The sequence below is a fragment of the Vanacampus margaritifer genome, chromosome 2 (assembly GCF_051991255.1).
Source record: "Vanacampus margaritifer isolate UIUO_Vmar chromosome 2, RoL_Vmar_1.0, whole genome shotgun sequence".
NCBI classification, from domain to species: domain Eukaryota; kingdom Metazoa; phylum Chordata; class Actinopteri; order Syngnathiformes; family Syngnathidae; genus Vanacampus; species Vanacampus margaritifer.
The window spans coordinates 50,915,176-51,044,166 of NC_135433.1; the positions used below are offsets into that span (position 1 = coordinate 50,915,176).

General features: G+C 41.0%; 6 protein-coding genes across 14 annotated transcripts; 4 read left to right on the forward strand and 2 right to left on the reverse strand.

The window, feature by feature from the left end:
* The first annotated feature begins 10,066 nt into the window (after positions 1 to 10,066).
* Positions 10,067 to 41,492, forward strand: LOC144042812 (myosin-9-like). 2 transcript variants are annotated; one of them, XM_077555807.1, is made up of 41 exons: positions 10,067 to 10,309; positions 21,051 to 21,382; positions 22,589 to 22,745; positions 23,446 to 23,473; positions 23,613 to 23,706; positions 24,290 to 24,310; positions 25,462 to 25,554; positions 25,629 to 25,692; positions 25,846 to 25,944; positions 26,042 to 26,185; positions 26,259 to 26,354; positions 26,523 to 26,794; positions 26,879 to 27,052; positions 27,157 to 27,330; positions 27,476 to 27,590; positions 28,942 to 29,129; positions 29,217 to 29,338; positions 29,419 to 29,488; positions 29,566 to 29,726; positions 29,856 to 29,964; positions 30,061 to 30,192; positions 30,298 to 30,504; positions 30,618 to 30,755; positions 30,874 to 30,997; positions 31,074 to 31,245; positions 31,421 to 31,633; positions 32,748 to 32,892; positions 33,017 to 33,223; positions 33,402 to 33,506; positions 33,630 to 33,782; positions 34,480 to 34,728; positions 34,821 to 35,033; positions 36,022 to 36,234; positions 36,300 to 36,461; positions 36,568 to 36,696; positions 36,792 to 36,880; positions 36,980 to 37,103; positions 37,187 to 37,395; positions 37,483 to 37,591; positions 37,834 to 38,006; positions 39,992 to 41,492. In XM_077555807.1, the coding sequence occupies exons 2-41, from the start codon at positions 21,056 to 21,058 to the stop codon at positions 40,098 to 40,100; spliced, it is 5,883 nt and encodes a 1,960-aa protein (XP_077411933.1). In that variant the 5' UTR covers positions 10,067 to 10,309; positions 21,051 to 21,055; the 3' UTR covers positions 40,101 to 41,492. The 2 variants fall into 2 exon arrangements, with proteins under 2 accessions (XP_077411933.1, XP_077411934.1); XM_077555808.1 differs by lacking the exon at positions 24,290 to 24,310.
* Positions 41,493 to 42,041: 549 nt separating this feature from the next.
* On the forward strand, positions 42,042 to 48,774 carry LOC144044930 (mitochondrial glycine transporter A-like). 2 transcript variants are annotated; one of them, XM_077559643.1, is made up of 8 exons: positions 42,042 to 42,217; positions 43,181 to 43,289; positions 44,357 to 44,481; positions 44,591 to 44,675; positions 44,759 to 44,938; positions 46,662 to 46,830; positions 47,055 to 47,215; positions 48,359 to 48,774. In XM_077559643.1, the coding sequence occupies exons 2-8, from the start codon at positions 43,275 to 43,277 to the stop codon at positions 48,479 to 48,481; spliced, it is 858 nt and encodes a 285-aa protein (XP_077415769.1). In that variant the 5' UTR covers positions 42,042 to 42,217; positions 43,181 to 43,274; the 3' UTR covers positions 48,482 to 48,774. The 2 variants fall into 2 exon arrangements, with proteins under 2 accessions (XP_077415769.1, XP_077415768.1); XM_077559642.1 differs by having other exon boundaries at positions 43,195 to 43,289.
* A 1,067-nt stretch (positions 48,775 to 49,841) lies between these two features.
* On the forward strand, positions 49,842 to 52,078 carry rpsa (ribosomal protein SA). Of its 2 annotated transcripts, XM_077557516.1 has the most exons (8): positions 49,842 to 49,908; positions 50,397 to 50,568; positions 50,641 to 50,759; positions 51,037 to 51,282; positions 51,360 to 51,488; positions 51,564 to 51,723; positions 51,817 to 51,855; positions 51,935 to 52,078. In XM_077557516.1, the coding sequence occupies exons 2-8, from the start codon at positions 50,436 to 50,438 to the stop codon at positions 52,027 to 52,029; spliced, it is 921 nt and encodes a 306-aa protein (XP_077413642.1). In that variant the 5' UTR covers positions 49,842 to 49,908; positions 50,397 to 50,435; the 3' UTR covers positions 52,030 to 52,078. The 2 variants fall into 2 exon arrangements, with proteins under 2 accessions (XP_077413642.1, XP_077413641.1); XM_077557515.1 differs by having other exon boundaries at positions 51,564 to 51,855.
* Positions 52,079 to 53,052: 974 nt separating this feature from the next.
* Positions 53,053 to 68,087, forward strand: ubn2b (ubinuclein 2b). 2 transcript variants are annotated; one of them, XM_077557513.1, is made up of 17 exons: positions 53,053 to 53,727; positions 54,037 to 54,168; positions 55,609 to 55,710; positions 55,981 to 56,106; positions 56,191 to 56,294; positions 56,963 to 57,452; positions 57,549 to 57,619; positions 57,690 to 57,819; positions 58,657 to 58,763; positions 58,892 to 59,002; positions 59,541 to 59,681; positions 59,786 to 59,836; positions 59,912 to 59,954; positions 61,464 to 62,894; positions 64,621 to 64,825; positions 67,294 to 67,362; positions 67,552 to 68,087. In XM_077557513.1, the coding sequence occupies exons 1-17, from the start codon at positions 53,413 to 53,415 to the stop codon at positions 67,596 to 67,598; spliced, it is 3,675 nt and encodes a 1,224-aa protein (XP_077413639.1). In that variant the 5' UTR covers positions 53,053 to 53,412; the 3' UTR covers positions 67,599 to 68,087. The 2 variants fall into 2 exon arrangements, with proteins under 2 accessions (XP_077413639.1, XP_077413640.1); XM_077557514.1 differs by lacking the exon at positions 67,294 to 67,362.
* An 874-nt stretch (positions 68,088 to 68,961) lies between these two features.
* trir (telomerase RNA component interacting RNase) lies at positions 68,962 to 70,506 on the reverse strand. Its single transcript, XM_077559536.1, has 3 exons — positions 69,735 to 70,506; positions 69,320 to 69,391; positions 68,962 to 69,251 (listed from the first exon to the last, which is right to left on the reverse strand). The coding sequence occupies exons 1-3, from the start codon at positions 70,020 to 70,022 to the stop codon at positions 69,144 to 69,146; spliced, it is 468 nt and encodes a 155-aa protein (XP_077415662.1). The 5' UTR covers positions 70,023 to 70,506; the 3' UTR covers positions 68,962 to 69,143.
* Positions 70,507 to 74,892: 4,386 nt separating this feature from the next.
* hook2 (hook microtubule-tethering protein 2) lies at positions 74,893 to 91,272 on the reverse strand. Of its 5 annotated transcripts, none has more exons than XM_077556817.1 (22): positions 91,019 to 91,272; positions 88,558 to 88,640; positions 88,013 to 88,085; positions 87,886 to 87,936; positions 87,618 to 87,750; positions 87,232 to 87,299; positions 85,464 to 85,529; positions 85,286 to 85,366; positions 84,159 to 84,325; positions 83,863 to 84,003; positions 81,831 to 82,032; positions 81,568 to 81,678; positions 81,407 to 81,494; positions 81,073 to 81,139; positions 80,091 to 80,228; positions 79,503 to 79,590; positions 77,237 to 77,271; positions 77,085 to 77,167; positions 76,895 to 76,989; positions 76,702 to 76,809; positions 76,536 to 76,607; positions 74,893 to 76,443 (listed from the first exon to the last, which is right to left on the reverse strand). In XM_077556817.1, exons 1-22 carry the CDS (start codon positions 91,061 to 91,063, stop codon positions 76,315 to 76,317), a joined length of 2,124 nt encoding a protein of 707 aa, XP_077412943.1. In that variant the 5' UTR covers positions 91,064 to 91,272; the 3' UTR covers positions 74,893 to 76,314. The 5 variants fall into 5 exon arrangements, 4 of the variants coding, with proteins under 4 accessions (XP_077412943.1, XP_077412942.1, XP_077412944.1 ...); XM_077556816.1 differs by having other exon boundaries at positions 76,886 to 76,989; XM_077556818.1 differs by lacking the exon at positions 91,019 to 91,272 and adding an exon at positions 90,714 to 90,861 and having other exon boundaries at positions 76,886 to 76,989.
* Between the last annotated feature and the right edge of the window lie 37,719 nt (positions 91,273 to 128,991).

The window sequence follows — 128,991 nt, forward strand, 5'->3', positions numbered from 1 at the left end:
AAATTATTTTTGTTTAGATTTCAGTGATGAAATTAACTCCACAACCACACCAAGTTTGCTTACCACCTTCCTGAATCAAGTCTGCACATGCGCTGTTACAAGCTGCATCTTGTTATCTGTGACTAATAGATGGTCAAAATGGATGAAGAAAAGCATTGTTACTCTAGGGATGGGTGAGTATTGGTACCTAACCTTACTTCAAGTTATCAGTATCAGCCCTCTTGTGGCCATTTTTTACCTATAAATTACAATATAGAATAGGAAATTGCATATAATTTCATGCAATTTAGGGAAAAATGCTATATTGGGTTATATGTCTTTCTTTAAAATTAGCTGTCATTGGTTGTTGTTGTTTGCTTTGTTTTTTTTTTTGGGGGGGGGGGGTGTATCAAAAGTAGGCCTTCTAGTGGTATCTGTACTTTGTATTGGTGTCTACTTAAGAGTTTGAGCTCGTGCTGTTATCGGTCTGAAAAAAAGTGGTATTGAACATGCCTAATTATAAACATCTTCATCAATAGGTGCCGTGCCCACTGTCCTCTAAAACGGGAAGTCAACCTCAAATATTTTTTGACAATAATATGTTATATGTGACGTCACTAGTCTAAACATGACATTCTGATTCTGATATTGCATTTGTGGAATATGAGTTATGCAGCAAAATCCTGCCATTTTTATCTATTTCAGGGGGCATCCATTTTGCCGGTTGCTGTCGACTAAAGATGGCATCACATTTGTTTTCTGAAGCTGAGCTGTGATTGGTTGTTACTTGAGATCTGAGCAACTGTGATGTCATTTTCATTTCACAGCAAGTGGCAAAATGGCAGCCTTCTGATATTGATAAAACTGCTGAATTTTGCTGTTTAACTCATATTCAACTAACACAATATTAACCAGAATACCGTATTTAGACTAGTGGTGCTGCATAGAACATATTGTTGTCAAATTTTATTTATTTTTATTTTTTTGGTTGATATCCCGTTTTGAGAGCTTTTTTCCCCTCCCCACAGCTATGGTTGAATATGTTTTGTGCACAGCGAAATCTAATCAGGCAGTTAGATATGTGATGTCAGCATCTAGTGTGATGTATAAAATGGCTGTCGGACGGCGATATCGCTTTCAGCACAAGGAGTGTCAAGTGTCACAGATATTCCTGCCCTGCCGTTCCAGATTTCATTGTATACACAGGCCTCGCTGCCTCGTATTGGCTTTGTTCCATCCTCAGAAGGCAGAATGACTTCACGTCTATGCTGCTTATACAAATCAGTTGAATGACGAGACGATGTAAAAGGGGCTTCTGAATGGAATTTGATACCCTTGCATTTTGAATGTATGAGAAATTCAAAATTTGCCCACTGAGGTTCATTGTGGCTCTCAATGACATTTTTGACATAGCAATTAACAATGGATGCTGTAACATAGAGGCCGAATGGGTGCTTTACACAGGACAGAATAACATGATCACCCTGTATTATGAATGAGTGCCATGCGTTGAAAAAAGCAACACACAAGAGCCATGCAGGGTCTCTCTTCCATTGTGTGTTCGTTTGAGCTGTTTATGAGTTATGATCCCAAAGAAAAAAGAAAAAAAAACAAGGTCATGCAAACTCAGTTGGTACTTTGTCTCGTCATTGCTCTCGTCTCCACGCAACTGACAAGCCAGCCGCCCTTTGGTTAGAGTCCGCAGTTGACATAATGCTTATCAAACGCCAATCATTAGACTTGTACTTTACTCTTTCCCCTTAGATGAGATCACTGCAAGGATGCATAGCTGTTCAGTAGCACCCACAGGATTCAATCAGGGGGAATTCCACTGGCATTACATTAGTATGTATGATGGAAGCAAGTCGGCTGAAACCGATGAAGCCCAGATGCAGGGTTACTGCATGCTTGATCAAAAGACATTCCAAACATAGTTTTGCGATGTCTAGAACAGAATGACAGCATCGTTGTTAATGATGTACCATCAGTAAACACCGCCTGCCTCTCTTTCAACCACCTTGGACCCTAAACACACACAGCACGGGTCAACCTCTTTATGTCTGCCTTTAGAGAAGAACAGGGAAATGATGACAGAGCTCCAAAGGTTCAAGAACAGCATGTAACTCGACACCTCTTCCGGGAAACACAATAGACCACACCTCCATCCTCACTCCCATGTCTGCGTACGTGTGTTACTCAACCCTCTCTTGTGACCATATAAGGCAAAAAAGTCATGCAAGAGCTGCTGGTCAAACTGCAGACAGGCAGAGCTGTAGAATTCTTCTATGACTCCTACGATTTGTTTGCCTTTCTCAAGGATTGAAACCGTTAATGTTTGCGGCGTATTTGATGTAAATACGATCTACAATAACTTGGCCAACTGCCTCGTTTCCTTATGCGTGTGTGATTGTTGGCTAAGTTTTGCGTTTTGTGTGTGTGAGGGACAGAGAAGTACCAAAACTTGGCTTGGTCCCTAACTATTTAGTGTTTACAGTAAATTTATTGCTGTATTTCTATTTTAAACACAACACTGACCTCCAACTGTTGGGTCTTCACTTCAAAATTCTTGCCAGTTCTTCTGGTTCTACCATATTTTTGCCATGCTACAAAAATGCAAATTTTAACATTAGCACAATTGTCTAATAACCGCAGATGATTAATGAGCAAGGAGACATTTCAACAAAAGGGGGAAAGCTGTCTACATTTCCTTCACTTAACATTCCTGGCAGGGGTTTTGTGAGTCAACATGTCTTATCATTCCTTCCTGTGTACTGATTACCAAAGGACAGGAAGACGACGAAGGAAGAAAAAGTGATGGCTGTTGCCTCTTAATTTTTTGTTTGACATTTTGGGGTCTCACAAACAGCTTCCCATATAAGCAGTTTGTATGGATTAAATGTAGTTTTGGAGGCTTAGTTGCAGGAATGAATGTTATTGTGCTTGCAAGGAAGCCTCGCCTTCTTGCGTGTGTGTTGAATTTTCTTTCATTGTAGGTCAGGTGTGAGGGCACATCTTTAGGATATGGGTCAGACGGGTGCTAAAGTTGATGGGTGTGACTACAGTTGACACTATGTTCTCCATTTTGCACAATCCAGTGAGAACCAAGAGAAGACCTTTAGCAAATAATCTGCCTCTGCAAAGTTTTGATTGGCAGAATTATTAATTCATCAATGTTTATTATTGTGGTTGTGTTTTTTAAAGGTGTACCGTGTAGAACACAAATTCTAATATGTGCTCCATGAAATTGTATTTATGTATACCCAACAGTCTATTGTTTTTATTTTGTGGCACTTCTCTTGATTGCATTCCAGTTTTAGATGTGGATGTTAGATTTGTTTTTGACCAATCAGATTTCAGTCTCTGTGCTAATTTGCCATTGACCTTCGGTAATGCTGGCCGGTGTAACTTAAACGTTTAGCAAGGAGACCGTTTCTTTAACCAGTCAGATTTTAAATTACAGGGCCTTACAGGGCCAGCAAGCAATTTCTCAATGACATCAGCAGTTTCCCGTCCACTGATTGGTTGGTCAGAGCAACAATTGTTTCCAGCCAACTGCTGCAGATGACATGGCACACTTCTGTGCTATTAAATTGCACTTTTTTGTATAGTTTATGGTTTCTAGAATTCCAACGTGATAGTGGTCATTTTAAGAACTGGATTAAGTTCAGATAGTCCCCACTAAAAGTCCAAGTACCACTGACTATGGTTCTATGAATCCCGAATATAGGTCAGTAGGAATGAAATAGAACCTACTTTTACTAATGCCCCCAAATTGAACATTCTAGGTCAATAATATTAGGTGTGTTAAAACACAAGTAATTGTGAAGGACACTGTTTATTACAGTGCTGCTTAACAGCCAACAAATCCAGCTATTATTGTTAACTGCTATTACATACTGCATTATTTGGACATACTGTAGGTATGCATAGACAAGGGGTCAGCAACCTTTACTCTCAAAAGAGCCATTTTAGGCCAAATAAATAACAAAATAATGTGTCTGGAGCCACAAAACATGTGAACATTGTGATAAAGGAAACAGTGTGTCAGGGTTAGTCTAATATAGTGAGGGCCCAAGAGCTAATAAGAGCTGCACCTTAACAGAAAAATATGCAGCATCCAATAGGTTTTTTTAACTTTTGTCTTCTGTTTTTGGATTTTTTGCTGTTGTAATAAATTTCATTTGTCATACATTTGGAGACTTTTCTGCTTTTCTGTCAACTTTCTGAAATTGTTGGCAATTTCATGGACATATGGTAATGTTCTGCCTCTCTTCCTCCTTTTTTGGACATTTTATGGCTATTTTTTTCTGCCTCTTTTGCTATCAATTTTCTGACACGTCTGACAATTTTGTGGACATTTCATGTTTTTTTGGGGGGTGGGGGTTCTTGTTTTTGTATGTTTTATGTTTACTTTTTGAACATTTTCTTTTATGCTTTTTTCAATTAAATTCTTCTACATTTTGGGCAAATTCATGGACATTTTATGGTATTTTTTTGCTTTTCCTCTTTCTTTTTGGACGTTTTATGGTCACTTTTTGGACAATTTCAAGTTTTTTATTTTTATTTCATTTTTTATTTTTCTGACTGCTTAAAAATTTGGGTTCTGACATTGTTTGAATATTTAATTACAGTATTATTTAATCAATAATTCATTGAAACAATATTTGATCTAAAAAAACATATATATACCATAAATATTAATTTCTACTAATTTGTTAGAAATCCGCAGGGAGCCACAGGAGAGTGACTAAAGAGCCACAGGTTGTAGGCCCCTGGCCTAGACAAAAGATGCATGCTTTACCAAACTAACACATGAATGGCCACATACATGCTGTGATTTTATAGAGAGTGGTCAGTCAGTTAACATGCAAGCCCTAAAAATATTTACACTGAATGGGTCCCTTTCTCCCTGACTCCAGGATATAATAGCTTGACACGCCCTGAATGACAGACACACCCTGCTACTAGTACAACTGTGGGCAACAGTGGAAATGTGGAGGAGGAAGTAGATGGTGAGGTCAGACGCATGCGTCCATATTTGGTCATCCCATGTCTTCATCTTCATCCTGCATTACTTGCTGAGTTGCTGTGCCCAGACGTATTTTTTATTGTGTCTTTTAACATTGCGCTATTGTGCAACAAACTCACGCTTGTGACAGTCTGTCAGCAGAATTACACTAACGTTTGTGAGGCGATTTTAAAGGATGTGGTGGAACATGAACTATGGAAGATTGTGTTAATTTTTTGCTGCAGATAATTTGTATGTTTTATTTAATATGGGCTCATTTAGAGTAGAGATTTTTTAATATTACATGAATGTCTCTGGAACAAGGACAGCATAGTAGTAGAATAGTCCCCAAAGTTTTAACTCTATCCTTTCCAGACTTTCACTCAGCCTTGGAGGAGGGATCTGCGTACTTGAAGTTTTATTTTCAAACCATCTTCCATGTCAAAGTTGCTCATTCTGTTGAGAACTGTTTTCTTCCACTCCCCCACATTTGGCCCTTTCTCTGTCCGGTCCAGCTCAAGCAATATAACAAGTTAACCTTTGACCCACCAGCTGACCTGTCAAATATTTCCCACCCGTCCTGGCCAGCAGCAGAGTGAGATTTATTGATTTTTCCACAAAGCCCATGCATGCTGAATGCTCAATGTTGTAGCTACTCCACATACATGGGATACTCTGTAACTAAACGTATATGAAAACACAGACACATTCCTCTTCATAATGGCACATAGCAAACGTAAATCACACATTATTCTGAAACTGAGATTTTTCAGCATTTGCCAGGAAATGTCAGTCATACCTCAGGCTCCCCCTCAACAGAATGTAACTGAATAATATAGTACTGTGTTAAATAATAGCACTTACTGGCATCTGGCGCAATGGTCACAAGTTGTTCATTCCAGGACGTTGCAAAATCATCATCTGGTTTGCAATTTGAATCAACTTTAATAAGGGATAGAAAAACTTGTTTATTCAAAACCCATTACCTTTGTATAGTTGTCCCTCTTTCATCCAAGTTCTCACATTTCCCTAACTGCAACTTTAATTATCCCCAACTGATCTAAAGTGTCGATTCATTAATCCTTGTTTCACAATGTGCAAGCAAACGCTTTTTCATTTTCCACAGTTAATGTCTCCCTGCTGTTTGTGGCATTTGTACTGGCACTGGGCCAGCAAAGTTCTACTTGGCTCAGTCTAGGCCCGCGAGAATATACACTATGAGGTAAACAACTTCACACTGAACTGTCCCCTTTACTGCAAACTGTACAAGCATCATTGCTTTCATCTTTATGTTATTTATTCAGCCATGTATTGCTTTCAGATTCAAAAGTTGATTTATGTTTCAGTTTTAATCAGTTGTTTTTATCTATCAAATGTGGTTGTTTTTAACATGGATCCACCTGCGCAAGCAAGCAAGTCATTGCATTAACAGGTGTTTGTGAAGAAAACAAAGAAACCACAATCAAGTCAGGCTGTCTTATAATGTCAGTAACTTCCCTCCCTGACATTAATTAGTTGATCACCTGCGGCAGTTCTCACGTTGTGTTTACATGACTGGGCATGCATGTTGGCTCACCTGTTTGACTGACACAAACCTGTTTACATGACAGGTGGCCCAATACAGGTGGAATAAATGTTTTAAATAGCACTCATATGTTTTTTTTCTGTATTACCTGACAGTAGAATATTACTAAAATCTTCTTTTGAAAAATCATCCCACTCTGGCCTCATCTTATGCCTGCAATTTGTTTTTATTATTATTTCAAAACTGCCTCATGTTACACTCCAAAAACAGTTGGGTCAAAAATAACCCAACCATGAGTCAAAAATGGATCGATCCTCTACTTGGGTCAATTTGACCCAGCTTTCTGGATTGTTTTATACAAAATGACTCAATTTTTTTGACCCAAGTAAAGGATCTGACCAATATTTATAAGTTATTTTACATTAAAATACCCATTTCTCTGCGATTGGCTGGGAACCAGTTGAGAGAGTACCCCGCCTACTGCCCGAAGCCAGCTGGGATAGGCTCCAGCGCCTCCCGTGATCCTTGTGAGGACAAGCGGTTAAGAAGCTGGATGGATGGATACCCATTTCTTGACTCAAAATTGGGTCAAATTGACCCATTAAGTGGATCGCTCCATTTTTGATCCATAATTGGGTTACTTATTACTTATTAGAGTGTACACTCTAAAAACAGTTGGGTCAAAAGTAACCCAATTATGGATAAAAAATGGACCGATCCACTTTATGGGTCAATTTGACCCAACTTTCTGGGTTGTTTATACAAAATGACACAATTTTTTGACCCAAGTACAGGATCTGACCAATATCTAGTTGTTTTACACTAAAAGATCCATTTATTGACTCAAAGTTGGGTCAAATTGACCCAAGTAGAGGGATCGGTCCATTTTTTACCCATAGATTCGTTATTTTTGACCTAACTGTTTTTAGAGTAGGGCTGGGTTTCAAAAATCGATATATCAATATCAAATTGCTATTCCTTTTCATAGTCCAATATACATTCATAAAACCATGAATCTATACTTTTAAATATGGCTACCAAATGCAAATGTGCCTTTCTATTATTCAGAGTTCTCCAATAGGAGCCCAGTGTTTTTGCCACTTTATTTACACAGTGCTGTGGTTGTAATGGATTTCAATTATTTTTATTTTTTTTGATGAGGTCTTGTTCAATAAAACATACATGATTAATGTAACTGGATTGGATTCAATTCTAAATGTAAATATTCATATATATTGTTCATACTAATGCGCTAATTAAGAGCAAGAAGTTTTTATTTGCATCATTTATACTTCAGAGAATATCTTCCATATAAAAGTAAGGATGGTACTGCCTGAAATCCTTAAGTGAATCGAAAAGCAATGTGAATCGTTAATCGAATCGGGGCCTTCTGAATCGAATCGAATCGATTTTGGAAAGCCGAATCAATACCCAGCCCTATTTTAGAGTGTAAGTTTTGTCACTTCATCCATCAATTCTCTTTACCGGTTATGCTCACTAGGGTCGCGGGTATACTGGAGTGGAGCCTATCCCTGCTTACTTTTGGGTAAACCCTATGCTGGCTCGTTTCAAAATGTTTTTTTTTTTAATAGAGTTTGGAGAAATATATTGTCGTTTGGAGGATTGGAGAGTGTTATAGTAGCATTTAATTTAGTTAGAGATGGTTTTGAGAGTAGAGAGAGTGAGTGAGCCGTATCTCATGCTGTGCAACTATATAATGCTTAAACTACACTACTCGAATCCTTTAAAAAAAGAGGATGCTGACAACTTGACCAGTGGGCAGCTGGGCTTTTAGCCCAGTGGTAGTGCATTTAACTTTCAACTCAGATGACGGTCAACGTCAGGGTTTGATCCTCAGGCTAGATAAATTACTTGAGCCGTATTAGGTTTGTTTCGCAAAAATTGTACTTTTCGCAGTTTATTTTATTAAGTGGTGAAGTGTTTATTGTGTTCTAATGGAATTGGTTACAATAACATATCACTGGAAAGGAGAAAAAATATTCTTACCCCCATTTACTTTGTTATCATGCGAAAGGGTGTTTGAATCACTTAAAGCCAAAAACATTCAATATACTGTTATTTCTCAAAACAAATTCATAAATTCTCCCTCCGTTTGGCTATATTTTCCAAGTTACACAAGCATATTCGGTGCCCTCTTCCTGATTCCACAAGCTCTTTCACTCCCCGCTGTCTGCTTAATACCAGGCCATTTTCCAAATGTTACGGAAAACATTATACAAACTGCCAAACCGTACTACCATTTGGGATAAATGTACGTGCAACTGAATATGTTCCAAAAATATTGCATTATGCCTCTACATTTAATGTAAAAATGCTGCGGCAAAATCAACATATTGAAGTTAGGCGGCCTTAGTGAGTGGCAACGTAAGATGGCCGCCAGTGGCTTCACTTTTCCCAGCGCCAAGTAAGCGGCATTGACAGTCCAATTACAATAAGTCCGTGATGTACGTTTGTGAGCGGTTGTGACTCGTCAAGGACAGAGGCCGAAGAGGAGGAGTGAAGTGAGGCTACATTTAAATCTTGCTATAAGTTTGAAAACTTCAAATTCCACCAAGAGAAAAATCCTTTATATTAAAAAATGGAATTAGCATATAATCTACAGAAAACATGTTGCAAATAATGAAAGTTCATTTGGGACACATACTGGTAAAGGTATTTTGCATTATAAGTTTTAAAATTAGTACTTTATATTTTTTTTCTTTGAAACAATTATTACCTTTTGAATTATAATGAATGACAAATATTCATATAAGTAAAATGTATTGCTTTTCAAAATCCATCATTGATCAATTTATATGAAAATGACCCATATAAATGTGATGTATTGACAATTTCGTAACGTAACAAGTCAAAATAGTGGTCAACTCGGTGAAAGGAAGCGCTGCGCTCATTGAAACGCATTGGACTTTAGATCATTGTAATTTGATTTGTGAGGATTCTTTTGATTTCAAAATGTGATGAAAAGTCATTTCGTTTGACTACTATACCAATCTGCCTGGTATGTATGCTTAGCCTCAGACAAAAACAATACAACACGCCATTTTTTTTTCACTGCGTAAAAGAAGCTTTTGCATTGCTGAAATAGCAGAAATGCCCGGATGTTCGGAATTGTCAATGCACATACCCCAGACGTCCAAGTGGTAGTAGCAGACTTGACTCATGACAGCTACTTGTTTTGACTGAACCTTGTAGTCAGAAAAGACCCTGTTGACACATTGTGGAGAATCTGGATGATGCAGTCCCCTCCTGAAAGTGAATGGTACTTATATGGTCATAACAATTCTTACTATGCACATACCTTTCTCATTAAACACGCTTTATCTCAACCCCTTCCTCCTCTGAGGTTTTTCAAGTTCAGCTTTTTTTTTTTTTGCCTTCTTGTTTGCCTCGCCCAGCTGCTGTCAACCAGATTTTTGAGTGGACGTGATTGGTCCACAGTGTACCGCCAACCAATGAACGACATGGCTTGATCAAAGGGGAGGATTCAACATGGCCGGTGCCCGCCTCGGCTTGGACCGCACCCCAGTGGGCAACGTACTCAACTAAAGTTGCACGAACCAGTTATCTGCAAGTGGAAGAGGGAGGGCAGAAGAAAGAGGCGTTTGAAGAAAGAAAAAAAAGATTGAAAAACGCAGTGAAAGAGGGAGTAAACGACCGCTTGTAGTGTAGCTTCATCTCCCGGCGAAACTGCAGCAGTCGACTGGAAAAAGAAAGTTTGAGTCACGTCGACGCCGACTGAGCCACCATTACGACGGCGTCCTGCACCTTTTAGACAGGTAATAATTTACAACTTCATCACGTTTTGCTTCATGTCCTCGCTACGGTGCTCCTCCACAATTCAGTCACTTTGCTTTGCCGTCAATCTAGCATACGAACCAGGAAGCTTGGCTTGCTAATACATTGCGCCGCTGGCACCTCATGGGACCGATTTTTTTTTTAAACGACTAAAGTAAACCCTCAAACTCATTGATACAATTTGTAACGTACCGATTTAAATATTCACACATGTATGTGTTTTTATATGCGAGGTTCAAGCAGTCACTTATTGCATCCGTTGTGGCAGCTGGCGCGAGCTAAAAAAGCCACGCAAGGGCAGAGGCAGGAAGTGATTCGCTTGAATGAGGCCGGCCGGCGGAGAGTTTCAGTCCGACTGGGATGGAAATAAAACGGAAGGTGTATTTCGACAACGCGCATATGCTCTTCGTCGGGTATATTATTAAGTGCTCTATTATTACTTAGGTAGCGCGTGTGGTTAGTAACGTGTCTGTTTAGTGGTATGACGTCACTGGTCCACCGACCGATCAGCCCAACCTCACCCAAGCGTGTCACCTCAATGTCGGACGGTGACTAGTTTTCTCATTTTAAAACTCTTGCTTAATGTCTTCAGTGGAGCATTTAACTGTAATTTGTCTCGAGGGTAATCTGATTGATTCATGTAAATGCTCTCTTTGCAAATGCAAAATAGCACGGATAACATTTTGTGTATTGTAATTGTATGCAGCGCAGTGCTAGTAGTGCCCATGTTCATTCGGTGACTGTCTAATGCTGCATTATTTCCTTACTAAAATTCAATCAAGCCCTAATCAATCTCATAGCTCACACCTGTCTTTTTTTGTCAAGTGGCTGGTGCTGTTTTGAGATGCATGTTTTCCCTATGTAAGTGTCCATTGTTCACATAAAGTAACATTTTACACATTAAACCAAAAGTGGTGGTCAAAAGCTTAGTTGGATATTAAAAAAATACTTTGAGAGATGCTTTGTCAAAATCTGTAAAGTGTATGCTTATTGCTCATGTAGCGCAACCTTGCTCTGCAAGCTGAATTCCTGCAATATTTGTGAGTTCATAAACTCCTAGAATACATCTTGTACCGAGCCTGCTGATTTTTACCGATTTGTACGGAACAATCACAAGGCGGTATTGTGTTTGGGGGCGGGATATGCAGCTGTGTGAAACGAGTAAGCACAGACAGCTTTGTGCATTTCTAGCTGGTAAAGACGTTCGTGTTCTCCCCCTCACAATCAGTTCGGAGATGCCATTTTCAACCGTTGCCGTGATTGGTCAAAACAAAAGTTAGGTTAACGTGCACAAGATGTCCAATCAGCTTGAAGTATTGTAAAGAATGTCCCGCCTTTCCCGAGCAAATTACTGTGGAGTAGTCCCAGATTGATATTGTGGAGAACTCCTTTGAGTCAATCACAATGATCAATCTGGCAACGGACTTCCGGGTTTTACACATCAGCGCCGATTCTGACCACTGATGGCCGCATTCCAACACTTGCGCGGTCCCGCCCATTGGCGGGAGCGTGCAGGGTGTCTCAACTTTCTGAAATGCTTTGGACAACTGAGACAGACAAACTACACACTCGCACCCGTCGACGGGAAAACGCAACCGAGGGGCACAAAGGCGGAAGCGCAAGGAATGGGACGCGGCCCACACGTCGCAAACAGGAAACGGAAACAAAGCTGATGTGTGAAAACCAGGAAACTGGAAGTCCCGCCTCCTCCGTGGCATATACCCCAGTAGTAGTGTGCAATGTACTCAAAAACTTGGACTACAACATATTGTTAGTTTAATAATTAATCTTGTGAAATAAATCAAGATTTTTCTTTTCATCTCTTCCATCCCAGGCTTTCCCCAGCGTTTTATTCCGGGTTTTCCAGGTGTGCACTGACTCCCCCCGTCAATGAACGACAAATAGTAATAGCTGGATAGTCTTCACCACTCCCACCCCACATTTGACGAATATGATAACGATATATGATTCGGGCATGTAACTTGTCATCCATATAATCAATAATCATATTGTTAATCAATGACGTGTTTAAACTAGTTGGGGCACATAGTGCATATTTTTGGAAATAACATTTTTGGGTTGACTTTAGTGTTGTTCTGATACTGGTATCGAGAGAGGCCCCAATATTGTATAAAACCAGTGATATCGGCAAGTACTAAGAAGTAACCTGCAGATACCGTTATTTCTGACGCTAATATATAACTTTGGATGCATCATCTTGTCTTGCCTGTGCACGACATTCACTGATGTGTGACATGTTTGCTCCATGCTGAGCCAAGATTTCCTACTGGCTTTTGAATGCTCTGAACCAATAGCAGGGCAGCTTTTTCATGTTGAACAAAAAACTAAACTATTAGTACGGTATCTGCAGCGGCCGATACTGCAAAACTGGGTGTCAGAATCTGTATCGGGGGGCCAAAAACCTGTATTGAACAACATTAGTTGACTTCCACTTTAACAAAAAACACCATAGGACAGAGGTGGGCATCGAGGGCCGCAGTCCTGCAGGTTTTGCGTGTTGCCCTTCTCCAACACAGCTGATATATGATCAGCTCATCAGCAAGCTCTGCATAAGCCTGATAACGATCTTGTTGATTGGAATCAGCTTGTGTTGGAAGTGAGAAACCTACAAAACCTGCAGGACTCCGGCCCTCGAGGACCGAGATTGCCCACCTCTGCCATAGGACATACTGTAGGTCTTAAACTCAGGTCCTTAAGGACACACCTGAGTCAAATGATCAGGATCCTTATCAGGTTTCTGCAAAGTTTGCTGCCTGCTGAGCTGATCCTCTAAAACATGCAGGACTGCGACCCTTGAAGACTGGAGTTGGTGACCTATGACATATGTTAATCAGGTTAATCATTTCAACAGATCAGACGATCAAGTTTTTGTCAACTTTAAATGTGAGTGTGTAAAAATGCTCAAATTAGACCCAAATGGCAATATGTGTCCCTCGCTTTATGTTTAGCAACAAAATGCATCTTTGGAAAACCCAGCGCTTTGGAGGAGCGCTTGTTGAAAGTTGGTGAATGCATGTATGGGTGTGTTTGCAGTGACTTTTAAAATGATTATGCAAATTATCTCAAGTAAAAACCAGTTTCTCTTGTGATTACCACATATGGCTGTGACTGTCAGTCAGTCAAAAAGTAGGTGTTCCATCTTTTACCCCCATGCAAAACACTGGGAAATATTCATGGTGATTTCTTCACATTCAAATTTTTTGACAACCTGTTTTTTAGCTGAAAGCCCAAATAATGTAAAAATGACAAAATAAATACTTGCAATCACTTAAATTGTGGGCCCTGAATCTACAATCTATGAAAGTTTGACTTTTTGAATGGAATTACAGAAATTATTCAAGTTTTTTGATGAGCACCTGTACATTGTGCAGTGGATTTTCTGGAAGCAAGCACTTTTGGCTCTTCTAATGCTGCTCTAGAGTGAGCCCCCTACTGAAAATTTTGCATTATCTTATTGGTGTGTTATCCGTTATTTATAATAAAGACCCCCTTGGAGATGTTTATTATGATAGGCGGCCAAAAATGTCAATGCAGACTTGCCCACAAAACAATTCTTATTGTCATAGCGACTGCATTTAAATCGCAATCCTACTCTTTGCTAGATTTCATTGTTTTTAGCAAGTTGGCTGTTTGAAGTTGATGTTTTTTGATATGCATAATGGTACGGAAAAAGGTATGTCAGCAACATTGTGCCCAAACTGTTGAGAGATGAATGGGTAATTGCAATCATTCTTTTTAAAAGTAGCGATGCATGGTGTCCTCTTCTGTTCTTCTTGTGCCTACCTTCATCCTCATTTTGGTCTCTTCTCGTGAAAGTTGCCAGTACTGTTTGAAATAACTAGCAAAGCAGCAAGATAGCTCTCTCATTCATACCCATTCCATCAAACACTTGGCCCTAAAAGTGCAATAAAACAATATAAAATTAAAAATGTCAATTTCTGCTTTGTAGGTGCTTCCGGCAACTTATAATTACAAAAAGAAGTATAGCTATCACAATTGTAACTTTCCTAAACACTACATAGGGTCGTAGATCGGTTCATCAAAAAACAAGTTAACGGACATAGTAGCATGGTCCAGCATCCCTTTTAGTTATAGTTATAGTTATGGTTTTCCCCGGGGGGCCATTATGACTGTTATCCCATATACAGTAAATGTATGACCCCATATCATACATGCACAACAAAAGCCAGTGGGGGAAAAAAAAGTTAAACTATTTGATGAATATAAGGTTAAGAAAATTGCTAATTCTCAATTTATTTTAAATGGGAGATGGGTAACAAAAAATGCTTGCAATATATCACAATATTAAAAGTAAAGGCGATTTGCAGTTTGGATATTTTAGCAAGAAACATAAAGTTGACGCATGATTTGCCTTCGTGGGCCGGATTTGGCCTTGGGCCTTGAGTTTGACACCTGTTTTTTTGATCTTGCATTTCCTTGTCCTTTCTCCTCTTCTGTTTCCTTCACCCTTGGCTTTTTCCCTCTATTTGTTTTTTGCTTCTTTTTGTCTCTAGGCCAGCCCATTCTTTCCTTTATCCTGCCCGACACAATGCACACCTGTATGGTTCAAAAAGAGACCAACAATCCTAGGAAATGTTTGCCCTGACTAAAGCCACACTGTTGTGCATTCTTAGCAGCAAAGATTGCTCTGGCCCTATGCTTTTTTGGAATGTCTTTTCTGAGATAAGAGACCTACAGAAAGTTTTGTTGTTTTTTAAACATTTTGTCAAGAATTGTGCTTACTGTTAAATTGTACAACACAAACATTACTGTGTAAGCATAATTGTTAATAAATTATTGCCTCAGTATTGTAACACATTTATTGCATTAATCTTGTATTGGTGCATGCAGTTGTAGCTTGAATCAAAGTTTGAGAGATTTCAGCATGCCATCACCAAAATAATCTGACTGTACCTCTGGCTAAATTAGCCTTTGCCGAGTTTCAACTGTAGTAAAGGAAGCAAGTCTAATCACAAAAATCCAAATTAAAACTCGGCATTCTATTTAGCAAACTAATAACATTGTTGATACCTTGGGGTTGGACTAGAAAGTTTAAACATAGATAACATTTTTGTCTTTATTGGTGCACTGTACTTGTACAAATGTCTTCTCTTGCTTGCATTTGTCTATTTCCTGTATCCACTATTGCTGTTGCTGATGAAACGAATCAATGCCAATTTATACCATGTGGGATTAATAAAGGTTATCTTATCAAAAGGAATGAATGACTATACTTTTAACCTTAGCCCCATCCTCTCAGCTGACATATGTGGCGGTGTACTTTCCTGTCCTACGTAGCTGTGTAGCTTTTTTTAAATTTATTTTCTCCTTTGTATTTTTTTCCGCCTGTCATGATAGCTTAACTATTATGATAGCTTCTCCATCTTTCTCCACGTCTTCATTTTGTGGTAGTAGTCAGAAATGTAGCTTATCTGCTACCACGGAGGCGATGATTAGTGGCTTGTGCTGTGTTTACATCAGGCGCAAATTGAAATTGCGGCTCCGCATTGTGTTTATCCATGTTACCTAGAGAGCCATAACTCGCAGGGAGCTGGGGCTGCGCAAAATAGTGCGAAAATCACAATGTCCCATATCACTCGCGGTGCTTGGCGGGCACAATGTTGGTGATGTTGGATAAGGTTTTGCACATACTTTGACACCATTTTCTAACTGTCCAATAAAATATGAGGGCACCTGGCATACTTCCATGTTCTGAAGTGGTTAATACTTTTGGCGATTATGCAATACTTCCTCTGCTGACGCGGAACTTTTGAAAGCATACTTAATCATGAGACTTGTTTCTGACTCCATTGGATGTGACGTGTCAGCTGAATGAGGTCTGAGCGCTTTGTTAAATAAGACGATGGTTCAAATGATAGTACAACACTAATCAGTTTGCCTTCTTCACATACTCATAGGGAGTAGCCCAGATAAAGGCTGCAGGTGATAAGGCTAAAGTCCAAAACAATAATTCAGAAGGGTGGAGTTGGATAAAGCGCCCGGGTAGTGAAGTCGAGCTAAGATGTTCCTCTTACAAAAAAAGGTGCTTCTAAATCCCCCTTTGCATCCTTTCATGAGCTTTCTTGTATACTTAATTTATTATAAAGGCCAATACAGTTGGTTTCTACAATTACATTAGCTCCTGTTAAATAATAACTGGTCACTTGTGTATTCAGTTGCATAATCAGAGAGCAATATATGTGGAGTGTGCCTTATTAGACCAACGCCCTCTTGGCAACTATGCAATCAGAACAGGAAGTGGTTTTATCTGTAATTTTAAAACTAGGTTTTCAAGTCTCATCTAACTTGGATGGCATTAGTTGCGTTGTGTAAATTCTACTGAAAATCATTCTAATACAACATTCCATTAAGAATCGGTCAAATAAAATTTGGCATGTAATTCTGGAAACAAAATAATTTTGTTTTCTTATAATTAGACTTACCATATGGCCAATATTTTCCATATTTTGTGATTGTCTGTCGCAATTCGTTATTGATTGGATCAGTGAATTGAGCTATTACAGCACATTGTTTCCCTAAAGTGGTGCTCTGATTGATCGGCCACCGGTCATGATCGGCATATGTCAATCATTGCCGATCCCAAAAAACGATCACCCACAGCTCGTATTTTACAGCCTGCAGCCAACTCAAGGCAGTGTAGCGTCCCCTCCAACTTTCCTTAACACTGCACATTGCAGTCCAAACCAGTACCTCAATCATGTGTACCTTGTCTGCACTGTTGATTAGAAATACTGCCCTATTTTTGTATAAGAAAGGATAGAAATATGGATAGAATGAATTGATTCAGCATTTAATCAAATAATTGACAGAATACTCGATTATTAAACTAATTGTATAAAAGTATGCAGTAAAAGTTACTCAAATAGACATATTACTTAGTCTTGTGATCGATCTGCATACATTCCCATTATTGTTCATAATACAGTTGTCTAAGTGAAGTGCAGGGTGTGGCACCCAAACACAGTGTGGCATAGCAGGAATTGATTGGTTTGACACCTTGTGAAATTGAAGGAACAGAAATTGCACAGTCAATTGCTACTTGGTGGAAACTGAACTTAATGTTGATGGCATTTGCCAGCTTACCGTTCAAGTGGTCTTAGTTTTGGAGGAATGTGGGAAGGGATGTAGAGCTGTTATGCAGCAAAGTCATTTTCCAGTAAAGTCTTCATTTACTTAGTAGTTCAGCGCATCCAAGAAAATGCCATCTACCCTTCAAATCTCTGTACAGTGAATTTCCACAAATGGCAAAATGGTTTTCTCTGTCATATTTCCATTTTCTTCCCCTGTGTTTTTTTCCCATAATGCCCTCACTTTCAGGGTGCCAAGGGGAGATGTGTAGAGCTGTAATGTACTAATGATGAGAACCACAAATCAGACATCAGTGTAAAAATATCGATAGTAAGACAAGAAAGGGATAGTCATTGATTTGATGATGTAAGTTGCTGGGAACACAGCAGTATTGACACTTTAGTTATGCTATTAATATGCCTGTAAATCTGACACTACCCTGTAGCTTTCCACAGGAGCAAGATGGGGGACTTTTCACCAAAATGACTGTACATGGTCATTCTGTGCTGTGTTGGAAGGCGTCACGACCCCTGCTTGTTACAGTAACTGAGGCGGAAAGGAATGAGTCTGATGGGATGTATGGGCTCCATTTACATACCCATGGTGACCTGCCATCTCAGTGGAGCAAATGGAAACCATTTAATGCGCAGGAGCCTTTTACTTTGTTTTTGCTTGATTTATTTCTCACCCACTTTCTTTTTTTCTTTTTCTTTTTTTTTCTCAACGTCCTGCTTTGTTTGTTGCTCATGTAGATACTGTGTAGTCTTTTGATTTGGTTTCTTAAGTTGGCCTTTGCTCACTTCCTCCTGCTATTCTATTGTTCTTCTTTTATAGTTTTACCATTCATTTGACCGTAGTATAGTAACCTAAATGTTTGTAAGTCATATTGTACAACATGACTACACTACGTTCTTTCTTTTCTTTTTCTTTTTTAAACCAATGGTTGGTTACTCGATCAGTGAGTCCTACCAAATGCCATATATTCAGTTAATAAGTAACCTTCTGAGCCACTTTTAAATCTCATGGGTGTAGGGCTTGACTGTGCAAGGCAAGCTGACAAGGAATTTGCAAATTATATTTAAAAAAAAAAAAAAGTTTCCTGGTGCAATCTGTAGGGCGTGACAACAGGAAGGCTGCTGTCTTAGGCAACAATTATGTTTGGGTGGGTTTCCTGACGGTTTTGGCTACTGTACTAACTCAATGTCAGTTGGGGGTAAGGTCCACATATACAGTACAGTTGTCTGATAGGGGCACTTTATTCCTCCTTTCCAATGTAGAGCAGCCCTGGTCAAATTAGCTGTCAGCTATTTTCGTATTAAGGCACTCTCTGGAGATGTGTTTGAAATGTGTCACAGACTTTTTTGTGTCAAGCATGTGCAATAGAAAACAACAGAATGACTCTTATATGCATGCATACATATAATTTTGCTGCAACACAGAACAGAAGGGCACCAAAACATTGTTACAGCAACCCTTTCTTCTTTTTTTTTTTTTTACACTGGTATTGACTCAAAGTTTACTTGTTTACTTTTCAGGCTGCAAGCACCTGTAAATACAGCAACTGATTATTTAAATGTTTTTATCCATGTATTGATTGTGACTTACTGCATGTTTTACATACTTAAAACATAGTAAGCTAAAGCAAAGGCAGATTTCGGATAAGCTCCTTTTTCAGTACGTTTTTGCCAAACATGGCCCATGCAGTCTCACGATAGGTGTGCCTTCGCTAAGCTGGGAGGTAATAATAAAACTGATAAAGTTGTCGAGGCCATGACCTGATGTATGTGTTGAAATAAAAGTGGAAAAGAACGGTCTAAGACGGGGAGGTAGGGAGGAGGCATAGTGGATGAAGCACAGACATTTGTGGAATTTGTCTCTCCCTGATCGAGAGGGTGAGTATGGCAGGAATGCGACCCTGAAAAGACTGGATAAACAGCAGCGGTTGGTTGGTGTAGGGAGGTGGGGGTTGCTAGTCTTGTGGAGAGATAGAAGTGTGTCCTAAAGCCCCGAAAAGGTGTACAGAACCAACAGAGAATGACAGCATCACCACTCACCAGTTTCGCTTTCGTAGGATGCAGGCGTCCAACAAGAGTTGGACTTGGAGGCAGTTTCAGCAATGATGGATTTCAGCTGCGGCCTGGGGAGGTTTATTGGGAGGATAGGGGGAGCCGGGGGTAGAGGTCATGAGAAGAATGATGCTCTCTCTGCTTTTTCTCACAGATTAGGGTTAATGTAGTGGAACGACTGCAAGCCTAGTAAATGAAAATGCCCTATTTTGAAACATCAAGGGTCTGTCGCCTTTTCTGAGTTACAGTACAGATGAGGCTTTTTATTTATTTTTAAACTTGTGGGTTGCTGAAGATAACTCTCAGGACTACATTAAATCAAATGTCTGAATCTCAACATGCTAAGTTCATGGAGTAGAGTATTTTGGAGCGTTTGTGACTTTTGAAATTTATCTGTTGGATGGCAAAGTTCAGTGCGTAATTAAATAACTTGACACGAGAAATGTTCTCCCTAATTTGACACACTTTTTTCTTTTAATAAAATGGTGTTTGACTGCAATCTCTATGCTGTTTCACAATGTATTGTTGAACACTTATTTGGCAACAGGAAATGTCCCACTGGAGCGTTTTGCAATGTGAGATTACGATCTTGGCCCAACATCTGGCCCAAAGTATTTTTTGGACGCAATTATCACTATACTTTGTTACATGGGACCTCTAGTGTTGTATTCCATGTTTTGCTTATGGGCATAATCATGCAAATTTGCTGGGAGGCTGCTCTTCTGGCCATGCAGGTCGCAGTGTGCTGGAATCGGCAACAACTCTAGTGTTGGGAAAATGGAGTGCTGAGCTGAAATTGTCAAATCTGGTACACCAATGTATGGGAAAGCAATTGCCAAGAGACTCTTTGCACTAGTTCACTTACTGCTTGCTTTAAGCATACAGCCTTCATTTCCTTCTGTACTGGAAAAACTTGTCGAGTCACTTTCTATTGGAGTTGAACCGCAGCACTCCCTGTCAACGGGATGCTAGTTATGACCTTTTAAGGGTGTAGGGCTGTAGGCTATATGAAATATGGGTTAGTACCAATATGTACATTTAAATCGCAAAAGACTCCTTATAACTTGTGGACTGCTTTACTTAGCATCTGTTTGGGTTATTGCAACTTTCTATGTAATAGGTTGGCATTGCCAGTGATCATTACTCTTCAAGCCACCAACAAACTTATTTCTTTAACCATGGCTTGAGGCACAAAATAAACTGGAATCATATGGATAGGGGTCATCGATGATTTTCATTGAATTAACTTAAACCAATCAGATATTATCACATTAACCTGGAACAGTTGTTTTATGTTGAGCTGACCTATCTCAAGCAGGCATTTCCTGTTGTGCATTGCATCAGTTGTGACCTTTTACATTCTTCAAAGATTGCATGTGAAAGTAGAAGGCAAGCAAAGATTTTCATGGCAAGACTTCACTTAAAATTGGGGGTAATACTACGTTTAATTCTATATTACTAAACTAATTACAGTAAACCCCACTCTTTCTCTCTCTTGCTCTCTCTCTCTCTCTCTCTCTCTTTTTTGTGTGTGTGTGTGAAACAGCTACCATGGCAGACCCAAGCAAGTATCTGTATGCAGACCGGAATCTGATCAACAACCCACTGGCACAGGCTGACTGGGCCTCCAAGAAGCTAGTATGGGTTCCTTCAGAGCGCCTGGGCTTTGAGGCTGGCTCCCTGAAGGAGGAGCGAGGCGACGAGTGCATTATTGAATTGGCAGACTCTGGTAAGAAGATCAAGGTGAACAAGGATGACATCCAGAAGATGAACCCGCCCAAGTTTAGTAAGGTGGAAGACATGGCCGAGCTCACCTGCCTGAACGAAGCCTCAGTGCTGCACAACCTGAAGGAGAGATACTATTCTGGACTTATATACGTGAGTTTGATGCACCCAAAGGATTGAATGAATTAGTAGAAATGTACTACAAAAGCCTCTATACACACCACCCTCCTTACTTAAATGTGTTTTGAACAATTGTATGCTTAGAACTTTTGTGGTACAATTTTTATTGGGGGGGGGGGGCTCTTCTGTTCCAAGCATGACTACGCCTCGATGCACAAAGCAAGTGGTTTTGGATGACTTTGGTGCTGTAAAACGTGAAGAGCCCTGACCTCAACCCCATATATACTACTAGTTATGACTTAACTAGACTGTTAACAAACATCAGAGGCCTATGGCACCACCAGTGTATGCTCTTAGAGATTCATGCACCAAATTTCCCACAGAAACACAGCAGAATCTTGAAGAAATTACTTCCTGGGGGGGTTTGAAGCTGTTATACTGTAGTTGCCCATTTATAGGAATAAACTACATCACTATTTCCCTCCCCAAGCCTGCTCGTGGGTGTTTATTCTGAGCAGGATGCAGTGTTTGATACGTGGGCATGGAATGCAAATAACATTATAATTGATGTTCATTATTTGTGTTTATCCCCATGTCCTGGGCTATGAATGATTTGGTTTGTATGACCCGGTCATTGCCCCTTGTTCCCTCCCTTGCTCGCGCTTGAGGTTGTGGCTCCGGTCGGTTTGAGTGCCTCCAGGCTGCATAGGCACTCATGGGAGAGCTTGTGCTTCCCAGAGGGAAAGATGGCTGATACAGAGAACTTGGAATGGCAGCACAGAAATCAGGAAACTTAAAAAAAAAATATATTGGATGTTGTTGCTTTTGTGGTTTTAAAGTGTGCATTTGATGTTAGTCTTGATTCAGAAATGATCCGCAATCTATTTTAGATATGACTCTAGTAATCGGTCACAAACTGTAGCAGTGCTCATTTACAATGCAATGCAATACAATTCAATACTTGCCCTTCATTTTGAACTTGTCACTGGGTGGGGTTGACATTAAATAATATAATAGGAGAGGACCAAAGCTGAGTTCATGAGAACCTCCGCTCTGTTGTGAAAGCAGGTCCAGATCCAGAACATGAAATAAATGTGTAATAATGATCAATTTCACTCCATGCTGATGAATTGCTCAATAAATGCTGTACAGATGGTTTTAATAACTTATTTTCTAAGTGTTGGCTAACTGGAATCCCCATTTGAGCCGTTTTTAACGGTTTTCCTTTCTGTTCTGCAGACATACTCTGGGCTATTCTGTGTCGTCATTAATCCCTACAAGAACCTGCCAATCTACTCCGATGAGATTGTTGACATGTACAAGGGAAAGAAGAAACATGAAATGCCACCCCATATCTATGCCATTACTGACATATCTTACAGAAGCATGATGCAGGGTGAGTCAACATCCCAAACACCCGCGCTTCCGAGTTTTGCATGTGTAAGAGAGAACAAAGCCGCCGTTAAGTTTGGTTGCAAAGTTTTGAGTAAAAGTGACTACATTTTGTAGGAGTCCCATATAGCTATGAACTGCAAGCTTCTGATATGACTCACTTCTAAGAGACAGCTTGAATGTTGACTCTTGAATGTAAATATAAGGAAAAAGCTGCAGAAAGTTCTGCCGTCAGCATGTGTATGTGTTCTTACATATACACCTCTAACCTTTTAAACATCAAACATGGCCTACATATTTGTGACATCTGCTTAAAGATCCTATCTCCCCTGTGGTTCTCGCAACACAACTGAAGTTGTTTTTGCCCAAACTGTTCTAGCTTGCCATTACACAACTAATTTAACTTGCATCACTTTGCAAATGCCTTGCCATCCATTTGCGTTGTTTTTTTTTTTTTAAGTATGTTATTTTTACCCACATCACAAGTTTTGAACCAGAAGAGCATTTATGTTTTACCCAAGGCAGTTTGTTATTAGCTTTGTCAGACACAGCAGCAGGATCTTTCGCAATAGTAAGAAGGCGGATGTTGATTTCCTGTTTTGTGGCCAGAGTGTTCCGGTGATACAAACCAGCTGCACTTGCATAGTACAGTATATGGTACTTACTAAAGTCTACCTAATTATTCATTTCCACTCATTTTGCAGATCGTGAAGATCAGTCCATTCTCTGCACGTGAGTTACAGATAATTCACTTTAAGGCCTTTCCCGTCCCAAAATTTTCCTCATTACTTGACTCATTGTTTTTGCTATGTTACGTTCAGTATTTCATTTTGACTGTGAACTGTTTGTTCATTTTTTGTTTGGCTCTTAGAGGAGAGTCTGGTGCTGGTAAGACTGAGAACACCAAGAAGGTGATCCAATATCTGGCTCATGTGGCCTCATCTCACAAGACCAAGAAAGATCAGGTAAGTCATCCCTCAACTTTCTTCATATACATCAAACTTGTTCAAAATACTCCCTTTAGATTTCACATCAATCTTTAACGTGTTGTATTTTTAATTAATGACCACGCATACACCGTGGCTGATATTGTATAGGAAAATAGTTTTCCGATTGTGCCCTGAACGCTTCACACCGCACATTCTATGGTTTTTACCTTTTATGTGGGTCCTAACAGGCTATGTAGCATTCATTGCTCCATCCTTGTATTCTTGTGCTGAAAACTCCTGTGGCAAAGAAAACAGCCACCACGAGGGAAATACATGTTTTACAAACAATTGTGCTGAAATAAACACTCTTGGCGCTTTGACACTTTATACAAACCAGATGTGTTTCACATCGCTAATGTTTGGGTTCTGACTTTACGGGATCTCGCATGAGAAATGCAACTGTTGCAATCAAGAAGTACATCTGGCTGCACTAGAAAACCTATTTAGCCTTCCAGGCTTTTGATACACGCTGCAGAATTTGACCCATTGTGGTTCAGGCAAAACCACATCAGTGTCCATCGTTTTTGAGGTTGTCATATTTCTCTCTTCCCATCAACAGAGCAGCTCGGTCCTGTCACATGTGAGTTAACTCTACCCCTTTTTATTTGTTTTTCCTCCCCACCTGCTTCTGTCATCGCCGTCCCTCCTCCACTTCCTCGTCCCCATTCTGCGGCTTCCCCTCATTGGAGCACATGGCTGTGGGAATTGTTGAGTTACAGATGGGGTGGGAGAGGTTACTTACTGAAGCTGACTGGAAGTCCCAAGGAAGTTTGTTGTCAGATTAGTGGGAGCTGTACGTGTTCCTGTGAAAAAATTCAGCCAGACAATTGTAGGATAGGTGGGGAGGATGAACCCTTACAAAGTAAATAACTGCAATTTATTACATTTATGTGGGGAGTTGATAGCTGAATTTTGCCTGGCTGAATTTTCCAGGATTTGTGTGGCTACTCGGTGCGTGCTTTTGTCCGAATGTTTTATTCCATGTCCAGGGTTTCCTTGTCATTTCTCAGGCGATGCATTTAATTACTAAGCAACTTGTGACGTGTAAAATGTTTTTGTCTAACATAACCCGCAGATAAAAACTTTTTTTAAATGTAAACCAATAGACGGATCTATTCATTCACCATATTGAGACAGAGCAGACACTCATTACTTGGAACACAGACATTACTTGAATTGAAATATTAGTGTCACTGGTTGAATTCAGTTTATTTTTGGTCTGCGGTTTTGTTTTTTGTTGGGCGGGAGGTGTGTTAATATGCAGTAATAAGTAATGATAGTGTTTTAAAAATTGGCACAATTCGAATTTTTGGGGCTAGAAAATTGTTTTCAACATTCTAAATGACCTTTCTGTGCTAGACTTTTCACAAATATGAAATGGGTAAAAGTTATGACTGTTTTAACAGAAAATATGTCCATTTTGTTACTTCTGGATCTTTCCGCTGTGGTGATGGTGGTTGAGGTTCTCTGGGTGTTTGTTTCTGTATACTGTATGTGTCTGGCATCCCTATTGACTTTTCCCATATGTTATTAGTGTAATCTTTATTGCAGACAAAGGTCCATGCAAAACAAAAGCATACCAGTATAACAAAATATGAAATGAAATGGTCTATTAAACTGCCCCAGCAAATGTCCACTTTTAATAAGAAAAAACATAGTGACCCTGTCCAGGTTGCTAATAATGTGGAAAATGTTTTCTTTTTAATTGTCCTTGCTCTTGTTTCCCATCAGGGGGAGCTGGAAAAGCAGCTTCTGCAGGCAAACCCTATCCTAGAGGCATTTGGAAATGCCAAGACAGTCAAAAATGACAACTCATCTAGATTTGTAAGATGCTCTATGTTTGGTTGTGTTCATGATCAAATGTGTCACTTGAAGTAATTGTCTTGTTTTATTTGTAGGGAAAATTCATCAGGATCAACTTTGATGTCAACGGTTACATTGTTGGTGCAAATATTGAAACATGTATCCTTATTTACCCATATTTATAATTATTATTTTTAATGTTTTTTCTCACACCCTAATATCCATTAGGTCATGTTAAAAAAAAAAATAATAATAATAATCATTTTGGCGGGACTACATGTGAAATTCGGCCCTTGACGGATTGATTGTTAGATTTGCTGGAGAAGTCCCGTGCCATTCGTCAGGCCAGGGAGGAACGGACATTCCACATCTTTTACTACCTTCTCACAGGAGCTGGAGATAAATTGCGTGGTATGCACTATACTGTAATTTCAAAGATAAATCATTTCCCAAGAAGCACCCCAAATGTCTTCCTTTTCTAATGATCTCACTGATCTAATTTCTTTAGCTGAGCTTCTACTTGAAAATTACAACTACTACCGTTTCCTTTCCAATGGAAATGTTACAATTCCCGGACAACAGGACAAGGACCTTTTTGCAGAGACCATGGATGCCATGAGGATTATGAGTATCCCAGAGGATGAGCAGATAGGTGAGGCTGGTCAACTATTTCGAATAAGCTGTCTTTTGTTACTGGATACTTTATGGTTTGTGTTTGTGTGTAGGCATGCTGAAAGTTGTGGCTTCTGTGCTGCAGCTGGGAAACATGAGCTTCAAGAAGGAGCGTCACACTGACCAGGCCTCCATGCCTGACAACACAGGTAGGCTGTACCTTTCAACCCCATTTAGTTACTCTCTGGTAATAGATTGGAAATTGTTAGAGCCCTAAAAAGCCATTTTAAAGGTTGATTATGTATACATTACTGTATTTTGTTGTTATCACCACTTTTCCCCTTTTTTAATCTGATTTCTTCTGCTCCATTTTGCAGCTGCCCAGAAGGTCTGCCACCTCATGGGGATGAATGTCACAGACTTAACCAGGGCCATCCTAACACCCAGGATCAAGGTGGGTCGAGACTATGTCCAAAAGGCCCAGACCCAGGAGCAAGCGGAATTTGCTGTGGAGGCCTTGGCTAAAGCCACATATGAGAGGATGTTCCGCTGGTTAGTTATGAGGATCAACAAAGCCCTGGACAAAACCAAGAGACAGGGAGCCTCCTTCATTGGCATCTTGGATATTGCTGGCTTTGAGATCTTTGAGGTATGCTAAAGTATGCAGGTACTACACCTGTTAAAAATCGAGGCAACAATAGAGCATTTTTATCATTTTTGTTTTCTTCTACAGCTGAACTCATTTGAGCAGTTGTGCATCAACTACACCAACGAGAAGCTGCAGCAGCTGTTCAACCACACCATGTTCATCCTGGAGCAGGAGGAGTACCAGAGGGAGGGCATCGAATGGAGCTTCATTGACTTCGGTCTCGACCTGCAGCCTTGCATCGAACTTATTGAGAAACCTGTGAGTTGGTGGAGGGCTGTGTACAATGAGAATATTTGCTGTTTTAGTGCATTTTTTTTTTTTTACTTAATATATTAACGCCACACTCTCCTCACTGTGTGCAGGCCAGCCCTCCTGGTATTCTCGCTTTGCTGGATGAGGAGTGCTGGTTTCCCAAAGCTACAGACAAGACCTTTGTAGATAAAGTGGTCCAGGAGCAAGGCACCCACCCAAAGTTCTTTAAGCCTAAGAAACTGAAGGATGAAGCCGATTTCAGTATTATCCATTATGCTGGCAAGGTGAGAAGGCAGAGATGTTAAGCCCCCCTTCTTCTCTTTAGTCGTTGTCATCATGACTTGCTGTCACTACCAGTTTTTACTTGCTAGTTGTTGGGTTTTTTTTTAAGCGTTATGAATCCCCAAAAATGTCTCTCTTACTCATCAGGTCGACTATAAAGCCGATGAGTGGCTGATGAAGAACATGGACCCTTTGAATGACAATGTTGCCTCACTGCTCAACCAGTCAACGGACAAATTTGTTTCAGAACTCTGGAAGGACGGTAAGTCTGGGGAAATTTTATTTTTGTTATTGCCCAACAGACAATTGACACTTTTTAGTAACTTGGCCAGTAACCTAGCCTCATGACACAACTACCATGCATTTTACATAGTCCACATTAATTTAGCAGCTAAACCGCTTGTGTAAAAATAAATATATTCCAAGTTATGCTATATAGATTTTTAGCTGCTGTATTACTTTATCAATAACAAAACTAGTGGAATCAAGTCACCAATAAATACTTAGTTCTTGATCACATTGGCATTAACTAATGCAAATATTGCTGAATAAGGCATAGTTTATCCATCAATATTTTTCTTTTAAGCAACTCTCCATAGTCGTGTTTCTCTGTTTTTGTGGGCAATGTTACAAATTCTTGCTTGTTGTTGTTACGGTTATCATTTCACAGTACTTTCTTTCTTTTTACTGTCTGTGTGAACCTTTGTTTTTACCTTCTTTTTTTTTTTCCAAATCTGTTCCTTCAAATTCCCCTTTTTGGCTTCATTTTGTATGTTTATATTTTACCCAAATGTCTTTGCTGGCTCTCAGAGGTACAGAACTCTCAGAGAGCTTATTTTTATCAGCGTTTTCCTATTCTACACTCAGATTCAGGTGACAAGGTTTTTTTCCCCCCTTGTCTTTTTCTTGTCCTGTCATTCCTACTGTTTGGCACACAAATGTTTGTTTGTTTTTGCCGTTTGCTCCATCAAGTTTTCCTCAGTGCTCAAAACCTGCTTTGTGCTGTAACTGAAAGTTTAAGTAAGATCATCGAAATGTTGAAGCTTTTTCTGAGCTTTACTGCTTTTCAACTTACCACTTGTTACTCCATCATTGAACTCTCCCTCTCCCTCTCCCATGTAATAGTGTTGTATGGGACTCCTGGTGGTGGTCATGGTTACTGCAGAAATGGGTATTTGCTGCATGGGTGTGGTGTTTTTCCCCCTTTGTTGGGTCATCACAAAAATAAATGTCCACTGCAATGAGTCTGTCACTTTTGCAAGGCACATAAACATCTACAAAACGGCCACACATAGTTTTCACGTTACTGTGTGAACAGTTGACATTCACCCACTGCACTGTTTTGCCCTCCCTGTTGTTCTGTGATTGTAATCCTTTTACACGTCACTGGATTGTACTTCCCCTTGATTTCAATCTGCATCCCATCTATTGTGTGGTGTTGTTGTTTTGAGTTCTCTGTCCTCTACTTTCTCTGGGTGGTTGTCTACCAAGAGGGAGTTGATGATGCATTTTGTCATGCACTTGTTGAAATTGGCCCTGTACAGCATTCACCTTATTCAATGGAACCCTTTTGAGTAACTGCTTGATGCGTTTGTCTGTTGCCGTCTCTTTAGTGGACCGCATAGTGGGACTGGATAAAGTTTCTGGCATGTCAGAGATGCCAGGCGCTTTTAAGACACGCAAGGGCATGTTCCGCACTGTGGGCCAGCTCTACAAAGAGCAACTGTCCAAGCTCATGGCCACTCTGAGGAACACAAATCCAAACTTTGTCCGCTGCATCATCCCAAACCATGAGAAAAAGGTACCAGAAGCCCAAACACACTTGCACGTAAGCCATTGTGAATAGTCCGATTGCTTAATACTGTGTATCCTTGTTGCATTTCACCAGGCAGGAAAACTGGATCCTCACCTGGTTCTGGACCAGCTAAGATGTAATGGTGTTCTGGAGGGCATCCGTATCTGCAGACAAGGCTTTCCTAACCGAATTGTCTTCCAAGAGTTCAGACAGAGGTAGCCAAATGTTGACTCCACATTTCTTAGTTCTCGTCTGGTGGTGTGAATATACCCAATATCACCTGCTCTTCTTCCAGGTATGAAATCCTCACTCCGAATGCGATTCCCAAAGGCTTCATGGATGGAAAGCAGGCTTGTGTGCTTATGGTAAGAAAGTTCTACTTTCTGTTTAATCTTCACACTGAAGATTTGCATAAAATACATCCATGTGCTTCTTTTGTCAGATCAAAAGTCTGGAGCTGGACCCTAATCTTTACCGGATTGGCCAAAGTAAAGTTTTCTTCAGAGCCGGAGTTCTTGCTCACCTGGAGGAGGAGCGAGACATGAAAATCACAGACATTATTATTACTTTCCAGGCTTGGTGCAGAGGCTATTTGGCCCGCAGGTAGCGCAAAACGCACATCTCCGTAATTGCAGCCCTCCATAGCAGATCTTTACAGTCTTATAAATTTAGTAAACGTATATCTGTAGAGTCATTTCTCTTGTGTAATCACTTTTTCTTTTCCTTTTGCAGGGCTTTTACAAAGCGACAACAGCAGCTGACTGCTATGAAGGTGATCCAAAGGAATTGTGCTGCTTATCTCAAACTCAGAAACTGGCAGTGGTGGAGGCTGTTCACCAAGGTAACAATCTGTCCTATTATTTCTCGGTGATATTTTGCAGGCTGTTCCTTTTCACAAGATTTTGTATACACTTCAACAACAAGCATTCCTCCTCAGTGCAAGCCCTTGCTTCAAGTCAGCAGACAGGAAGAGGAGATGCAGGCCAAGGATGACGAACTGACCAAAGTGAAGGAAAAACAGATATATACGCAACAGCAGCTCCAGGAGCTGGAGAGCCAACATCACCAGGTAAAATCACAATTTGAGAAACGCGTTATTGTTGGAGAAATGCTTTGAGGAGAGAAAGATACCACTTCCCATCACATTTTATGCTGTGCTCACTTTTTTATGTAGCTGAATGCCGAGAAGATGGCCCTGCAGGAACAGCTTCAGGCAGAAACGGAACTCTGTGCTGAGGCCGAAGAGATGAGAGCTCGCCTGGCTGCCAAGAAGCAGGAACTAGAGGACATCCTCCATGACCTGGAAGCTCGTGTGGAGGAGGAGGAAGAGCGTGTGTCACAGATGACATCAGATAAAAAGAAGATGCAGCAAAATATTTCGGTGAGAGACTTTATCCAAACCCCCTTTTGACTTGTAATCCCGTATCCAGCAAGCATGAGATATGCAGCTTGTGTTACCTATTAAGTGTGAATTTCTTATTCTGTTGGAAATAGGACTTGGAGCAACAGCTGGATGAAGAGGAGGCAGCTAGACAGAAGCTACAACTGGAGAAAGTCAGCCTCGAGGCCAAAATTAAGAAGTTTGATGAGGATGTCATGGTTCTTGATGATCACAACGCCAAACTTAACAAGGTTTGTGTACATATTTAGTTTTCTCTTTCTTGTATATGTGTGTGTGTGTATGTATGTATGTGTGTGTGTATATATGTGTGTGTGTATGAAAAAAACAACAACTTATTTGTGAATTTAGGAGAAGAAGTTGATGGAGGACAGAATCTCTGAGTTCACTACCAACCTTGCAGAAGAGGAGGAGAAATCTAAGAGCCTACAGAAACTGAAAACTAAACACGAGGCCATGATCACAGACCTTGAAGGTAGAATGGGGGGGACCGTAACACTTGTTTTTTGCTAGATAGTTCTTCTCGACTATTTATTTTTAATTTGTCTCAGACCGACTGCGTAGAGAGGAGAAGCAGCGGCAGGAGCTTGAAAAGAACAGACGCAAGCTTGAGGGAGACTACACCGATGTGCATGACCAAATTGCTGAGCTACAGGCCCAGATTGCTGAGCTTCGTGCCCAATTAGCCAAAAAGGAGGAAGAGCTCCAGGCTGCTCTAGCCAGGTGTTTATTGACAACACAGCTCATCATTTTTTAGTAATTGACCTGTTAAACATTTAGTGGTGAATCAAATCATCAAAAGCTCATGCTATATTTGAGCATGAGTTGCAATGTTGTTGGAATATTCAAGGAATTCATGTCTGCGCAGCTACATAAACTGTTGCACATCACATTTTAGGATTGAGGAGGAAGCAGCACAGAAGAATATGGCTCAGAAAAAGATCCGAGAGATGGATGCTCAGATATCTGAACTCCAGGATGATTTGGAGATGGAGCGACAGTCCCGGGCCAAAGCTGAGAAACAGCGTCGGGACCTTGGAGAAGAACTTGAGGCTCTCAAGACTGAGCTGGAGGACACAATTGACTCCACTGCTGCACAGCAAGAACTCAGGTAGTCATGTTGATACAAATAAAGCTCATGCCTTGGAATCATGACAAACTCAGAATGTTTGGCGACAGTCTTTCAGCCACGTTCACACGCCACTGGAACTCTCTCTCTACTGAAAATCTGTAATGTTGCTTTCCTTAATTAAAAAAAATATATATTTTTTTACCAAATCATACAATGGGTACCATGAATACAAGAACACAGATCGCTGGATAGACATATCTATCGGGTCTGTCTATAGCTGGTGTAGCGCCGAAATAATAAGCTGCTTGCCAAACGGCACTTACTGTCATGACAAGGTTAAAACCCATTTGAATGCGAATAATGGATTTCAGTTCATTTTAAGTGTACTTCCAGAGTAACATTTTGAGGAATTGATGGGGAAACCTAGCAAACATTGTAAAGTTTGATAAATACCTGACGTTCCCATTTTTGTGGCTAGTCGTGTATTTACCAAAATAATTAGACTTGTTAATTTTTATACTTGTTGCCATGTTCGGGACGTCATTTGCCAGTTGCGCTCAATATTTACGATTGAGTGACTTTTGGATATATGCCGATTTATTTATTTAAACTGAAAGGACATGACGTGACCCGGCTTCCGGCTATCATACAGCGTGAGAATACCTACATATGCGACAGCACCATATGCTTTCTCATCTCGTTCACCAGCAAACGGTCGTCGCCAGTTACGGTTTGATGGACCTTTCAGATTCAGAATATTTATTGTCATAAAGTAACAACGAAACTTTGCTTGGAGCATCCATACAGCAGAGTTGGTAAAGTGCAAAATGCCATAAAATAACCCACACAGTACAGTATAGGCCTCTCGACAAATATATTCGGAGTGATATTACAAGCTTGCTTGAATACAACCAGTATCACAAAAATACATGTTTGGGTGCAGTTTTTCTTGATAAACCATATGTATATTTCTCCTTCTGACCACCACAAGTACACTTTAATTCATTTCATTCCTTTTTAGTATGCCTTGGCCACAAGAAACTGGGGCTGAGCGTGATAATTTCATCTTTCCTCCACAAATTAGCTCGGCTAGTATTACTGTGACCTTACCAGCAGTCTATTTTACAATTTTAAATGTGCTCTCTCTGCCCAGGACCAAGCGTGAGGCAGAAGTGGCACAGATGAAGAGGTCTCTGGAAGATGAAACAAGAGTCCATGAACAGCAGATGGTTGACATGAGACAGAAGCATGGTCAAGCCTTTGATGAATTAAATGAGCAGTTGGAGCAGGCAAAGCGGGTATGGTAACATTTGACCTTCAAATTCCTACATATGTCTTTTTTTGGGGGGGGGCAAAAGTACAATATTACATTAGCAACTCATCAATTGATTTGTTGCTGTGTTAAATTGGCCCGTCCTGCAGAACAAAGTGTCGATGGAGAAAGCCAAACAGGCTTTGGAATCCGAGAGGAACGAGCTCACCATTGAGCTGCAGAGCTTGATGCAGGGTAAAGGAGATTCAGAGCATCGCAGGAAGAAGGCTGAAGCGCAAGTTCAGGAGTTGCAGCTCAAATTTTCTGAGAGTGAGCGTCAAAGGTCGGAGCTAATGGAGAAATCCACAAAAATGCAGGTATATGCGACTGACTTCTTGTTTGTGCTGTTGCATGTTTAGCTAGACTAGAAGAGCTCTTGTCTATATTGCTTTATGGATAGACTTCTTCAACCTACATGTTCCACCAGTTAAACAATATGCCTGATACAGTGACTGATATACAGAATTGTATTCCCTTGTTTGTAACCGTCCACAGGCAGAACTGGAGACTGTCAATGCTCTGCTGAATGATGTGGAGTCAAAGTCAATTAAGGCAACCAAAGATAACTCTACACTTGAATCACAGTTCCAGGATGTCCAGGTATACTCCCAAGCATGTAGTATATTTTTTCCAAGCTGTTCCTAATTTAATCAGATACATGAGACTTTTCAAAACCATGATTCAATGTCCTACTGGAGATAATTTTTTTTCCCTCTACAACAGGAAGTACTTCAGGAAGAGACACGGCAAAAACTGTCTCTGGGCACGCGTCTGCGCCAGCTGGAGGATGATCAGAATAGCCTAAGAGAACAGCTGGAAGAAGAAGAAGCCGCCAAAAGAAATGTGGAAAAGCAACTTCAAATGGCACAAGCTCAGGTATGACATTAAACAAAGGGTGTTAACACAACTGTGTAGAGCTGTCAAAATTAATCCAGTAATCGATTATCAAATTATTCGACAACTATTTTAATAATCGAGTAATCGTTTGGAGCCATTTTTTTTATGTAAAATTGTCCAAATGCTCTTGATTTCAGGATATCAACTGTAATTGTTCACTGATTTCTTTAGTCCTTCATGAAACGAGCCTGATAAACTTCTGTGGTTAATAAATATAAGACATTTGCAAACATCTGTTTTTACTTTGGAAACGATGACCGAACCCATAACATAGTACATCTATCCCCCTTTTTTTTAATCACTATACAAATCTGAAGTACAAAATAAACAGTAATCGGGGGGAAAAAAATGCTTCTTTAATGCAAAATTAAAATGAATCCGATTAATCGATTCTAAAAATATTCAATAGTGACATCAGTACAAGACCGTTTGAGTTCAAAATGGTTCTCACATTCTGCATCAGTGAATCAATAGTTTATCAACTGACAAAAACGGTAGACGTGAACAATTTTTTCCCCAACGGGAGCATTTTGTATTCAGTAAATTTTGATCAGGGGAAAAGGTCACAGCAAGACAACCTATCGACTCTACTTCTGTGCCAAAGAGGCCTAATCTAACACCGGCTTGGCTTTTTCGTTTGCATAACAAAAATGCAATAATACCTTTCTTGTATTAGATTTTAGACTTCAAGAAGAAACTTGAGCAGGATTCCACTTGTTTGGAGAGTGTTGAAGAAGGAAAGAAGAGGGTGCAAAGAGACCTTGAGACAACATGCCAGCGCCTGGAGGAGAAATGCTCAGCCTACGACAAAATGGAGAAAACCAAAACACGCCTCCAGCAAGAGCTGGACGACTTACTGGTAGATCAGGACCACCTCCGACAAATTGTCTCCAACCTGGAGAAGAAGCAAAAGAAGTTTGACCAGGTGATCCTACATTTGAAATGTTGGTACGATCATTGATCAACGTTGGTTGTTCTTGAGAAACTACTTACCTTGTTACCCTGTTCTGTGTCCAGATGCTGGCAGAAGAAAAGAACATATCTGCCCGCTACGCAGAGGAGAGAGATCGAGCTGAAGCTGAGGCCCGTGAGAAAGAGACTCGCGCGTTGTCTTTGACACGCGAGCTTGAATCTCTAATTGATATCAAGGAGGACCTGGACCGCAGCAGCAAACTGCTCCGCGCTGAAATGGAGGATCTGATGTCATCCAAGGATGATGTTGGAAAGAATGTATGTTTTGTTTTCAGAGATGCAGAGCTGCCAATTCTTACGGATTGTCTGTATTTTCTTAAGGAAAAAACAGGAAAAAAGAAAAACACTCCCGCGTTCCGGTCGTAACATGAATACTACGGATGTAAACAAATAAAAATAAAAACGGGAGTTGCATCACTGTTGATTCATGAGCAATAGAAGCTAGCGGGCGCGTCCAACGTCATAAGACTAACCCCGATCGATTTTCACATCAGCGGCGAGGAATAATGGTTGTGACGCAGTTAGCGGAAAGTAGTATCATGTGATCGCCAATTGGTATGATGTATGCATAACTTTTTATTCCGCGACCAAAATGTCTCAGCAAGTTGTTTGCTGCTGAAATGCGAATCAAGCCCCAGTTTAATAAACAATACGACGCCCCGTTTCTTTGTCTGTATTTCACGTGACGAGATGAGGGCTGCGTTACCAGAACAGCGACACAAATCAATTGAGGTTGACAACACTCGAAAAAGTGAAGCTAATATCGGCCACCCGTATTATCGTGCATCTCTAATTGCTTTTTATGTTGGTCCTTGACTTGACATGAAAATGAGTAGTTAGTGGCATTAAAAATATTTGGGGACTTCGGCCTTTGCTTAAAAAACTAATGTGCGTCTGTGCAATGTTCATTGTTTGAATGAGACTGCTAAGAAAAGATTTTTTGGGACGCATTAGTAATAATTTGCACGAATAAATTACCTTGTTATCTTAGTATACGGTCATTGCCATTAATTAAATTCTACAAAAAATTTAGAACGATGTGTATATATACACACAAAGTATACCGCAAGATATAGTACTACGGTAACGGTTTCCCACGATAATGTTCTTGACAAAAGGTTAAAAATATGGAAAGTCAGACAAATTGTTCTGGAAGTGAATTTCAGTATGGTTGGCAGCTCTGGAGATGTGTTGTTCCTCGTTTTAGTTTGCATCCGTCTCATCACAAATGTTATCTGTCCTCTAGGTTCACGAGTTGGAGAAATCTAAACGTGCAATGGACCAGCAGCTGGAGGAGATGAAGACTCAGCTTGAGGAGCTGGAGGACGAGCTGCAGGCCACCGAGGATGCCAAGCTGCGCCTGGAGGTCAACATGCAGGCCATGAAGGCTCAGTATGAGCGAGACCTGTCAGGACGTGACGAGATGGGCGAAGAGAAGAAGAGGTCTTTGGTCAAGCAGGTACTGCTTACAAGCCAATATCCAATGACCAATTGGCAATGACATGACACGTGTACTTGCTTCAGGTCCGTGAAATGGAAATGGAGCTGGAGGATGAGCGGAAGCAACGTTCAGCTGCCGTGAGTTCACGCAAGAAACTGGAGCTGGACCTGAAGGAGCTGGAAGCGGGCATCGACATGGCCAACAAGAACCGCGAGGAAGCTCTCAAACAGCTGAAGAAACTCCAAGTGAGTCTCCATTAAACGCCCTTGCATCATCTGCTCAGCTGAGTGTTGAACCACAAAGTTAGCTCTCTTTGTTTTTACTTGGTTTTGAATGTTCTTTGCTCCTTAGGCCCAAATGAAAGAACTTATCAGGGAACTGGATGACACGCGTTTATCCAGAGAGGATATACTTGCCCAGAGTAAGGAGACTGAGAAGAAGTTGAAGAGCATGGAAGCAGATATGCTCCAGATGCAGGAGGTCATTATTCACACATTATCACTTTTTTTTTTTTTTTTTAATACTCATTTTGTGCAATTGGAACTCAAATACAATTTTGGTGTCTCTGTGTTTAGGAGCTGGCTGCTGCAGAGCGTGCGAAGAGACAGGCTCAGCAGGAGAGAGACGAGCTGCAAGATGAGATCAATAACCAGGGCTCCAAGACGTACGACATCTCAAATTGCCTTCATCTTCACATCTTTACATTCCATGACATTATTTGCTCTTTTTTTTTTTGCTTCAACTTAATCACTGCTTATTAAAGTGCTCAAGCCGCAGAGGAGAAGAGACGTCTGGAGGCTCGTATCGCTCAGTTGGAAGAAGAGGTGGAGGAGGAGCAGTGCAACACGGAGCTGATGAATGACAGGATGAAGAAAGCAATGCTTCAGGTCTGTATGTTTAGTCCACCTCCTGTATAAAACATTTGTGGTGACAATCTCAATGACTGTTGCATTCATGCTTCTCCCCCCAGACTGAGCAGATGACCGTGGAGCTGGCTGCGGAGCGCAGCGCCTCTCAGCGTGTGGAAGGGGCTCGTTCCCAGATGGAGCGTCAGAACAAGGAGCTGAAGCTCAAACTGCAGGAGCTGGAGGGAACCATCAAGTCCAAATACAAGGCTAATATGACCACCTTGGAGGCCAAGATCGCTCAGCTGGAAGAGCAGCTCGACTTTGAGACCAGGTGAAAGCAGCATCAGCAGCGGGAGAGAAATCGCGAAAGTACACTTCACGAGTCTGAACGACGTTCTCGTTTCACTCATTCACTCAGGGAGCGGCAAAGTGCCTCCAAGCTTGTGAGACGCACAGAGAAGAAACTCAAAGAGGTTGTTCTCCAGGTGGAGGATGAGAGACGCAACACAGAGCAGTACAAAGACCAGGTGGGTGCCCCCCCCCCCCTTTACTATTGACTTTGGCCCCAGTGGGAATTCCACATTGTCTAACTTTCACCAGACATTGTATTGCATTCAGTGAAGATGAAACTGGTTGCTTCTGTGGGACAACGGAAATCAATAGTGCTTGTCAACTAATTGCAGTTTTCTCAAATTGCTCTTACTTGAGTAATGAACAACCATATATTAAGAATTAAATAGCACTGCATATGTGTTGATTTGTCTCCTAGGCGGACAAGTTGAACTCTCGCATGAAGCAGCTGAAACGTCAGCTGGAGGAGGCTGAGGAAGAGGCTCAGAGGGCTAACGCAAACCGAAGAAAACTGCAGAGGGAGCTGGAGGATGCCACTGAATCAGCAGAGACGATGAACCGTGAGGTGACCAGCCTCAAGAGCAAGTTGAGGTGAGTAGAGAAACTATGGCCCACTGGGGGATATTCAGTCACTTGCCTTTTGCATCACGTTCACATTTTAGTTGCTTTGTAACACTACGTGAACTAAAATATGTGGGCTATTTTCTCATCCATTTAATGTCATTTCAAAAATATGGTTGCATTTAACTCCCCGAAAACCGCAAATTTTCCCGGAAATTCAACAATATTATTAATTAATATTATTATAATCTCAGCCCCTAAAGCAGATCACATATCATTATAAACCTTCAAAAAAAAAAAAAAATAAAATATATATATATATATATATATATATATATATATATATATATATATATATATATATATATATATATATATATATATATATATATATATATATATATATATATATATATATATATATATATATATAGTACATACACACACTGGAGCGCAGTTGTAATAACCTTGGGTCATCTGAGTAATTATTCATCGTCAATTCCCTTACAAAGAAACATCCTCATTGTCTACAAACATATTTCTTAACAGTATGTCACTGTCGACTCGTTACACTGATTCGAATTCCGCCCGCACTGTCGTCAATCGCGTCATTTATTTCATAACTCACGAATCTGCGTCAACCATAAACGCTCAAATAAAATTCCAGGACATGCTAGGAGGCCCACGTCACCCACTCGTCCATATTCTGATGCATTTCATCATCGGCTGAGAGACAAAGAATTGGTCAAAAAAAAATGACATATCCGCTTCCCGGGTTTAAAGGGAGAAGTGCAGTAATGCGCTCCCGGCTTTAATGGGTTAAAGTGAAAAGGACGTGAGACTAAATCACAGACTTGCATATGAAAGTCCATGTATTGTAAGCCAGCTATTCTGAGTGATCAAATGTCAAGACCGGTCAACGTCGAATTGACATATTAAATCTAGCCAAAACACCACCCAGACGCTACTCAACGGGATCCGACATCACGAACGGTGATTTATACATTAATCAGACTATGTACACCGACGCCCGGATGCTTTCCATCCTTCCCAAGTCAGATTGATGTATCAAGGCCTTAAAGAACCATCTTTACTCTCAAGTTGACAATGATGAGCTGTCAGTAAATTTGCTCACTCTGTTTTTATTGTTTAATTTAAGCAGTCTCAAAGTACACAAAAACCAAGGACATGTTATGTAGTGTTAAATGACTAAAACTCACACAAAACATGCCTCATAGCTGGTAATCTGTTCAATCTTGTAGACATAGTAGATTCCGATTGTGTTGTACTGACAGCTTGCTTCAATTGAAATATAGTGACACAAGTGAGGAGTGAGTTTAACCATTTTCTGAGCTGCCAAGTGTTATGGATTATCCATATTTTTGAATTGAAATGACAGAATGCTGCCGTTTTACACCCGGTGCTCGGTAGACAATGCGTCATTGCTCATTGATTAGCAGGCTAGCAACGCTAATGGACGAGTGCTTTCGGCTAACATGTTGTGATGCTAATCCCAATCACTGCTATTAATGGCTTTCGATGGTAAAAGGCGCCGTTCTATGTCTGTCTTTTTCACGTCTGGGGAACTGAAACGGGCTAATGCAAATTAATTTAAAAATTAGACTAATCAGGAGTAGAAAAAAAACACATTTGCATCAGGCAGGTAATAACATGGCTGTACTACGTCATATCCGGTTTGGCCCCTATGATCGCACCCGCTGGCAAGATTTTTAAAGCGTAATTAAAAAATCATGAAATACTCGGTTAATATGTATTGATATGAGGAACTGTTCATTTTGACATGTATATTAAATGTATTGCTTATAACAACATATTAAAATGTGTCCCAGACACTGAATATTTTTTAACACGTTTAGTATTTGGTGTGCATTAAGGGGAAAGCTTAGGGCATTGTGACAGAAAGTAAAAATTCTCTTCATAGCCTGGCATTTCTAATATTTTGGTTCCGGGTGCAAATTGTTGTATTTACATGTTGCCTTTTTGCTCCATTCTAGACGCGGCGACCTCCCCTTCACCATGCGTCGTATCGTGACCCGCACCGGCGTGGAAAGTGATGATGAGGCCGAGCCCAAGAGCGAGACCCTCGAGCCCAAACCTGAATAAACCGCTTCAGCGACACCTAATTTGTTATCAACAAACAATTATTAGACAACACCAAATACACATGAGCGTATTTTCAGTGTACGTACTGATCAATGGCAAACACAAACCACATACACAGACCAAGTCATCTTCTGTGACTGGCTGATCATTATAACCGTGACAATCTATGCATTACATGCAGTTAAGACAGTACACTCGTACAATCACCATGCAAACCCGTTTTGGGCCTTTTTTCCCCTTTTGACCAATAGTTCTTTCTCTGGGAAAAGTGAATAAAGAACATATTTTTATAAGGAGACATTCAAACTAAAAAAAAAAATAAAAGCCCTGATGTAGGATCTATTTTTCTAATTGAAGAACAGAAAAAGTATACGTAAATGAAGACTGATTACTGGAAGGGGACCAAAGTAATATCTCAAACTATAGAGTTGTATTTTATGCTGAAGTTTTTACTATGATTAAGATGGAAGTACTACATGTTGTTTATGGCTCTTGCTTGCGCTTTTGCCTTAAAATGAAGGTTTATATGCTCAAATGTATTGCACCGACTTAACTATCAACATTTGACTATGCTTTTGAGTTTAATAATTTGATATATATACACATTTCATGACATTTGAAACTTATTGGCCCAATGACAAGTAGTGAAGGCATCTGATTGTGACTGGGCTAATGAAACACCTAGCCGATCCATTAGCAACCACTGCGAATGTTGAAGATGACCTGCACATCCATGAGTAGTCGATGCAAAAAAAAAATAACATGCACACTGAGACCGTATTTGCGGCTGAATTGAGCTGGGCAGTGTTGTTTGCGTAACCCCCCCCCTCCCCCTTCACCCAAGGATGTTCATTGATCTTTTCTGTCGTTACTATTGTCTACATTCTTGTTCAGGGTAAAGTTCAAATGAAGTTGTGGGGTATAGTTTATTCCTAAGGGCACACACACTGTATTCTCAGGGCACAGCTTATTGAGGGAGAATTGGGTTAGTCACAAGGGTTGAACACGTCATCGTACTGGGATCTAAGGACATATTTGATCACTGTAGCCTGTGTAAACTTTTCTCAAAATGGCGTTGAGCATATACATTAATACTTGTACCACACAAAACCCTCCTTTTGCAGACATAAAGCCCCCACACGCTGTGCTCAAGGGTGGCTTTGGCTCACTCACACTGCTGGGAAGTGAGAGGAATGTGTTGTACTAAAGAAATTACTGCTCAGATGAATTATTTGTACGCACTTAAAAACATCCAAAATGAAGTTTAATTTTTTTTTTTTTTTTTTGCATCTCATTCATTTATAAGGTTTATCTGCACCTCAAGAATTGAAGCAATTGTGACTATGTTGGTATTTGGTATTGCAAATAAAGAGGCTTTCTAAATGGTCATAATGTCTTATGTTGACTGCATTTCACCACTTGGGAGCTCTCTCCCTAATCCAACGGGTTTTTGGTGCAGTGATACCGAACCACATAATGTATCTATCACCTGCAGAGGTCAGTCAAGTTTTTTTGATATGGTGGAAGTCCAACAGGTGGCGGTAACGCACCTGGATAAAAGGAAGCTTCACTTTTGTTGTGATACTTGCAATCTAAAATAATCTGATTCAGTGAATTCGAGTTCCCTAGTTTTCAGAGTAACGATCTTTTTATATTTAAGAACAGACACAAAAAAAACTATATACATACAGTATAATCTTTATTCTTGTCGTTTCCCTTATTAGAGGTCACTTGAAAATGTATTTATTTTCCGAACTGCTTGTCCTCAATAGGGTCGCAGGAAACATGAGGATGCAGTACACAGATTGGAAAAATTGATTGAAATTTGCGTCTTTGAGAATGGGCGTGGCTTTCTTATGCCATCCAATCGGGCCCACCCTCAGCAGGAACCGGCTAGTTACCCCGTGGACCACTTTTACCTTTTGAAGGCAGTGTTTATCAAATGAGCATCGAGCTCCTGCGTTGCCAATGTCAGCCTTTAAGTTTCGTTATTACGGGTACCGAGGTCGGTCTTAAGTTTCATTATTACGGGTACTGAGGTCGGTCTTAAGTTTCATTGTTATTGTTGGTGAAACAATTTAGTTCGAGGACCGACAGAGAAGCCAAGCGGCGATAAGGTATGTAATTATAATAACATAACTGTGTGTGTTCGTTGTAATATGCAATTTCAGGATCATATGGCCCATTTATGTTTTACTAAATTACGCAGATAATTAGTGCCCGTTTTTGCACATTACTTGTCACGTTGATAATTTAGTGCCTCTTTTTTGCTTATTGTAATTATTTGCCTCTGTCTGTACTTGTTCATTCACAGTTTAACTTTTTAGTTTTAAACTATGTTGTGTTTAATGTGTGTGGAGAGTCTTACTATTTTTCTAAGTGGGCTATTTATGCTATTCAATTCAATATTTATTTGTCTACATTACAAGGGGGACAGGGTAAACCATGATTGGAAATAAAGTATTTATCTGATTATTCACTTTATCTAATCTATCTGGCTGTATGTAACTTGAACCGTTAAGTCACATCGACCACAATTATCAAATGACATCCAACAAGGCAAATTTGATTAACACCGTCAGAATATAGTTTAACTATTTGTTAGTTATTTCAGCGTCTTGTTATAGCAGAGGAAGCAATCGTGCAGTGTTGTTCTGCTACTACAGTAACACACTGTTATTGTAATATTTGCCAGATGAAATAAAAACAATGTTTTTGTTTATTTAGGATAAGGTGGCGCTACAATGTTTTTTTGTGGTATTTGTCCTCTTTTGGTCATTTAATTTGTGATGTTTAAAGCTAGTATGCCTATACACAACTGGGGCACACAAAGCAAGATCCTAATTAGTGACCTTTGGTTTGGTAATGAGTTGCTGTGTGTCAAGTCAGCTGCTCCCAAACAAAACAAAACATTGTTGGGTTTGTGTGTGTAGTTTTTACGCAGCTTGGCACAAACAGAGCCTGATCATGTCCAATATCATTTCCACGGGTCAACACTAGCTTGCATCATCAGCCAAAACGTTGAGTGTTGTGCTGGTCGAATGGATTGACCCTGAACAGTGAGGTCTGTCTCATATCAGATTGTTCTTGTCAGGAAGAACAGCATCTGCAGCGTGTGAAGGTGCATAAAAGGAGCAGAAACCTTAGTCAACTCGTTCAAGTCCCGACAGAACTATGGAACTGTCGTTGGTAAGTTTTAAGTTAGATTTTCACAAGCATCTTTTTTTACGCCTTAATCGACAATTTAAATCAGTCAAAATGTTCTAACTGTGCATTGGCCTATCAAGATTTGTTACTGTGGCTTAAACTTTTTTTTAATCCAAAATAGTACATTTGCATAATTTTGTTTAAATTTTAAATACTGTACATTTGAATTGAATATTTTAGTAGTGTTGGTTTTCAACAATATATTTACGTACACACTGTATTTTATAACTTTTATTTGCAATACTTTTTAAAGGGAGAATTACTTTATTTTCAATTTTTTATGTAGCTTCACTTCACTAATCCCTCCGCTAAATTGAACCAGCATACCATTCAATCACATCTGAATGTAAATTGACATATTAATTATGATGCATTTTTTCTGTTTTATTTCTAGCTTCCAATTATTATTAATTTTAGTAATAAAATACAGTAAATTAATGTCCGGGCAGTGGTAATGTCAACATTATTTTCATTCAAAGGATCTTTGTGCAATTTGTCACTTTTTTACTCACGACTGCCACCTCTGGCCCAAAGCATAACTGCAGCATCTGTGTCAGGCTCGTTCATGGTGCGCGTGCGAGTACGCGCACAATCTTAAAGTGATAGCCACAGTTGACAAACAAAGACATGACTTCAAATAAGTTAAGAAAAACTCCACCCCTCCCCTCCCCAAAGAAACTGTGGAGTGTGCAGGCTCTGCATACTCTACTATAAAGGGAAGATAAAAACTGATAGGTGCAGTCAGATTAAAACAGTCAGGGCTCTTTTTACTCATCTGGAAATTGGTGGAGCATGCATGATGTAGAAAAAGCTTTAACATTACCTTTTTAAATGGCACAATGCACCTTTCAAGCTACTTTCTTTTTTTTTTTACTTTTGTATAGGATCGAATTAGATTGGACCTACTTTTGTGGCAATTAAGAGTAGTAAGATAGTGATGATAGTAACCTAGTGAGGAAGTGCTACAAAAAAATGAATGCATGGATGAAACACAAACCTGCCTCATCCTTGGGTGCATAACAACACCAATACTCCCCCCACCTGTTTAGGCTCACCCAGCTGTCAAAGCCTTTATGTGTGGTGCTCTAAGTGGAACCTGCTCCACGCTGCTTTTCCAGCCCCTCGACCTGGTCAAGACACGTCTGCAAACATTGCAGAACAACGTGCAACCCGGGTAAGGGTGAACATGGTAACCTTTGTTTGGCATTTTCAGCCAAAATACTGTAGGTCCACGTTATGGTGCATTATTTTTTTAACCACTTATCTGAATTTTATTCTTTCAGTTCTAGCCGTGTAGGAATGATGAGAGTGATCCTGAATGTAGTGCGGACAGAGCGGCTGCTGGGACTGTGGAAAGGAGTTTTACCGGTTAGGATGGCAATAAAGTCATGGCACGTGTGAATTCTTAAATGCCACTCACTCAACTCTCTCCTGTTTTTGTGTTCGGCCAGTCGTTCATGAGGACCATCCCTGGGGTGGGGCTCTACTTCAGCACTTACTGCTCATTAAAGCAGCACTTCTTCCTGGAGAAGAACCCGGGGGCCTTGGGAGCTGTGCTGCTGGGAGGCGGGGCCAGGTCGGTGGCTGGGGTCCTCATGCTGCCTGTGACGGTCATCAAGACTCGATATGAAGTAAGAAAACACAGGAAAGTAAGAGCAGTGTCAAAATGGCAGAAATACAATGAGATTTTTATGGTTGACCACTACCTACCTCTCTATATTCGTTATATACAGTTTTTTTTTGTTTGTTTTTTTCTGGAGAGCTCAGTATTGTTCATTCGGTAATTTTATGTCATCATCATTGCTCTCTCTTTTTTTATTTATTTATTTTTATTTTGTATGTGGGTGAGTATTGTTATGGTGTGGTCACGGAGCGGCGTGGTGTCTGGCGTCCAAAACCCCCATTGAAATGAAGGCCGGGTGCCCAGGGCTCCAATCCCCCCATTGAAATGAATGGCGGATCGGCGTGTGAAGGTGGAGGACCCAAAATGCAGGGAGGCAGGAGAACCACAGCAGGAGTGCGGGCGAGACTGGCGTGCTTTATTTTACAGAAAACACTAACCGAGGAACTGGTTAGCATAAAATAACAAAGAACGGAAAATATACAAAATCAAAGTGACAGAAAGAACTCCGGGGGTGACCGTGACAAGCGGCAATGATCCCACACGGACTGATCATCACCATCGACCCCTGCCAGGACAGAGCAAGCGCAACACCTCAGGGCCCCCCAGGCCACGGCAGCGCCAAGGGACAACCCCCGGTCCCTGCAGGGGCCACCAGCTGGAGAGCAGGAGCGCCCCCCACCCCAACACGGCCCGCACCACCAACCCAACGCAGTAGGACGGGGCACTGCAGGCTGCCAGGCACCCCACCGGTCCACAGCCCCCCGCCCCCGGGAATCCCCCGCACCGAAGAGGGGCCGGACAGCGGAGCGGAGAGGGCACCCGCGCCCACCCCACCTCCCGCGTGGAGGGACGGAACACCAGGGGCAGAAGGGGAGATGGGGGCACCGGGGGACGGGCGGCACCCCCGAACCCCAGGCCTAGCGGGGAAAGGCCCCGGTCGTCACTCCAGCGTTCTTAGTGAAAGTTCAATTAACATGTCGTTATAGTTATATGGTTTTGACTGTTTGAAACAAAAATGATCTTAAGATTTGATAGAGCTCTTTTATTGGATGTTATACAATATTGTGCGAGTGGTCATCATTTTGAGGCTGTTGTGTGTACTCATTAATACTTTAATTGTTTGTGATCTTGGCAGCATATCATCGCCGCTATGTGAAAAACACTCATGTCCATTTTTGTATTTTTCCATCCATCCATCCATTTTCTTTACCACTTGTCCTCACAAGGGTCGCGGGGGTTGCTGGAGCCTATCCCAGCTGGCTTCGGGCAGTAGGCGGGGTACACCCTGAACTGGTTGCCAGTCAATTGCAGGGCACACAGAGACGAACAATCATACTCACAATTTGGAGTGTCCAATCAACCTGCCATGCATGTTTTTGAAATGTGGGAGGAAACCGGAGTACCCGGAGAAAACCCACGCAAGCACGGGGAGAACATGCAAACTCCACCCAGGAAGGCCGAAGCCCGGACTTGATCTCATGTCCTCAGCACTGGGAGGCGGACGTGCTAACCAGTCAGCCACCGTGCCGCCTTTTTGTATTTTTATTTATGTATTTATTTATTTACATTTTTATGATTTTGGGATGAAACTGCATGCTGACATCCCAAAAACGTAAAAATTGAGAGAAAAAAATGGACAAAAGTGTTTCTCACATATCAACAATGTAAATTATACGTCAGTCTTCAACTTTCGAACTTTCACTCTAACGGTATTTGTGGTTTTGCTTCAGTGTGGCAGGTACCGTTATGAGAGTGTCACCGGGGCTTTGCGCAGTGTGTGTCGGACTGAAGGTCCTGCAGCACTGTACTCTGGCCTGATGGCCACTCTGCTCCGAGACGTCCCTTTCTCTGGAATCTACGTTATGTTCTACAGCCAAATGAAGGCCAATTTGCCAAACGGTATGTAAAGAGCAAAGCAGGACAGATTGCTTCAGAGTGATACAGGAAACAATATTTCTGTGTTTTTAATTGAAGACTATTAAATTAAAATAATGGATCTGTACCTTCTTCTGGGATGTTTCCATAGTGTTTTTCTTTTAAAAGTGTGCAGCGCCTTGTCTTACAAACAAATGTGTGCGTGCTCATATTTTCCTGACTTTATCTACTATATATCTTCATTGAAGAGATCAGCGTGTCTGCTTTCGCCCCCCTGGCTAACTTCAGCTGTGGGATCCTGGCAGGGGTGTCAGCCTCGCTTGTCACGCAGCCTGCCGATGTGGTCAAAACACTCGTCCAAGTGAACCCCCAGTTGAGGACGACTGACGCTATTAGATACATCTATGTGGTAAGTACTGTATATCACTTGCTTGAAAACTTTGCGTCTTTTATGTCAATTGATATGTCACTATGACGGAGTTGACATGTTATTAAAATATCCTATATGAAATAGTGTAAAATATGATCAAACACAAGTACAGTGGACCCCCGCATACTCACAGTTTTGCACTTGCGGATTTGCATTTTTTTTATTTTTTTATATTTCAATATTTTTTAATATTTTAGATTGATTTGTTTTTTTTTATCTCGCCGCAAATAGACATCAATTAAATGCAGATTTTTGCTATTCATGGGCCAGCCATGTCCCTATCGCCCTTGTATAACTATTCTTCAACTAGCCACGTTAAGCTTGAAGAGAATCCAACCTCAAAAATTGTGAAGAATATTACAAAACATACAAACATGTACACATTTACCATTACTCTGCAACTAGCCAATGTTTCAACCTCCACTGAGTCAAGACAAAATTCTGGTAGTAATGGCACTGAAATTATATTATTATTATTTAAATGAGCAGATGCCTCATCATGACAGCAATTTCAGGGACACATGCAAAATGTTCTGAAAACAGAATATACATGACCCCCCCCCCTCAACAAAAAAAGTTGTAGTGGACAATAAAATGTGCATTTTTAAAATATTTTATTTAATATAATTTAACCAGTTATTAGACACATTGTAGTTAACAGAGCAGTGCTTGGGACAAGCCCAAATCATGCACATTCAATGAAAAAATGGTATAGTAGGAAATCGCCTTCTTTAAAGTACAGTATTTCCACTGTGTTTTATGAATCTGTATAATGTGACTTTTAAAGTTAAAGTACCACTGATTGTCACACCCACCTAAGTGGGGCGGAATTCTTTCTCCGCCGTTGACCCATCCCCTAGGGGAGAGGTGAACAGCAACAGGGGCCGCGCTCTGGAATCTTTTGAGGTTCTAACCCCACAATTCCAACACATAATGCTGAGTTGTCAAGCAGGGAGGCAAATGAGTCCCATTTTCATAGTCTTTGGTATGACCCGGCCGGGGAGTGAACCCACGACCTCCTAGTCTCAGGACAAAAACTCTACCACTAGGCCCACTGAGCTGATTATTTTTTGGATTGATATACACATGAAATGACACCTTGTTATATTTTCTATTGTCAAGGAACATGGACTTGAGGGTTTCTTAAGAGGGGCGTTGCCGCGCTGTCTTAGGAGGACCATGATGGCCGCCATGGCGTGGACTGTCTATGAGCAGATGATGGCATATCTTGGACTGAAATCATGAAAAGGAAAGTCTAGCTGAAGTTGGTTGATGACAAAGAAGATATGAGCTCAAGTGACAAAAAGTGAGGAGAAAAAGTGCACTTACAGTACCTGTGCAGCTGCTTTCACTTCTTCTGTAACACACACACTGATATCTAAGTTATAGCTATGTGATTTTTGCATTCTGTTACTGTGACAGTTTGTAGTCCTTTATCACAATAATGCATTAACATGAATGTTCCTTGTATATATTTAAAAATCTACCCAAGTATTTATATTTTTATAATGCAATTAAACAAGGCTTCTTTAAAGAGAGTGATGTGTGCTTCTTACCCTGCTCGTAAATGCTGTAAATGATTAAACTGAAGGAGTCGACTGAACATCAAGATTTGAAACATGACCGCAGGTATGCCGCTGCGCAGATATGGCTGTTATGTCATAGGGCGCGTTGAATTCTGGACCTGAGATCACTTTGATGTGACAGTCTGTCTTAATCTTGGCCTACAAAGCAATTGTGCATAGATAAAACACACAAAGCAGTCTGGTAAAGGTTAATCTACTGTACTTCCCAAAATAGAGGTCTTGCATTCAACCACAAGCTTAATGAAGCATATTAGGCATGCTACTATGACATAAAATAAATAACTGACAAACTATGGTGTACTTTTGAAATAAAATACTAATTATTGAGCATATTAAAAGGCGAAAACCTCAGTAATAAGCAGGAGGAGGTAGTAGTGATTTCAGAAATAAAACAAGAGAACTCTTGATAGTCACGACATTAAGCCTTGTCAGCTCTCATTTATTGGTCAGTCTGTTTATAGTAGTTTTAATAAAAGAAAATTTAAAAAAATTGCTCTCCTGGGAAAACAACCTAAAACTTGAACTCACACCAGTGGACAAACTATCCACAACCATTCAACACCAGACCATTTCTAAACTGAATGAATCATCCATTGCCCTCATCTGACTGGTTTTGAAGCACCAGCACTGAATTGATCTTCATCTGTGTTCTCCAGTCTACTTTTAATTGAATGTTTGCTAGGAAGAATCCCTCCTATTTGGGCCATTGAAACGTTTCACTGGATTCATTTCTCAACATTATACTGAGGACACTTTGTACACGATGGTCATGTTGACTGGAACGCTTTATCTTTGGCAAATAAATATAGTTGCCACATAGGCCAGACTTTGACTGAGAAGTCAGCGTCTCAGCATTGTCTTAATATGGTCTTTCCATCTTGTCTTAATATGGGACGCTGTACCACGTGCGCCATGGTCTATCGTCACGGCATTTAACACTGCCACCTTTTGACAAAACAGCAGCATTACAACAAGGCCAAACAACCAATCACAAGCTTAGAAGCCTACTATAAATAAGACGTCATTTCCTGACAGCGGCCTCTTTTACCATCGTGTGGTTAGTCTTCCATACGGCGTTGTTTCGTGGTGAGTTTTTTTTAGAATATTCAACCTTCAAATATATCCAAAGAATTAAGCAAACTCCTTAATACTATGTTAGCCACCTAAAGCGACGTTAAAAAGTAGACATGTCCCTCTTACGTTGTCTTGAAACGCCCTAACTAGCAATGCTAACATTTGAAGCTAACTAGCTTGTGACACGCGCTCACTCCATGCTGCCGCTCGACTATGCGCACTACTGTAGGGAATGGTCGAACATGTATGTTGCAATGATTCAAATAAATGCGTATTTTAGCTACTATCAGTAGTTTGTGACTGCGTATATAAATAATGTGCCGTGTGAAATATTAAAGGCCACTTTATAAAAAAATAAGGGGGCGGAGAATGTTCCAAAATAATCAACGGCTTCAGCCAACTTATTCCGTGATATTGTAACAATATTGAACGCTACTTGATAAGATAATTGTGTAATCCGACCTTTTTAAATACTTAAAATGCTTATTTTTATCCCACAGCTCTCCCAACTCACTCGTAACTCGGGGAAAGTGGTCACGATGTCCGGAAGTCTGGATGTCCTTCAAATGAAGGAGGAGGATGTGCTGAAGTTCCTGGCTGCAGGAACCCATCTGGGCGGTACCAACTTGGACTTCCAGATGGAGCAGTATGTCTACAAGAGAAAAAGTGATGGTATGTGTAGATGCATATTGGTGACTCATTTTTTTGTGACCATTGCGTCTTAAGCTTGTCCTTTATTTTAAGGTGTGTACATCATTAATCTGAGAAAGACCTGGGAGAAGCTGCTGCTGGCTGCAAGGGCCATTGTTGCCATTGAAAACCCAGCTGACGTTTGCGTCATCTCCTCCAGGAATACTGGACAGGTACATTTTAAGTTTTAGAATCATGTTTGCGTCTACTGTTAATATAGAATCAATGTTGAAATTTGTAAATTGCACATTGTTAAAGCCTTGCACCGTTGTCGGTGTTCAGGTGTCGGAAGTGTGCAAGAGTAATTATGGACAGGTTTTTATCTTGCACCATTGAGGACTGATGTCCCTTGATTGTGGTTTGATAGACCTGAGCCACAGTGTAAACCGTCTTAAACATAAAATGAAATTACTCAAACGCTAGAATTGACAACTTTTGTTTCCTCTTCAGAGAGCAGTGTTGAAGTTCGCCTCTGCCACCGGTTCCACCACCTTCCATGGTCGTTTCACCCCGGGTACATTCACCAATCAGATCCAGGCAGCTTTCAGAGAGCCCCGCCTCCTGATTGTGACAGATCCTCGTGCTGATCACCAGCCACTGACGGAGGCCTCCTATGTGAACATCCCCTCCATTGCTCTGTGCAACACTGATTCCCCACTTAGATATGTGGACGTTGCCATCCCCTGTAACAACAAGGTGAGGCACAGAATGAAATAACTTTGACTGCTTGATTCTATGAAGAAGATTGTTTTTCCAATATGTCTTTTTTTCAGGGTCACCACTCTGTGGGTCTGATGTGGTGGATGTTGGCCCGGGAGGTTCTCCGAATGAGAGGCACAATTTCCAGAGAGCACCCTTGGGAAGTCATGCCCGATCTGTACTTCTACAGAGATCCTGAAGAGGTAAATATGATAGATCACAGTATCTTAACAGCAGAATGCCAAATACACGTACTAACGAGATGCTTTAAAATGTAGATTGAGAAGGAGGAGCAAGCTGCTGCTGAGAAGGCTGTTGGAAAGGAGGAGTTCCAGGGTGAATGGACCGCCCCTGCAGCAGAGTTTGCCCAGCCTGAGGTTGCTGACTGGTCTGAGGGTGTCGCTGTGCCATCTGTGCCCATTCAACAGTTTCCAGCAGGTAGGATTTCTTCAGTCGGGTACACCCTTTTCAGTGCTACTCCAATCAAAGTATTTTTGTTTTTTTATTTATTTATTTATTTATTTATTTTAGGCGCTCCAGCAGCTGTAAAGCCCGCTGAAGGCTTTACAGGTGAGAATTCTCATTTTTAATATTTATTTTTTTATTTTTTTTTATATTTTGTTGGGTTCTAACATCCTTTGTCTTGCAGAGGATTGGAGCAATCAGCCTGCTACTGAGGACTGGTCCACTGCTCCCACTGCCCAAGCCTCTGAATGGGGTGGTACCACCTCTGATTGGTCTTAAAAAAAAAAAAGACCATAACTGGAAATAAAGTGTACAACATTTTTCTGAATTGTATGTCATTTGTTGTATTTAATTTTTTTAACCTATATGTGACAAAGCCCCAAGCTGTGTGCCTTTTTTTAATGTTGCAAAATAAGTGAAACAGAATGCTCTCAAAGAATCCAGGTAGATATCGCTGTCGTCGGGCAGAAACCTCGTAAGTCACAATTTGACAAATTTCAGTTTTATTTTTTTTTAATCTGTACTTTTGGTCAGTGTGCACATGTGGGTGTAATTTTTGCAAATTTGTGACTCGTAAGTGTTGAAAAGGCTTGTTCTCTTTGATGCAATGTTAATGATTGGGGGGGGGTGCTGTTTTTGGCGTCTCCTGAAAATTTTATTTCGGCTCTATGCCAGCGATTTTCTATAAAGTGGGATTGGTAAACATGCAGTAGTTGGCCACAAGGTCATGGGACCTAAGGATTCTTATAATGGTACTCAAACGCGTGTAAATGGATGCCATGTGACATTCCTACAGCGACCACTAACAATTTAAGATGGGGAGAGGGATGTAGACAAATTACGGAGCTATTCGTATCAAATTTACTTTTAACAGCATTGATACATTATTTTAAGGAAAGTTGTAGCAGATAATATTCCGTCTCAAATATGTACAGTATTGGATGGATGACAGGACTGCTGAATTTATTGGTGTTTGTGTCTGGGGGGGGCAGTGAACTCGGCTACTACACATGGCTTCCTAATTGGATTGAAGGTCGACGACCAACGTGTGTTGCCAAATACGTGTATTACTATGGCAACAGTGACGTACGTTTGGATGGTATACTCCAGTTTTCGAAGCACTGAATATATTATAGTCTTGTCTTCGATGTGTTCAGTGTTAGATAAAATTGGAGCGCTTGCCCAGCATCCCGCCTGTGCAGAACAATCACCATCTTCAGAGTCCACATTCGCGCTCGACAATCAGGTGGGCGTGCCCCAGGGCGGTTCTGACACTCCTATTGGACGAATAGTGTTTCCTTTCCTCCGCGACTTCCGCTTTCTGCACGCCCAACCACGGAATAATGATAATAATGATCAAGATGGCTACTACAGAAGCTTTCTTTCTGTAGCTAAACACGATTTTCATGGGACCACTAAAAATTGTAGTTTGTACCTCATAAAGTCCCTCGTAGGCGACGGGGACTACGCCAGGAAAAATACTTTATGGATTCATTACGGACTGTGAGGAAATACAAGTAATTCTGTCGCCTGTAGCAGTTATTCAACGGAAGCTAGCTAGCATAGTAACCAGTTAGCCGTATAGCTGGCGACTATCTCCGGCGTTAGCCGACCACACGCGGGGGAGCCTGGCTCTATTTCGCGCGTGCGGTCTGTGAACAAATGGCAGAACCGAGGAAAGTTCCCTTCGTCACTCTCTCATCGTTCAACACACCCAACCCGTCGACCCCGGAGTTGAGCAAGAAACGCCGCCGCGAAGATGAGGCCATGACTTTGGGCAGAGATGGTGGTGGAAGTGCGCTCGGGTCAGAGTGCGGCGGAGGTCTGTTTGGCACCGCGCAAGGAGATGTCGCCGAGCCCGAGGAGGCCAAACCCACCGTCCGGCTCGATCTCTCTCTCTCCGAGCCAAGTGAACGCGGTTCTGCAGAGTTCAACTACAGCGAGCTGGTGGTCCCGACGGCATCACGTCCTTCTCAGGTGGGTCATTTGAGCATCGGGGTACCATGATTGTGTGTGTGTGTGTGTGTGTGTGTGTGGTGGGGGGGGGGGGGGTCTTCAATGTAGAGTATACACAGTCAAAAAGAAAAGAAAAAAGTCATTACCACGTCAATCATCATAGCAAGCAAAATGGACTTTTGACATGTCACAATTGTCACAAAGTCATGTATTAGGAATGAGAAATGACTCTCACACCCATCCACCAAGTTTGTTCTTTGACAAATTAAATCTGCTCTCACTATTCTCGCAGTAATTACCATGTTGTCCTCCTTTGACTTGAACATGTAGGTACAACTTGCAGCAGCTTCAACTGCCCCAAAAGGACTCGCACCAGCGCTTGATCCCAACGACCCACTGGCTGATGATGAGAGGGAGAGACGGGAGGTTGAAGAGTTGGCTAGGAAATTTGAAAACAAATATGTAAGTTTTGTAGTAGTCCTTGTAGGACTGCACAATTTATAAAGAAAATAGCATCATTGCTATAATTGCTCGTGCAATATGACTCTTATGCAATTAGTTTTATATGGAATTGTATGCTTTCATCTGACTTTGGTCAGTCAGATGCAACCATAAATGTGCATCTCCAGGAACATTATCTAAGGGGCATTACTAACACTAAATAACATGACAAATTGTAAGTTATTACTATTAGTTAGCAAATAATATATTTAGGCTGTGTATTTTGCCACATTATGATCAGGAACTAGACATGACAAATTAAAAGAATACAAAATTGCCATGTATTTTATGCAGGGCGATTTTAATGAAAAATGCTATATTGGGATATATGGGTCTTTCTTTAAAATTATCTGTCAGTTTTGTTTGTGTGTGTGTGTGTGTGAGGGGGGGGGGGGGGTTATATATCAAAAGAACTAGTGGCATCCGTACTTGTTATTGTTTCGGTGACTACTCGAGTTGAATACTAATACTGGTATCGGTCTGAAAAAAGTTGTATCAAACAGCTCTGATTTTTTTCCTTTTATTATGTAATAAAAATGTAATTTCTTTAAGTACAGTACATGTTAAATATTGCAATAATATCGATATAGCAGTATCTAGCAATTCTAACACCCAAATGTTTTTCCAATATCGTGCAATACATCAAGTACTTTTTAGAGTAGGGCAATATTGCCTCAAAATAAAGTCCTGTTTTGTTTTCTTTAAAAACAACAACAACACATTTTGCATTTGCCTACATAAAAAGCAAATGACAATGACATTATCAAAAAATATGATTTACTTATTCCCTTTTCCCCTTGTGGGATTTGCTTTCTCCTGAAATCAAACAAGCTTTGAAACTGTTTTCTTCTTGCATTACCTTGCATCAACTTCCACAAAAATAACAAATGATATATTTTTCCCCTTTAACAGATTTTAAAAATAAGTGCCTCCTCCTGGAAAATGTCCTTTTTGTCAATTATGTATGGTAAGAGAATCCTATATAAATTAACCTTTAAAATATTCAATAATTTAATATAATTATACAAGCTGTCACACTGCACTCCATTGTGTCTGTTTTGGAGCGCTGCGTTGTCTCCAGCTCTCACTCGTCTCATGTACTGTATGTAGAGTTGTACTGGTGAGGCAAGGCAAACTCCGCAAGACCGCAACATATTTGCGCCACGTACATCCGGTCAAAAGTATATTTGCTTTAACAATGTATAAATGCTTTTGGAAGTGTCCAGCACGATTGAAAAAATAAAAAGTCTCTTTCCTAGTCAGTCTGTTTTTCATCAACTACAATGACAAATAGTGTAAACATGAATTATTTGATGAAATTGAAGTAAATTCTGGCATCGCGTCGGTAAGCAGACATTTGTCTAATGGTGGGGTGCTAGTAATATAATGCATTGTTTGCAGGGTGGTGCCTCCAAGAAGAAGAAAAAAGACAGGATGCAGGATCTCATTGATATTGGCTACGGGTATGACGAGACCGACCCCTTCATTGACAATTCGGAAGCCGTGAGTTTTTATAGCATGCACACATCATCAGGTTGGCTGGGGTGGGGTTCACTTGTGCCCATTAGGAATGTTGTAGTTTGCTACAAATGTTTCTATTGGTCTTGCGGTCTTCTCCCTGTTTCCTTCATATAGAAAATGCTCAAGGTGGTTTAATTTCCTGTTTACAATAGTGTGATTAATAACTTAAATAACTAAACTAACAGGAAATGAAATTATTTGGAAATAGTTATAAACAGTATTACAAATGAACTCTATTTCTTTGTTATACAGTATGATGAGCTGGTTCCGGCCTCTCTGACCACCAAACATGGAGGCTTTTACATCAACACGGGCACTCTGCAATTCCGAGCCGCATCCGACTCCGAAGGAGACGATACAGAGAATAATCACATCAAGGTATGTTCTTTGCGCCTCCATAACCACACAACTGTTGTCTTTCATCTAATGTCATCATACCAACAAACATCCTTCTGCTTAAAGATGAAAGACGGAGAAGAGCGGGTAATTAAAAAGCGGAGGAAGAAGCCAGATGGTGCAGTTTTGGAGGAGAAGAAACCCAGGAAAAATAAAGTACCAAAGCCCGGGTACGGTACTAAATTTTAAGTTTTTGCATTTGTCAAAGCAGTCTAATTGACAAGTATTGGCAAGACCCGTCAGTGGCACTGAATATAACTCATTCACTGCCATAAACGGCTATAGACGTCATAAATTAATGTAACTATTTCTATTAGTTTACATTTTTTTTCCACTTTTGTTAACAAGAGTTGTGAGTAGTGAGTTAACTAGTGAAGTGATGCGATTAATTCCGATTAAAAAATGTAATCACCTGACACCCAAAATTTGTAAATAATCTTTTCTTTTTAAAAATAAATACATACAATAATTGTAATATTTTTTTCACATTTTTAATAATCTTTTTTTTGTGTGTGTGAAAATATTATTAAAAATTAGGGGCGTCAGGTGATTACCTTTTTTAATAGTTTATATCGCATGACTTCACTAGTTAACTCACAATTAATCAAAAATGTTATATCTGTTCTAATACAATAAAAATATTTTAGGTTTTCATACTCTTGTTAACAAAAGTGGGAAAAATGTTAAACTAATAGAAATAGTTCAAATCAATTTTTGACGTCTATAGCCGTCAATGGCAGTCAATGAGTTAAGTACGGAACCTATCTAGACACGATATCAATAAATTAATACAGATGAGCATATTAGTTTTAATATTGTTGTTTTTATGCTGTGGCAGAGTGTCATCCTTGAACCGGCCAGAAAAGAAGAAGAGGAAGAAGCTTATGAAAGATTCCCTCCACCTGGCCAACATGTTGCGGCGCTTCACCAGGGAGAAGGAAGAGATGCGAAAGAGGAACCTGGCTGGCGCCGGTCTGCCACGACCCCAAGCCAAAGTGCCCGGTGCTAACACGTCGGTCGTCAACAGCCAAGCCAAGGCTGCCGGTGGCAACGACTGCAACATGACAGACTTGACGTCCGACCCGGCTGTGATGTCACTGCTCGGGTCAGCCAACAATGACGTGTTGCAGGACATGATGGGCGATCTGGATTTCGGGATGCTGGACTCTCCGCAGCCCTCCAGTCCTACTCAGGGAGAGAACGGCTCCTTCGGCATGGGCCATAAGGCAGGCGCAGGCCGTATGTCGCAGGGTAATATGATGAGCCCTCCATCACTGCCCACCGGTCTTCCGGGCCCTCTCTTAAAACGCATCGAAGACCTCAGAGCGGTACGAGATTCACTATCTCACTTGATATGCTGTACCCCACGTGCTCCTGTTTTTACTTCCTACGGAAGTACGTCTAATCCTCGTTTCTTGTCACAGGCATCCCGTCAGTTTGATCAAGAAGGCCGAAAGAAGTTCTTCACAATGGACATGAATAATATCCTACTAGAGTGAGTGCCATTTTTGTAGCTCGTGTATTTTCTTCGATGGTAAATATAACCCTCCGTGTGTATGTGTTAGCATTGATTTACAGGTTCAGGAGCGACCAGCAGATGTTCGTTCAGCTGTCTACTCTCACTTGGAGGCCTTTGTTCCGTGTAATAAAGAAGGTCTGCTCAAGCGCCTGAAGAAATTGAACCTCAACATCCAAGTAGGTGGAGCCATTGTGATCGTCAAGTGTTTTTGACCTGTATTTGAAAATGTTTAACATGGCTGTTACATATTGTTCATTTGTTACAGAACAGGGGTACTATAATGATCATTCGTATGTGTGTGTGTGTATACCATACAGCAGAGGTCCCAAACCCTGGTCCTCAGGGACCGGTATCCAGCCTGTTTTCCATGCCTCCCACAGCCAACACAGGTGATTCATATCATCAGCTAATCAGCAATGTCTGGAGAAGGCTTATAACGATCTCCACCTGTGTTGGCTGTGGGAGGCATGGAAAACAGGCTGGATACCGGTCCCTGAGGACCAGGGTTGGGGACCTCTGCCATACAGCACTGGTTCTCAGCCCCGGTCCTCGAATACCCCTATCCAGCTTGTTTTCCATGTCTCCCCAGCCAACACAGCTGAAGATCGTTATCAGGCTTCATGCAGAGCTTGCTGATTAGCTGATCGTTTGAAACGCACGTCTTGCTTGCGGGAAACATGGGAAACAGGCTGGATAGGGGTACTGGAGCACCAGGGTTGAGAACCACTGCCATACCGGCCAGAAGTATGGTGTCCATTAGGAATTTTGGGAGATTCCTGAGCGGCCGGTCCATTGCAGCCCAAAATTGGCATGCAAAAATGACAGTTTTCAGTACAAATTTAAGAGGTGGAGGTGGCCCGAAATTAGTCTATGGGCACCTCAATATTTTCTGTACAGGGAAACCCCTTCACATCTTAATAGAGTTCACTTGATAATGTGATGTGACACATTATCAAGTGGTCTTTATTGAGATGAAATCAAGTTCTTGACTGTGTCGCCCCCCCTTCAACCAGGACGACCGGCTCCGTACACCGCTACTCAAGCTGAAGCTGGCAGTGTGCAGCGTGATGCCAGAGCAAATCGCTCGATACAACATGGACTGTATCGCCAAGGTGGCAAAGTAAGCCGTTTCCAAATCATCAGATTTTTTTTTTTTATTATTGAAGGCATCGTGTGGTTATTTCTCTCACCTGACTAGGACGCCACGCATACATTGACATACTGACATCCTGCTTTGTTTCCTGGCAGACACCAGTCTGAGGAGGGAGAGAAAAATGCTTCAGAGGATGATGATGACGAGAAGCCAGGCAAGAGGGTGATGGGGCCTCGAAAGAAGTTTGCCTGGGATGAAAAACTCAGGTATTTGTCATTTTCTCCATTACAAGGTCAAATTGTGCTGCTTTTTGTGTTGTTACTGATTTTACATAACCCTTGGTATACAAAAGTGTGTCATCTTTGATAGATTATGCGAATGCACACATTGTTTGGATGTTTGAGTTATTTGAATGCACCCCATGTTCCATGTGTAATGTGTGTGACATCACTGTTTACTCCTGTGACGCGCATCTGTTTTCTGAAGCTGAGCCGTGATTGGTCATTACGTGAGCCCTGAGCAGCTGTTGATGTCACTTTCATTCGACTGCAAGTGGTAAAATGGAGATATGTCAAGTTCATGCATGACTTATTCATCGGAAGTAATACACACAAAAAAACAATGATGTGATCTCCTGGCTTCCGTATCTATAAAAGTCAGTTGTGATTTAATGATCAGTGGGAGAAATCAAATCTTTTCAGAAGCAATAGAGAAAAGGCCACACCAATAAAATCTTCATTTAGGGAGTTCGTTTTTGCAGCGGTTTTTCATTTAACTGACTAATGAGTATGTTTTTTCTGGCAGGTTGTTGCTATGCAACTTGGTACGGGTGAAGCTGAGCTGCTATGAGCTAGAGGGCAAGAACACGTCTCCTGAAGATTACATCAAAGCCTTCATGGAGACAGAAGTGAAACCTCTTTGGCCAAAGGGCTGGATGCAGGGCAGGTGTGCTTTTCTTTAAATTGTTTTTGTCAAGTTAAATGTCACTATTGGATATTCTGTGGTCAAGCCCTGTCTTTTCTTTTCTTCTTTTTAAAAACAAAAACTAGGATTCTGTTTAAAGAGAGCATCATGGCTCATGGTCACCTCACTGGCTACACGTGAGTAAAGCGACGTTAGAAACCGTTTTGCTACAAAGTTAATGATCACACTGATCGTTTTTGTGTTCATTCCAGAGCAAAGAAAAAGATGGTCAACACACCAAAAGTTAAGCCAAAGGTGACAATTTTTTTTATGGCAATCAAATGGCCGTCACAACTTTTTATTGTGTGAATACTGTGAGTAGTAAGTGCCAAATGAGTTATCATAGGATTCTCACTCAGTCAATGGACAAGAATGTGCAGATTTTGATTGATCCAATCACTGTAGTCTGGAAATACCATTCAGTTTTTTTACACATTAACATCAAAGTTGGAAAGGTGGCACCATCGAGAAAAATAAAATAAAATCATCTGATATCATAAAACAGCCGAGTACACAAATGCATCAAAATATCAAATGTTTTAATGATATTTGGTTATACAGTATGCGATATCAACATTTAATTGATCATTAAATTAATTGTCAACTATTTTGATAATCATTTAGAGCAGGCACCATGTTGATGAACTCTGGTTTACACCGACTCTTTATCTTAAAATAATGAAAATCCGCTGCTTTCAGCCTCAACAGTTAATGTACTGATTGCTGTAGTCCTTCGTGAAAGCAGACTGATGATCATTTGCATTTAATCAAAACAAGACATTTGCAAATATCTGCCTGCTTTTACTTTGGAAAACAATGATCGCCATTTTTTCAGATTTTCTGACATGTTATGGACCAAACTAAACCAGTAATTAATTAATAATTAAAATAATAATTAATTTGTGGAAAAAAATATAGTCGCTTTAATCTATTACAATTTATATTTTTTAATCAAATTTTCTTGAAATCTACTTGGGTGGTGGGCAGTTTACTTGGGTGGCCCCCCCAAGTATTAACATGATGTGGGAAACACATCATTATTTGCCTTATAATAAACTTAAACATATATGTATATAAATAAACATATTTATACGATTTTTATTATGTTTTTTTATGCTAGAGCATATAGAAGGCTTTGATGCAACCTTTGACCAAAAGAGTTCGCTTAAAGCAATGGTAGTTATTACAAAAACGGCTAGCAGGTGGCAGCAGAGTTTAAGAGATCAACCAGGCCCATGTTGCAAAAAGCTCTTTTTTGTCAGTGTTTTTAACAGGTTTGTGAATAATGATGAAACTTAGCTATATTCTAATGCTAATTGCTGCTAAACGGAAACAGATACAAATATACTTTTTTTTTTTTTTTCGGACCAAAGAAGAGATGGTAATAGTTCTTTTGGTAGGTTCCATGTTTTTATAGCAGTAGAGCACAATATTCTGTGGGCCTTGCAAAATCTGTCAAATTCACTAAAACAGCCGGAAGCAAAGGGGGTTGCGTCAGTGAAAATGGCCGGGAGTGAATTAAACAACATAATATATAAACAACAATCATTAGTTAATAAACAGTCATCCGAAAAAAAGATTATGTAATACATTTTAATGCAAAATACATTTTAATTTTATTAATTGATGGAACATTTGATAGAATAATCAAGAAAATATTGGTTAGACAGCTCTAGTAGAGATGCCTAGACCTTGCAATTCCCTTATTACAGTTTGTCGTTTGTGGAGTCAACAAGATGATTAACGTGAAAATTTGTTTGTCAGGAGACGGCGTGGGTTCAGCGGACCACACCCTCAACAGGTGTCACGCCGTCCCCTGTCGGTCAGGTTGCCAAGCGACCGTCTCAGTCGCCGTCTGAGCCCATATGCCTCAATTCCCTTGACGACGATTTGGCAATTCCCTCCCTGGACTCCATCTCGCAGGCACTCATGATCCTCGGCAACGCCGCCAAGGGCCTGGCGCAAGGGGACAGCCCTCCCTCCCCGGATCTACCCAAGAGCGTCGCCAACCCCGCCCCTGCCCCGCATGTCTCTGTGCTCATCCAGCAGCAGCAGAAAAAGAACTTGGGCAGCACTCCCGGCGCCAGCAACCCCCGCTACACGTTCACCTCCTCATCTCCGTCCGCCCCTCTGTCTCGGCCGTCTTCGATCACCTTCCCGCCCGGGTCGTCAGTCAGGGTGGATGCGATGGGGCTGGTGAAGGGGCCGGGGCAGATGCACAGACATTCTGTGTTGAACACTCAGAGACCCGTGGGTGTCGCCGTGCCGAAAGTCAACTCTCCTGCATCTGCTGCACCAGCTAAACCCCGCCCACCGCCAACCGCATCACCCCTTGTGCCTCCGGCATCAAAGGTCTCCGCTTCCCCTTCGGGCCTCATCAAATGCAGCAATAATAAAGCAGTCAACAGTAGCGACGCCATCATCATTACGTCACCGCCATCTCGACCGACAGCCCATCCGTCGCCCGTGCACGTGAGCCCCAAAACCTTCCTGGCGACTCGCATGCCCCTCACCCCACAGAGCAAAGCGTCTTCCGCGCCCCCGTCCCACCTGGGAGCTCAAACCACGCAACAGTCTGGCTTCATCACCCCCATGCACGCCACGCTCACCAAATCCAGTCACAGCGGCATCACAGCGCCAGTTGTCAAACTCACACCTCGCACCCTCGGCTCATCAGTCACCGCCCCGTCTCGCACCCTCGGCTCATCAGTCACCGCCCCGTCTCGCACCCTCGGCTCATCAGTCACCACGCCGTCTCGCAACCTCAACTCAGTCGTCCCCACCCAGGTCATCCCCGCCCCATCCCGCACCCTCAACTCGGTCGTCTGCACCTCGAGTTCGCCCACCCCCTCCCAAATCTCCAGGTCTCAGGCGACACCCCCCATGCATCAGTTCTCCTCCAAAAGCCCCCCAGGGTTCCGCCCGCCGTTCTCAGGTGCCCATGCCGGAGCAGCCAAGGGGGGTCCGGGTGGTTACGCTCCCCCAGGTAACCCGAAGACTCCCGTCATCAGCACAGCCAACAGTAGCCTTATCAGCACTTCATCCATAAGCAAACATTCAGGAACTGCCACACCCCCGACCGCGCCCGCCGCCAATCCAGGCCAGCGCCAGAGGCCGGGGGGTGTGCCGACGTCTCAGGGGTCCAAACCGGTGACGTCGGTCCCGTTGTCATCGGTCTCTCCTCAGTTGCCTCAGGTTGGTGATCGGAGTTGTCACGTGACTCCTCGCAGCCATTCACGGTTAGGAATGTTGAAGCTACGCAAAAACGCACTCGTGGCGAGGCTCTCAAACAGTTTGTTATTGATCTTTAGTCAGGAAGAATCCAAACACACAATAGCTCCTTGTCAAACAATTCAGGTTGGATCCTATTACTTATAGAGAATCGTGAGCCTTAGAAGTGCAAAAAACAAAACAAAAAAGGGGACAGTGTGTAAAAGTTCACTCCCAACCGACATCGCAAAATAATAGAATGCGGTTGAAGTGCGTGCGTTGGCGAGCAACAGCAACTTGGCACCCGACGAGAACCCCAGCAAGTGACACCGAAAGTCCGAGCTAGCCAGAGTTAGCCAGAGCAGCTGACAAGAGCAGCTAGCGAGAGAAGCTAGTCCAAAAAAAAAAGGCTAATGAGAGCAAAGCAAAAGGTGTCAAGCGACGGCAGCCCGAATCACGGGACTCGGCGACGATCAAATGCAGGGGCCAGCTGTAGAAGGTAAGCGGTGGTCCACCCATTGGGTCCAATGCTACCTACATGCACCACCAGGGCTAACTATGTTCATGAAGTTGTCCTTCAGGTATCCGTAGCAGGAAAGACCGGCGCCAACTATGTGATATAATTAGCCATTTCTAGAACTACGGTTATATAAAATAAAGTATAATGTGACAGCGTTTTTTGTGTGTAATCATTCGTGGGTTTTTAAAATGAATGAGTTATTAGCTCACCATTAGATAGCACTAAGTATTACACACTGTCCCTTTAAACAAACAACATTTCCGTAAGACATACATGTTTGAGACAATAGAGGTGGCAAATCCAGGTCTAGAAGGTAAAAAATCCTGCCACAGTTTGGCTTTAGCCTCAGGTGCTAGTTAGTAAGCTCCCATGGTGCTCTTTTACCTGCTGATGGTTGTTGTTTTTACTTAATTATTTATTTAGAAGCACTCACCCAGAGAAAAGAAGGAGCAAATGTTGAAAGTGCTGTTATATCAGATAGGGCTTATGTTTTGTTCACAAAATTTATTTTCCATCCTTTTACTTCATTTATGATGTTAATGAAACATGTTAAGATATTCCATATTTCTATTTATCTATATTGTTTCATTGCTCTAAATCAGTGATGTCCAAACTCGGTCCTCGAGGGCCGGAGTCCTGCAGGTTTTGTTTTTCATGTCCTCCAACACACCTGAAGTGCACCAGCAAGCTCTGCATAAGCCTGATCCTGTTGATTGGAAACAGGTGCGTTGGAGCAGGGAAACATTCAAAACCTGCAGGACTCTGGCCCTCGACGACCAAGTTTGGACACCACTGATTTACAGTAAATAAATATTAAATGACTAATATTAGGTATTTTTCACCTGAAATTGTTTCTAATATTTTTTATGAAATTGTGTTTTATCTCATTATTTATTCTTCATATTATATGAAACATTTCATCGTAATCTCTTTCTCGTTTATGTAAATTAACTTTTTCCTTCCTATTTGACTTTTTTTCCCACAAGTTTAGTTCATTTTATTATTTTTGTTAATGCTCAATTTGTAATGCAGAGTTGAAAATGTTTCTTGCAGTTAGTTATATGACAGTTATTGTGTGCCAATATGGAGCTATTCCTCTATTTTCATCTATTCATTCATAAAGCCAAGACAAACCAAACGCGCATAGGTTTTCCCTCAACAGTTCATTTTGATATTCCCCTCTTTGTGCAGGTATCATCAGCTGGGGGCAGCGGTCCACTTTGCTCTCCCCCGTCCCTTCCCCTGGGCTTCGGGATGTTGGGGGGTCTGGTTCCCGTGTCGCTTCCCTTCCAGTTCCCGCCGCTGCTCAACCTGCCCCCGTTGGGCGCCGCCGGCTCCGGCGCGCCGCCCGCCAGCTCTGCAGCCAGTAATGCTTCCTTCTCGACCTTGACTCAGAGTGAGTGTGGGCCATACGCATACATTGCATAGAAAAAGTCTGCACACCCCTGTTGAAATGACAGGTTTTTGTGATATCAAAATATGGAGACCAAGATAAAAGTGGGAAGTCGGACTTCATACCAGGAAGTGTACACGAGAACGACCATTTGAATTTGGAGTTCCAAGTTGAAAAGTTAAAAACTACTTCACCAACTGCATGATTTGCACATTTCTTTTGATTATTTTTTAGCAAACCTGAATAAAAGTACTGTATTACTTGGTGACTAGAGATAGACTCATATGCTTTTTTTCAGGGCCAATACCAATTATTGGTAGTCAGGGAGGCCGATAACCGATATTTAAAGCCGATATACAGCTGCAGAAAAAAAAAGTTGGTGTCAAAATTTTCAATAAGAAAATAATAATAAAAACTCCAGCACTTGACTGCTTAAATGCCTTCAAGGACATGTTTAATAAACAGCTTTTGTGATTTGCAACATGTTAAAGGTTTTTTGTTTGCCATCTGCTTTTGCACCAGCAATAATGCCAACTCCCAAATAGTCACTAATTCGCGGGCTAACTGTTAGCTCGCGGACTAACCATTCACCCACACGCTAACCCCAGGATAACTCCCAAATCGCTGCTAAAAAGCAGCTATTAGGTTAGCTCGCAGGCTAATTTGCGAGCTAGCCGGTTAGCTCGCAGGCCGATAGCCGCTAATTTGTGAGCGAACAGTTAGCTCGCGGGCTAAACATTCACCCGCAGGCTAACTCCCAAATAGCTGCTGATTCGCGAGCTGTTAGCTCACGGGCTAACCGTAAACCCGGGATAACTCCCAAAAGCTGCTAAAAAATGGCTAATAGCCACTAATTGGTGCTTATTGGCTGTTAGCACTGCACGAGCATCCAATCAAATGGGGCTGTGGGCGAACCAATGCTGCAGGAAATTAACAGCCGCTGACTCGGAGGAGAAAAGTGCCTGTCAGAGAAAAAATAACCGTTTTTAATATATCGGCCATCAAAACAAAAAAAGAGGCCGATGCCGATATTCTTAAGATCTGCGCTGATTATCGGCCGGGCTGATTATCGGCCGGGCTGATTATCGGCCGGGCTGAATATCGGTCTATCCCTATTGGTGACATCTTACTGCATTTTGGTGTCAAGGAACTTTGTTGACATGAGTCAAACTTGATTTTGACAAAAATAGTTCCTTGACACCAAGATAATCAGCAAAACACAATGTTGGCATGAAGTAAATAGTTTAATTAAGACAAAAATGGTGGTTTGCACTCATGATGATGTCAAGCAACTGTACAGAAGTGAGTGAAGAATTTCTATTTAGGTAGAAATAGTGATTTGCCACCATCTTGTGGTATTTTGGTGTCAAGGAACAATGTTAATAAAGTGAGTAGCACTAAGGAACTTTTCAACCTTAACCCATTCACTGCCATTGACGCCTATAGAGGTCAAAAATTTATTTTAACTATTTCTATTAGTTTAACATTTTTTTTCCACTTTTGTTAACAAGAGTATGAAAACCAAGAATTTTTTTATTGCACATTTATAATAGATACACAATTTGTTATTAATCGTGAGTTAACTAGTGAAGTCACGTAATTAATTCCAATTAAAACATTTATTCACTCGACGCCCCTAATTTTTAATAATCTTTTTTTTAAACCGTGAGTTAACTAGTAAAGTCATGCAATTAATTACAATTAAAAAATGCAATAATTCAATAGAAATAGTTCAAATGAATTTTTGACGTCTATAGCCGTCAATGGCAGTGAATGAGTTAATAAAATGTTTTCATAACTCTTCTGATGAACCATCGATTAGTTGAATGATACCTTGCCATGGCCTGAGGGGGTTGGTATAATTTTTACTGGCACTAAGCAACTTTGAGGAGGATGGTAGACTACAAATGTGCTGACTGCTTTATGGCATACGTCACTTCCCCCTTTCCCCATTCGTTACAAAGACGGAAGTCAGTTTGACTGTCGACACACAAAAAACGGCGCAATGTGCTTGTCCTCATGGGAAATGTGGTCTTCCTTCATGCATAACATTAACACATTTGTCCATATGGTGGCGCCATAATCAACATCAACTGAAAGTTCCTTAGGGAATTTCATTTAGACAAAAATAGTGCTTTGCCGCTATGTTGTTGCAGCTTGGTGTCAAGGAACTATTAAGAAGTGAGTTGAGGTGTTTTATTTAGACAAAAATAGTGCTTTGCTGCCTTGTGGTAGCTGAAGTCAATTAGAAATCTTTCAAGGCCATCTCGTGTTTGTGTTTGAACTTTGACATGCATTTAATTTGTTGCGTTCAACCCCCCCAAGCGTCTGTTCTTTTGTCCTGATTTCTGCCGTCGGTCATATCACCATTGACTTTTTTGTTTTCCTTGTTCATTCTTCTCACCTTTCCTTTTCCTTGTGCCCTCCCTTTCACCCCCACATCCTTTTGTGTCCCCGTCCTGTCTCCTCAGATCTGTATAAGAGTCTCCAGTCGGGGTCTCAGGTTGCTCTGCCTCCTCACTTGCAACTCGCTTTCTCAGGTAAAACGTGAGCCTCCCTGCCCCTCTGCCTGTCCGCTGTTGTTCCTCGTCTTTCTCTCTGTGCTCTGCTCATCCTGTTTTTGTGAGCGTACGCTTCGCCCCATTTTGTATTCAACCATTTCCGTAAATGCTGTAGCTTGTGATTGACAAGAAAACAGCTGAACGAACGACTATGTGGTTTCTGTGCAGATGTTGGCCAAAGCCAGGGAGGGGACGCCAAGAGGAAGACTCTATGATCAGCAGCTGGACTTGCTTTTGGTGCCCGGCGGACTAGACCACTTTTTTAATTGTTCAACTTTTCAGGAAGGAAATAGACTCGGGGGGAAAAAAAGCTAACATTATGATCACTTTTACATCCGTCGCAGCTAAACAAAACGACAAATACAACTTGTCGACGTTTACAAGACAGACCTACATCACTGTGGACAGGGAGGAGGAGGCGTGCATGTGTGTGTCTGCGTGCCTCCCCGTGTGTATTTGTTGATATAGGATCGACAGTGTGCCTTTTGTATTTTTCCCTCTGATGCATTGGTCAGTGTCAACATGGTGCTCTTTTTAAAGCATAGTGAAATTATCGCTGACATTTGTAAGAAATGTAAAATGCACATAGCTGAATTGGAGCTTTTACCCTCACAACTGAACACTTTTTCTATTATACTTGAATTCTTTAATGAGTTCCGTTCTGTATAGTACTGAAACCTTTTAATTAAAAATCTTGCCCTTTGCATGGTCGTCATCATTGGATGGAACCTCTTGTTAAAAAGCATGTACACATATATCTTTAGTGTATACACATAAAACATAGTAGGGATGTTAAAAAAAAATAATAATTTTTTTAGACCGATACAGTACAAGTGCACAACTCTTGAGTAGTCACTGATACCACTAGAATTTTGGATGCGACCCCCCCCCCCCCCAAAAAAAAAGGACCAATATTTTATTTTAAGAAAGTCCTATATATCCCAATATATCATTTTTTCCCTCAAAGTTGCATGAAATTAATGTCAATTTCTATTCTAGTTTTAGATCATAAAACGACCACAAACGTCAACCAACACTGGTATCAGTTGCCATTGTGAGTACCAATGCTTTAAAATAAAATACCAGGCTGGTATCATATGGTCACCTGTTTATACACACACATACAGTATGTGCATATACAATGTACATGCACATATAAATTATTTTGTCCCCCTTCTAATTGATTTTGCGAGTGAGTGGCAATTGTGTTTTAAAGAAATTTCTTGAGTTTTTTAATGCCATTTCTAAATCATTTAAAAGCAATTTTTGTGTTATGGGAAATGTTGGCTCATTTGGAGAGAGAAAAAAGCCTTACATTTAGGTCAAATGATTTTGTATTCCTGTTTCAGGTCAAATTACAGACAAAAGTGTAACTCATTGTAATAACGTGTGCTAAGGTTCAACATTAAGCTCAATTTATTTGCTTGTGAGATTGCAAGTGTTTTGGACAGAAGGGAGCATGATCACAGTGAACTTCTAATATAGATTTAAATATTTTTCCCTTCTATTCTAACTAAGTTGCATTTGTTGCACCAAAATGTGGGCCCCCAGAAAAGTAAACATGACACCACACCACAATGAACAGGCAGTGTAGATTTTTATCAATCCTTTAACAAACCAAAATAACTAAATGATCAATCATGTATGCAAAGTTTTCAAAGCAATGTTGAGGAAAATGAACAGCATCAAGAAAAAAAAATGAAAAAGGGAAAAGTAAGATAGAAGAAAGACGAGGGTCTCTTTCTTCTGTGGATCCACGTCTACTTGACCAGCGGCCTGGTCTTATCGTCATCGCCACACTGGTGCGCTTTGTACTTTTTCACCTCCGCCATGTACTTTGACCAAGCGTCACTCTTGCCGGGCGTAGTCTGCAGGAGAGACAACACAACACGTCAAATCAGTTTCACACCGTGGATGACCCTCCGCTCCCCCTTACCTCTGTGTCCTGTTTCTGCTTCTTGGCAACCATGCCGGTCTTAAGGAACACACCGCCTCTGCGCTTCCCCACCTGGGTTAGGGCATAGAAGACTGACACCGTTATAGGAGGCCTTGCCTTGGCAACGAAGGAGACTACACCAGAGCAGGTCTACATTTAGTCTGCTGCCCAAGCACCAGCCTCATCTGTGGAAAACATCTCCCAACTCAACCCATCTAATAGTGTTTACGATACACCACTCACAAAATGTTAAGACAGAACGTATGCATTCAAAAGTTTAAACAAGTTCACCTGTGAAGGTGCTCTTTTCGTTCATTGTGAAATGTCACCCTAACTGATTGTGAGTGGTGTACACAGTATTTATCAATTGGCCTAAGGTTGTCAATTTGGATGTGCTATCTGCTAAACCCCTTACAAAGCTGGTGACTGGAGGGGGCTTGGCATGTCCTTGCTCTCCATCTGCCCCCTGCGTCTTTTTCCTCATCTCCGCCTCCATCTTCTTCTTGAACATCTCCATGAAGCTGCCGTCGTTGGCGAACGCGTTGCCCGAGGACGACGGGCCTTGTTGGCTCTGGGAGGACGCGTGGTCCTCGGACGGGGACGCGGGGCTGCCGCCGTCCGAGTCTCCGCCGCTGCAGCTACTGCTGCTGCTGCTCCCGCCGTCGGTGGCGTGCGACTTTCCGTGTCTGCGCCTTTGTTCCATGTTTACGGACTGCGGCGGAGTCTCAAGTGTTCAGCAGTTGACCGGGACCTCCAGTTAGACGACGGGCTATTCCGCTTTATATGGCTCTGTTGTGTAGTTTAGCTCAATGGGGTCTCTTGACAAAACCAACGTATCACTTCCCCTAAAAAAATCTGTCAAAACAACCCGCGACGTCAGTTGGATAGCGCTTATTTGGAGATAAAACCCCAAAGCAGCAGTTGGTTCCAATGCTAATGTTGCTAACGCCGTCTGGTTCACTCTGCTTTCGGACAAACTACCACCTATTTCGGTTGGTGACGTCTATACGTCGACAAAATTGGATGTTAGACACCGCAAGTGTTAAATCCCCGCGTCCAAACCTGCAGAATTTGTGAAGTGGACCAATGTTTTGGGCTAGCTTTTCACCAAGCCCATCGCTCGCCGTCGGCCATGTTTAGCTACCCCGTGACGTCACGTCGTGTGGGCGGCTCCAACTGCTGTATAGGAAGTCACATATCAATCAAAAATACAAATAGACGTGCTAATAAATTGTTTTTTCTTTTGCTGTGTATTTTCTCAACCATCCAGCAGAGGTTGAAACAAGGCAAATGGAGTTCGCCGTTTCCAGAAAATTTTAAAAGATGGCTTAGGCAAGCTTTGTGCAACATGTACAGTTTATAAAACGGACAAATGTCGTGCTCTATGACCACATTAGATGTTTAAAATAGATACGTCAAGCTATTCCAAGTATAGAAGGGGGAAAATAAAAAACAACGTTCAAATATGTATGTACAATATAACATATTAAAAATCATCTCCATCTCTTACGAACCGCTTAAAAAGAGAAAACAGCACTATATATATATATTAACATTTTCTAAGTTTAGTTATAATTTAATCACCCAATTTTTTTAATGCAGGTGTGCTCAAGTTCGGTCCACGAGAGCCCCTATCCAGCCTGTTTTCCATGTTTCTCTCCACTAACACACCTAATTCATAATCAGGATCGTTATCAGGCTTCTGCAAAGCCTGCTAATTAGCTGATCATTAGATTCAGCTGTGCTGCAGGAGGGAAACATGGAAATCAGGCTGGATAGTGGCTCTCGAGGACCGAACTTGAGCACCCCTGATTTAATGCATTAAGTAAACACATCTTTTGTTTCCATATATGTACACATGCTATTTTATTAATACACATGTTGAGATTATGTGGTATAGGGGTGTGAATTGCCTAGAAGTTTGCGTTTCTGTATCACGATTCATTGGTCACGATTCGATACTGATTAATCCCAATACGAATCTATAAGTGAATTATTGTGATTTCTTTAAACTCAGATTTAGAAAATACTAATCAATAAACGTGTACATGTACACTGTAAGATTTGAATGAAATTGTACTTCAGGCTTATAAATTGTGGTCCACCGTATTTAACAAACATCCATCCATCCATTTTCTTAACCGCTTGTCCTCACAAGGGTTGCGAGGGGTGCTGGAGCCTATCTCAGCTGGCTTCGGGTAGTAGACGGGGTACACCCTGAACTGGTTGCCAGCCAATCACAGGGACAAACAACCATCACACTCACAATCACACCTAAGGACAATTTAGAGTGTTCAATTAACCTGCCATGCATGTCTTTGAAATGTGGGAGGAAACCGGAGCACCCAGAGAAAACCCACGCAAGCACGGGGAGAACATGCCAACTCCACCCAGGAAGGCCGAAGCCCAGACTCGATCTCACGTCCTCTGCACTGGGAGGCGGACGTGCTAACCAGTCAGACAGGGTGCTGCCCTTATTTAACAAACAAACACATCAAATTTTAAGGCTTAATGTTCCATTAATATAACATTCTTCCATGCTTAAAGTGTGAACCCTAACTCTAACTAAGACATTTTGTTGAATATTTCCATCAAAAATAGATCTTTAAAAAAATCGATTCGGCTGCATATTGAATCGATATGAGAATTGTGCGCTGTAATATCGCAATATATTGCCAAATCAATTTTTTTTTAACACCCCTACATGTGGTATGTAGTAGGTGTGTCGAAATAAATACTTATGTTAAATACTTCTTCACATAGTTGAATGAACTGACCAAAAAAGAAAAATCACACAAAAATGATCAATAAAAATCAAATTTATCAACCCATGGATGTCTGGATTTGGAGTTCTATTTTGTCCCTCCCGCTGCTCTGGCAAACATGCGGTGTCTTAATCCTATTGGTTTGGACCTTAGGCCTAATGTTGACTATTCTGTAGCCTCACTCATCGTCTCGTCTCCCCGGAGGAAGCCCTTAGGGAGGCTGTGAGGTGCCCTAGCCCTCAGTGGCGCTTGATGGACGAACTAGTCATTAAATCTTACAACGCGACAACGGTGGTAGCACACTTGGCCAACGCACATCCTACTGGCTCTCTCCGCAGCTTTGAGACAACGTAGTGGATGAGGCTACAGCGTTCTGTAACATGGCACTGAGGGATTTATCCCTCCTTTCGAGGGAGCATGGCCGTAGTATGTCTTTGCTCATCCAGGCGCGCCGTCAGGTCTGGTTGGCTGTCTCCCTTGCGTGAGCCCTCCCGGAAAGAACTGCGTCCCCTCCCTGTGGTACCGAGTCATGTGTTTAGTTCTGCAGCGACGGGCCGGCTGGAGCGCACAGTGCGTGCTGATGACGCGAGGCGTAAATTCGCTCGCCTTGCCAGGCCCTATGCTCCGTCAAACTCTAGCGAAGCTGCTCTCCCGGCCGCCCCTCTGTCATGTAAGGCCTCGTCGCCCTCGCAGGGACATGTCACGGACTTCTGTGACGTTCGTCCCTCTGGCCGAGGGCGTGGTCAGCCCCGAGCTTCACACGCCACGCCCCGTTCCTCCCGGACCTCTGAATTTTGGAGGGCCAGGGATTGAGCTCGATGGGCTGGCAGTCAGTTACTTTCCCTGTCGCCAGCTCCATTACTGGACTGCCCTCGCCTCGGACCCATGGGTGCTGACAACCTTGTCTCATGGGTACAGGATTCAGTTCCGACGCCGGCCCCCTCTCTCCAGCCGGGTCAGAGAGACTGTCATCAGCGACCCTGTCAGGGCTACATTAAAATCTTCCTAAAATGATGCAACTCCGTGAGACAAGAATTAATTACCACACCCAAGTTTGTCTTTCTGCAGAAAGGAGGAAAGTGGATGACCTCAGCACCAAAGAACTTCCTGCCTCCACCTTCTTGCTCTGCACATTTGTTCACAAGTTTAGAAGGCGGAACAAAAGGTGTTACTAAACTCACAATGATAAAAAAAAAACATGCATCTGGTGTGTCGGTGTGGGTGTAGCATTCAATTGCAGCAAATAGTAAAATGCTTATTTATGTGAGAGCTTATTATACAATTTTTCCAACAGACCCGGAAATGGCGCAGACTCTAGATCAAGAAGTAGCGACCACCCTCACCAAATCCACTATCAAAGCAGTGAATCCCTTGGCTCATCCAGGGGGATTCTACTCCCCCTACTTCCTCATAACAAAAAAACAACAACAGGAGAATTACGCCCCATCTTGGATCTGAGAGGTCTCAACCCTTACCTCAAGGTGTTGCCCTTCCGCATGCTGACTATGTCAGCCGTGTTGGGGACGATCACTCAAGGGGAATGTTAATCGATTTGAAGGACACTTACTTCCACGCCCCTATTGCTGATCAGGACAGGAAATTTCTCCGCTTTGCCTACAGGGGTCGCCATCGGCAGTTCAGAGTACTCCCATTCGGACTGTCACTCTCTCCCAGAGTGTTCACACGTGTAGTGAAGGCGGCACTTGCTCCCCTGCAATCGAGGGGCGTGAAGGTGCTCCCCTACTTGGAGGACTGGCTGATATGCGCACCGTCCAGGGGCCAGGCAATCTGAGACACGTCCAAGCTTCTTCAGCATGTGTCACGACTTGGACTCAAGGTCAACATGGAGAAGTCCTCTCTTGTTCCCGCTCAGCGGACTCTGTTCATCGGAGTTTCATTGGACACCGCCTCCATGACTGCTCGACCATCCCCACAGAGGGTCGACGATGTGTTACGCCTCTTCTCTCTCTTCCGTGCCAATGAGGTGCTACCTTATGTCCTTTTTCTACGTCTACTGGGCAAGTTAACGTCCCTGACAGCACTTGTGCCACTGGGCCTGCTATCGTGGCGTCCATTGCAACGTGGCTGCTCCGCTTCCGGCTCAACCCGCTATCATCAGGGTGGGACGAGAGTTGTTAAGGGCCTCACGAAGTCTTCACAGACGGCCCCGCCCCCCATCTTGCCAGCCTGAGGGCCATGTTTCACCCGGGCATTGTCAATCAATCGGCGGACTCCCTCTCTCGCCATCGTCCACCTCAGGGGGATTGGAGTCTCCACTCGGAGGTGGTAAACGCCATTTGGAATCGCTTCGGAAAGGCGACGGTAGATCTTTTTGCCTCCAAGGAGTCCACTCACTGTCCCCTCTGGTTTTCCCTGAGGGAACGGAGCAGCCCACTAGGACAGGATGCTCTGGCACACCCCTGGCCGAGGGACCTTCTGTATGCCTTCCCACTTCTCCCCCTCATTCATCTGACCCTTCAGATGGTCCTTCTGGAGGGTCACTCGTTATTGATGGTGGCCCCTCTTTGGCCAGCCCAGACTTCCCTCTCCTACGCAGTCTCTGCTCCTCCAGGTCAGTTTAGTCAGCATGGGGATGTTCCTCTCAGCCAGGAACTGTCAGATGCTTATGGCATAGTTAAAAGGTGTGTTTTCACAGGGAAGCAAATGCACCAACCCTCATCATTTGAAATGTCTTTCGTGACACCAGTCCTGGAACTTTTCAACACACCTTAAGGATTTATCCAGGGGTCTGATTTAACATGAACATTAGTATTAATTCATCACTGTAATTAAAAACAAAACACCATCTTTTATCTTAAGCTCCCATTTATTTGTAGTGCAAAAGTAGAAAGAACAAAGCCTACAAAATGTTTAACTTGCTGGATCCCTGCGTGAAGTACAGTATGCCATCACCTATATGACCAATTTCAACGAAGTCATCCCAGCAATTGGGCAGCAAACACCAAACATACAAACGTAATGATGAACCGCAAGAACATGTGCACACAATTTTTGGTCAGTAGAGACAACAGCATATGTTGACAGGGATATGCAGGACAAGACAGTAAGCAGCAGCTTTGACATGAGATGTAGTGTATTTTCATCATCACACGCTCAAACGGGCTCCTCTGTAGAAAATAAGCAGTGATGATAAAAGTGCCATCTATTGAAGGCTGTAAGTTTGCTGGTTTCTTGTGAACAGACAAACTCCACAGTTAGTAGTTAAATTCAACTTAAAAAAAAAAAGCCTTTAGTGTTGCGCGACATGTCGATCACATTGTGTATTTGTGATGCATTAGGAGGCCTTCAAAAGCCTACATTCACATTTGTGTACAATTTAAAGTGGTGAGTGCATTTCGATTTGACTAACAACCATTACCCTGCTTAGAATGGAGAGGAGGAAAAAGTCACAGAATGACATGCAAATAAATGAAAACAAACATGCAGTGGGACATGCAATTCAACCAACATCTACAGAAAATACAACAAAGGGAAGGACTCAAATAATGTTAGCACACTGCAAATACGCCCGTACTTCATTTTTAACCACGCAGGATGGATTTGGCATATTTGTAAAGGCACTCCACAAACCCACAGCTCTGGGAAAGTGCTTTGGCTGGTCATGCGAGAGTTCGTAGGAGAATATTTTTTAAGTGAAAACAAGTCTAAAGATAGGACGTATACTCTCGTGCAGCTAAAGCCCATTCACATGAAAAAAGAAAGGGGGGGGGGGAGTAGGAAGAGAAAATTTCAAGTGGTTGTACAGTGTATAAAAGGAGGTATTCCAGTGTAGCTTGCAACGGATGGTCCAAGGCCACATTTCTATTCTTCCTCAGTTCCACAAGTGGGCAGCATGATTTCAATGGACCTCTTAAGAAATCCTCTCAACCTCCCCAAACCTGAACTACAATTCTGACAACACTAACTCAATTAAGAGTGACCTAAAATACATTTTAAAAAGGCAAAATAAAAAAAAGCCACTGTACAGTTCTCAAAAAACAAAACCTCAATTAAAAGTCACCTTAAAAGGTGAGACAGATTTTGTTATTTTTTACCTCAAGCGCCAATGTCCCTGGGCTCCACTTACAGCTTTTTCCGACACGAGTAAACTGCTACAATACATACAACAGTCACGCCTCTGGACGTCATGACAGTCCCATGTTAGGCCACCAGGGGGCGCATGCGCAGTAAAGCAGCAAAAGGCAACGAGGGCTTGCTTGCTTTCATGTCTCATCTTGGCTGGGGCCGAGTGAGGCCTCTCCTGGCGTTGGTGGCCAGCCTCTGCTGAGCCAGGAAGGACATGGACTGGTTGGGCGAGCTCAGCCGCTCGCCCGCCACTCTCTGATGCAAGGCCATCCCCTGCGAGGAACAGACGCTGAATCCATTAGTCCGTTTTCCACATGACGTTGAAAGTACAAAGAATACGCAATGAGATTGGAAGGTCTTCTTACCATGTTGTACCAAGCGCTAATGATGAGTTTCTCCTCCTGGTCATGTCTGGATCGGCTCTTCTCATAATCACGCTGAGCGACGTGAGCAGATGGAAAACTTCATTGAAATGCTGACAGTTATGAAAAAAAAGTCAGCATGCTAATGTGGAAGTGTAAAACTGCGTACCTCCAGGTAATGGATTTTTCTTTCTTTTTCCGTCAGCTGGTTCTTCAAGGCCTGAAGGTCAGGAGTCACAGTCAGCGGCTGCTGCTTGGGATCCAGCGTCTTGACCACCTACAACACAATCAAGCGCAGGTTTTCATAGAATGAGCTTATGGGTGAAAGCTCAGTTCCTGTCAAAGTGACGGACCGTTCGTGCCTTGTCCACGTAGCGCTTGTATCGCGCCTCCATCTGTTTCATGTCCTCGTCCTTCTTGCGCAGGATCTCCTGGAGTTCATCGATCTTCTTTGCCACTGAGAGAGAAGCCGACATTTTCTGTGCCATCTCCGCATGAAGCGGTTCAAGGATGGAAAACTTTCACACAAAAAAAAAGAAAAAAAGACTCAACTGTTGCTGTCCACCTTGGGCTCCAGGTCATCAATGACTTCTCTTTTCTTTTGCAGGTCAGTGTGAGCTTCATGGAGCTTCTCCCTGGAATGAAAGGTCACGTGAGAATTTGGTTTCGACAACTGAATAGAAACACTAAATGGGAGGGCTTACAAATGTTCTTCCAGCTTCTTCTTCAATAAGGACGACTAAAGAAAGGAAACGAGGAAAAAAATGATTAAAATCTAAAACTTCCTCTATTGTTACAGATTACAGCACACACAAACACACTCAAAGTAAAATCTGTGAGAGTTAAATTACAGGCCATTTGGACAGAGGGTGGGCCGTACTTACGATAGCCTGATTTTGGCACGGTTGTTCGGTGGGGCAGGCGGGTAGCGACAAGACAGACAGACAGACAGGAGACGGGCAGGCGTTAACGGTGAATCAGCAAACTTGGCTTCAATTCCCACACGCACACACAATGTGGCAAAGTAGAACAAATACTGCAATTCTCACCAAGCAATCATTTTTCTCATGCTTATAAAGTGCTCAATATAATTAAGTCTTCTTGTGCAAATGTCAAAAGGGACCGTTGAATGGACTCAACATTGGCACAACCCTCGTAAGGAAAGTGTCCCATTTTTTGCTTTTTATTAATATCAAATACAGTATAAAGCATATGAAAAACAAAAAAATCACTGACAGCTGAAATTGCACCAAATTGAACAAAACTTATTGAAGTTTAAAATGGCAACGTCCAAAAATTTCAAAATTATTATTGTAATTATTATATGTGGGAAACATTTTTTTATAGTACACATGAGTAAAAATTTCAAAATGTTGGCCCATTTATCCCCATTGTAAATCATAATTTTTCATGTGGTGTTTGTTATATTGCATTTCCCGCAATTACCCAATTTATCCCTTCACTGGGGCATCAAAAGAAACAGATTTTTTTTTTGGGGGGGGCTTTAGAGTCATAAAAGCCATAATACACCAGATGATAGTTAGTTTTGCTCTCAGGACAATATTGCTTTTATTGTCCATAGAAGGCATAAAAAAACAAATACAAATTATGTATTGATAGGTCTGATGCCACTGAACATTTTGAGTGGTCGCAAGTAAAAAAATATATATATTCAAAAATGACTTCAATATCACACTTCCAATAGGGAACCAAATTTTGGTTCATTTTATTTATGTGTTAAGAATTTTATTTAATTTTTTTAGGTTAGATGGCTTTAAGGAATAGGTCTTTATGTAAATATAACCCCACATAAATAAATAAATAGTGATTTCCACATACATTTTGGTGCTGATTGATCACCGTTTTTGGATATTAAATGTGATGTTTTTCATTCTCATCTAAGAAATCCAGGGCACTGAAAAGCAACCCACCAGGCTTCCCGTTCTATCTCCCTCTACTGGTCAGTGTTGTTTTAGACAGGTTGTATCCAGAATAATTATTTACTGATTTCTCCCAAACAAATTGATAATTTGGAAATGCAATATAGTATCAATCTTGATTTTTTATTTTTTTTAAAGAACATTTCTGACAAAAAAAGGGCCATCTTGGCAAAATAGTTCCTTTAACAACTCCATAGTATTTATGTAACGTATCAGTGTACATATTAGTTTCCCCATGTGTGATGTTATCATGTCACGTCAGTTTGTGCAAGCGTGATATTTATGTTTGTATGCTAGCTAAAAGTATTGATGTGTGTCGGTGGTTTGTTTCTATCAAATTATTTTACTATTGAACAGTCATTCGCGTAAAATGGATTGAGGGTTGAGTACATACTTGATGCATGGTGTTGATACCTTTGATTCTCTCAGTTTTAAGTGCTGTGCTATCACAAACACCTTTTAGGAGGCGGTTCACTTATTCACAAATTATCACTATTTAAGGTGAAGCCCAGTTGGTCACTGTACAACAGCCCACAATGACTGGTCACTTTTTCCTGTAATTGTTTTATTTATGATCACGATAAAATTCATTAAGATATATATATATTACATTTTTAATCCATCCTACATTTTATAGGCATTTTTGAATAAATATCTTGTAGCATCTCGGTGCCAAAGAACTATTTTGACATTAGCTTAGGATTTTAATGTAGCACTTTGAGATCTTGTGGAGTCTATAGCAATTACTCAAAGATTTTCACTATTTGGGGCAGCGTGGGTGAAAACTATTGCCATACTATTAAAAAATATGTTTCCATTTATTTAAAAATGATTCAACTTCGAAAAACAAATCTGTTACAACTTTTAAAAGCCTTTTGATTGCTGATTGCAATCATAACATGATACTTATTTGAAATCCGTCCATTTTGTCCACCCACTTATGTTGCCAATTATGGTCCATCATGTATTGTATCCGTTTTTGCCAATGTGCGAGTGATGATAAGTGCAAGGTGGAGAAACAAACACTTACATCCTCCGTCTTGCTGTCCTGCTCTTGAAGTGCTTTCTGGAGCTCCTCAACCTGAGACCGCAGCTCGGAGATCTGCTGCTGCTGCAGCCTGCGGGGACAACAACAATGGCAGGTCTGTAGAAGAGCCAGCAGAGAAGAAGGAGGGATGAAACGCTAAAGTTAAACGAGTGGGAGGAAGATAAGTAGCGAGAAGTGTTGATCCTCGTGCATCTGTGCGCTGCCGGGCCATGCGGCGCTGCGCTCTACTGAGCATGCTCACTCCCCTCCCGTTACTGAAGATGCTTCCCACACCCTGGGCCTGGTGTTGCCGGCCTGCACACGCACGCACGCAGTCCACCCACATGTCCACATGCCCGCAGGCAAATAAACACGCACGCACACACAAACAGACAAGAGACAATCTGGCTTTCTGCTGTCTGTCCTCCAGTCCGGCCCACACAGCTCAGCTGAGCACACAGTCCAGAGGGTGAGTTGACATTTGGGCAGATATCACTCCTACCATGCGCCAAACAAGCATCTTAATGTCAAGCAACACACAATATGGCGGCACCCAGCGGGTAGGAGTCTAGTTATTCTTGCGCCACCGACCTGTTTTGGGTTTCCAGAGCATTCTTGCTGCGCTGAGCCTCCTCCAGCTCAGCCTGCGCCTCCACCACTTTCTGCCGGTAGGTTTCCTCCTGGACACACAGCATCTTGTTCTCACTCTGTAAGCGCACCACTGTCTCCCTGGAAACCACATCATGACAAGACAGGGGAAGCAGGGGGTCAATGAAGTTGATGAGATGCTGTTTTGACATTTATTCCCCCCCTTTAATGCATCACAGATCTGCACTCCTGCTACACTCTTGGACATAAAACAAATGTCCAAGATGTGCACTGAAGTGACCATGTAACAAAAAAACTAACTTTTCTTTATAGGTTTGACCCCTTCTATAAGTTAAACATATTTGAGAGGGGGAGGAAAAAACAAACAATAAAATGCATACAAAATAATGTGCAAATTGGAGTTTCTGTGTACATCCGTGCACCTCACACTAACTTGTTATCCCAAAAAGGCATCATATATGTGATGATACATTGGTACTATAATAATAAATGTTTGAAGGTTGTTTTTTTTGTGTGTGAGGCTGCAGGAGTGTGATAAATTCGCGACGTTTGTTTCTGAGTGATTGTTTTTACATGTACATCAAATTAGAGGCACAAAATGGAAGCAGAGACAGTTGATTTATTCAAACATCAAATTCCTCATGTTCCTCCACTGGTTGGAAAAACCCGATAAGTTGGTTTTTTTTCGTTTAAAAATTGCTAATTAACGCTTTCAGAGGATTGTCTCAATATTTTTGTCCATATGGGGGGTACATCCGACCAAGCGTTGGTCTCAAGAGCTAAAAATAAACTTTGGCCAAAATAAATTAGAATAAATAATCTGCAATTATATAAAAAATATAGTGCCACCGGTGCATATTTGTATCAAAATAAGGACAAACCTCATCAGTCATGGCAAAACGGGACATTAGCACAACATAAGCCCTCAGGCCGCCAGCCTTTGCACAACACCATTAATACATACGTGAGCTCCGTTGGCATGATCTCTGCAGCCAGGTTTCCAACGGCGGCTGCACTGTCGCACAAACCTCCTGTGGGGACATTACATTGCAGATGGAACTGATGCATCTTTACAAAAAAGAAAAGGACAGTTTCTGTATATTGATTCAAAGTTTGTTATTGAATGGCTCTTCAAACACTAACATTGCATTAAAATTAGCGGAGTCCTAATACAATGCTGCATCACTGGCAATGATGGTTGATGCAATGAATCATGGTTCAACTGAATGCATTTTTTTTTTAGTGATTCATTTCTTCAAGCACTGACTGTCATTCAGTTGCATCAATGTTAAGCTTACCTGCATCACTGAGACACTTCTGCTGGATTTGTGCACACCTAAGCTCATCATTTGTCTCCCGAAGAGTGTCCCTCTCAGTCATCAGGCGCTAAAAACAAACATTTGAGTTTGGGCAACCCAAAACCTTCCCATGGGTGTCAATGCATATCAACTCAACTCACTTCTTTCTCTTTCTGGAGTGCGTCATACTTGTCATAAAGGTTCTTGTACTCAAACTGCCACTTCTCAGCTTTCATGGCCTCGGCCTGGTGCTTGGTGTGAAGCTCATGAGCCTGCAAGTCAGAGGGCATAGCAACGGCTGCGTTGGCAACAAACCCTCTGAGCACCAGCACAGGCCAGACTGTGCTTAATAGCACTTTGATGTCAAGACCGAAAAAGTATGGCTCTGCCTCCTCCTCCTCATCATCTCTTCCCTCCTCCTTGCCTGTTTCTTGTACGTGTCCATCTGAGAACGACAGACGTTGGCCCTGCGGAGCTCCTCCTCCAGCTCGCAGGTGCGCTGCATGTACACGGTGTTGCGCTCCTCCAGGAGGCGCACCTGTCTGCGGAGGTCACCCAAATCTTCCAGCTTCCTCTTGTAAGTCTCCACCAGGGTTTCCAGCTGATTCACCCGGTCGGAGGAATGCCTGAGGGGCAGCAGATAAGCACAACACATCCCTAAGGATATGTGCCTCAACGGGGATGAACATGTGCGAGATCGCTCCCTATTGGCTCGTCACTCAACTCGACTTTGGAAAGGCTCTGACGCAGAGCGGCATCAATGCACGAAATGTCTTTTATCAACACAGATGTCAGAGTGAGGAGGTGAATGGACGTCTGTGTGTGGGCAGTGTGGGAGTTGTTTCTGTGAGTGGAAGATGATAATGGAGCTTTAAGCATTCGCATGGATTCTATTTCCCACATTCAATTGTGTTTTCATGCGTCATTTCAGACGTCAAAGGACTCGTTAGTTAAAAAGTTCAAGAAATATTTAAAAAAAGAAAACTGCTCTCTTAAGTATCATCAATATTTAGTTGAGATACTGAATAGTCAAACATCCTGCTTGATAGCAACTCTCCAAAGCCTGTTTTTCACAAGAGCGAAAGGGGAGAACATTTGCGTGTAGGCACTCAAACAAAGGTGTGCTGTGTGCTCTTGATGGCTGACTAATTGTATATGTACACTTGTGCTAATAATGAGACTCTAGTCTACTTCTGTTTGTACCGCTAACATCCAAGTTACAGCTCACCATGACAAGCTGAGGTGGACGCCTGTTAATGACGCTGCATTTAGAGCCTGAAAATGAATTCACTCCTCCTTAACAAAGGGTCTATATCGTCTGTCCAGGGTTATTATCGTGTGGGAATTTTCATTAAAGTTAGTTTTTAGTGAGTTTTTGTCTATATAGTGGAGAGGTTTTTTGTTTATACATAGCACTTCTTACGTAGCATTGCGTTTAGGGCTGAATTAAATGACAAAAGTAATGTTACCAAGAGTCAAACATTCAAAATTGTCACCTAGGAGCGACACCATTTGGAGGTGCTTTTCTATTGGCTGCTGCTAGATGACATCACTTCTGTGCGACACACTTTTGAAAATCCTTATTTCGGTTGATACAGAAATTAATACACATTAAAAACAAACTTTAAAAAAAAAATCCCCCCCAAAGGCTCATGCATTCATTAACTACCAAAGACGAAAACAAAAGAGACATTCACTATAATTGTAGTTAGTTTTGTAAACATAAAATGTAGTTGTTAGTTTTTTTTTAAAGCATTTTCATTGTTTTGTTTCTTTTCAATTTTAGCCATAGTTATTTCCCCCCTTTTTTTTTTTTAACTAAAATCTCTGGAAAAAATAGTGTGTTAAATTTACTCAATTTTATTTCGTTGAGTGGTTGCCTGAAATAAAATTGTAAAAGTAAACTATACATCTCCTTAAAACATGGTTTTATTGTGTGCAACCAGTTGATGAAAAAAAATTTAGTAGCATTTTATTTCTTTGTGTCACATTTTGAACAGTCACTACATAAATATACTATTTCCACATCATGCAATGTTGGCTTTCATTTTTGTAGGGACAGCATGAAGTTTCCAATTTTTCTATGTTTATTAATTTTAAAAACATGCAAATAAAATATGTTTTATCATATCAATGTACATTTTTTATATAATCGTAGGTCTAATAATTATATTGTATAGGTCACGCCGTGCCTTACAGGAGGCTGACATGTTTGGCCGCCATCTTTCTGCTACAGATACCCAAAAGAGATGAACTTAGCAAACAGAGTAATTGGTGGTAGGCTTGTCAAGCGTGGCCTCTCCGAGGCACCGTAGTTCGAACCTAGGTTGTTGCATTCTATTAGTTCACCACTGGGTGGCACATTCTACACACTGTCTCTTTGAGGTTTCAAAAATAATACATGCATGAAGGACGCAATCGAATGACAAGGGACTTAAGAGGAAAGTGGGTCTTACCTGAGAATATCCATCTCATCTTTGAGGCCTTGCGCTTCTTGCGCAAGACTGGTCAAATCTTCGTTCCGTTGCTGCACGTTGGCCAACTCGCGCTCCAGCGTGTCCGCACGCACCCGCATGTCATCTCGACTGCTCTCCAGTCTGACGTGGGAAATTAGAAAGTAACCAGGAAAAACCTCTTATGTTCGACTACAATGATAACATTCACAGGATTTAAAGACATCATCAAGTCTATTAGCATGACATTCATCTTCATGTTGATTGTCTGAACACAAAAGTAGTGGTATTGCTTTTACCTGTAGTTTTCGTCTTGGAGTTGCTCCATTTGACTCTGCAGCAGCAGCAGCTTCTTGCCGGTGATGGCAGTACTGGAGACGTCCAGCGAGTTGCAGCGGCTCAGCTTCTCCTTCAAGGAACGGGTCTCTGTTTGTAGCGACAATTTCTCCTCTTGAGACACAGACAGCTGTGGCGAAAAATGAAGAAAGACGTGAGAGGAACACTGTGAGGGAAAGGCGTATATCCTGGAATATGCATCCAAAAGGGACCGAACGTTATTGAGAATCAAGGCAGAAGACGAGCATTCTTGAGAAAAAAAAACGGAACGACACAAGCACATGACAAAGTCACAGAAAATAAAGTCGCCACTTATTGTATATACACATGCTATGTTCTTATTTTACATGCTCACTCCTCAAGATTTAGTCAGCTGGTATAAAATGTTCGCGGCTGGAACTGTCTGAATGGTGAAGTTGTTAACTTTAGCTTTAGGGTGAATGAATGGATTAAAAATAACTTTTCAAGGAGTGCATACTGTTCCGAGGTCAGTCAGGGGAAAATTAGTTTGAGAAAAAGTATGTCATGGACAGTGTGTTTACAAAATGTAGTCGGGCCAAGCAGGCAGGCGGGTGCTTTTGGGTTAGACAAGCCAGCAAGGCAATATTAAAAAAGGGGGAGTGGCCACTTACCTGCTGGAATCCTTGGAACCTACACTGCACTTTAAGGACAGATTGCATGCTTTAGCACAGGACCACCGACAGCAAATAAATGTCCAAACAAGTGACTAATCTCTAAAGCGTGGGCTATGCAAGTAAACAAACAGGTGGGCTGAAAGCTGCGTAAATTTCAGTTGGTTGCGGATCCATCCAAAGGCAACGTGTCACTTTTAGTTTCAAGTTATGCAACACTTGACAACAATGTAAGTTGGGGGTGGAGGGCTCAATAATCAGTGTCTTCTCCGGGAGTGCAGGAAAAGCAAGCCAAGGTTACACAACATCCAATCAAACGAAAACAAACACGGGCGCTCTAATCAATAAGAGCCGGAATGCATCAGCAAGCACCAACACACTCACACTGAAACACACCGTGCTGCAGACCAGTTGATGACGTTTGCCTTTTTGGTATAAACAAGACTTCATAAACGAACCTGATGTTCCAGGTCTTGACAGCGCTGACGCAGGTCCTCTTTTTCACCTGCCTCCTCACTTAGAAAATAATACTTCCTGGACTGCAAACACAGAAGGAAAGATACTGTTAACGTCTTGTGCTATTTGGAGGAAATTTATGTTTTTTATAGAGAGGAGACAAACTGTTTTGTGTTTCACCTGGTAGTCAAAGTCTCCATAGGTCTCTGGGCTTCCTGGCACAGATGAGAGCTCTCTTGATAAAAGCTACATACAAACCACACACGTCAACAAAAAGCTCAACTTATTCCGTACATGAAGATTTCTTACAAAGTTGTGCTTAGTTTGATACACTATAATTAAGTAAGGTTTACATCACACAAGAAACAACAAGAAAATATCACGACAGTGGTAACTCTGTTTTCATATATAATCCGGTTTTCGCAAAAGTTTTGTCCAAGAATTTGGTTTTCTTACAGCTGATAATGGTCTGCACCAAACTCATCCCAGAGCATCCCATGCGTATGTGGTACTTTATTATGCTAAGAGTTTTCTTGAGTCATCTTCACCCCTACATTAATCAGAAACAGTTTTAAAGCTTTTTGTACTTATTAAGTGCGGCTGCTGAATACGCCAACACAGGGACAAGAAAAGTTCCAAGTGCCCCTTGATAAAGAAAATTGGAAACACTAGTGCAGGGTTGCCCACCCTTTTTCAGCATGCAAGCTAAGGCACAGGTGTTTTAATGTTACAGCACCGGGTTCCCGCGACTTTGTTTTCCATAATGAGGGCACAAATTGTCTCGCTGTCTCTCCTACTGTATTTGGGCTCACTTGGTTTGTTTTGCTTTGCCTGATGCTCTTGCACTTCCTTTATACTGCGCCCCCTTGTAATCTGACGGATAAGCAAGCACCTTTGTATTAGCCGCAGGGTCGATTGCATTTGAAAAAAGTAGTGGTTTATAGTCCAGAAATTACTGTACATGAATTAATGCTGCACAATACAAATAGAGTAACAAATGTTTCCCTTTACTTTACCGGGTGGACTTGTGCTGAATGAAATCAGCCAGGGATGTAGTCCGAACAGTCGCTGATGATAGCGAGCCATGCACACACTTCCCAGTGATCATCAGTTATATTGGAATGGCACTTTTTTTCTTAATAGTTTTTAATTTTTTTATCAATGGCCCAAAGTACTAAACTTGCTCTGCAAGATTAATTCTCGCGGTATCTATGAGTTCACAAACTCCCGAGAATACATCTTGTACCGAGCCCATTGATTTCCACCGATCACAGAGCTGCATTGTGTTTGGGGCGTGATATTCAGCTGTGACGAAACCAGGATGCGCGGACGCCGGGGGAAACAAACAAACCTAACATGGACGAATGGACACTGCAATTAATTACGTTCTCACAGAATTACTCACCGTTGCCTTGTTGAATGTTGAACAGCGAGGCGCGCTTCCTGCATATAACACCTGCAGTTTACAGCCGGGTGCGGCTTATATGCGTAACAAACTCCAGTATTCCCCAAATTTAGCTAGCGCGGCTTATAGTCAGGTGCACCTTATAGTCCAGAAATTACTGTAGATTTACATTATTTCCTGTGCAAAATATTGCTTTATTTTAGGGACAATTCAGTTTTGGTCAGACTTTTTTCTTCTTTTTTTGATTGATGAATTAGTGATGAAAACTGAGGTTCCACTGTACCTCAAGTCAAATTTGCACATTATGAGCTTTGTAAAGTCCGTATTATGAAGCTCTTGTTTTGGAGCCCATTAAATATACATACCCATATGTAGATAGATAAACATATACACACAGTCTGATAGAGATTTGTGAAATATCAGAATGCTTGCTGGCATGTAGTTCTGTCTCTGATTAGGAGGGATTTGTTGATTGTGAATTAACCAAGGACTAAAAGTATGTCTAATGCAAACTACAGAGATAATCACAAGTGGCTGACTTACCTCCTGAATGGCTGTCATGACGACATGCTGGACAGATTCCTCAAGTGTCATAATCTGCTGGATTTGCTCTGGGTTTAAGAAAAGAGAGCGAGATCGGAGAAGTTGAAGCCAAAAAACAGATTAGCCACAAATACGCTCCTGAAAAGAAAACTAGCACCGTTTTGTTTGCCAAAAAGTCAAAGCAGCTTAGCTTGCGTGACCTGATCATTTAGATGTTCTTTACAAAGCATAAGATGCAAATTGTCCTCAATTCAGCCACTCAGCCTGCTACAACAAGAATCATGCGATATGAAACCTAGCTAATATTGTGCCCAACTGCTGCACGTACACTTTAAAGACATTTTATTTTTGTTTCTTTTTAAATCCCTGTAAAATCCGGAGCTTACCTTGTTTCTTCTCACAGCTGACAGCACAGCCCAAGACGAGCTGCACCAGCTTGCCCAGCTCAGTGACGTCCCCCATCTCACCAATGAGATTCACATCTGGCAAATGTTCTTCCAACACCTGGTGACCCAGTATCTGTTGTCGGAGGTCAGAATATATCACAATAGCAAAGACAGAAATTAACAGTATGCTTCAAACTTTGTGTCAGCACTTAGCGAAGGTCCTTTTTGTGTGTATTTATGAGCATATAAAAAGTAAAATGTCCCTTACGTCATGGTAATATTGCAGCATGCTCTTGAGAATCTTTTTCAAGTTGCTGACCTACAAGAGAAAAACATGAACACGCTTAACAATTTGAACAATTCTAAACGTGTTGCTCTAAAGAATTTGAAATTGCCTTGAGGCGCCAGTTGTCCTCGCTCTCCTCTTTGATCCGACCCAGCCAGGTTTCAGTAAACCAAGACGGGTCTCTGATGAGATGAGAGCACAGGAGAAAGCAAGTGACATCACATCTCTGCTCTCTTACATGATGCCAGTACAGATTCAGACGATAATTCATGTAAAAGAAACCACGTGAACAATTTGGAGTTCAAAGTTTTTAGTCATGCAGGACTGCAGCAAATCTCCAAAAGATTTCAACCTGGTAAGGACTGAAAGTGTGTTTTGTCTTTTTGCCATGAGGGATACCAGTGATGATTATGAGGAAACGTCATAACCACAGAACCAGAAATGTAACATAATGCAGCATTGTAAATGGTCTGTCTGGTTAGTTAAATGAGAAATGCAATGAAAATATTTTAAGGGAGCACAACAATAAACTAAACATATTCAATGTAGGTTCCAGTCCTTCAAAGCTCATTTGTGTGACAACCCCCCCCCCCCCCCAAAAAAAAAAAAATTGCTAAAATGCATACATATCCTACAGTATATAGATATCCTTACATTGTGTGCAGGACGTGTGCGATGGCCACTCCACTTGTTAGGTCTTGCTTGTTGTTGCATGATGGCACCTGAAATGTCTGCAACTGAGAGGAGTGCCAAGACAACGTTACAATATACTGTACATTTAAAACACTGACACACATTTGATTAATGTCACAGAATAAATGATTAACCATCATTCTCAATAGGTAGGTGGGGACTGGGGACCCAAAAGTGTGTCAGACATGTAAAAAAAAAAAATACAGGGCTTTGGTTTCCGATGGTACCAACATATGTTTTGAGGTGCACAATGAACTAATTTACGCAGCAGCAAGTAGGTCACAATTTTACAACAATATAGTGTGAAAGAGCACCGAACCACGCATTTTACATAGCGCTTCACCTCATTATGCCCTTTTCACACTGCATTTAGCAGAACACAGCAAGCCGTCGTCAAACCCATTTATTGTGTATGTGGTGAAGGTGGACGCCACGGAACGGAGCGTTGCTGGGCTGCAAGAAGACTGCTGCCACAACTCTCGAAGCAGTCTTGGCGGAACTGGCGCTCAATTCAACTCGCCAAGCACCCGCTGAGCCATTACTGTAGTATAGGTTGCACCTGACCATTCCTTTTGTTTTCTGCTGCTCATCTTCTCATCCTCCTCTTCCTTAAAATGGGAAAAGCCAGGGCTTTCTTGTGCAGCAATAAAATATTGACCTTGTCAAGATGCAGTCTACTTCTTGTCCAAACAATCAACAAAAGTCTTGGTTTTTACTTCCTGGTGCTGCTATGTCAGCACTTCCAAATATGGGCACACTGGCAACCAGGGGAGTGATGTCATCCTTCTGTGTTCCCACCCTTTCACAATGAGCAAGTGCAGTGTGAAAGGGCTTTGGGTCGCAGGCAAGATAGAGAGAGTCTTTCCCAGTTGACACATAACCGTTCACATTTGCACCCAATTGACATACATAAAGACAATCTTCCACACTGGTCAAGAACCCATGCATGCCCAAGTTCTAGTGAGAAAGGAGAAGTGGTTGGAAAAAAATGGATGGCTGGAAATTGGGTAGGATTTTTTTTTATTTTATTTTATTTTTTTTATTTACTGTCACTTCCTTGTTTGTCAGTCAGAACACTTCTTTGATTGGCTACATTCCGTCACATCGCAGTACACACTGTTGACATTGTTAACATTTTTAGTGTTTTATTTTACATTTGACCTGTTTTGCATTTCATTATAGATGTGTTGATGTAGGTGTAATTATGTTAACTTAATGAGTAATGCTTTTGACATTTTTGCTATCTTTTCTACTCTTTTCCCAGACATGAGAAAGTTAATATGTTTCGTTTGTTTATCTAAGTAGTCTACTTCCTGTTCGTCAGAAATCCGGTTTTCAAAAGTTCAAGGACGATCTAGTATACTGGGAGAATGTAATCTGATTCTGTACCTCACGGGAGGACAGAGGCGTTTCCTGTTGTTTTGAATAAAAAGGCTGTGTGGGCAAAAGAGCACACACACATATTGGATGACACTGCTTGGGTGATATGGAATTGTGTGACCAGAGATCTCTGTAATAAATCAACCTTGCAAGGACCCACAAGAATCTCATCTTTGATTTATTTGAACACGCAAAAGATTACAAGAATAAAGCTAATCTTTCAACACACACACACAAAGATTTTGGCCGTAAATACTGAACACGTTAAATATTTTAAAATGTTGGCCCAGACTCAATTAGGACCCTATTATTGGAACAAATTCATAATGCATGTCAGGCATTTGATGTCCTTGGTTCAGAGTAGACTGGCAAAAATCGGGACAAAAACAACCCGACTGTCTTTATATGTGCACCCGGCCTAATGGCAGAAACCCACACGGAGAACATAACTTCACATATGGAAGGAGTTGTGATTCTAACCTCAGAACCATAAGGTTAACCACGATTAAACACGCTGCCCCAGTTGATCTGTGAATCACTTGTTCAATATTACCTGCGTTTTATACAAACCCTTGTCTTTCTTTTCTTGTGTAAAATGTGACTTGATATACTCGGACAGGGTTTTTAGATATTAATTGGCGTGTTCATTTAGTCGCTCACAATTGCGTGTGCAACAAACAGACAGGTATATTTTGATTGGAAAAACTACCACGTTAAACTCAAGAATGGCAACTTACCTCATACTTCTGTTTTAAGGACATATTTCTTTGCTGACACTGCAGCCGAGTAAGGTAACGATAACATGGAAAAGTAAACAGGTTGTTCAAAGAGAGTTAGCCGCAGAGGTTAGCGTTGCTAGCTTACGCACGCGCAATTTTCACACCTGTCCACGCGACGGCTAATTTGATCATTTCACTCTTGGTGACACCCATGACAATGTTATTTAGTAGACAATGACCCATTGGCTCATAAGTTTAAATCGCCACTATTGTCATGTCACCTGTTAGCAGTTAGCAATGCTACGCGGCTAAGTATAACTTACCCATGTTAGAAGTGAATCACACAGCTCGGCTTTGTCCAGGCTCATTCTGCTTTTTTTTTTGTGTTTCGTTTTGGTACCCGTGAAACCTTCGACTTTAGTTTGTGAGGAGGCGACAGATGCCTCAGACACTCTGCCAAAGTTAGTTGCGGACTCTGGACACTTCTTTCCACGTCAGTCAAGCTGCTGCCATGGCCTCTTCCTTGTGCTCCTGCCTGCTGTCTCCCCCTCTTCGCGTCTGTCTCACCTCCAGCCGGCCCAGCGAGCTTCCGTATTTAGAGCGTTTCTATGGAAACGGATTACGTTACGGGTCAGCTTCTCTGAAATAAATAGGCTAAATTTGACAATAACAACAACACACTTAATTAATAACGCAGATTGTCTAAATTATTTAGACTTTAATAAAAAAAAAAAATAGAAAAAAAGTCAAATAAAATATAACCATAATAAAAAAAATAATAAACCCATTTCCTGGGTAGAATAACAATATGTGCCTGCTTGCTTCGCACGCTCAGCAGTCCCATAATTAAAATGACTTGTTATTGTAAATGTTGAAAAACTGTTCAATTTATCAACATAATATATAAAATAAATTTAATAAATAGGATTTGAGAGCCCATATACCTTGCAATACCTCTACAAGAAGAATTCGCACTGCTTGCATTGGGCAATGCGTTATACTATAGAAATAAATACACTTTCACAGGCGACAAACATTTTAAATGATAAATAGAGTGCAAAAAAGTACCTCTCTCATGTTTAAGTATTTATACTCTGTAATCAAGTACAAAGACAAATACTATGTGTGTAATGTGTAAAATAGACTTTGGAAAATGTGAAGTACTCTTGATTTGACTCCTGTACTAACAGTAGATAAAAAATAAATAAATAAAGTTTATGCACGCACCCCTGTCCAAATGCTAAACATGTTGACTTTCTGTGATATAAAGAATGAGACCAAGATTTAAGATTCCAATTTAAAAACTTTTATTATTATCATTAAAACAATAACCTACACAAGTCAAATAAAAGAAAAAAACTCTTTTTAAAAGGGGTATAAAACAAAACAAAACAAAACAATTGAGATAATGTGGTTGTTAAGTGCACAATCAATGTGGCTGTGGCAGTGTTCAGTATTATGCAGTCACTGCCAAACTGCCAAACTCATGTTAAATTGGAGTCATTATACACCTACCACACTGTAAAGTTCCTCCAATGAACCCGAAATAACATTCGGGTGTTTTAGTAGGCTTTTCTGGACATTTTTTGCTAGCCTTAGCATTAAGGGTTTGTGCTAACACTGACTAGTCTATGGGACTGCTCATAATTCGCACCACCTTGACGGCTCTGGTTTGAGCTGAAAAAAAAAAACAGGCTCAAAACATGATCTTGCCACTACCATTCTTTACTGGCGATATTATGTTGTTTTGGTGATGACGAGCAGTGTTGTGTTTGCAGTGCACCAACCAATCACTCTTGGAATTATAGCTAGAATGTTCACCCTTGGTTTTATCTGACCATAACCCATTTTCCCATATGAGGCCAGGCTTGGATGTTTTTATTCATAATAAGGCTTCCCTCTTACCAATCTATCCTATAGCTATACATACTGGATGGAAGATAGTTGTCACATGCACAAAATAGCCAGTACTTATCAGAAATTCCTGTGGATACTTTAATATTTTGGTGCGCCTCTTGGGAGCCCCTCAGACTAGATTTCAATTTTGGAGGGACATCCAGGTTTCGGTAATGTCTTATTTCCTCCACTTGATGATGACTGTCTTTGTTGTGTTCTATGGTATATACCTATAATACCTTGTAAATTGTTTTGTACCATTCTCTTGAGATGCCTTTGAAGCTATGTGGACCATAGATTGTGACTACGTGACGATGTGATGTGGCTACAAAAATGTTAGGAAAAGCCTACTTGAACAGTTGAACTTTATTTTGGGTGAATCAGATGCACTTTAAATGCAGGCAAGAGTTTGAATGTTATTGGTTAATTCTGAAAGCGGCCACTAAGGTGTGCTTTTTTTTTTTTCATGTAACCTTTATTTAGCCAGGCAAAATAGATTAGGAACAAAATTCTTATTTGCAACGGTGGCCTGATAAGAGGCAAAACCTCTTGAGGGAAGGGGAAAAATGGGGATAAAACAATTAAAACAGCTAATAAAACAATAAATCAAACAAACAAAATCAAGCTAATATAGACTATAGCTACAAGTAAGTCTATTTGCACATTTGTACATCCGCATGATCTCAGTTGTTTATTTTCTATTATTATTTCTGATAATAATAACAATAATAATAATTAGTATTATTTATTAAAAATATATATGTATTTTATTTTAATTTGACCCCAATTGAGTTGTAAAAGTTATTGGTCATGTTAGTGGTGGAAATACAGTATTCACCACAAATCACTTACAGCCAACTGCATTTCTCTTAAATACAGTGATGTAGAGTATCTTGCTTCTCTGAATCTGCTGCTTTTATCATGCAGTGCCTCAAGACATCAATCAATAAAGAGCTCAACTGCGATTAACTTTATCTCTCTTCATGTCATGTCATCATCTGTGGGGATATCTGTAAAATCTACCAAAATGCAACAGCTGTACTGTATTTGTAGTCAGAAAACAGTGAATTGCATTTTCAAATTGTGATTTAGTCTGTTTTGAATGCTGGCTACTGTGTACTGTATTGTACATGGCGAGTTCCCAAAAGCACCACTGGATGGCTCTAGTTGTCCAACGGCCTACTTATAAAGCTTGCTGCACTGTTTCAAACCCAACATTAAAATCCAGTGTTTTGACAAATAGCTCTAATGATGAATATAAGCTTGAATACATCAGGAATGAGTAGTATTTTGATTAACAGTAGGAATTGTGTTTCATTTATAATAATTTGAAAATGTTAAACTATAGCCTTTGAATATTTTCAATAATATAATATTTTCAATCTTTTTTTTAAGTTGGTCAACAATTCAATTTGTAGTCTTAAATCGGTTCAACAACTTTTTTTTCCGGGTGTAAATGGTTCGAATCTGCTAAATTCAAGTTAGTTTACTTGAATACCCTTGTGCGAATGATTCACCTATTAGTCAAGGGTGCACTGCGCTTCTCACCCAAAGACAAAAGTGTAGGGGAGACCGGGGCTAGTTGTAGCACAGGTAAGTTGTCACATTGCAATTTTCTTGTCCACCAGAGGGCGCATTGAAAAGTGGAATACTAGTTTTCTTTGTATAAATGGTCGGGTTTTGTATTGTCTGAAAAGAGAATAGCACATTGTGAGCTGAGATGAGTGCCAGTTATCTGTTTCGGACAACCCAAAGTAAAATTGTTCAACTTCATATATTTTGAAACAGGTGTCGTACATAGACAAATTCTAGCAGCAAATCATGTGGGCTCGTGGGCTGCGATGCCTCAGTCACTGCTCTGTCTTAAGATAACTTTAAACTAGAGCAAGCATTAGCCAACATGGTAGTTTGGGGCATCTTGTCTCAGTCATTTTGGGGTTTGTTGTCACATATGCAAAGAATGGGCCAATGAAAAATCCACCTCTGGCAACTCAGTTTTCATATGCCAGAATTGCCCTTCAGATGATGAGTCTGAAGAGTGAGGAGATTAATTTGCTAAATTTTGTTTCACGGTTTAAAAATTGATTTTCCAGTTGTTGTTGGAACTACAGTATGCCCACGTCAGGACTGTTTTAAGTTTCATGATGAACCATCCATCAATCCATTAACCCAAATGCTTCATTTTTTTAAAAATTCAATTTAATCTAAAGTTTCCAGTTCAAGGGAAGCAAAACTGGCATTTGAGGCTGAGAGCTATGAATGCCAGCAGTTCCTAAGGACTTTAATCTATTTCATAATATTTGATGTTTAAAGTTTGCTCAATGACTATGGTAAATTTTCAAGATCAATGATAAACAATTTCTCTGGCTGTAAACCCAAAACAAAACAGGAGAACAAGGACAATTCTGTCCTTGTTTTATTAGTTGCAAAAAACAGTGTGACATCTTACCCCATATAGTGTGACAACTTACCTACTGGTGGGGTAACATGTCACATGTTCACTACCTTTTATTTGATGGCTTATAACTCTACACTGACTTTCCTGTTCATGGCCACAGAAGGTGACAGAGGACACCACACTAATTACACAGCAAGATTGTGACCAGCACTTGAAGTGGTAATTGATCTCATGCCAGTTACACTACCATTGGCTTCGTCCTACAGGCATAGAAAACAAACAGTTGGGTCCCAAGTCAGGTAACTCAGGACGAGAGTAAGACGCCTGGGAGGAAGTGAGGTTCTTGACTTGGGGGGGCTTCAGAAGAGAAGTTAGTCAGTCCTCAAAAGACAGGTCAGGGTGACTAACACTTGAGTGGCAAGAGGTGTGGTGGGGGCTCTGGCAAGGCAAAGCTCCGGCGGAGGTTGACTATTTTTGGCCAGCCCCTTCTTCCTCCATGTTAATTCCTCTTTTCACCCGTTCTCTCTTTCCTTACTCCCCAGATGCGCTTCCTTCCTGAAAGTCAAAAGGCTTTACTTCTCCTCTTTTCCAACCCCACTATGACGCACTTGCATGCCTCCAGGGAAGGAGGGGTGGGCTGGGTTAGGGGGGGGGGGGGGTGGTCGGGGGGGGGGGGGGGTCGTACAGGGTCAGAAGCTAAGATTGAGTAATGATTTACTTTTTTAAGCTTGCGGGTTACTGGTTTGGAAAAACAAGGGATGGTTCCTTTTTTGCGTAAAGAATAGAAGATCCTAAAACATTAGTTTTAAATATTTGTTTAAATGGCTTAGCAAAAATGGCACATTTCACATTTTACGTTGCGTCACTCAGTTCTTCGGTAAAATTGTCTTTCAGTTCCTCTTCCTGTTGTATGCTCGTAAAATATGACCCCCACCCCCTTATCCTTGTGAAATTTTACCTTTTCTTTTAAAGAGTTAAAATATTTACTAAGCACCAACCACATAAATGATGACCAGCTGTTATTATTATAGCCAATAGAAAAATGAATAAATATTGATTTTTATGCAAAAAAAAGAAACAAAACATCACAGAAAGGTTGTAACTCATAGTAAGTCAATTACATTTCAGATAAAGCAATTTTGACAATTGATTCCCCCACACTTAAACACTTTTAGTACAAATCAATTTTACAGACCCACACGTGAGTAAATGATGTGCGGACAAAAGAAACACTGTGCCTTTAAATTAAAGAATGCCGAGGATGTGTGGCTGTGCCCAGACATTTGGAACTGGAATGTGGTGGAATGCTGGCAGCGGTTTACTTCCCCTGCAGCTTTCTCAGGTGTTACAAGGAGAGGAAAACAACAGAACTGCAGAGCAGAGATGGACGGAAAATCACACAGAGAGTCTAATGACAAACCGCATTTGTAGACATGACCTCACTCACAGGTACATGCTGTCAGGAAGGGCAGATTTATATCGACCTCCCTTATCAGCTGGCCCGTCCCGCCCTCGCAAACCACACATTTACAAGCACACTATGTCTGTCCAGGTAGTTAATAATACTCTCACCTCAGGAAGTTGGCACGCAGTTTTCATCTTGTAACAGCATGCCAGGACAAACTGGAAGCAGAGAACTGTCTTTTGAATTCAATCAACATATTTGCTCATTTCCAACTAAACTATTGAACTGTTGTTATTTGTACTTGTTTGTCTTCCCACATTGTCCCTAGTGACAGTTTCTACCAACAGCAGAGTGCACTCTGACAAGTGTGAGGCCGCGGATGGCCTTTATGGTGAAGCTGCACAAACACACAAATATTCACATATTTGTTTGTCTGTATTTTGTTTTGACCCCCCAGGAAGAAAAAAATATTTCGCACCAACACTCTACTACCAACTCACCTATAACCACTATAAATTGTTGTAAGCACACCCCTGACAAAGAGAACGCCACTGCTAACTACTGTACTGGATGTGCAATTACACTTTATTCTAGTACGATTTTTTAAAATTATTTGCCTGCTATTTGAGGAGGACTGTTGTAAACAGATGAAGGATTATGTAGACTGGGCGTGTTCAAAATCCAATCCAGAGGCCCATTTGGCCTACCACATATTCTAATAACAGAATTTACATGCAGCTTGCATCAAAGTTCAAAATCTCAAAAAAATGAAAAAAAAAATTCTAAGAGAAAAAAAAATCATTGATGGCATCACACTTTTTACATTTTATTTAAAAAAAACATAACTTACATTTCCTGGGGGGAAAATAATGGAATGTTACTAAGATATCACAATGTAAAAGTCAAATGTTATAAAATATCGTGACATAAAAAATACTAATCTCACCAAACTAAGATTAAGCATAGGTTGACCTACAGCATATTAAATAATTAGCATGTTTCCGAAACTAGGTGAAGTGGGGGCCCTCAGTGGAAAAAGTTTGAAGATCCCTAATACACTAAAGATGGACTTCCCATTTGCATTATATGTATGGAGGAGCAGTACCATTATGAGTCAGACAGCAAAAAGAAGAAATTCAGATGATGTGTGCAGGCTTCTCCCTGTCAGTTATGTCTAAGTGTCCCAAAGCAGAGTTCTGAACCTCAGTTGCTCCTATTGTAGCATCATCGGTGTTTGAATGAACTATGGTTACTTTCCTTGAGTGGCAGGCAGCATACGCCATTATTATTGTGTGAATGGGGGCCACAATTGTAAAAGTGCTTTGAGTACCTTGAAGTAGCCACTTAAATGCAACCCTGTTATGTAACGTGCAAAATTACCCCCCCTCCCTACTGACTAATCAACATTTTAAAATGACTCAACATAGGCAGGTGTCAAACCCATGTCAGTCGCCATTGAGCCATAGTTTGAGGATGAACGGGTCAGATTGAACACATTGAAATTCAAATTAGATGGGCTTTTATCGTGCTATAAAGTTTTTTTTTTTTTTTTTATCAATCTGCTCCATGTCCCCGTCTCCCTCTTTGTCTCGATTTCTGTTTCCAAACCTCTCCCTCGCTCTCGCACTCTCTCTCTCTCTCTCTCACACACACAAATAGCCTGCACATGGCCAGCATGAATGAGTCACAGTGGCTTGGTAACAAGCGCCTCTTCTCAGGGACAGTCCCTCCATGCGCCCATGTGATTAGGGCCAATCACTTTGAGAGTATCAGGTGCATTGCTCCTACGTGCAACGTGAGACTCACCTCTATTGTCTCACAAGTTTGCAATAGCACCCGGCAAGCTATCCTGAAAGGTGATCCAAATTGATCCAAGGATGATCATGATCTTGAGAATCATGCGACAGAGAAGCTGGTTCATTGCTCTTTGGTGGCACTTGTGTGTTATGTGCAACATCTAAAAATAGCCAATCTGAAGCATGAGACACTGGACGATGCCACAGTGGATTGGCGAAGCCGATGACATGGTCTCGCAGTATGCAAAGATGGTCAATCACTGTGACTGCTGCACACATACATGAATACAAGAGGACAACTTTTTTTTAATTTATTTATTTTTATTTATTTTTATTTATTTTTATTTATTTTTATTTATTTTTTATTTATTTTTATTTATTTTTATTTATTTATTTTTATTTATTTATTTATTTGTTTTTATTTATTTATTTAGTATGCAAAGATGGTCAATCACTGTCACTGCTGCACACATACATGAACACAAGAGGACAACTTTTTATTTATTTATTTATTTTACATTTTTAGACAGTTGCTTTAAAATGTTCCTTAATAATGATAAAGAAGAAAAAGTTGCCAGAGTGCTCTTCATTTTCATCAATGTTTATTCATTCAAGTATCTAACACTTTTTTTCTCTCTGTGACTGGACACCAGTCCAGGTGTCCAACGTGGTTAGGGTGACCAGAAGTAATCGAGACAGACATTAATCAATTAAATTTAACATAAATTTAACTTAAATTAAACCAATTAAATAAAAAATAATTCAAATTAGTCTAATGAAGTAATATATATTTTTTATATATATATATATATATATATATATATATATATTAAATGAAATGAAATCAGACATTTAAATCTCTAGCAGGCATGCTTTCATCATACCGGAACTATGGGCTCCAGGTGGCGAAGTGGTACCGTCACTTGCTGTTGGTTGCTAGTCAAACCCAACACAATTTGAGCTTTTGTGGCGGAATATTTCTAACGTTATAACGCGGGACTGGCGCCAGGTAAACAGCACAGACAACTTCCAATAGCTGCTGGAACCAAGTAAAAAAAACGGTTGGATTATGGTAAGTGCATTCATTGTTTACAGTCGTTGAACTGTCAACTAAAATAGCATTTAGCACTTGCAAAACTAATAACACAACCAGATTGACTAACCATTAAAATAAAATATTCATCAACGTATGGGTGGGTGTTGGGTGGTGGGGGTATTCACGACATGCGTCAAATTCTATTTGTGAACGGGGGCGGGGAAGGTGGGTTGGGGGTCGCACTATTCTTCTTTCATCTTCGGGGGAAGGGAGTGCGCATGGCAACCGGTGACATGAGGCAATTACTATTCATCGACGAACTGCCCCAAGATCAATCCATACATAATCACACAAGGACAAGCATTACAGAAAATAGAGGTGTGGATGCATCGTTAACTCATTCACTGCCATTAACGGCTATAGACGTCAAAAATTCATTTGAATTATTTGTATTAGTTTAACATTTTCTTTCCACTTTTGTTAACAAGAGTATGAAAAACTAGAAAAAAAATTATTGTACATTTAGAACAGATATAAAATTTGTGATTAATCGTGAGTTAACTATTGAAGTCATGCAATTAATTACAATTTAAAAAATGTATTGCCTGACGCGATAAAAAAAAGAAAAGATTATAAAAAATTAGGGTCATCAGGCGATTAAAATTTTTAAATTGTAATTAATTGCATGACTTCACTAGTTAACTCACAATTAATCATACATTTGATATCTGTTCTAAATGTACAATAAATAAAAAAATATCTAGGTTTTCATACTCTTGTTAACAAAAGTGGATATATTTTTTTTTTAACTAATAGAAATAATTCAAATGAATTTTTTATGTCCGTTATGTTTTTATCCGTCAATGGCAGTGGATGAGTTAAAGGAGGTAACCATAAAGGAAAATCTTGCAGTTTAATGTAATGCGCTGTTCTACAATGCTGCAAATGATAACCATAAAAAACAAAACAAAAACATATTTAATGGGTACCTCTCTGATGTTTTCATGATCTTTTTAGAAGAAAGTTCTTATATTGGCTTCATTTACAATGTGTTATTCGCATAAAATAATCCTGGATTGTAGATCATAACTCGATTTTAGCGCCTCAGTGGCGCAGTGGTTGTGAAAACAGTAATTACCAAACAGGAATAATAAGATCTTAGTGGCACACTGTTTGTGCACGTTGCTCCTAGCACATGTTCAAGAAGACATAAACACACCTCAACCAGCCACCGTCAACTGCTGTACAACAATAGCGCACCTCTTCAACACAAGACAGGCCTGCGCTCCTCCACCCATTTGCTTTTTTAGACACGCTTCACACACCCTTCACTAGAATTCTTTCTTTTACTGAGTTGTTCTATGCAGAACAGGACTCAGCCTCCTAGTCATGCTGGTGCCTGCTGGAATTTGTGCAAATGACATGGCCTCTTGTCCCTGTATATAAGCCCCACCGGTCCATTCGTGAGCATATAGTGGTCGTCGTTTGAGATATCGGAATTTGGACACCCCTGAAGTTTAGCTACCCACAAGGATTACAAAAGTCACCCTGCTTGACCGTTTGCTGGGCGTGAGACCAGATTCCAAGGAGTTGTCAACACATACCAAAAATAAGAAAAAAAGTCAGGCAACCACACCTTCAGCCTTGCACAACTTCCCTTATCCTTTGGTCTGCACACTCTTGGCAAACACACCCAAACAATCTTCACCCTTCAGTCCCGTGTTCAGTGTTGTGCAGCTGGCCCCCCTTAACCGCTGAAATTATATAGCCAGACTTTCAGGCCACAAAGACACCTTGTCAACAAGTGTGGCCTGAGTGAGGCCTTCACTCAAAGTGACACTCCACCTGATTCAGCAGCACACAGGCTACTGTTTACTGGACCTGTCCACTGCAATCAACACGTCTGTGTAGGCCCTGAGTGTAATTGCGCTGATGTGCTGGGCTGTTGGAAAAGAGGGGAGACAGCGGGGAGGGAAGGCTTGGTCTTTGTCCCCCACTTATTCACATCACTTATAAATACGCACATGCAGAGATGCTAGCATAAAAATGAAAGCCTTGCAGGAAAGTGGACTTTTATTTTCAACATTCACATTTTCTGGGTCAAAAGAAAGTTAAAGAATCATCCTCGTATAATCCATTTGAAAAAAATCATCCCTTTTAGCAGGATGTGATTATTTTTTCATTCATTCATTCTTGCAGTGCTTCAACTTCCTAAATTGACATTTTCACTATTGTTAATTTTGTTTAATATCTCAAGCTGTGTAAGTTGTTGTCCATTCAGCAGCCATTGCAGCCTGGTCATCCTGGAAGGGGGGATTACCACATTTGCGATCCCTTCTCGAGGTTTCTTATTTTTCCCCTAATGATTGACTTGACTTAATGTTTGAGAAAAGTGGTGGTTTACTGTGTTGTTTAATGTCTTTCCTAAACTTGGGTCCCAAAACATGCCCTGGGTCCGTTTTCATTGGGCCACCGATTGTTGTTGTTTTGTTGATTATGAAGCTGGCAGACAATTTTTGGGGAAACATTTTGGATGTCACTTATTCTTTCCTGTTTAGGGGCACAGGTGAGCTGGAACCTATCCTGCCTTTAAGACCTTGAAAAATATGGAGCAAAATCTGCTGTAAGATACAGAAAATTTATGAAAATATACAGTAATCGTTAATAAAGACAAACAGTATGGATTGCGAATGCTAGTTATGAGTGATTGACAACTATTTTGATCTGATATCCATCGTCATGAGTTGTGTGGAGTTTCATTGTTGCCGGAATTTTCTGTTCCAATTCTGTTCCTTTCAAGAGATCAAATACACACAATTAGGCCAATTGGAGACTCTAATTAGCGTCAAAGTTGTCCCTATGATACTGGGCTGACTCCCACCTCCCTTGTGACTTTGCACAATCGAACTGAATGAGAAGCAAAAAGGATTGCATGGATGCACATCAGCTAGACGTTCACTTGTTGCACTGTCACTGTCAGCATAAAATGTCCACGTGAGACTGACGCGTTCAGACAATCATCTATCATGACGGATCTCCACCTTTCAGGTGAAATAATGTCCTCTTGGCTTTGACACCCATGATGTGCCATTGACTGGCACGCTATTAGGCACAAAAGTCGGAACTAGGGGTGAAAGCTGCTGACCCTGCACGTCATCAATAAATGCACAAGTTGAGCTGGCCGTTACTACTTTGATCACTCTTTTTGTCAAATCCGAGCGCTGATAGAGAAGCTGACTGCGACTGAAAGTGATGTGAAAGACCTTTGAAGTGGCGTGACGATCGCTAGCCCCGTCAAGATGAACACGTCTATTTGCGGCGTACAAAGAGATCACAAGTCACGATAGCAACAGCAGTTAGAGAGATAATTACAGGAGAGCGAATAAAGGTCCATTATGAAAGTTTGAAAGGGAGCTGTCATGTAGGATTACAACCACGTTGAAACAAAAACTCCCATGAACTTTCAAACTCTTCTTGTTGGGTCACACTAGATTCCTCCCAAAGCTGCTGGGCCTGAAGCACGGCTCTCCGTAACCGCAAACTATCTCAGCCCGACTTCCAGCTAACTATTACACCTCTCGCTTTTGTATCTGGGGAATAGCTTTCCTGTAATCCTGGATTTTACTGTCTTCACTGATGCCATTTTCAGATGCAAGGACTACGTGAAGTTCAACAGTGCAAACATCTTCAACATGGATGAGGTGATTTTCTATGACCCACCGCTGAACTCGATGCAAGTTACACAGATGCGGTCAAGAGATTACGTTTGATCTATTTGAGGCGCTAGGTCGACCAACACCTTGCCGGCTGGCTAGTTTGATGAAAGTAGAGCTGTTTGAAATTTTAGTAGCGATCGATACCAAGTAAATCCTGGGGGCAGTATCGCCGATACCGATACCAAGTACTTTTAGGTTGATAAAATATTTTGGTATTTTAAATCATGTTTCCTATTAAGTAACATGTTTTTTTGCAAACTAAACTTTCTTGTTGGGATCGTTAATATGACATAATGTAATATCCTCAAAGGAAACATACCTAGACTGTTGTTTAAAGTTACAACATACAGTAGTAATAATCTTCATATTCTTAGTCCCTGTCGCTCTACTGCACTCAAAGAAATGTCAGCCAGCGAAATTCCTCCAGTCTAGACACATAATACAATACTTATATGCTGTGCAACTAGCAGTCGGAAAAAGTGTATTTTTGGGCATTTTTACAAATTATACATTTTTGGCATGCCCACACCTTCATGGACTTTTTATATTTGCATAGTTTCAAGTACGGAATTTGACCACCAAAGAAGAAGCTGTATCAAAACTTAACAAACAGCAAACATCACAAGTTTCCCATTCTTGTGTTCTGCGTTCGATTCCCAGGCCTGGCCGCACACACTACTGTATACCTTCAATTGAAGAAAGATAACATTTTCAAGACATACTGGGGTCAGAATGACAACTGGTTGTCAGGACGATGTCGCTCAAGAACACTTAAACTTCTTGGACATGTGGGAGTAATCTGTTTTGTCGAACTGCAATGCATCATACCAAGAGGTGTTTCTAATGTGCAATGACATGAAATGGTAAATTATTAGATGTAGCTCTCCAAATTGTTTTGGACAACACTGCAGACTAACAATCTTAAATCAATTTGGCACTTGGTTAAATCCAAGTCTAACTTGTATGAATGACTTCTAGCTATGGTTATGATTTAGAACAAAGACTTATGTGTTTCCCAAGTGACCGCTAACTATTCACAGCCTCCTCCGCGCAGTGCTAACAAACTTGTCTGCTTGATATACTTGAAACCTGTTTAGTGGAGCAACCCCCACACGGACGGATGAAACAAGCTCACCGGCACACATTAACCCCGACTGTGACCCGACAGCTTGTCAAGAAGATGAACGTCTGAGACTGGAAAGAGAGCACGGGAGAGAGAGAGAAAAAAAACTGCATTCTGTTTCCCGTAAACGAGGAAGGGGAGGGAGGTGGGGTTTTGGGAAGTTTAGTGACTCATCACTTTTTCTTTTCTTCTGACGCTCCCCCCATTGGCATTGCACTGCAGAAGTTGAATACCTTCACGGTAGAGCTGCCCGTCATGGCTTCAGTGGGCCCTCTCCAGTCTTGACAGGGGTTTACGTTGAACGGTATTGAGCGATGCAGCTGTGGCTGTCACTATCCTCAGCTGCCTTTCTTCACTTTGAAACCTGAGGAGATAATAAGAGTTTGACAGCATTTATGTCTTGGTTCGAGTCTTTGCTTTCTTCTTATGCGTCTGCAGGTGCAAATGCTCAGGTCCAATCCAATGGATGAGATGAGTCATCAAATTCATTTTGTACGACAAGTACACGCAGACAAAAGCTTGTAAATGATTGCAGTTCTCTAATATAGAAGCTTTTTTAGCAGTTTTACAAGCAGCCTATAATAGAAATGCAACGCCACTCTCTACTTTCTTCTCATATTTTTTAAATCATTGCTTCTGTGTGACCGCTTATTGAAACGTGAAGACCTTTGTACTGCTCAGAGATCCCCAGCATCATTTTGTGGTGAGGGACTTTCCACCCTGCGGACCCCGGCACACCACACAATAACACCCTCCAACCCTCTGTTAGAAGGCATTTAGCTGCAGGGTCCAAGCTTCTCTCACTCCCTAATGACAGACTCCTCAAAGACTGATGTCACCAGCTGTAAACAACGACAAAAGGGTCCCGCTTCTCGCCTCCATTTGACCGCAGTCACATGATTGAAAGGCCTCCCTCCATCTAAATGGCTCCTTGTGAACACGAAGCTGCGACGCGGCTGCTACCGGTGACTAAGGAGTGACTAATCAAAACAGTTGTAGAAGTTGGCTTGCCATCTACATGTCATCAAGCGCTTGGTATACGGCAGCAGTGTGGAAGTGGTGCAGACACAGACATAGATATTCAGGACGTCTGTGTTTATCTTTCTATACACTCACAAATAAACACATCGTTATGGCAAAGGTTCAAGTTGTTTCCTTACTGTCTTTACGTTTTCAGTGAATGTCACACACATAAGAACTGATATACTCATCAAAGACCTTGCGTTGAATAGAACCAAGCAAACACGGCAGTGATTTATGAAAAACAAAATCCACTACATGTCCTTGCCTCGGCTTGCGGTTTTCTTCAAAGGAGCACCTTGTTAGCTGACTCACTGGCTGAAGTTGTACATTTCCACTTCCACTTTGAAACCTTTCCAACTGAAACTTTGCGGCAGCAAAACAGAGTTGGGGAAGGGGTGCAAGAGAGGAAGAGGTGCAGATCTGGAAGCAGTTAGAAGCTGGCTGATTCAGAGAAGGGGAAAGAGAGGAGAATGTGTCACAGGACTGTCATAAGGAATCTAATATACTGTATGTGCAAATTCCTAACACTATTGAGGTTGGAAATTTAGCAAGGCAGGGAAGATTAAGTCTTACTAAAGTGTTTTTATTTATTTATTATTATATCATGTTGATGACTGCAGTTGACACGTAATATCTTTTTGGCGGGCTTTTAGTGTATGGAATATATTTGCATACATACAGCAACATAAAAAAGATGAACACATGACCTAAAACTTCCTTTTTTTTTCTGATATTAACAATAACAACAACTACAAAAACAATTCATAAAAAATTACCTTAAATCTATACTGAAGCCCTTAAAAAAAAAGAAGTTAATAACACGTTATACACAGTGTCGCAGATGTCACTATACACTTCCCCCTTTGTATTTCGTTTCAGGTGTTATTCAGACAGATGTCAGGCCGTCAGCATTTGACTGCTTTGGCTTTGCACTTTTTGTAAGCAAATCATTACATTGGATCACCAATACTACACATACACAGTAAATTATGTAGAGTAAATTTGACTCTATTTAGAGTGGGACCAAATAGACTCAGTTTTAAGGTAATATTTACACTTGGAAGAGAGTAAAAAAATAAAAAAGTCCCTCAAGGGTTGAGGAACGAACTCACGACCTTCAGCTTGAGAGACTGCCACACTACCACATGAAATTACTGTGTACCCTGCCTACAAAGTATAAACCTCAATGTGCACACCCCAAAATCAACACTTTTTAAGCACCTTCTACTTTAATTACAACACTCAGGTCCCTGTTTTCATCCCTATCGCAAGCCTAGTGTAAGGCCGGTCAAACTTTTGCCCTGCGTTTTTTTTTTCTTTTGGTGTTTTGGTGCACAGATAGACAAATGCATATGAAGTGGGAGTGAACACAGCCGACTTGCTTCCTGACCAATGGCAACGGCTCGTCTCATTTCTCTGTGCAAAAAAATCTTTTGATTCAAGTGGGACGAATGGTGCTGACCCAATGCCTGATTGATTACTTTATTAAGAGATGTGCGTCTGCAGTGATGCGGACGCTGTATCGGTCCGTTGTGGTGAAGAAGGAGCTGAGCCGAAAGGCAAAGCTCTTGATTTACCGGTCGATCTACGTTCCTACCCTCACCTATGGTCACGAGCTGTGGGTCGTGACCGAAAGAACAAGATCCCGGATACAAGCGGCCGAAATGAGTTTCCTCCGCAGGGTAGCCGGGCTCTCCCTTAGAGATAGGGTGAGAAGCTCGGTCATCCGAGAGGGACTCAGCGTCGAGTCGCTGCTCCTCCACGTTGAGAGGAACCAGTTGAGGTGGCTCGGGCATCTGGTTCGGATGCCTCCTGGACGCCTCCCTGGGGAGGTGTTCCGGGCATGTCCTACCAGCAGGAGGCCCCGGGGACGACCCAGCACACGCTGGAGAGACTATGTCTCCCGGCTGTCCTGGGAACGCCTTGGGGTCCCGTCGGATGAGCTGGCTGAAGTGGCTGGGGAGAGGGAAGTCTGGGCTTCCCTGCTAAAGCTGCTGCCCCCGCGACCCGACCCCGGATAAGCGGAAGAAGACGGACGGACGGACGGTGTGTCAGTGAAAGTGAAAGTAAATATTAGTCCCAGTCAGAGCAACAACTCTTAAATCACTTATTATTGTGTAATCCTATATAAAGCCAGATACACAAACAGCCGATAAAAGACAACATATTGATATGAATGTTTTCGTGACAGCTTCGTGTGGAGTCGAGGGCCACGATGTTCAGTGACTAAGGTCCCTGATGTTTGTCCACTTTATCCACTAGGTACCAGATTTGATGTCCATCTGTCAAAGGACTGTGAACATCAAGCTTCACACATACACACACACACGTCCACACACACTTACTAAACCAATGTGAAAATATGGATCACCAGTTGTAAAAGAAGCGTTTTGCACATGGCTGAATGTCAGCTCATCATGCACGTGAAGTGCACCCTCTTACTCACCTCTCTGTAACCCCTCGCTCCTTTTGTCCTGTCATTTACCTTCTCCTTTCCCATGCAACGTCTGTGGAGGTCTGATAGCATCACCCCGGAGGTCTGACACCTGTGTGGTCCTGCGGGTCAACACGAGGAGCACAGACTGGGTCAGAGAACACACATACTGTACAGGCAAAAGATGAATAGGAGCTTCACCTGGTCTGACTAACATGTCGGCCTTTTAATCCCCTTTGACAGTTTTATCTTACTGAGCTAAATGGTAACAGACGATGCCAGAAAATGTGTTTGTGTTTTTTTCCCTTTAGACACTTAAATCAAGATGAGACATTTTCTGGTGTAAAACATAGAGATTGGAAATGTATTGCTTTTGGGACAAATACAGAACACTCTAGGTATTATGGAAAACAAAACAAGTAATTGTGAAGCTGAGCCAAGATGGCAATTTGCACAAATATCATTCATAGCCAATTCAAACTTTTTTAATGTCTTGAAGAAGAAAGAAACCACTTTTGTATGACGTACTTAGCAGAAACAGGCAAACTAAGGAAAACAGAAGCAATGGATGATAGAAACAACAGAGAGCTGGAAAGGTTTCTCAGTGACATCATCAACAACGTCCTGAGGACAGGATTGATTGAATGTTTGCAACTACTCGAGCTCCAGAATTAAACACATTAGAACATGAACATGAAAACAAACAAACAAACAAACAAACAAACAAACAACAAGCGGTTGCAATGAAAGACTCGAAAAGCGACACAAAATTAAAATGCAAAAGTCTGTTGATGTCAATGGGTCACTGGCTTGAAACAGTTATTGTAACCAATTTATTTACAACGACATATGGAATTACGTACTTCACATTCATCTATTACAATACTTTTGCTCACCTAAAAAATAAAAATAAAATAACTAATGCTATTGTAATTTCTAATAATCAGATGTACATGAAAATAACTGGAAATAAAAGCTGAAATACTCCTTTTTTCATTCTAAATTTGTGATGTCAAACCCAAATATTTTGACTCCCCATAAAAAAAAGAGAGAGAAAAGAAATCACATGACAGTTTCAACTTTTGGAGAAGAGTGTAGGAATGGACAAGTTACTAGTCACTTAACAAAACTGGACTTTTCCATATTTACATACATATACAAACCCAATTCCAAAAAAGTTGGGACACTATACAAATTATGAATAAAAACTGAATGCAATTATGTGGAAGTGCCACATTTCAATATTTTGTTCAGAATAGAACATAGATGACAGGTCAAATGTTTAAACTGAGAAAATGTATCAGTTAAAAGGAAAAATATGTTGATTGTAAATTTCATGGTGCCAACAAATCTTAAAAAAGTAGGACTGGTAGCAATAAGAGGCTGGAAAAGTCAATTGCACTTACACACACAGCTGGAAGACCAGTTACCGCTAATGAGGTCCATTGGCAACTTGATTGGAGTATAAAAAAAGAGCTTCTCAGAGTGGCAGGGTCTCTCAGAAGCCAAGATGGGTAGAGAATCATCTATTCCTCCAATGTTGCGCAGAAAGATATCAGAAGAATATCAGAAAGGTGTTTTCCAGGGAAAAATAGCAAAAAGGTTGAAGTAATTATCATCTACAGTGCATAACATCATCCAAAGATTCAGAGAATTTGGAACAATCGCTGTGTGTAAGGGTCAAGGCCGAAAAATCCTACTGGATGCCCATGATCTTCAGGCCCTTAAACCGCACTGCTCCAAACAGAACAAACAGGAATGCGCACTGTAAGGGAAATCACAGAAAGGGCTCAGTAATATTTCCAGAAAATATTGTGGGTGAACACAATCCACCGTGCTAGCTGCCGTTTCCAGATGAAACTCTACAGTACAAAGAAGAAGCCATTTCTAAAGCAGACCAAGAAGCGCAGACGTTTCACTGGGCCAGGGGTTATTTAAAATGTAGTTTGGCAAAGTGGAAACCTGTTTTGTGGTCAGACGAATCACGATTGGAAGTTCTTTGTGGAAAACTGGGGCGCTATATCATACTGACTAAAGAGGATGAGGACAACCCAAGTTGTTATCAGCACTCATTTTATAAGCCTGAGTTAGTGCGTGTGGCATGGGCAGCGTCCACATCTGGAAAGGCATCGTCAATGCAGAAAAGTATATTCAGATTTGAGAACAACATTTGCTCTCATCCAAACATCATCACTTTCAGAGAAGATCTTGCATTTCTCAACACAATAATGCCAGACCACATGCAGCGTCAATTACAACATCATGGCTGCGTAGGAAAAGTATCCGGGTATTGAAATTGCCAGCCTGCAGTTCAATTCTTTCACTTCTAGAGCACATTTGGCGCATCATAAAGAGGAAGGTGCAACAAAGAAAGCCCAAGACAGTTGAACAATTCGAGAGACGCGTGCTAGACAAGAATGGGACAGCATTCCTATTTCGAAACTTGAGAAACTTGTCTCCTCGATCCCCAGACTGTTGTAAGAAGAAGAGGGGATGCCTCACAGTGGTGAAAATGGCCTTGTCTCAACTTTTTTGAGATTTGTTGATACCATGGAATTTAAAATCAACATAGTTTTCTCTTAAAATGATACATTTTCTCAGTTTAAACTTTGGACCTGTTCTCTATGTTCTAATCTGAATAAAATATTAAAATTGGGCACTTCCATATAATTGCATTCAGTTTTTATTCACAATTTGTATAGTGTCCCAACTTTTTGGGAATTGGCTTTGTATATACTGTATGTGCAGTAGGGTATCATATATATTTTGAAAGGCTATAGCCTGGCGATAACAATTATTTTCCAGATGTAGGATCCAAACATTAGACATAATTTGAACATTTTTGTTAGGATGAATGTTGACTTGTCAAAAACAACACAATGTTGAAACGCATAAAAAATATGTTCTTTTTTTCAAAATGTGCGATTACCATTTACAAATAGACGTACATATTTAATGCTTAGTGTTAAATAAGAAGAACAATGATAACCCTGCTATCTATAATCAAGGCCTCCTAATAAGTACTCACAAAAGCTTCAAGCAATAGTGGTACAGTGCCTTCATTAATGTTGGATGCTGATGTGGGCGTATACACAGAGGAGACGGTTTTGTTAGACGCTTGAAGGTTATTTGTTTCTCCTCACCCCCAGCCCCTCTTTCTCATTCTTACATGTAATCAGCAAGCCAGTAAAGCCGAGTACATGCAAAGTTTATTTGTAACATCTTACTGTAAATTAACCCATTTTAAAATTGTGACTCCACAAACACAATGGAGGGGAGAAATCAGAAAGTGTAACACAATATTACACGTGACAAAAAGTCCATTGACAATAACACATGTTGTAGTACTAATACTGATCTGTGGGAGGCAGGATGGTGCCACAGATTTTCAACACTGCTGGATAATACAAAGAAGAAAAAACGAGTAGAAGTAGTAGTAGTGATAGTCGCAGCAGTAATGCTTGGTAATGTTACTTGTGTCTTTAATGACAATGTGATTTTGGTCCAGAAAGCAGAAGAAAATACAGGTATTATAGGAGACAAAAAAACACTATGAACTAGTTTTTGGACCGGTGAACTTAGTTTGAACATTTTCAATTATGAACTATGAACTGAAGTACTTCATTTTAAAAATTGTGAGTTAAACTTTAAATTAGTTCACATAGAAAATGAACTTTTCCAACACTGAACACGGTGCTCGTATGTCAAATTTTTTTTTTGTACTCGCACGTCAAGCAAAAAGAAATCTTAGGGTATCATGATAAAAATTCTATTTATATGACATGACATCAATTACACAGAAAGAAACATCAAACACTTATTGTTTTTGTACGCAACAGGTGACGATATCAAGGGCTTAAGAATGCCTTAGTTTATATAAAATTTTTTAGATGATTAATTAATACAATTGATGCCTCTCGCCCCAGCCTTGTCCCACCGAGTAAAATTGGTCAAACTTTAGCTGTCTCTACTGCCGTGAAGGGAGGAAGAGCATGACGTTCATCTCCTGTCATGGGTGAACATCTCCTGATCGAGACTTTGCAACTTAAAATAGAAAGATCTCACTTCCTTTGGCTGTATAATTAGACCTGGTCAGAGAAATAACCCAGGAAAAAGTTTGTAATGATAATATATTTGGTGTGTAAGAGGTGTGAAATGCGGTGTGCGGTGGGCGTGTTAAAAATGATAGGATTCATCATCGCTGTGTGAATTGCAAAGGTGTAAAAGAGCCCCATGACTGCTAGTATTAGTTGTGTTGCGTTGCTTATCTTTCTAAAAAGACTGCAGAGGTCACAGCTTCCCCCGTTTTGCGGTTTGTGACACACTTGAGCAAGAGCAATCGGTCATTGACGTGCGATGTAAATTTGATGACACCACTTTGGAAAATGGTGTTGAAATCCCCTGAACTTTGTAGAGATTCATCGTAATACTGCGGCACAATCAACAATCACGACAGGTGACTAAATCAACAATGAGTTTAAAATCCAATATTAGATTAGTTTGTGGAAGACATCCTTATAGGCAGGCTGACATGAAGCTTCCGTTAGTGGTTTTGCGCAGATGTTCATGTGGGACAGGGGAAGTGTGATTCTGAACATTAATAGCATGGCAAGAGGCAACTTGTCTCAGATTGTGACATACTGAATTGACAATATAGCAAGAAACACATTATATGACCTTTAAATTTAAAATCTGCCATTGTCCCTACACATTTCATGATGTGACCTATTTATGTGCATATATGTGTGTTTAAAAAGATTGTGGCAGTTAAAAAAAAAAAAATCCACATTTTTCACTTCCCCCATTGACGTGAGTTGACTTGGCCGTAGGCTTGACAGCTACTAACGATGAACAGAATGTACAGTTTATATCTCATTTAACTGATTTTTTTATGGTAATTTCCAGTTGGCTTTGCATCAATTCATTTTCTTAATCCTTACAGTGTGATTTTGGTGTCATTCCCTGTGTGTGTGTGTGTGTGTCTTGGCTTGTACCACCCCCGTCTTTTCTCTGTTTTGTGTGGCAGTCTGATCCGAGTTGACAAGAAAACAGCTAGTGCGCATGATTTTTGTTATTTATTGGACTTGCGCCTCCCAAATTCTGCTAGGATGGAAAAATGAGTGAATCACAGCCGGTCTGTTTCTATAAATTGCTGTGCTAATCATTTTCTTTCTTATAAAAATATGTTTACATTTTTCATTAGCAAACCACACTCCATTCAGCCAAAATCACCGCTATGTGTTGTTAAATCTCACCACCTCACAATAACACATTGCGGTTGAGGGTGCTCTCTTTCTAAATGTGTTCTGAAAAATGTGGGGCAGTGACCAGGGAAATCAGATCATGGTCGCCTTCCTTTTGGGACAATAATGGAAATTTACAATGGCAGGAATGGGCCAGTTGCCATAACGAGCGAAAAATCCAGAAAGTATGCGACTGTTGTCTTGGAAGCAGTATTGTGTTCAGGGCCAGAGGGAGAAGAAGTCTTTAATATTTCACACCATTCAGTTGCTGAAGGTAATTTGATAAGCTGATGTGAAGAAAGATAGGGAAAAAATATTACATTTTTGACATTCCACGCATTGATTCATTGTTCTTTCATGTGTGTGTGTTTTATGATTGATTTGTTGATGTTTTCTTAAATCTCCCTTGTAGGTCACAATGTATGTATTCTTAGATGAACATGAATTCCACTATTTGCAAATGATGTTAATGTAATGATTAAGTTCAGTGATCCAAGTGACTGCTCGGCGACTGAATCGGTGTGTGCCAAGCAATCGCTTGGCGCCAAGGGAGAAGAGGGAGAAGGATGGCATAGAGGAGAACGAGGGATGAGAGATGAGGGGGAGGCGTAGGGGTGTGCGAGGAGGGTGATTTGAGGGGTTGCCAGGACGCCAAAGCTCATCTGTCATTCCGTGCGTCAGTCACCCTATTCCCAGACTCACACGCAGCAACAGTTCTTGCGCAAATGAGAGTGTACGCACACACACACACACACACACACACACACACACACACACACACACACACACACATGCACAATACATGTTTTTTTACCAACCTATGCTGGATGTTCCCTCACAGTCTAATTAGATTCCACCAACACAACAATCCACTTCACCGCACGTTTTCCTCCCATTTCTTACCTGTTATACTGTCGTACTTCAGGCTGGTTCCCTGGCAACAGCTGCTTCCTGTTTGTCTGTCTGGATTGCCAGGGAGCGAGGGCAATGTTGGAGATGGCGGCATCGGCTCACTAATGACAGTGAAGTGGCCTTCAAGTGGCCGTAAGGCACTTGTAGGATTGTCGTACTTTATTGAATAAACCTCAATCGAAAGAAATTAAGCCAAATGCACATTCATTGTCCACAAATACACGCACACCCAAATGAACAGTTCAAGATGTCACTGGCTTTTTATGTACTATATGTCATACTGTCAAGTTTATATCATAAATGTGTATACAGTATAATGCATTCAATGCATTGTTTACTACATTGATCCAAGGAGTCCGATGCAATCTGTTGTCATATTTATGAATGAATTGCAATGATAGCCGCCACACATATCAACGCAGCTCAGAATCTATTAGCCTGCAAATCATTCGAATCAAATGGTAAACCACTTGCGCCACAACTTAGACCTGCTCCAAGCTGGTCTAAAGTCTACTCTACATTCAGTCACCAAATTGTCAGTTGGGGCGGAGGTGCGTAAAAGAAAATGCGCTTGGTTTGTCGGAGAGCCCAGCTCGGCGCAGTTCTGTCTGCTAAATTCCCAAAAACGATAAACTAGATGTGCTCCAGCACGAAAATCAAGATGCGTGAGTTTTTACGCAGTGTGCACGTGCGCTTTCTACAAAAATAGAGCCCACTGTGTTGATTGTTTTAAGCAACCTGTTCTGCAGCATGTAAGGTGCTGTGTACTTTTCCCACCACTGCCTTATACAAACATTGTTGGGAATTTGTTGAATGTTACTACTTATCACCCACATTTTTGACAAACATACCCTGACCGATAAAAAAACAGACAAAATCACAAATTGTTAAATCCTAATTAGACATCCATTGTCCTGCAAAAGCATGGATTCATTTATAGACCTAAATGGGAAAGAAAGGTGACGTTTTGGTATTTGGTTTTAAAACTCGAGATAGAGAGTTTTTGCTGATCAGCTGGTAGAAATCATGCAATTCTACTGCCTCGAGAATTCTGACCACACGCCAGTTACACAATTACAGTTTTCGCTTCTGTTTTCATCTCCACCTTTTGTGTACGTGCTTGAGTCTGTGCAAAGGGATTATCCAAGTCAATAGTCTAAGACTACAAATGCATGCTAGAGTAAGAAAACGGCCACCATGACTGCAGACATATTTGTATAAGCATAGCAAATGATTCTTTGCGGCACTTGCATTGAAAATAGTGTGAATAAATGCCTGGGAATTCAAATTCTGGGGGTTTTCATTTGTTTGAAGCGGCTGGAGTGTTTTGGCAAGAGATGAGTGCATTGCCGCATCTTACAGGGAACAATAGCCCCTGCGTGATAAACGTCTTAAATTCCCAGGTACAACACATGGTAAATAGCTCAAGTGGGGCAAGTACGTATCATGTTCCCAACTTTCAATCTGTCAGAAGATGAAAGAGGAACCCAGCCGAAGAAAAGAGTAGAGCGACTTCAAACGCCGGAATTTTTTTAAAGATGGTTCTCTGAAGACCACATCAAACACTGGGGGTAGCGGCGGTGTGCAGGGAGGTGCGCGGAGTTGTAGTGTGAATATGCATGCATGCATGCACATGGCTGTATGTGTGTGTACATGGTAGCGTAGCACACAACAGCACAGATGCATGTGGGCCTTACCACTCTGACCCGAGCGCACAGAAGAACAAGAGGCTGTCAGCTCTCATAAGACTTTAGGGTGTGTGTGTGTGTGTGTGTGAGTTTGTTCTTTTTTTCTGGGAGGCCTCTTCAGTACCCAGAGAGCTCTTCGGCGCCGAGGCTGCCAAGGAGACGATCACAGGGTGGCCCCGCAGCCCACACACACGCTCACGCACATTCACCTTGCCGCATCAGGGCTCCCATCGCGCCGGCGTACAGACGCGTCATGCTCTTTTTACTGCCTTCGAAAGCAGAGTGTGGCTATTGATTGCTTTAAACACAGCGTTTATGACACCAATGCTATTCCTAGTGTTTAGAGTACGCCCACTCATATTTCTCCCATGATGCACAGCAAGACAAACTGCGATACATTCAAATAGACACTCCCGTAAAAACCCTCCGGTATTATCAACAGGCAACACAAGCACCTTTAACTCAGGGGCCCTTTGGGGAAAAAACAAACATGACCTTTCTTCCATTTTAACCGTAGCTGTTTGCGGAATGTCAGACTTTGTCATTCAGGTCTCACGCTGATGGAAAAATGAGAAGCGCTTCAATGGAAACAATGTCAAGTATTCCATTCTGTGTTGTGCGGCTCCTGTCTTCCTTCATAACATAGCAGTCTTCCTAGTTTTGCCATTATTATGCCAGACGTTGCCATTGTGGTTTGCATCCTTCCCGTTGGCCTGCCCTCTTTGGGTGCCTGCCTACTTGCCGCCTGCCATGGAAGCCTGATTGACTCAAGTTCTGCCAGCGCTGCCTGTTTCCTATTTGTTCCTCCATCCATCCAGTTTCTACTGCCTGTGTTGTTCAGACATGCAGGTGAGCCGGAGCCCATCTGAGAATGAGAATCGAGGCCTTTGACAAGCTGGATCAAATTATGAAAAGTTTAAAATAGCAGTTAGTGTTAGCACAAAACCCTCAGGCTTCGGCTCGAAAGCAAAAATAAATGTCAGGGAAAGCCTACTAGAATATCTCAGTTATTTGAGGAATTTTAAATGGTGGCATGTATGTGCTGACTCCCAGTAAACCTGAGTTTGAATGAGATGGGTGAATTCTGAACTTAACCACATCCCATAATGTGGTGTACGACCACAATATTTGACTTGTTTGCACTTCCTCTCTTGAAAATGTTTTCTCATTTTGGTTACAATCCACGATTATAGTAAGAAAAGTTTTGCAGTAATTTATCTTGATCTATTTTTTTAACGTAGGGAAAAAAAACTAGTATTTGAACAGGGGTGTGTAAACTTGATTTTATTCACTGTACACTACAGTTTATTATATAAAGGTTGGGATTCAAGCACTATCAAAGGCAATAACAGTAACAAAATTATCATCAAATATTTTGGTTTTGGTTAGATTTTAGTTGTTGTTTTTATTGTGTCCCTGGTGTCATTTGTCTGTATCGTCAAGTTTTATTTTGTCCACCTGTGCTTGCCATCCCGGACCCTTGTGTCATCCAATCAGCTCCCTCAGCTACGTGTGTCTTGTTCCGGTGTTGGCTCATTAGTATATATATTTAGTCCCTTGCTTTCTTTCAGTTCTTTGTCAATGTCATGTCCATGTACCTGCCATGTTGTGTTCCCTGTGTATTTGTTTGTTATGGTGACTCATGTTTTTGGACTTTTCGAGCAACATTTTTGCCTTTTTGTTTTGTCCAGTTTAATTACTTTTGAGCACCTCTGCCTCATCCTTCTGCTTCCCTGAACTTGGGTCCACCTTCCCGTAAAACCTGAAAATGTAGATGCAGTTATTGATGTGACCATTGAAACACAATAATGTGGAAATAAAATAAAAACTTAAATCAAACTTATAATGCATGACACTGAAAAACAAAAATTCAAGTGATGTAAAACTAGTGTAATCAATTAAAGGAAAAAACTGCTGACACTAATCCCATTGACGTTGCAGTGTGAATCATTTTAATGTGCTTGCCCTAAAGCTGTATTTCTCCTCACAATAACAGACATAAAACAATATGTGCTGACCCGTGACTTTACCGTCACACCCTGACTTCAAGTTGAGTGCTTTTTAAAAATTGTCATTCAGGTATAAAGGCAGAAATATAGCAACATACCCACACTCTTAAAACGTCTGGGTCAATAACAACCTAATCCAATTACTGTAGGTCAAATTGACCCAAGTTAGAGGGTCGGTCCAGATTTTGACCCAGCAGCTTTAAGAGTGTCTCCTTTGAAACAATATCCCTGGAAATTACACTTAACAATAGTTGTGACACAGTACATTAATTTCAGAACTACACACGAATTACAAAGTTGGAAAGTTTGAACTGGGGGAAGTATGTCAAGTTTGTGAACTTATCTGATAATATGCACGATGAATCTTATCACTATCAGTAATGTAATTTCAGTATAGGTGAAACATCACTACAAAATACCTTTACAAACTCAAACCATAGGATGTGATGAACATCCTCTCTAGCCCTCAACATCCTAATGTGAAACCCGGCCACAGCAGCACAGGAAGTCTTGTCTGAAAGGAAGGACATGGTGGTTTGAGATGTGCCACAGTGAGCGGAGCTGAATGGCATATGTTCACAAATCAACACTGATAGTGTAAAGATTCAATACGACTTCCTCCTCCCTGCCAAGAGCCAGCGTTGCTTTGAAAAGTGTTTTATTACTCCACGAGACACTCATGAAGCAGCTGAATGAGAGCGCCGATCTAGGTGAAAGAGTCAAGCGATGTAATTAGTTTTGATCCTACAGATGATTTGCCTCGGGATGTCTTGCTCGTCTGTAATCTGGTTTGATTGATGCACACTTGTGGGCGGGTGGCTGAGGCTTTCGCAGATGTAAATGTGGAGCAAAAGGAGCAATATAGCACGAAGAGGGCAGAGGAGGCACCTGCTGGGTGCACATGCGTTTGAACGGGCCTGCTTAAGTGGCTGTACTCACGCACACATCTGTGTGAAGCGCTGCCCCTGCTGCGCTTGCATGCATATGGTGACTCTGATCAGAACTCTGCCAAGGTTACTTGCATTTATTAGAAGAGAAGTCTCCCACAGGTGCATGCTGTAAAGACGGATGCATAGAGGAGGGTTACATAACAACTGGGAGAAGAAGAAGACTGTTCCCACAACTGGGGTAAATTTACCTACAGTATCTATATCTATATACTTTCTTTATACACATCTATCTACACATGCATAAACAATACTGAAGACATGTAAACATCACATTTGCAGAGTGGGAAAAGTATATAGAGAACCTTTGGATTTAATAACTGGTTTAAGCCTCCTTTAGAAAATCAGTGAAATGTTTTTTATAGTGGAAAAGCAGACCAGAATACTACTACTACTACTACTACTACTACTAATAATAATAATAATAAAAACTGTTTCATTTCAGAAATATTCTTGCAAAGTCTGGTGTGAATCATTGTCTTGAAGTTGTGCCACATGCAGCATCACAATTGATGTGAGGTCAGGAAACAAAGTTGATGGGTGAAAACCCGGAAGTCAGAAGTCCCGCCTCCTCCGTGGCATATAGTTCATTCTTCCTATGGTCACGTAAACTTGCGCCAGTGCGCCTTCTGTTTCAAGTAAAGCATGGCGTGCCAGCCAACCACATACATCCTTTCAAGTTTGGCTTTGATTGACAGCTAAAGCTTGTCAATGACAATCGGGATCGGGGTGGGGGCGTGGGGGATCCGGAGAGACGCGCGCTCTAGAGACGCGCATCAGACAAATCTACTTCCGGGTTTAACGAGCAGCGCGCGCGCCCGCTGTTCCAATGACCGTGCAGTGAGCACGTCATGCGGCTGTCTTTTTGTGGATTAAAACAAGTGATGCAAAGCAACGTATTGTAATGGAAGCCACCAAACGAACAAACTTGATCCAGGCTGACACAACATCATTGCGAATCCTGAGTCCACTGGTCACAACGTCCACATGTGAGTGGCAAACTTATTTTAATCAGTCAAGCCACACAACACATGCATGGACAAATTGTATAATAAAACAGACCCATGCAGGCACACAAACACAACAACATCTTATATTGGAGCTGTAATTATTTATCACTAAGCACAGTTGCAGTACAATGTGAGTTGAATTCAGTTTTTCTTATTGCCAAGTTTGTTAATGTTGATAACTGTTATTAAGTTCTAATTAAAAATAAAAAAAGCACTTTACACATCCTTTTGGATTGATATTTTAGTTTTCACTGACCCCATACATCGTTAATGTATATTATCGCCATATCTCAACTCAACTTTATTTATAAAGCACTTTAAAAGCATCTATTGCTGCATACAAAGATCTGTATATGGAATAGAAATCAGTCTTGTCGTAGAGACAAGTGAAAAAAAACCACAAAATAAAATTAATTATAATAAATATCATTAGCATGTAAGTATACAAGGCAAATAAAAGTAATATTAACAAATTAATAACAAGACTTAGGGAAGTGAATAAGTATATAAAGTAAGTCAATACAATAACACAAAATACAGAAGGCACCATAAAACACTGAAATGATGCGAAGTCTCTTGCTGAGTCAAAGGCCAAAGAGTAGAGATGTTAGGCAAAAAATATTGAGATATGAAATTTTGTCCTTATCGTACATCCCTAAATATAAAAAACAAATGAAGGCAACTGCTGGCCAATCCCAGATAGAAGAGGCTGGGTCACAGAGTCATTCATTCGGACATACTGTAGTTGTTTACAGAAATGGCGAGCTTGAAATTAACTTTTGAGTTGAATAAATGTAAACAGAACTACACATTTTTTCCGTTTGTCTTTTAGATTTCAGAACGAAATGCCGCTTTTAAGTGACCGAAAATCTTTTTGTGCACTTTTGCAGCTGTCATAACGCCACTATTCAGCCTGAAGAACATTAGATTTAGGCAGAAGAAGTATTCCACCCCCCCAACACACACACCAAATGTAATGCCCCCACCTATAATTTCTTTCTGCAGATGGGTCTGAGCTGCATCCGGTTATGAGGGTGTGCACACTTTTGCAATTATGTCAGTCATTCATTTTCACTTCTGCTCTTGATAAACAAATATGTATATTGAGTTGTGCATGTTGTAAGTCATTTTATATCACAAAATTCTGGAATTTGAACAGGGGAGTAAAGAGTGTTTATTAACTGTAAAGCGAAATGTTTTGATCAAAAACCCTACAAGGTGGAGAAGGTGATTGCAAAGCTCAAGTGTTGTGCTGAGAGAAAGCCTTTATTTAGAAACATCTTATCCTCCGCTGTCCCCTAAGGAATTTTTAAGGTGTGGTTTGATGAAACAGACTGTACTGTTCATAATAAAAACAGGGGCGTGACAGGACCCCATTGCCGACATTTGTTAACTGTTCTCTATTGTGTTAGTAAGTATAGAGTATGCATGTTAAGAAAAGGCATGCAGAAAACCTTAACATGTGTGCTTTCATTGCACTCAGCAAAAAGACACATCTGCTCGTGGGTCCACAATTAACTTGACAGAACTTTGCTGTCAGTAAGCAAAAAAACTACTCCGTCAAGCCCTCACTTAAAAAAACCCATCCAAATGACTTCTGCACCTGCAAACGTGTTCATGTAATCAGGATCATGAAAGTGATCTGAGTCAGTTTCGGAGCAATCATGAGGAATGAGGTTAACGTGCAACATAAAAGGAGTTTGAACGCACACACGCACACATTTAAGTGATGTGACAGTCCTCCTTGGGAGTACAGTAAGTTGTATCATGCTGTCAGATCAGGATGCTGATGAAGCAAACTGCAAGTAAGCTTCTTCTTTTTTTTCATTTAAAACTGGAACACAGGCCCATATTTAATGCTGCAGCAATGCCAAAAGCCTGATGAATGGATAGTACTCTTACTCAGTGTTGTCTTTTGTTATTACTCACTGCAGAAGTGAAAGTTGACAAACCCTTGCTTTGTTAACTGAGAGATCTTGGTAAAGAATGCACTGTCAGGCTGTAACACACAAAAAAAGAAAAAAGGATTTGAATAAAATAATATATTTTTTGTATTTAAAGATGCAAGTGCATAATTGAGAAGATTGGGACAAATTGGGACAAAATTTGAATTGTGCTCTAAGGATGCATATATTCTGCTCAAAAGCTGGTTTGTTATATGTTTTTAAGCTAAGCAGGACTTTGAAAAATGACATGCCATTGCATCCCTAAAGCTAGAAATATGTTTTTTCCTGTGTGCACATAAACAATGTAAAGGCGTGCAAAAGAACATCTACAGTATTTGCAATAATGCACGCTTTGCGTGTATACAGAAGGAGAGTGCTGGCGGCAGACCACCTACACATCCACCTGCTGTGCTTTTTAGAGGGGCCTCTTCAATCACAAGGCTGGGGTCATTATGGATGCGAACCTCCATAGCCGCCGGTCATTGTTTAGCTATTTCTGTCCTTGCACTTTACAGTGAAACATCCAGCAAAATCCCCCATTTAACATGCTCTACAAAACATGTGCTCTTGAGATCACGGGGAGCAAATATGTGAAGCTGTGGCGTGAGATTTTTTTTTTTTTAATGATACTGTAGATGTACAAGTGATCATAAATGAGGACGCCAATGAATTTGACACAGTGATGAGGAATGACAAAGCAGTGAACTGTTTGACAGGCACTGTGAAGATGAGTAAGTCTAAACTTTCGGACTGAGATATGACACGGGAGAGATGCTGTTTCTTCTTCACTTTAACCACAAGACACAAAATAAAGCTGACGCCCCAGTTGTAGTATTTTGTCACTGTTGTCTAATCACTTACAGTAAGTGAGCCAATACGTGGACTACTTTGTAATCCAGCCAGTGACAAGGCAGAACCTTAAAAGGGGACGTCAACCCCCAATTTATTTATTTTTGGACAGTAATATGTTCTATGCACCTGGTCTAAATATGACATTTCGGTTAATATTGTGTTGGTGGAATATGAGTTAAACAGCAAAATCCATCCATCTCAGTGGGCGGCCATTTTGCCACTTGCTGTCGACTGAAAAGGACATCAGTGTTGCTCAGGGCTCAGGCAACGAGCAATCACAGCTCACCTGTTTTCTGAAGCTGAGCTGTGATTGGTCGTTGCCTGAGCCCTGAGCTACTGTGATGTCATCTTCAGTCGACAGCAAGTGGCAAAATGGCCGCCCCCTGAGATGGATAATAACAGCTGGATTTTTCTTCATAACTCATATTCCACAAATGTAATATTAATCAGAATGTCATGTTCAGACTAGTGAGGTCACATATAACATATTAGTGTCAAGAAATGTTTATGGTTGACTTCCATTTTAAGAGGAAACAAGTGCAGCAGATGCGACTCTGTCAAGCTCATTTAGTGATGGTTGTCCCTTTTGATGTGACAGCCTGAGAACACCAAGTTTTAAGTAGCTGTTTTGCTAGCAATTCCCCAGAAGGATTTGTAGTGTCAATATAACTACACAACTAACAATAAATACTTCCTCGGTACTGTAGTGGCTCGTGAACAAAACATGAAACTCTACTTGAAGCAGTCCTTTTAATATACACCTCTTCGCTAATCTAATGTGTTAATTATTGTACTTTGTCGGAGACTTAACTGCTAATAGTGCTGCCGCTTCTGGTTTCTCTGCTAGCGTCCATCCCACCAAACATGCTGGCCTTGACATTCCAAGCAAGTCAGCTGATGTAAAAACAAACCAAAACAACAACAACAGCCACAGTCTGTAAGCAGGTACATTTGTCATATGTTAGTGCAAAAGCTCATTTGCATATACGCAAGCAAGGGAGCAAATGGCGTTTGTGCATGTGAGCGGGCGGGTGAGTGGATGAAGTGTGCGGTGTTTGTTGGTGGGGGAGTTGGATGATTTTTACAGGCAATGATTTGCTCCAGGGCGTTCGTGTCTAGGCTTGTTTAAGATGCACAAGGTTCTGGGCATTGGGCATGGCACTTGGCTAGGGATCACACCGAGGCTCCCCCGGGGCTCAACTGGAATTGCAGACACCAACAAAAATCTGAGAACCTCTGTTTTTTTATGATAGAAACTGCTGAAGCTGCACCTTTTTATTGAAAACAGCATAAAATCGGATTGAGTTCAACACACGAACTTACAGCATATTTGTTTTTGAGACTCACTGTGTAGTCATCAACTCAAGACTTTCTGCTGTACTTTTCAGACTTTCAAATGATGACGTCACTCTTTGCAAGGGCTTGCCCCTTCATTGATATCTGTCCTGGCGGGATTCCTTCACTTGCTTCACTCCTGCTGCCACAGCCTCGTGTTTGGCAAATGTTATTTTGGACAACGACCAGCAAAGAAACGAGGAAGTAGACCAGACAATGAGATGAAACACGCCACAGACAACAAACGGCAAGAAAAGAATACGTGACAATGTCAGAAGTATTTTTAGGATGATGTTTTAGTTGTAAGGACATGTGCTACATTAAAATGACTCATCCAAAATAATTAATCCTTTTTTATGTATTCACCTGACACTTCATTAGGTGTCCCATTGCATCCAATTGAATAGCAAAATTCCGCCTTTCAATGCTCAGGTTGGATTGACACTAACAAAGAGGTATTCATTTAACTTTTTTTTTCGACATTAGTAGCTGCGGTTCATACCCGGAAGTGTTTCTACAGTTGTAATTTGCTACTGCTATTCATCTTGAAGTTGTTCTGAAAAGATATCAATATCAAGTGAACCGGCGACACTTGAACTTGTTGTTGAATTTCAGTGTACAATGGAAACTCTGAAGTTGTCACACCGGTTGTCAACTAGATAGTTTACCGATAACACTTGAAGTTCTTTTGGCGTAGTGTGGATCCTCCAAAGTTGTGACGCCAGTTAACTTTAGAAGTTGTTGTAACATCCAAACCAAATTAAGTAATGTCAACAACACTATTTGCAAATGAAGAGGGCCTCACTCTTACTTTATGGCAATATCCTAAGTATGATGATATAACTTTGATGCCATAATCCACCTACACTAGATGGTGTACTGTAGGCAAAAAAAAAAAACGTTGCAATTTAACCTTAGCTATTTGACTAGTACACCTGATGATTCTGATTGGGGCTCATTTGGATGACTACCCAAGTTGGAGTTTGTCAGAGTACATGCCCTGGAATTCACCTAAAATGGCTGCTTCCAATCAAAATGGATGACTTCCTGTTTAATTTTGGTGATGAGTCCTGAGATTTGTTTTGTGTGCGCTTTTATAATGGGCATGCCCACCCAATTTCCTGTCAATCATTTGCTCTTGTAGGGACTCTCATAGGTGCATTGTAGTATAGGCATTAATGTGCACTGGCCACTGTGTGTATTGTTCAAACTACAATCCGATTATTTTGAGCTCTATAAGGGCTGACGGGGCAATACTTTTAATTCTGCTTCAATGAAAGCCCAAGCCTATTTTGACCATATGGCACACAATAAAACCACAAGAAACATGACTGAGCCAAACCATAACTGAGAAGAGCAACATCCCAGAGTTCCTTGGCGCATGGACTGCGATCAAACATGTGCAGATTTCAATCCAAGCAGAATTTCATGTGCCAGTAAAATGCTCAGAGGACAAAATTTCTAATGTCATCCAATTTAAAACTCAGAAAAGATGTGCTTCATGCAACTGTCCTCTTATGCCAACCACCATGACCCTAAACCAAATGTCAGGTAGCATTCATTATTGATCACTTTAACCTGCTCCACGGGTACTTGATCAGCTAGGAATAGAGGGACAGAGGCAACCGAAAGCCACACGTTAAAAAGAAAGTGTCACTATCTCTGTGCCTTTGCCGCATCTTCTTGTAGGTCCCCTGACTTGTGAATTTCATAAGCTCACTATTCAGCCTCTCTTTAATTAGCACAGCGATGGGCAGCACCGTAGGGGAAATGTTCTTCCCCAGCAGGCTATTTTATCTCTACATTTCACAGAAATGATCAAATGGTTCCTGGACCTGCAGCATGAACAGTTTATTTCAAGCCTTTAAAAAAAATAATCTTCTTGAACCAAAAGGTGACTGCATATGATTCGATTAGACACAGATGCAAATTTTTAACAGCTCATTTGGACACAGTTGTAGCAGTACGCACTCTCTAACTCTCACTCATAATTCTTCATCATTGATTGAATGACTATATACAGTAATAAATCAGTTCACCATAAGACTTAATAAAACCTTGCAGTGATGATAATGTGATGTAAATATCAGGGGATAATTAGGTCAACCTTAATTTCCATCCCCTAAAATACTGAGGCAGATTGCGAAGCCAAAAATAATCATATTGTCGCTCGCACATGCTCCTAACGCATGCCAGACTTGAAGTCAGCGGAGCATCTCAAATTGGAGACCTCATGAACTTTAGCCTTCAAATTAATGCCACATGAAGAGTGAATGAGGTTTTTGGTGGCTGACCTTTGATAGATTCGATAGCCGGCGGTTTCGGGTTAATACGGTCGGTGTACACCACAACATCATGTGGCGTGATGATGTCAATGATGATGGATGGCTCTATTAATAGATCTGGCAATAAAGTGACCATATTCACAAAGGGGACTAACCAACACAGTGCACGCTTGAGAGGCCCCATTATGTCTAAATGAAGGAGTCAGCCTTTCCGTCAAGAGGCCGCTTCGCAAACAAACCTCATCAAGACTGAGCATGTCTTTCTCTTTCCCCTTGCCCACCCGCCTGCCCCTCTATAACCCGCTGCTCTTTTCTGCTGAGTGGGTGTTTGCTGGAGTTGCGAAGGTCAGAGGGAGAGACTATGAAGTGAGGCATGAGCTTGAGTTTTGACCTCTGGCTGGCCTCGGTTGTGCCTGCGCAGCTCTGAGTCACATGGACGGAGTCTCCTTGATGAAGGGAAAGGGCTCAATGTTGCGAAGAAGCAGACGACAGGCGCACTGCTGCCTGCATGGCTCGGACAAAAGATGACTTGTGCAGAGGTGGCGAGGCACAATGGGACAGTTTGAGTGGAGGAGGTGAGGAGAGCTCAATCTCCAACACAAGCACCTCATTGTGAAGGCTTGCTTTGTTAAACACAAAATCCATGAGGCAAAAAAAAAAAAGTAACTGTGATTTGGCAAGAATTGATGAGATTGGGAATGAGGAAGGTAAAAATGTGCATTGTCTGAATGACCGAGTGGCCTTGTTTTCAGGTCTTTGAAAGGTCGCAGGTTTGAATTCCAGTTGTGAAATTTTTTCTTTTTCTTTTCCATTTTTCTTTTACAGAAAGGTGCTATTCAAGTTGTTTTTGGTAGTAGATACAGAGACCTTAACTTTAACTTAAAACGTTGAAATTTAATGAATTGGTGGAATTTAACCGCCTTAAAATAATATGTAAAGCCCATCATGAAATCTTACCAATTACCATGCAAAAAAAAAAAAAAAGGGAAAGTGAGTACTTATTAGAGGAACAGATATTTTTTCCAAACCTAAATACAGAACAAAACACGATGTATTTCAACTCCCAGGTGTCAGTTTGTGGAACAATCTGCATTATAAAACAAAATCATCTCGGTTCATTTGCATTTTTAAAAATGTATAAAAGCACATTTTCTGGATCAATATAATTAGTACAAGGTCATTCTATTTAATTTTTTTTTAATTGTTACTCTGAAAGTGTCTTGACTGTTTGCTGTCATTTATTTTGTGTTGACTTTTTTTCTTTTTTTGTGTGTGTGTTGATTACAGACAGATATTTTTAAGTTTTTCTTCTTTCTGTCCCCTTTCATTTCTTTTTCTTTTAAAGATTGAAATATTTTTTTTAATTGAAAAATTGAATTGGAATCATACAGTGGACAAATGTCAAGCCCTCAATATCAACTGTGTGTATAAATCATATAATGCATAATGCAGCGAACAAAATACATCAGTGAAATTAAATGTGGTGATAATATAGTTTGAAAAATATATTTTGAAATCTAAATCTAATAAAAGAAAAAAACAAAATCAGGCACATGTCACAGAGATTAGTTTTGAGCACAAAAATGTCAATTTTGAGATTCTCCAAAAATATCCTGCTTAAGATCACTATATCAAATTCCCAGCAGCAGAAATGTTGAAATTGTATAGAAGTTTATAAAAATAGCAATTAGCTCATAAGTAATGTACATTGTAACGAGGGCATGTTTTTAGCCGAGCTGCTAGCTAGCGCGTCTCAGGAGTATGCTCCAAAACAAACCGGAGTTCCGCACCTCTAATGTCACATCACAAATGATTTGTATAAACGGATATAGCACCCAATAAAAGTGGAAATACACCATAACGTGACCCTCCCGCATAAAAGCGAACAGAAGACACACGTATGCATGTGTCGACAGTAGCCTTACCAAATAGCAGAAGTGAACGTTGTCATACTGACGAATGCTTGTAATCCAAATATAGAGGTCATCTTCAGCTGTGGGATATTTATTTAATGAGTATGTTTCTCCTTTTAATTTAATGTATTAATGCACTAAGCAAAATATGTCACAATACAATCATGAGGGAATTAAACGCTCCTACATGCGAGTGCCTCCCTCACGCGAGTACAGCTTGTCGGGTTAAAGTGGGCTGAAATAATGAATTAAAGTGGTATGAAATAATATAACAATAGAATGTAAATAATGTAATGTTTTGATCACTCCTCTGCCTGGCTCGCAGTGTGTGTGTACGATACCACTATTTTTAGACATTATTTTATTTTATTTTTTTAAATTTTAAGAATGTCCAATCAGTGTTTTTGTTTTGTTTTAAATAAGATTAAAATTCATAAACAATTTTGTCTGCATATATTCCAGTATTTTATATATATATATATATTTTATATTTTATAGTAGTACTTTTTGGGGAGTCACACATGAATGCACAGTCCACATTTTTTCTGATGAGAAATGACGAGAAATGACATCAGGGAGACAAAGGATACTTTTGCTGTTAATCATTTTAATAAATCAATATTTTTCTCCTCCCTTTGTGCAGATTTGAACATGTGGTAAAGATAACACTGACGAATACTCCACCCAAAGTCATATGCCTTTCGAGGTCACGTACAGTACAAGTACGCTTTGATTAATTCGTAGTGTAAAAGGCTTCTTTCCAGCTTCGGGGCTTGTTGTTGCCATGCTCACGCAGGAATAAGGTCCAGGTAACATTCAATTGTTTTTGGCAGTCATCCATGTTACAACCAAATCTGTTGCCAAGCAGCTCATCTTGCCTTGAACCTTCTTGAATACCCCTCAAGCCCACAAGACAAACACAAAGACATCAAAACAAAATGTCGGAGGAACAAACCATGTCTGCAGACAAAGAAAGCAGAACTCGGAGCATTTTCTATACTTGTGTATACAGAGCATCTCTAAATCTAAACAGTCTAAACAGAGATGTGACTAATCAAGATGTGACTAAGACATCAGACACATTTTTGTTTTCACAAAAGCTGAAACTTGATAAGTGAAGTGTTCCAAGCATTCGCCACTTGTCAATGTTGAGACTTGAATTCGAAGCACTACGGTGTTGTTTCTGGACACAAACAGCCCTAGTCATTAATCCACACCGTATACATCTGCCTGTGTGTTCACTCATTTGTTTCTCACACAGCTTAGGTAATGCGAGCATTTTGACTAACATTTGGCATGATGGCAAGATGCCACAGCGTGAGTGTTCCC

Excerpts from the sequence above, each read along its gene's own strand:
- trir (XM_077559536.1), bottom strand. The coding sequence starts at position 70,022 with ATGGAACAAAGGCGCAGACACGGAAAGTCGCACGCCACCGACGGCGGG. Across the intron at positions 69,392-69,734 it reads CCCCTCCAGTCACCAGCTTT|GTGGGGAAGCGCAGAGGCGG; the intron begins GTAAGGGGTTTA and ends GCCCTAACCCAG. Across the intron at positions 69,252-69,319 it reads AGCAGAAACAGGACACAGAG|ACTACGCCCGGCAAGAGTGA; the intron begins GTAAGGGGGAGC and ends TCTCTCCTGCAG.
- LOC144042812 (XM_077555807.1), top strand. The coding sequence starts at position 21,056 with ATGGCAGACCCAAGCAAGTATCTGTATGCAGACCGGAATCTGATCAAC. Across the intron at positions 30,193-30,297 it reads TGGAGAGCCAACATCACCAG|CTGAATGCCGAGAAGATGGC; the intron begins GTAAAATCACAA and ends TTTTTTATGTAG. Across the intron at positions 38,007-39,991 it reads AGCCTCAAGAGCAAGTTGAG|ACGCGGCGACCTCCCCTTCA; the intron begins GTGAGTAGAGAA and ends GCTCCATTCTAG.
- ubn2b (XM_077557513.1), top strand. The coding sequence starts at position 53,413 with ATGGCAGAACCGAGGAAAGTTCCCTTCGTCACTCTCTCATCGTTCAAC. Across the intron at positions 58,764-58,891 it reads TGTATCGCCAAGGTGGCAAA|ACACCAGTCTGAGGAGGGAG; the intron begins GTAAGCCGTTTC and ends GTTTCCTGGCAG. Across the intron at positions 64,826-67,293 it reads CTTCTCGACCTTGACTCAGA|ATCTGTATAAGAGTCTCCAG; the intron begins GTGAGTGTGGGC and ends CTGTCTCCTCAG.
- LOC144044930 (XM_077559643.1), top strand. Across the intron at positions 46,831-47,054 it reads GAAGGCCAATTTGCCAAACG|AGATCAGCGTGTCTGCTTTC; the intron begins GTATGTAAAGAG and ends TCTTCATTGAAG. Across the intron at positions 47,216-48,358 it reads CTATTAGATACATCTATGTG|GAACATGGACTTGAGGGTTT; the intron begins GTAAGTACTGTA and ends TCTATTGTCAAG.
- hook2 (XM_077556816.1), bottom strand. The coding sequence starts at position 91,063 with ATGAGCCTGGACAAAGCCGAGCTGTGTGATTCACTTCTAACATGG. Across the intron at positions 81,495-81,567 it reads CACTCCAGAAAGAGAAAGAA|CGCCTGATGACTGAGAGGGA; the intron begins GTGAGTTGAGTT and ends GTTTGTTTTTAG. Across the intron at positions 80,229-81,072 it reads ATCATGCCAACGGAGCTCAC|GGAGACAGTGGTGCGCTTAC; the intron begins GTATGTATTAAT and ends TGTGGTTTCCAG.
- rpsa (XM_077557515.1), top strand. The coding sequence starts at position 50,436 with ATGTCCGGAAGTCTGGATGTCCTTCAAATGAAGGAGGAGGATGTGCTG. Across the intron at positions 51,283-51,359 it reads CCATCCCCTGTAACAACAAG|GGTCACCACTCTGTGGGTCT; the intron begins GTGAGGCACAGA and ends TCTTTTTTTCAG. Across the intron at positions 51,856-51,934 it reads GCCCGCTGAAGGCTTTACAG|AGGATTGGAGCAATCAGCCT; the intron begins GTGAGAATTCTC and ends TTTGTCTTGCAG.